The sequence below is a fragment of the Sturnus vulgaris genome, chromosome 2 (assembly GCF_052056855.1).
Source record: "Sturnus vulgaris isolate bStuVul1 chromosome 2, bStuVul1.hap1, whole genome shotgun sequence".
In the NCBI taxonomy this organism is placed as follows: domain Eukaryota; kingdom Metazoa; phylum Chordata; class Aves; order Passeriformes; family Sturnidae; genus Sturnus; species Sturnus vulgaris.
In genome coordinates, this window is record NC_142244.1 from 110,022,019 (window position 1) to 110,143,914 (window position 121,896).

Genomic DNA, 121,896 nt, shown 5'->3' on the forward strand with positions numbered 1-121,896 from the left:
TAGATGTGTTCAATGATATTCTATTTCTCTGTATGTAGAATAAATCTAAGACATGAGAGTTACATATCCTTCTCTGCCAACATTGTAAAATATTTTATTTCCTCAGAAGATTTTTCATGTGTATAAAGCTTCATCAACGAAGTGAGTGTAGGTCTTTTCTTACAGACACATGTGCCCCTGAGAATTGCCCAGTGACAATTTCATCATTTTTTAACGAGGTTTGGACTTGGTCAGCCACCACCAGAACAGCTGGTTACACCTTTACCAATTCACATTTAAGGTGCACAAATCTTCAGCGACTGAAGCAGGGAGAAACCTGACAATCTGTGGGAGCTGCTGGCCAGAGCTGCCCAGGAGCAGCAGTGCTGGATCACATCCCCCTCTCACCTGGAGAGTCCCACAGACATGCACAGGGATGCAAATTACTGCAGGGAGAGTGAGAATTTGGGAGAAAATTGGAATGGCTCCCTCCCAAACCCTCTTCCCAATTCTGCTGCACAGACTGCTTTTGTACAGACACAAAGAGCCAAACTCTTGGGGGTTCAGCTTTAGTCCATGAGAGTCGAGAATCAGAAGCTGCAAAAAGCATCAAATCTGCTTTGCCAGGATGAAGGCAGGAGCTGAGGGAAGTTCGGATTTGCAAATTTGGTTCCTAAGAGAAATGGCATTTTAAACCTGAAGCCTATACCACCATGTTGTCACACTCCTACAGCTTTAAAAACAGCCATAAAAATAAGCTGTGCTAGAATTACAAGATGTTTGGAAGGGAGTATAATGGCACTGCACTTCTGTCAGGTAAGGGTTGTTTTCAAACAAATGGAGCACAATCTGTTCACACTCAAGTTTCTCAGAATATCTTTGCCTGCTCCTTTTGTGAGCTGCATGATATTTTAGGTTAAAATGCCCATGTGTTAAAAGATTCAGAAAAATTCAGCAGTCTTTCTTTTAATCCAACATCTGCAAAGCTTTTCAGATGTTCCATAGTGAAAATAATTTTCTCCTGCTAGAACGTTCTATTTCATTACATGAATCCCTTTTGGCTTTCCCTCAAGCAAATTTTATTGATGTAATAATTTAAGTTGTTTCCAATTAGGCCTCGGAAATTAGGTATTCTAAACATTTCCATTAGAAATTCCTGATATTAGTTTAACAACTACTTTGTTATACAGCTTTGCAGCAAGCACACTTACTTCAAAAGATAACCAGGACAAATCCTGAAATAAATTATTCTTTTCTTGTAGCATCAAGGGAAGAAATGGGAACAGATAGAAATAAAGTGTGTGTGTGTTTAGGAAAGAGAGGCTTTTTTTCTCAGCTGCTATTAATTTCACCTTTTTTTCATATTTTTATTACAGAGCTATCTGCTGATACAGCTGAAATTAGTTCCCCCACACTCCTGTTATTCCAAGATAAGTATAATGTTCAGCCTTGCCCTCCCATTCTCTTAACTTCCAAGTGGCTCAAATGTTTCAGCTTTTTTTGATTGATGTGAAAAATAGATATGTAGTAGAAAGGGAAAAAAAGAAACAAAAACCTAAAACAGATGTACCAGCCAATAAATTACTTTTGAAGAGATGAAGTTTCACAATCTGAATACATTTAAGTATTTCAAATAATTCCAATATCATTAAATTTCCTGAGAAAAAAAACTTGACTTGCTCTCAATGAAAAACTTTAAGAAAATGGCTCTGATTTTGCCTCCTGTGACACCAACCTGAAGACAAAGGTATTTTAAGCCCACAGCAGCTCTGAGTCAGAAAGTACTCCTCATATTGAGGAAAGCATTTATGAATCCATTTGTCATTGTTATATACCAAGGCTTGTCTGCCACTGCAGAAATTCTTTTGTACCTCGGTACTGTTACAGTTTATCTCAGTTACAGCCAGTCACCAAGAGACACAGCTGTCTGCACCTAATCTTGATCTGTGGGATCTTGATGTGTGGCAGGGCTGAGGAGCATCCCAGATCCCTCCATGTCCTGCCCAGCATCAGTGTCACAGCACAGTGATGGGGCCACATCTCCCCCCAGGACAGAGTTTTATCAGTGGTGCACAGTGCAGAGAGAAGCTCAGAAGGTCCATAGTGACCAAAGGCACCCACAAGGGCAAAGGCACCACAGGAAGCTCACATTCAGTGGGAAGGCATTAAGGCTCTGAGCTCACAAAAGCCTCCAAAGCTGCTTTGCCGTCCAGTTCCTCTCAGGGGATTGAAACTAAGACCTTTTGTGTGTCTTTGTCACCCTTAGGCTTAGCTCTAAAGGCAGGAATTGTCACTTACTTCTCTCAGGTGTCTCTCACCTTGACCTGAGACAATTGGCTCCCTGTTTAATGCTCTCTTGTGCTCCCTCTGTTCATTGTACCCTGAACTCCAAAACCTTATCCATGCCTGGTTGACTGCAGGGAAGGGCAGTCTCCTTTCAGTAGAGGATTGGATCCCTTCCAGTGTGCAGAAGGTAAAAAGATAATTTCTCTCCCTGCTGCCCTACAGACGCTTTAGTGTGACATTACATACATGGTAGCACAAAGTAACCACAATCAGGTACCCAAAACCGTTCAGCTGCCTGTCCCAAAAATCTCGCTCCAAGTGTTTTAAGTTATCACTATTCAGCAGCTTTGACAGGGAAGTGCTGAATTATTACCTCCACTCTCACTGGAGAGAAGGAGAGGCTGCAAGACCTTGTGCCAACATGTAGGAACACAAATGACCTAAAACGTGGGCATTAAAATAAGGTCAAACCCTTGGGTAACGTGCCCACCTAAAGCCATGACTACAGGAATCTTTATTCAGATTTTTAGAAATATGTCTTCCATTACCCCTGACTTGATTCCTCAATCCCAGTGGATTCACAGTTCCCTATGAACATCTCTCAATGCATTTTAAAAGAAAACAAAGCTTCAGACACCTTCCATCCTTGTTCACCCCCATCATGCTTGCTCCCTGCTCCGAGTTCCTTTTCTATGAGTTGATTTCCACTCTGTGCACCCCGTCCTTGTGCCTGTACTCACTCAGCACTCGTTTGCTGAAGCCAAACAGGCTTTTGCCTCCCATTCTCCTCTTGGTTTCTGCTGGCAGCCTCAGGTTGCTGCCCACTCACTTGGGGCATATCCAGCGATGCAGCGGATACATTACCCAATAGCAGAAAAAAACCAGTATCATGTCTTTAGAGCTTTAAATGCTTTTCCTTTTTTGCAACACCACGTTTCAGGTTCAAAGCATCTATTTTCTTCACAATGAAGAGTAACACAGCTTTCAGAATCAAAACAGACACAAGTATTAGTTATTGAAAATTCAAAAAAGAAACCTGTATATAATGAATAAATTCCCCCACAGGAGCAAGGTGCTCAGAAAAGATTCCAATTTCAACACACGGCCTTGTTATTTACATTTAAAGCATTTGATTTTCTGATGTTACAATACTTGCATCTTTATAAAGGCAGTGTGGGCTCTGTGACACCCAGAACCTCACCCTGTGCTATTGCTTTATGGCCAGGTGAGATACAGGAACCTGCCAGTGACACCCCCTTCTCTCCCTCTGTCCCTCTGTGTATTTTGACAAGACTCCTTTAGCATGGAATTAACTGAATACCAGGAATATTCATTAGCCTAAGGAGCCTGCTCCTTCTCAGGAAACCATACCACCTGAGCTGCATTATCTTTTACTCAGAGCAAAACAGGCACGTTTTCTTAGTGTAACTTTTTTTTTTTTATTTATTTCAGTTACTTTTTCACATAAAACTTTATGTAAGCTACAAAAATCGTGAAATGCAGAAATGGTATTAAAACTGCAAACTTAAAAGTTTAGATAAAAAAAAACAGTCTTTCCCTGCTAACAATGACCATTTAAAACAAACCATATTTTGATGGATTCATTTAATAAACATACCATACACTTCTCAAAAATAAATAAAGAACAACATCAGAAAAACCAATACTATCAACAACATGAAGCATTTAGTCATCTTTTTTTCTTTCCTTTGAAAGACATAAATGAAATTTCTAGGCACAGTTTTAGGCATTATAGAGGACACAGAGGCAATAGGTTAGTGTGCACTGCGCTGTACAAAAATACAGTCTGAATAAATTACATTGCTAGCCATAAGATTAGACTTCACTTACCAGTCAGTTCATTGCATGTTTAATAATATACAGTTACATGCTAATCCATATATATCATTTATATTTCAAACACATAGGTCTCTCTATATTTGTTTTGAAAATTTACAAAAGCTAAACGAAGTTGTGCAAGAAGTCCAGAAGAGGTGCTGGGTATTTGTCAGCACTGGACGGTATACTTTAAGCTTAAAAAATACAAATAACTAGCCCTGCTTGCAAGTTTGCTATATATGTTTATTCATATTTATCTGGGGGGGAAAAAAAAAAAAGGATATTTTGTGGGAGAGAATCATTCTACCAGTGAGATAAAGTTAAACAACTGAAATAATGGTGACATGACACAAGCACAACATACAAAATTATTAATTTGTCGTACGTACACTCAGGACACAGACTTGCATCTTTTTTGTGGCTAAAAAAAAAACCACCCAATAATCATTACAAAGTTGGATTTACCTTTAGTTCCATTCTGAGAAACAGAATGCTCGACAAAATTTGCAATGGTAAAGAGGGGAAAAAAAGACACTGCAGTAGCAACCTAAGCTAAAGGTAGGTACCTAAATCCACATACCAGATGCCCAAACACAAAGGTCCTGAGGAGTCTGAGGTGGGTCCTAGCAGACTGCATCACCTTCAGGAGTAAAAGCAGATGTTGGGACTGAAAATCAGATCTCTGACCCAACTGTGAATCAAGAAGTTTGTCTTTAGGCATTCACATTTGTAAATTGTTTTGCCTGAACAGCTTTCACATTAACAGCCAGTGACTTGCAGAGCACACATCATTCATTTGCATTTGCCTCAGGCCTGGCAGTTGCTTTCGCTCAAACTCTATGTAAAGGAAAACAATTTGATAAATTAGTGGCTACTATACGGGTTCAGCATTGTACCTTCTTGTCAGCACAAAGTGCCACACAATGCCAGCCCCAAAACACTATCTTAGAAAGGTACAGACATCTTCTTACAGTGGGCTTCTCTGCACTAATCTAATTCCCATGCCAAACTACAATGTTCTCCATGCTGCTAAATAAAAGCAGAACTACACAGCTGTTCAGAAAGATACTGAGTTACTATATACCAAATATCTGCCTTAGGTCAGTCCCAGGAAATAAAGCAGAGTTACAAATGCTCTCTTGGTGCCTGTGAAATAACTGGATACAGGCTTTTCTCCCATCCTTTTTGTTCTCCAGGCATTGCCATGCAGTCTCTTCCATGTCAAGCTGTCATTTTGCTCCATCTAATCTAATTAATCACCGCTGGCTCTGCAAAGGCTGCCAGTTCAGAATATTCTGCCACAGTAGTAAAGACTGAACTCCAGAGGGGCCCAGAGTTTTCTAAACCATCTCCACAAGTCACCAATACTTGCACAATGACCTCTTACAGGCAGCCCTGTGGTCCCCCTGCTCACTGCAGCCCCTCAGCACCCTGCAGATGGTGGCCCAGCAGTAACACAAGAGATGCCATCTCAACACCCAGTGATCCAGGAGGTACCAGTAAAACCATTTGTGTAGAGGTGGATGTACAGCCCCAGCATATCTGCTTGTGCAGAGGTCCACATCGAATATATTTTAATTTTCTCCATTAAAAAAAATAGTTATTTCTAAAGATTAAAATTGTATAAAAATATGCTTATAATTAATTGAAAATATCCAAATAAGCAAATTGTAAACAAAAGTAAAAGTGATGCAGATTAAATTCATGTGAAGGTTCTCCCTATTTTATCTTGGGTTTCATTTCATGAGTACAGTCTCTGGATGTTTTAAGTGGGAAACATACTAAGCAAGGAGTAATCAGATGTACATAATCATCAAAAAGTCCATTAGAAACTCATCTTTTAAAAACAAGAGATTACCTCCTGAAGTGCTAATGTTTTAATATAGACATGATTGGGTCTCAGCTATATTCTTGATGATCAGAGACACTCAAAACCTAACCAGATTTTTAAAAAATGGCAGTTTTTAAATTTGCAACATCCTTAGAAAAGAATTTTTAGCAATTATTATATTACACATCAAATAGCAAGAAGGTATTTTTGTCCAGTTCTACCTTAACTTTATGTGAACTTTTAAGGATTTCCCCTAACACAGAGTCTGTACAAGGGCATATACAGAAGACAAACCATTGTGTGTTTATTTTGTAACACCAATCAAAATTGGAGCACCAATCCAAGACTTTCAAGAATGTGTACAAAGTTAGTATTTTAACCACTGCATCACAGCTCATATTACAATTTTAAGATGAATCATTTCTCTCCCTCTGCATATATATTTGCATTATATATATTCATTTATACTAACAAATACCTTTCAAAAATATAACTGAACTTGTTCCATATGCATTATTTTCATCACAATGTTTGCAAGTTAAATTGGTACTCAGGACAACTGTAATTCATTCATACATTTCAGATGTCTCAGGGACAGAATAGATCTTTTTCTATTCCCCTTTATCTTCACCCCTCCAGCAAAACACAGAGCTGAGACAACTTCCAACTACACAGTCAGAAGCACATGTCTCTGAGTTTGGACTTCCTTCAACAATCTGCTACAGCTGGCACGGTGATGTCGATTGCTAATTCATGAAATCCTGTGTGGGTTGGTGGCTTGTTTGGGTTTTTCTTTTTTTTTTAAATTATTCTCCCAGCAGACTGTTGAATGCAGATATTAGACAAGCCATTAACGAGTTACATTCACTGCCCTCACCACAGTCCCTTGTAACTAATTCCTTAAGAGCGCCTTTGAGCAAGTAACAAGGGGCCAACTCAGCCTATTGTACAAGATGCCACTGCCTGCTTATCAGACATCTGAATCCTCTATGATACAGGGAAACTTCTAAATGGAGCCCATACCAGCTGCTCCCCTGAAGGCAATAGCAGATGCTGGCATTGCATTCTCATTCCAACCAGTTTTCTCACAATGATCGCTCTCACGTAGATCCTTTTGCTTGTTGTCAGGAAAAATGAAGTTTATGTATCAGCAGCTTGCAGTATCTGCCTATGTAACATCAGCAATCCTAGTGTTTGCAGTTCTTCTAAATGGTTGTAAAAGCTGGTTACAGTGTTCACACCCAAAAGGCAAAGGCTATTTTATTTATCAACAGAGCAGATTGTTTGGTGCTCCACAAGTGTTCTAAAAAAACTGTGAGCTAGAAAAGATGGGGTAATCCTTTTCTTTATTTTTCTTTTCATTAAATGATTCTAGTAATAGTCTTCATAGTTCTTAGGGTTTAGGCAATAAAGAATGGCACCCCCAAATGAAAATATAGTTGCACCCCATGCCAGGCCATAGCCCCAGTTGAATTCATGGTATATTTTCAAGCTGACCGTTTCGATGAACTTGATTGGGTAAAGGACTAAGCTGCAGACCTGGAGAACAACTGAAAGAGAGGGAAAAAAAATACAAATGTCAGAAAAAGCCTTATCTTACTCCCCTAAAACAAAGAAAATATCAAATAACTGAAATCCACATGTAAAATGCTTTTGGTGATTTTTAGCTTGTAAGTGCTGCTCTTTTTAAATCACCTTCATTTCATTCACAGAGAACAGAGCAGCTCTTCCATACTCCCTCATTGATGAACAAATATTACTGCTGTGATATAACGATGATCCTTCAAATGTCCACAAAATAAACAGTGAGAGTAGTATTTCCCAAATTCTTTTCAGTCTCTCCTTTGTATTTTAGTTTGCAGTCATTACTCCTTCCATAACAGCAAAACTTGTTCTATTGCCATTATAAATAAGTCAAAATGAAAAGCGAGAGTACATATTAAGAAATGTAGCTGAGAATCAAATAATTTACTTAGTCTAGAAATAATTCATTGTCACAGGTGATATATACTTGTGCTCAATAGAGACTCAGTGAATCACATATTTCATATGCATTACTGTGTTCTGTAATCAGAATTAATGACATTCTCGCACAGAATACCAAGGAATCCATAAAACTGGATCAGCCACTAAACTTCAAACCGGCAAAATATTATGAATTTAGAGGGTGGGTCAGAAATACTGTGTGATGAAACAAGATAATAAAATAGATCAAATTCCAAGACATTAAAAAGCTTCAAAATCATTGCTTCCTATAGCACTGCCTCAGAAACCCACAGACAGACATTGGTCATTTAACTCCCACACACACTCTTGCCCTACTGGCCCCTGTCATTAGCCTTGGAGACAAGTGCTCACCTGTCCTGAGGACAGGACTGGTATGGGGAGATGTCCCCTGTTCATCAGAACCTCAGTGATAAAACTCTATAAAACACTCACTGGAAATTTCAGCTCATCCCACCTTAGCCTACAGAGCATCTTTGGACCCTTACTTGAGACTGAAAATCTGAATAATGTTTGCACAGTGGATTTTTTGATGTGGATATCAAAATCCACAGGACTTTTTTTTTTAAATTCTACATTTATTGAAGCATTACTTAGTGTTATTCCATTTGAATATAATTTTTTTGTCTGTCAGCTCACAAAGTACTGCGTAACATTTGAGAAACTCTGGCAGAATACACTGAGAAAAGCACCTACTCTCATGAAAAGATTATGCATTCCAGTCCTGTATAATGAGAGCATCTTTACATCCAAAAGCACCTCAACATATGCTCAGCTTTCAGATACATCTTTAAGACCATTCAAGGTCAGAAAGGATTTCTGAAAATGTATGGAAATATGTGAGTTTTTCTTTAGTGGCTTCCTGCACTGGGGATGCAGCATCTCTGCTGAGTCAGTGCAGAAACTGCTCCATGTGTGCTGTGTCAAGTGCAAACCAAGAAGCCTCCACCTTCCCCAGTGTAACATGTGAAGTATGCTTAATTTCAGTCCACAGATTGGACTTGTCAAAACACAACCAAAAAAAAAGTGATTCTCTTGGAAGAGGAACATGTTGCTAAAGCAGCAACACACACAAGAGGGTTTTTTTGACATTTCCATAGTGAGAGTTCCAGTGTTTCCTACTATTGGTCCAGATACACCATTGTAGAACTCAAAAGAAGTGCTGGCAGCAAGTGGCTGGTGGGAACAGCCACCCTACATAGCACTGTCATCACTTTGCACTAATTTTGCCTTCTGTCGTTGTTTTTCCCTGTAGAGCAGGAAGGGAGCTGTGTAAGCTAGAAACAGCAGTCAGCAAAGTTATGAGAAATGACCAGCATGACCCCAAAAGATGTTGAAAGCAATGCCTGCAACTACTGGTCTGTTTCTAATGAATTTAAAGGAACTCCATGCTATGCTGACCTGCTTAAGGGAAGTGTGTACTATCATTCTTCAGAAGTACAAGTCTTTTCCTGTAGAAAAAACAGGCTGCAAAAGAAATCTTAAAAAATCTGCTACTCAAATGCTGTTCAGAAAAGACTAATCATCTCAAATTCAATTGTTCACTTCAAATATAGACACGTTTTTATGAAGCATTATGATGCTTTCAATACAGGAACAGGAATAATAGTTTTATTCCATGCACATGAAATATAAGCAATTATACATACTCATCATATTAAACATGCAGAAATCGTAACAAATGCTTTAAAAGTAGGAAATATAATTTCAATTATCTTTTTTTTCCTTTGTTCAAATGTTTGACTATAAGTTTTGATGCAAAAAAAATATTATGATGTGGTTTTCTAATTGATCTGTAATTATGAAAATGCTGGTGTTGGCTAGAAAGTTCTGTACTTCTGTTCTCTACCTCCTGCTCATTTCAGATGAGTAAAACACTTCATTAATAAGTGATAGGTGTTTCAACGATTACCAGAAAATGTAGCTGCAACAATGACAGAAAAAAAATCTTCTTTGTAGTGCAGGTAAGCTGGCAGTAATGAGAGTGGATACTAATCTCAGAGGTTCAGGATGGACATCAACAAACAAAAAAGCATCATAAGGAGGGCAGTATGGGCCCAGGACAACACGCTTGGAAAGGTTGTGGCATCTTCATGTTTGAAATTCTTCAAAACTGGACCAGACAAAGCTGTTGCTGTTAGTGACCATCCTGCCTCAACAAGGAGATTAGATGACATAACCTACAGAGTATTTGTCTCAACAGTATTTCTTTGACATTATGACTCTTTTTGCTGCTCTCCAGTAACCTGTACTTCATTCTGCTGAAGTCAATCCTACTTTTTCAGACTATTCCATCAACTTCACAAAATCAAATCCTAGCTTTCAATGTATCTGCATTTTTTTCTACTTCCGCTGTAAAATTTGACACGTAAACTTTCATTCTATCTTCCACATCATTAAGAAAATAGGTAATAGCATAGAACTAAGGATGCAGACCAGCTGGACTGTGCTCTCTCTGTCAGCATTAAAAGACACCTCCTTAAGTATTCTCCAATTATTATCTGCCACCATTTTATATTCCTCTCTTACCTATAATACTTTCACTTAGCCATTGTTTTTCCTAGCTTGCATGTAAGAACATCTTGTGAAACGTGTTAAAAGCTTGCTAATGTCAACAGGTTATTCTTCCAAACATTGTCACATTTGTTACAACACAACACCAAAAAGAAATCTTTAATTTTTCTTTTATTTCTTTTATGACTTTCAGCAAGCACACTTTCTCTTTCTAACCCTAAATTAGACTTGGTTAGCACTGAGTTAAACAGTAAGTGTATCATGGCAAGTTTGTGAACCTGCATTTCGAGGGTGCAGTTTTCAGGGTCAGTTTGGTTCATGAGCTCTAAGACACCCCAGTAGGTCCATGAGCTGGAGACCTCCACTAGACCAAGGAGCCACATAAGCCAAGATAGCTCCATGCAAGATTTCCTGCAACTGTCTCCCTGCCTGCTCCACATTTTCCCATTGAGGTGTTCCTCTACATCTCAACATTAAAATACATACTGTCAGTTCTGTGGAAACACATTCACATCTTTGCATTACTTGCTGGCTTATTCTCAGCATCTAGGCTGAATGTTGTTTTTTTTTGGTCCCTTTTTTTCTCATGCCTTCCAGTCCTAGTCAGTCAATCTTTCTCCTCACCTACAGAGTCGCTAACTGAAACTTGAAGCGGAGAAAAAAAAATAAAATTCAAAACTTGAAGAAAAAAAATAGCCTGGAGCCAACTGTTTGGACTCTATAAAGCACCTGGAAATAACTTTTCCATTTTGTCCTTTCTTCCACACAGAGACATTTTCTACCCAACACCCACACATCATTAAATGTTTCTGGGCAATTCACACTGTGCCCTTTTTCCAGAGGCAGCTGATGGACTCCCAGCCAGAGTTACACAGAATATTTGGTCTTGCCAGCACCAGTCAGGGTGGTGTTTATCCTGAAAGATTTGTGAAATCCACAGATGAAAGCTTGAAACCATGGAAAGCTGCATAAGGCACAAACTGCTATGATCTTAACTTTCCCCTCTTCAGTAGGGGATTGTTTCCATAATTCTTTCAAGATATGCCATCCATATTCATCTCTACAAATTGCTGACATCAAAGATAAAACCTGCAGGAAATGTCTTTTAACAATGTAAGTGTCAAATCCTGAAAGGATTCTCCTCAGATTTGCCAGATAATGAAGAAGAATGGGGTAGGTTGTCTTGGCCTCATCATCTCTCTTCTCATATGCTTCAAGTTATGGCTGCTCAAAATGCACATGCACATACACAGAGGAAAAGGGAAGATGTCAATACAATCATAAGCTAAAGAACCAATTTAATTTCCTCTTAGATTCAAGTAAGCATTAACCCCCTCACCATCAACCTTCTGTAGTAAACACTAGAAGCAATTTTATGCAGAGGAGAGCTCATGAAGACAAACAGTAGGATTTGAGGAAATCTTTTCTTGTGGAGTCATTTCTTTTTTAGTACAAACTAAACTACTAAATGAGCAACATGGCAAGACAGGCATGTATGGCTGAATAATTACCAAGTTACTACACAACGTTATGAGAAATGAAGCCAAAAGCCAAACAAGAAACCACCAGAAAAATTAAATAACCCCATTTCCTTCAAAGTTAACTGCCCAACATACCTTATAAACCTCAGAATTAACACTATATTTTAAAACAATGGCACCAGTACCTTTATTCATTTAACCAAGCAAGCAGTGCGACACATAGAACAAAACCATAATATTTCCACTCAGGGAATCTGATCCTACATTTCCTAAAAGCAAATGAAATGTAATCTAGGAATGTGTCCTGAGCATATAAAAGTGCATCTTGAAGGGCTCGTTCCATCAAGGCAATGTTATCAGCAGGGGGCAGCAGGAGCCTTCCCGGAGTTGTGCTTCATCCCAAACTCCCTCCAATTCCATGCTCTTATCCTCTCATATCCTCCTAAGTGGCCTTTTTTAATACATCCCGAGGTTCTGTCATCCTCTTTATTATGGGCTATCAGAAGGGGCTTAAGCTTCTGGCTCCAATGCAGATGTGAGTGACAGGATGAAGGCAAACCACGGCTGCTGATTCTCAGGAGAATCTGAAACATCCATGCTGACGAAGCCCCAAAGCACCAGAATATATAAAAGGAGATGATTTGATATTGTAATTGTACCTCACTGGACCAGTCTTACAGACAATTCAGATTCTTAGGTCTCCCTTAAGATTTTGTAATAGTTTATATAAACTGTTCCATTTTTGCGTTTTTAAAACCAAACAGGGACTAAACTCTGACAGCTTGTTAAATTAATAACCAAGCGAGATGACACAACAAAATTAATTCCTTATGGCACAGGGGCATATATAAACACCTTGCAAGATAATCCTATTTATTTTCACAGGTAGAGCTTCCAGAGTTCACCTTTGGGTATTAATTTCCCTGTTTTAAAATTGCAAGAGAAAGAACATGAAAATAAAAATGGCTTTGCATGAAGAATAAAAATGGAGACATCAAGCAGCACAAAGTCACAGATTAAAAATGGTATTTTGAGATTTATCTTCCGTAGTTTCTCCTGCTGCATGTACTTCACAAAACAATAAATATAATGCAAATAAATAATTGTTTATGAACTAATAATAGCGCAACTGCAAAAATGATTAATGCTGTGCAGAACTTATAGCCTGAGAAACCTCAGTGGAGCTAACACAGAAGTAACCAAACACCTCTGAATTAGTATGCAGAACAAGGTATATCTTCCTCCATGAAAGTTCAGCTGCTCTCAGGAAATCTTTTTAATGATGCCAGTGCTTACCTGCAGCAAAGAGCATGACTGCAACTGGTCTGTAGAACCGCCTCCGAGATCCCACGCAGATGGAGATCAGCCCAACCAGGAAAGCTATGAGAATAATGGCAGCACCACCCAGCAGCAGAGCCAGAGTAGCTATCTGCCAGTCTAGGGGGGAAAAAACAAAGAGAGGAAAAAAACAGTAATACAATTTCAGTAAAACAAGCCCACAGGCCTGAAAGAAACAACAGAATGAGGAACACAGAGGCTGCATCAAGGCTTGGGTAAATAAACACTGTGCCATGAATTTCTTTTCCCCTAATTAGTGAATCACCTTCATGAAACAGATGTAACTCAGAAGCAATGTGCCACAACCTCCCACGCTTACTGAAGCCTTAGTTGGCCTCATTGGGATTTTGTCTCAAGTAAAACTGAGTAATTTGGTCCCCTGGTTTTTATCCAATTTAGAATGAGAAATTGAGGCTGGCTCAGGATTAGCTGGGGTTGTGTTAGCTGACCCTGCTGTAACTTTCTCACAAAAGAGAATGAAAGTCAAACCTCTGCTTGAGCTGATCAGGATGACACAGCAAGGGAAATGCACAGAACCTGATACACACCTGTCTCTTGGGGAGTACCAAGGCCACACAATGAGTAACAAAACTGAGGAGATGCTTAAAGGTTTAAAATATATATATTTTTTTAACATTCAAAGATAGCTGGAAGTCAAGACTTTCTAAAGGCAGTAACAACCATGAGCTGCAGACCCAGTTAAATCTCAAGCCCATTTAAAATGTCAGCTATCCTCAAGTGTCAGGTTTTCTTTTCCCAAAAGCAACCTCTGTATGCACTTGGCCCAGGGTATTTTCTAGTTATTCTCATGTATAATGGATGCAGTTATAAACAAAATATTTGCAGACTTAAATTACATAAATCAGTTTCTATTTGTAAGCTGATGGCCATGATGCATATATACAATATCCAAGATCTAACTTAAGAGTTTCTGTGGGATTTTAGAAAGGCATAGGCTTTGGGCTGTCTCTTTTCCCAAAAGAACATCTAAGACCATTCCTTTCTCTAGTAGCAGGCATCAAGAAAAAGAATCAGATCATTATTTACTGCTTATCACTACTATTGACTAATTCAAGGAAGGTAAATAAATTCAGCTCATGGAAAAAGGATCTATGGATCCTTTGCATCTCACTACTTTGAAAATATTAGCAGTCATGTGATATTCAGAATAAAATGCCCAAATGCATTACACAGTTCAAAGAAAATAAGATTATTATTTCCAAATTAAATTTAGATATCTTAAGGTAACTAAAACAACAACAACAACAAACATGCTCTTTTGGGAATGAATAAAAAGCACTGTTTTAAATACACAATGGATCCAGTTTCAAGAGGAATCAAATCTGCTGAAGATACAGACAGTGCAGCTGTGGAGTTTGGGAATGGAATGCTAGCAGCTATTACCACCAAAAAGCCTTCACATATTACATGAAAAAGGATGAAAGAGATTAAAAGAAGAAAGTGGCTAGAAGAGCTTTAAAAGCATTGCTTGAAAAGAAAGTGATTTTAAAGGTGTGTTTGTGTAAGTACACACATTTATTTCCATTCTTTGCAGAAATCCAGGCATGTCCTTTACTAATAATTATTAAGTACTCAACCTTCTAAGCTATTTTACTCTTTGTTTTCTTACTGGACTAAACCCGAAGGCTGGGAGCAATCTTTCATTCTATCATCAGCATGCAATCTCTAATGTCAGTTTGCTGTTTTTTGTAGCAGCCCACTGCTACACTATCATTATTGGGATGGAAATATGATTTTAGTACTGGACAGAGATGTTTCGGTGAGTGGTTTTTAATATTAACATGAGCCTACAGAAACAACAAGAGGTTAAGGTACTGATGATTTAGAAAGGATTTTTCCAATATCAGAGTGCATTATAGATATAAAAAACAAAAATAAATAAACAGAATGGACCACTTTGGAACAATATGAAAGAAATCTCTGCACTAGAAAATTACACAAAGACCCGCCACATAAATCCATATCATACCAAAGTTAAAAGACATAAAATTGATGAAAAAAATCAAAGGGCCAGACAGAAAAACTCAGAAACTAAAGTTTTTTGAAAGTCACCACAAGTAATAAAATATTAAATGTTATTTTTGCATTGATCAGGTGCCAAACTCTAATGCAAAGGGAATGTGTACAATACTGGAGTAGCAGCCAAATGGAAAAAAGGTTGAGCATCCTATTGCTTTCCAAAACCACACTGGAAAAACCACCAAACAACCAATAATAAATTAGGCAAAGATGATATAAGTGTGGGGTTAGAATATAGTTTAACTTCCAGGACAAATATACATATACAGATTTTAGAAAGGTTAAAAAATAAACAAACTACCTTACTATAGTACTGATGTGGGAGGTAAAAGGACAAATGAGTGTTGGAAGACACCTACACTCCCAACTAAAAAAGAACTGACTTGGATAAACAAAATTAATTTCTTGAGTAAGACAACCTACTCGATGATGCTGACAGCAGGACAAAACTGAGGCTCCTACTGTTCCTCACTACCAGCTGGGGACCAGGTATTGAATGCTGTGCTCTGGGCCACATCTGGAATTGTCTATTTATTTCAGTCCCTTTCATAGGAGCATACAACGCTACCAGCCTTTGCCTTGAGCTGCAGAGACTTTGGCTGAAGAACATAGTGAAGGTCAGACATTAGAGCACAAAGAATAAAGGACTAAACTTTCCTATACTGGCTACCATAGTAACTACATTCTTAAATCTCCTTGTCATCTTGGAAAAATGTTAACTTTCAATTCTGAAAGCTATTTGATCTGGTGACAAAATAAAGCTTATGATGGATTAAGAAAATCTTCTGCATGAGTCTTCTACTTAACAGCAATTTTTTTTTTTTTAATCCAGGCCATTGGACTTTACACAAAATAAAATAAAGATCCAAAGAAAATAGAACCACTACCTCTGAAGGCAGAGCACCCTGTAAATCAGATAGCTACGATATAAACACATACAGCAAACACAGTTTTTCTACAATAAAGATCTGCAGTGTTTCTCAGACTACCCAAGAGTGATTTACAGCACACAGCACCAAAATGGGATCAGAAGATTGTTCTGTTACACAGTGCTACTGGTACACAGAACATAAACATCATAAACCTACTTTAGAGTATCCAAAATATGCTTGTACCTCTTCTAGGCATGCACCAATCTGTCAAATGGGTTACTAACAAGAACTGTAAGTTCAGGAGCCTCAGCAGTTCAGTGAGACTGCTTCTTCTCACAGAGACAGAAATATGAAAAGTAAAATGGGGCCTTATAGATGATAATTATTACTTTTCTGCATTCAAAACACAATTGGTTACACTTGAAGAGTACACATCAGTCTTTTTCACTGTATACCACTATAGTTTTTTTAAACTACACATCCATTATCTAAAAAAAATATTAGGAACTGGTAAAAAAATCTAGTAGAACTCACAGAAATGTTAATAAACTTTTAGACTTTAAAAAGCATTGTGACCTAATGTCATACCCAAACAAGATTTCCTTTGTTGGTTTAGATGACTTTAGAATTTTTCAGTGTTCCATCATTTTAGCAATACATTAAGAACTATACTAATAGTGTCATCTATCCCATCCAAACTAGAATTAAGACATTTTTGACAATTGTTAAGTAACTCAAGAGATTTCTTAAGAAAAGGCTCACTTAATGTATCCTATTTTTAGGTCTGAAAATTCCCAAGAAACATCTCAATGTCTATAACCATGAGAAATATATACTGCAGTTCTGACAGAGATTACAGTGTTTGCATATTTTTAACTATAACAATCTGCCCATTTGTTTGGGGATGTGAGCTTCAGTATTTGTATATATATATATATATATATATATATATATATAAATATGAATCTAGGCACTTAACACATTTTTTCAATATATATTTGGTGAAAGATTTATTAAAATTACCATCTTCAGTTAAAAAAAAAAAAAAAGAAAAAAAACCCCCAAACCAAGATGATAGTTTCTTTTCACTTAGCTCATCATACAACAGTCAGTGAATTTCTGGGGAACAGCTTAGTCTCCTTGCTATTTGGAAATTCTGCCTGTTTCTTAGTGACCCAGAGGCACAGTGTCAATTGTACACTGACATTTCTAACTCTCCTCCCTTCTTTCCCCAAAAGAAATGATCCAAGGCTTTAAGCTGCAATTTTTAATTAAGAGCATTGCTAGTTCCTCAGTTTCTTGGACAAAATAATACTTCACTCCTAGGAAAAAAACCAGAGAAAGCCACAAAAGAAGAAGAAAGCACACCAAATTCGTGAAATATGTATTTTAATAACTATGTCATTTTTTTTAACACAAGAAAGATCAATGCAAGAGGCTAGTAGAGATGTCACGTTTTCAGTAAGGTACCCCAATATTAAATATTTTTTTCAACATGGTGTTCTACCATGTAAAAGAAGTAGAAGTGGTGGACATGGAAACATACTGTGGAATATGTGAAGCATTTGTGTATAGTGCTCTTTCAGATAGTACATGTGAACTGAAATAATTTCTTAAGAAGCAATCAAATATTTCTCTCTTCCATACAATGGCTCTTCACCAAATCATAAAGGCTGAAGTACCAAAATGCATGCAGCTATTACATGATGAAGGCAATGCCTGACCTTCTAGCATTAAACAAAACCTTTGTAGAAACAAAAACACAACACTCATGTAAGTTTTTCTGATTCATTGCAATCCTTCCACTTATCAAGTACCTGCTCTCAGAGTATAAATACTCTAAGAAATTGCAATACAGCATTTAAAATCAAGAATAATCATTTTGAAAGAATGTGTGAAGCAGAGAAACTTGAGAAACATAAGAAATTAAATATAACCCACTGAGTATCATAAAAATCAACTTAAATAAGACAGCTAGAGATATTCCTTATTGCTTCATATTCAAACTTAGATATCAAATAGCCAACAGAAGTTTAAGAAGTGTAGTGTATATATATAAACATAAAGGCAAACTCTAGTTACCAAAAGTGCTTTGGTTGCATCATCAATGATATTTCTTCTTTCTTCAGCAGGATCATGAGCAGAGCCCTCTGTGGAAGGCAAAGGTCCACTGAATTCTGTGGAAAAGCTGAGGAACAGCAAGGGCCATTAAGTTCTCACATCAAATTACTCCACAGAGCTCACCTTTGGAGGCTCAACCTGAGGCAGAATGATGGTTTTCAAAGAGGTGTTCAGCAGAATTCCACCCTGGGTGAAGGGGATTTTGGCTAAAGCTGGGACACTCAGTGCCTGTAAGTTACTGGGTCCACACTGCTCCTGTACAGCCAGCCTGCAAGTACAGTCCTTTGGGATCCTGCAATGGACACCTGCACACTGCAGGCAGAAGTGCTTTCTGGCAAGATCCATACCAAACCTCCAAAAATTGCTCTAGCCACAGCTTTTCACCGTGGAGCCTTGTACAAAAATGACAATAAATATTTTCTGCTCATTGATTAGTATATTATGTTTACTAGTGATGGCTGCTGCACAGACATACTCTGGCTTTTATATTTTCTTTTTATTTTACGGATTGAGAATAAGACTTTTCTGAAGTAGGAAAATTACTTGTGCATGTGGCTACTCAAGTCACTCAGACTTACAAAGTATTACCAGAGCTATAGGAACCAGTGAGCTCTGGCTGAAAGCACAATTTCCTTAAGAGAGAACTCACTTCACACCAAGGCTTTCTTCTAAAAGCCATAAATTTAAACAAATGAAATAGCTACATTAAGCCACAGATGTTAAAAAGAAGTTGTTTGTGGACATGACATTTCCCCTAAAAAATCTGTCTTCATCCATATACAGCAATACAAGGGACAAAGCTCTTGGTAACACAAGTGCTGCACAACACTCGTGGGATTAACAGGAAGACTTTCCCATAGCTCTAATTCACCAGGACACTGACAACACCCAAAGAGAAATTTAAGCATTTTATGCTAGGTGCCAAAATTCCTAAGTGCCTCCTAAGGATATTTCAGAGGCTCCACATAAGGCATCAGTCATTTTGCATTTACTGTACAAGAGGCTAGTAGGATGATTTAGTATTCCTGATGCCAAGTGGAGACTTACTTAGAATCAGTCAAAAAGAGACCGAGCAGGGAGACATCCAAAAAACAGCTTTCTGGTGCAGACCCGGTGTCTTACAGAGGTGCAGAATGCTAATGGATAAGAAGGGCAGCCAACCAATGAAGGAGGAAGGGCAGATACCTCCTTAGCTGCCATACACCAGAGGCTAGAGAGCTTCTCAGAGGCTGCAAGGTCTTTGCTTCCCAGCTCTGGCTCCAGACTCTAATCTCACACCTCTGCTCCCTTTCTCCAGGGGGATTTCTTGACTGCTAGGGTAGGTTGTAACTGCCCTCCTGCATCTGCTAGACCCAAGTTTTAAAAAGATTTAAGGTCCATGAACAAACAGGTACAAGGGAACCAAAATCTGAGTCTTGCTTCAGAGAACCACTTACCTGACTGGTCCCTTCCAATGCTGTTTATGTACCTTTCCCCTGATGCACAAGAATGCTGACCATTACTGGTTGGCAGCCCAGACTCAAGGCTCTCCCATCTTTGAGGGAAAAAGGCCTTAGCAGTCCCCTATAGGGCTGCAACCCTTTCACTTGGGCTCCTCCTATGGTTTTCCTCTTCTCCAAGAGCAAGATAACAGATGAAAAAAAAGAGGCTGACTATTCCAAGCAAAGATAACAGCCCACTGGCAGGATGCTCCAGGCAGAAGGTGCTCTCCCAACTACCCTCCTCAGCCTGGGAAGGACGTGCCTGATAGTCTGGGGGAATAACTAGGCAGCCACTATGCAGACTGCTCACCTTACCATGGTAAGCAGTGCCCCTCACCTTCCACCCAAAGATTGGGAGTGTAAAGGACAAGCTGGTTATATACGTGAATATGGCAAGGAACTCTACTGCTGTGTTGGCAGAGACAGCAAGACAACAAAATGGTCTAAATGCCTGGGGGGGCTGCAGATGCATGAGCAACTTGAAATGCAGCAGGTGCTTGCTCATCTGCCCACAGACACACGCCTCTCTTGCATTCCTTATTTACGTGAAATATATACACTTTGCAGAGGTGTAGGTTCGGGTGAGGTATGTTGTATGTCTGCTCTGTGGCCTGCCTTTATTTCTAAAATCACAAAGTCCTTTAAACACAGCACAACTCCAAATAAAGAATTAAGTAGTGCCATTATATAGATCTTTATTTTGCCATTTATAAGCAACATGCATTGCACATCGCTTTTGCCAACAGAGGACTTCAAGACAAGCACAGCATTACAGAAAATCATGTAATCTATAATTCATTCATAGAATAGTACAGCATGTACTCAGGCATTTCCTCTATTGGATACACAGCATTCTTCTGAGATTAGCTTGCTACTGTATCATTTTAATTATTGGATATTCATTCATTCAAAAAAAATAATAAAAAACCCTCAAACAACTGCACACACCCACAACTTCGAGAACTTCACAAAAACCTTAGAACTCTGCCATTAGGAAAGAAGTGTGGGAGATGTGTTATACAAGCTTTTCACAATAAGCTCACTATTTCTGACCTCTTCTATAAAAGCTACTACTTTTTAGTAATCTGAAGTACTATGCTTTGCATTGGAACTGAAATGTAACTGTTTTCCACAGCTATCAATTTTCTTCCAGAAAACTGGAAATCTTCTGTAACTTTCAAAACTCATTCCTTGTTCCTTAAGAAAAACAATTAGCATTTAAGAGTTTGAGGTGTACTTCCCATCAGAACTATAGCTTTAAGTGGAACAAGTGAAATACATAAAGCAATACAGCTGGATGGACTTTACCACTCCTCCTGTTACCCTGAATCTTATGTGGTCATCTTGGGCCACAAATCGGTAGCAGAGGCAAGGCCACTCTCTATGCAATTCTAAATATACAAATCTCATCAAATATTGAAACTTCTTGCATTATCCGTAACTCCAGGGACATCATATTTAATAAACAAAACCTAAAGCAATGGAATATATCACCGATTTTAAAATTGCAATGAACAACAGCAGCAGCAATTTTTACCAAAAAAATTTTTTTTTTAAGAGCATTATCACTGACAAGGTGTATGGTGCTCTTGCCCTGATCAGATGTACTCACACAAACATCACAGATGTGCTCTAACCATGTCTCTCACTGGTTGGAGAAGGGTGGCTGCAATGGTAGCCTCCACCATGCTGAAAGGTCCAGACTGCTGAACAGGATCTGCTGCTTCCATGGCCTTGGGAAGTCTGAGGCTAAAATAACTACTCCATTTGTAAGAGAAGGAGCACACCTTAAAATATTCTACCAGAGGCTGCTGTGAGGGGTAGTTAAGCCAATTCAAGGCATTCTGCACAGTTTGAAGAAGCCAGAATCGACATCAAGCATAAGCAGAACATCACAGAATCACAGAATCATAGAATCACAAAAATAATTTAGGACCTCTGGAAGTCACCTAGATCAGCTCCCCATGGAAAGTAGGGCCAACCTTCAAGTCAGACTCAGTTAGATCAGCCTGCCCAGAGTCTTAGACACTGAGTTTGAAGTAGTATGGCCTTTGATTTTATAACCATCTTCAGATAAAGTGCTGGGGATGATTATTAGAGTTAATACACAAAATGACAGACTACAGTATTCAAAACCAGAAGGAATGTTATTAATTCCTCCTTAGATTGTATGAACCACTTTTTTCATGTTAGTAAAATTACATTCGTTCTTCTGTTATTTTATAGCAAAATACCAGCCTTGCTGAGCTTTTTGCAAATACATGTCAACATCAAATCTGAGCAATGATCCAGATCTTCTAATGAGAAAGCTGCTTTTGAGCTAGCAATTTCTCCTTGGAACAGTTCCTTAGATTCTGAACAAGGAGATACCATCCAAGACTATTCTGGCATCTCAATTCAGATATCTGCATCTAATGGGTAATTAAGGTTAAGCCCCTCTAAGTGCTACTGAATGAACAGCCTCTGATGCTGTTTTTATTTTAAGAACAAATTAGAATAAAATTACAAGCATAAAACTAGACTCAAGTTGTTTACTGCACTATGCTAAAGGCTAAGCTTACCTTCATTGTTTGCTCATCACGAAGTATAATACACATTCAGAGACTCTGCTGCATGTATTTCCTGGAGAATGTTTTGTCTTTCAAACATTTATGGACAGTTCTAAAAGAGCATAATATTCTTGAAGAAAACTGAATGTTGCATAAAGAAATCCACAGGTTGCAAAGTAACAAAGCCATAAACCCCCACATTCATTAAAATGAATACAGTTAATCAAACCCATTCAAATGTATTTTTATATGCTGTTTTCACAATAACCTACAAAGGAGCCATTATTTTCTATGAATAGCATATACACATATTTAAGTCAAAACAGACAATGTACACCTGCAGGTCAGATTCTATGGAGCCCTTTATTTCTTCTACATTACATTTGTGTATCTTTGATGTAAAGAGCTATAATGGCTGAAGTCTATTGAACAAATTCAAATTTACTATTATTAAACTGTAGGAAGAAGAAAAGTACCTGTGCAGGTATAGATACACCTGGCAGTTTTACACAGGATGCATTTAATTTTAATGCTGTGACACGAATAAATATTCATATATAACCCTTGATAAATCTGTAAATGAATCATCACAAACTAAATATAATGCATTTCAAATAAGGTCTAAAAACATAAATTTGTTTAAAGACACACAAGTTTAAAATACAGTTGGTCTAAAGACATCTTGTGCATTAGCCAAGGTAGCTTTGATCACAGAAAATAGCTATATGCCCAGACAGTTGATGAAACTTCAGAGCTTTGCAACTGCATTTCTGAATTTCAAGATTTTATAATGAAGCATTCCACACTGGCAACTTTGCTAGTTTTTCATCTCCTGAAGTTGGTGCTAGTGGGAGATTTACACAGACCCTAAAGACTCCAGGAAAAAAGAAATGCAAATTAAGATGAGATATTTTATAATTTCCAGATGTCAAAAAATTAATTTGACTCACTATTATATATACTTGAACCATAATTATTGTGAAGTATTTACACAAGTTTAAAAGTAGTATGTGAGCAAACAATAGCTTGCAAGTTCCAAAAAAGCCATTGGAACACTGCAAGAACAAATGTGAACACGTGCTCCAAGCACTAGTAAAGCTCAAGGAAAAATGAGATTATTCCCTGCTACAATGGCCAATGCAACCATGCTCTGTTCATTTCCTTCTGCTCTCTTCTACCAAGTTGCCCTTCTGACAGCAGTCAGGGGTCCTACATCTAATTACAACAGAAGTTTTTAATTAAACCTCATATATGCTTTAACAGCTTCTAGTATGAGCTTGCCCCTGATGATGCCACTTGAGGTGCTCTCCTTCAAGGAATGATGAAGTAAATCTCTGTAAATCCATGGGTGAAGATGCCTTTTTTCCTGTGTGTGCTGCTGCTTCTCACAGCTAGCTGCAAAGCTGCCTGCATCAGTATCAAGTTAAAAGAGCTTTCCCTGTGGGAGCTCTCCACTATCTCCAAAATACTGCTTGCTGGATTCACAATGTAGGAGGAAAGTGCACTTAAAATATTAATGCCAGCACCCGAAATGGTCTCAAACATAAGCCCAATCCAACTTAGTGAACTTAGTCGGAGCTCTCCTATTGGCTTTAATGGCAATTGTACCACACTAGCAGAAGGCAGGAGGAAAACAGTGAAGTTTCTCATATTTCAGGTCTGGTCAGAATGCAGTACTCTGTGCTGAATATGAGGAAAATGAAAGGTTTATCCCAGCCACCTCAAGTAAAACAATCATTCACTTCTTCCACAGTAGCTTGTGAAACTTGGCTCTACTAGACTGGAAAGTATTTGAGGAAAATGGGTAAAGCTCATTCAAGGAACTCGAATAAAACTGGATAGGCAGGAATTTGCACATGATAGAAGAAGGCACCAGCAGAGGACAGATCAGATTTTCAACACACAGCATCCAATGAGAACTACATCTCATTCCTATCCATCCTCACCCATTCATCTTCCACATCCCCACAGAGAGACAGGTGACTAGCAAGGAACAAGAGAGATTAGTGTCCTTTTATGCTGTTCCATAAGCTGTCCTGCTTCTCCTCCCGTCCCACTTTTGTGTGATGTGTGTGCACACGCATGCGTGACGGGGAGACCCACCGAGGGGGGAGCCCAGCAAAGTGTGGAGCTGGGGGGATTTGAAGCAGGTTCTCATTCAAGCCATCTGAAAAGTCTTTCTGTAATCAAGGGGATACTATTTCAGGAGACAGGGAGAAGGGGCAAAGGATTCACGTTGCTAAGGAGACACGTAGAAGCTGACATTCCTACATAAATTTACATTTATACCAGGGAAGGAAAAGAAAGCACTCCAAACTTTGTGCAGATACCCTGGTAACTAACTGAAACCGGCATTTCTTTACAATTTATTTTATGTTATTTAAAACAAAATCCCAAACAACATTTAAACCCTCAAATAGTACTGCACATGATAGAAAAAAAAAAAAAAAACCAACAAAAAAACCCCACAGCAGCAAAGGAACCTGTGTAATTCCAACTCAAACTGAGTTATTTCCCAGAATCTATACAAGGACTTCAGAGAATACAGGAAAACAAAACACACAGAGAATATAGTCAGTCCTTTGCTTTCCCTCACAAAACACACATCTTGTCCCTGCACGATTTGCCCAGCCAAAGAGCACAGCAATCCAAACAGATGATTTGTCAATGCAAATGTGTGTGTGGACAAGAATAGGGATAAAAATGATGTTGGGGGGAGGCTGGCTGCATTTGTTAGTGTTTCTATTGGGGCTCCAGAAGTTGCTATCAGGCATAAAGTAAATAAAACCACCCATGAAAACCAAAACAATTATTGCACTACAAAAGAATTCATCGAAAAATATTCAACAGGCAGCTTGTTTTTATCATTCACAACCCGTTTTTGAAGTACTCCAAGCAATAATGAAATGACATTAAAAAAAAAAAGAAAAAAAAAAATCTGTGATCAAAGACCTAAAAAGGTGAAGAACGAACGAGCATCAAGAAACCACAACGCGGAGTGGGGCATGAAGGCAAAGGAGCGTGAAAGACGATGGGGAGATCATTACGTGCTAGAGAAACACACACACAAGCAAGCACAGCAGGCGTGATGGAGAGTCCGAGCCCAGGCGCCTCCACTCCGGACTAAGTAGCAACCGGTTTTGGTTTAGAGGAAGCCCCAACTTTCCAAAACCAGAGACTTCTCAGATGGGGGCGGAGGGGAATGATAAGATACTCGATCCCGAACAGTTTCTCACTGTATAGAGAAGCCGCCACATGGAAAAAATAATCAAAACTAGCTCAAACTCGGGATCTTTTGTGACAATACCGCGGCACATACGGAGGACAGTCACCCCTTTCGCTCACTGAAGCCTCACGCCTCCCGCACCCTGGGCACGATCCCAGCACGGGCGCTCGGCGCTGCCCCTCCCGCACACGCGGCTCGCTCGGAGCGCCGCCGCATCCGCCCCAGCCCGACCGCCGGCGAGATGCGGGGTCGGGAGCCTGGGGACGGGTGAAGAGCCTCGGGAAGGGAAGGGGTGCGGAGGGCTGGCCGACAAAGGTGCAGGGGACTCTCCCCGGCGGCAGCGGCAGCCAGCGCGGGGAGCCGGGCGGGGACCGGGGCGGCAGCGGGCGAGGCAGGGAACCACCGGGGGCAGCGGGCACGGCCCCGGGCACTGCTCCGGTCCGGGCGGGCTGGCCCCGAGAAGGGGCTGGGATGCAGTCCCGAAGGAGACAAGGGGGAAGGAGAGGCAGCTCGAGGGATGCTGGTGGGTCAGCAAAGGGAAGGAATTCTCAGTGCCCGGGGTGCGGCTAAGGGAGCGGGAGGCGGACGAGAAGAGGGGAGAGCAGCAAGGGCTGGCGGCGGAGCGGGGCCGGGGGCAGCGGGGGCAGCCGAATCTCACCGCTGTGCAGCGTCGACTCGCAGAGCCAGCTGTCCAAGTTGCCGGGCTTGCGGCAGGACTCCCAGAGGGACAGGTAGTACTGGTGGTCCGCCGTCACCCAGGCGGGGCTCAGCACGGCTCCCAGGTCCAGGCACAGCGCCAGAAAGATGCACACCAGCCCCACCAGCTTCAGCGGGGTCAGCACCGAGACGCGCACCTCCTCCATGCCGCTGCCGGCCGAAGCCATGGGGCCCAGGGGAGACGAGGAGAAGGACGCGCTGCCGCCGGCCCCGAGGGGAACAGGAGCGAGAGCCCAGCTCCGCGCACAAGGGGCGGGCGGAGGGAGAAGCGGCGAGACCAGCGCTGTCTAACGGCGGGGAGAGGCGTTCGCAGGCGGCGGCAGCGCCGCTCCCTCCCGCCCTCCTCCGCCGCGCTCCCGCCCCGGTGTATCAGGTGCAGCAGCTCCCCCGGCCCTCCGGCGCCGCCCGGCCCGGCCCGGCCCGGCGCGGCACCGCGCTCCTCCCCGTGCCCGCCCCTGCCGGGGGAGGCCGGGCCGCGCTCCGCGGGGAAGGGCCGGGGGCGCGGCCCCTGCCGGCCCCGCTCCGCCCCGCCGGGCCCGACTTTGGGCAACTTTGAGCTGCCGCAGGCGGCGCCCGGAGCTGCTCGTGTGGCCTCGCATCGATTCCCGCTGCCCCTGAGCGGCCTCCCCGGCTCGCCTGGGGGGCTCGGCCGTGGGTGAACAGGAGAGGCACCGGCCGTGCCCCCGGCCCCGCCGGCGCTCCGCAGCCCCGCGGGTGTGGCCGGGCTGGGAGGGGGTCCTGGGCCGGCACCCCTGGGCCCGCCGCGGCATCGCTACGGCCGGGAACCGGGCTAAGGGAAAGGCCCCTAAAGGGTGCAGGATTAGCCGTGCCTGACCTTGATTCTTCTTCTGGAGTGACCTTTAAATCACAAGTTATTAGTGGAGGGTTTAAAAAAAATAATTCAGCATTTCATTATTCACGTGTGTACTTACCAGTGGCTCGGGCTTCCCTCTCCCGTTAGCGGCCTTGCTGATCCCAAATTAAATCTTTCAGGAAGGATAAGTACTTTGCTCGGTTTCCATTTAGTCTCTGTTTATTTTGTTTAATTAGCACTGAGGTGCTGAGGGTGTCAAGGGCAAATGTTTAGGTTAGTTATTAAACAAGGTACTAGTATAATTCACTGTCTGAAGCAGCTCTTCCTCAAGATACAAACACACACAGGCACGAAGGTGGAGTGTGATGTCCATAAAGGATTATTAAAAGAAGAAGAGAAGGAAGATTCAACCTGCAGATTTTAAAGTGAATGTTGCTGCTTGTATTTGAGGGAGAACTATAGAGCGAAAAGAAAAAATTAAGCCAGGAAAGCCATTATCTAGTGAAGAAACAGGGAAAATCTTGTCCATAAGTGCTAATTATTACAGCCCTATTAATAGCATTTAGAGGGGTTTTTTGCCTTCTAATTATAGGAATGTTCACAATAATTTCAAAAGGTGCAGAATTAAACTCTAGTGGTTTGCACGACTTCCATCCAAGTTTAATTCGTTCTGTTCACAGTTTAAGGCTGAAACAGAAAGAAAAAATATTTACATGACAAACTTCTCAGAGCACAAACAGCTTTGCTCTTACAGCTGCTCGTAGGAGTTAGCATATGAGGTCTAGTCCTGGTTTCCCAGTGGTGTTATGTTAGAGAACACTCACAGCATATTGCAACAATTTCTCCTTTTCATTTAGATGTCTCCTCTGCTAGAAGCACAACCGCCAAAGCTCAGTACCCTGATACCATAGCAGGTATATCACAGTGCATGTAAGGATTATGATGTTAGCAGAAGTTTGGTGTATTTCTCATGGGCTCTTGGCCAAAGGTATCTGTGAATTCAACTACCACCAGTCTGTCACTAATCCTGAAAAAGAAATGCATTTCCTTGAGCTGGTGTTGCTAGAATGTGGAAATAAATTGGAAATTTGGGGGTAGAATTTTGTGGAGTTTGTTGTTTTTTGGAAATTTTTTTTTCAAATGTGTGGTCTTACTCCAGTAGGTATGTACCAGACACTAATATGTTAACCAATTTGTTTGTTTGAGTTATGTTTCTATTGCCTCCCAAACATAAAGTGTTAAGCATTGGAAGAACTTAGCAAAAATAATTTTTGAAAAAAGAGAAAGGAGTTAATAATTGATAAAGAACATAGATGTGCCAAGCCAAAGACTTCAAAACCACATGAAGTGCAGAATCATGGTTCTGATCTAGTATTTCAAATAAAAGGCAGAGAAAAAGTAAATAGTTTGCCAGAATATGTGAAAACTTGTGATATTATATATATAAATAACACTGGCACCTGTAGTTAATGTTGCCAGTACTTTCTGGCAGCAAAAACTCAGTTTTTACTTTATTAAATCTTTGCTGTTTGGGCTGGAGTTGCCTCTACAAGACACCTGCCTCAGGTTGATTTTTTTATTTAAGACTCACAGCTAAAGTTCAATCACATGTAGTCTGAAAAACAACTTTTTCACCATCTACCAAAAAAAAAATTAAAAAAAAATCCCAAAGACATCAACATTTTACTCAGAAGCAGAAGTTTGACGTCCAGCCTCCCTCGAAAACAACCCAAGCACAGGCTGCACACCTCAGTACAGTGTGCTGTGCTGGAGAGAGGTGCTTTGGTATCTTATAGTCTCCAGAGAATTCATTTGTGGGGAGTGTTGCATCCATTTACAGCTTCTCTGAACGATGTATCAGCAGGCGGACAGTTGGGCAGGCTCCAGCCTCCACCTTCTGGCCACCCACTGTTCCCAGTGTACCTCAGAGAGGCTGCTGGAGTCACTCGGGGAGGGAAAAGGAACAGGGACATGTCAGCCCACCTCAAAGACACTCTGCTCACAGAGCTCCTTAAAAACCGCCCGCATGGTGGGACCACTTGTCCTAAGGCACCATCCAACACTGAGCGTTCAAGGGTTAGGAAAGCCTGGGCTTCCAAAGGGCAGGGAGGGCTAGAAAGAAGGCGGAGACTGTAAATGTACAAGGAAGATTAAGTGAATAGAGGCGAAAAGGGAAAAGACAAAAGAGAAAGCGGAAGTAGCAGGGTTCATAACAAAGTAACAAGCACCATTGCCTCAGAAATTTCTCTTTGACTTAAGTATTGTGACTGTCACTTTTCCTGTGGTGAATGGATGTGAAATCAACTGCAAAAGTCTGCCCTGCCTTCCTGGGCAGTCAGTCCAGAGAAGGAGCAGCCACTGAAGCTATTACTTCAAGTGATAAGGATCTCCTCTCTGTCCTCAGGAAGACCTGACCTCTGCTAATGACATAAGCTGTGGTTCAGTGCAATTTCACACAGTGTGCCTTTCATCTGTACAAATAAGTAATCTTTTGAAATGTCTGAATGACTTGCCTGGTTTCATATTCGGAACTCAAACTGGAAAATTAAATCAATTACAAGGATGTTTCTAACATGTAAGATATTAAAAGCTTATTGAATATTTCCGAATACCAGGTGCAAAGCACTGCCCACTCTTACCATCAGTGGGCAGTTCCAATGTATCTCAGTAAGTCTGTACATGAAATCTCTCTCAGGAAACAGGGAAAAATACACCATCTCTAAATCTAACAGAGATGTTCATTAATGATTATGAAAAACCATATGCTAAAGTCACAAAGACCATAAAAGTATTTCAAGAGAATTAATACTGTTGTAGTCAATAGAAAGTCAGTATAGAGATAAAATGCAAATGAATAAATTGTAAAGATTCTAAGACCTACTGTCTGCCTGCTTCATTTCCTTGGAGAGGCAGGGATCCTCAGGAAACATAGCTCATGCTCATGTATTAATTAGTATGCCACCATTTACGTTAGTCAGAGCACATGTAGAAACAGCTGAATTAAATCCGTCTAAATCTTGTCATTCCCACACTTCTAAGTGCCACGCTTTGGAGCAACAATATCTTTGGAAATACAATGTATTATTCTGCATATAACTTCAAATGGAACAATTCTCATTTAAAGCATTTCCAATGAGTACTATTTTTCTGAGATACATAAAGATGTCATAAAAGTGAGATCTACTGCTACCACTACTGTTGTGCTAGTTCATGTATCTGGCACCACCATTTTTATGTCTTCAAGTCAGGAAATAGTAAGATCTTCTTGAGCCTTTACTTTTCCAGGTTCAACAATCCCACCTCTCTCAGCTTCTCTTATATAGAGTGTTCTGACCATCCTCACTGCCATCTGCAGGACTCACTCAGCATGACTGTACCTTTCCTGCACTGGGGAGCCAAATTCTGGACAGAGCACTCCAGAAATGGTCTTACAAATCCTGAATATAAGTGGTGAATCCCCCTCCTGGACCAGCTGGTTGCTTTTTACTGAGGCAACCCAGGACGCTGCTGGCCTTCTTCACTGCAAGGGCACATTGGTGGTGCTTGTTCACCTCACTGCCCATCTTGATCGCCTTGATCATCTTGATCATTTGTTCAGAGCTGATTCCCAGCTGTTCATACCCCAGCCTGTACTAGTGTGTGGGATAACCCCCTCCAGAGGGCAAGGTTTGACCTTTGTGAGGTTGCTGCCAGACCATTACTGCAGCCTGAGCAGCTCCTTCAGAATCCCAGTCCTGCCTTCCAGTGCATTGGCTGCTCCTCCTCCGGCTCAGTGCCACCTGCAAATTTGTGGAGAATTGCTCTTTATACTGTCCTGTCACAGCTGCAACAACCACGTACCTTGTCAAGGGTCCTTCCAAGTCAAAGAGCTGAAGGAATTGGCCTGCATATGATGGACACTGCATAAGGAAAACTGAGGGATTCAAGACCCTGTGATAATATCAGGAGGATTGAGGCAGCAGTTCAGTTATTTTTCGCTAAAGTGGGGTAGGGTCTGAATTATGCATGGGCTGAGGTCATTGCTGCTAACATGCTTGGTTTTAAATTAGACTCTAAAGCCAAATAGCACCCAAGCTGGGAAGTACAGCACCACCTAAGAGCTGCTGCATTTCCCTTATCCACAGTGAAACTGTCACCACGCAGCAGAAAAAAACCTTGGGTGGTTAAGTAGTGGCTGTGACACAAAGTGCACAGTCACTATGAAAAAAATGAGGCAGATACTGAAAAAGAATGTGAAAAGTTTATCTTAGTTGGAATGGAAAATAGTGTTATGTCCATGCAAGTAAACAAAATGTGTTTTGAAAACTGTGATGAAACAGAATATGACATATCAAAGAAAATAAAAAAGGAGAGTAGAAACTACTCTTTGCACCAGGTGGTATACTCATACCAAGGGGAAATATATGGTTAAGCTAGTGACAAACAGAAAATTCAATGTGACTGATTCATCTAAAACTAAGAAGAGGTGCATCATTGCTACAAATTTTAATATCCTTTTTGTTTCTTTTCTTTTTTTTTTTTTATGTATATATATTTTCTGCAGAGGCTGGGATTGTAGGAATATTATCTCCTGATATATTGTCACCTCATATGGCCAAATGAGCTACTGTGCAACCTCCCAGACATCATATCTGGGAAAGTATATTTGTTCTGCTTGTTGATGCCTGTTGGAATTTCTTTCACAATGTTTTGAATCTTTCCCCAAATTGTTGTCATTTGTACATCTGACTGAGTGCATTTCCTCACTCATATATTTTAACACTTTTCATATGCCCTCGAGCATCAACAGAAATGTATTTTTCATTGGCTGAATTGATGTTGCTGTTTTTTCATTGCATTTGTAATGTGACATTCGTTTTTGTTTTGTTTTGTGTTTTGTTTTTTTTTCCTCCTAGTACTCCACTTTAAATGACAAAGTATTTAAAGAGAGCAATCTGGTTCATTTTATTCTGCTGTATTAAGAGAATGCTTCTAACTTTAATGTTAGAGCTAATCTAATTAAAATTAATGACAAAGCACAGCATTTGAAAAAAAGGATATATTGCTGTGCCCTTTGATTACTTTGGTTAACATGAAGGTCACCCAGAAAACCATTTGCCCCCAGCATCCATCCTGTGGTTCTAGCTCTCCTGCTAGTGGAAAGGACAGCCAAGCCTGGAAGTTTTGCTTCTATTCCAGGTGTGAGCCATCCCAGTTCTGTGCTGTCTCAGGTATTTTTTTACCTTCCTGTGGTCCATTTGGCATTTGACAAAGGCACCAGGCCTGTCCTCCAGCAGCAGTCCTGCAGTTCCCTCTCCCTAAACTCCAGCTCTTTTGTCTCCTTGCATTTCCTCTTCTTCTGTATTGCCCTTAGTAGAAATGCAGATGAGGAAGAGGAAGGATGATTGTTGAGGACAATGCTATTACTAATCCAGCAAGACTATTTTATTATTATAATATATCAGAATTTCAGTCATAGTATTTGTGCTGCATTCAAGCAAATTGTTCCGATCTTTCTCCTAAATGAGGGAAAGGGCAGTCACCTAGCTGGGCTTTTTTAAGCCCTGTCTGGCTTTTTTTTCGCATACCCTGAGAATCTATAAAAACTGTTTTACACCCATTTCTTGTAATCTCCCCTTCTGTCAGACTAACTTCATGCATGTTTAACATTTAAGAAAAAGAAAATTGAGACCTAGCAGTTCCCTTTCCTCCTGCTCCCTCCTCCACGCTGTACACTCACCACTTGTTTTTAGCCCAAAGTGGTGCTTCACAGCTCCAGTTGCTTTGTTATTCATATTAAGACTGCCAGCAAAAGAGTTTCATCTGGCTTCTGTCAGTCATACAAGAAAATAAAAGTGAAGGGAAGCTTGCAATCAGAAATACAGCCAAGAAAGTTTTGCATTGAGAATTCTCAAAAACTTAATTTCTAAATAGAATCGAATGCAAAGCAAATAAGGTGATCAATTTTTAGAAGATTGAGAAAATAATGGGTATTTATTAGGGCTTTTCTCTAGATCTATTGTTAAGTGGGTTTTTTTCACCAAAATGCTTTGTTTTCATAACGAAAATAAAAATACACACAAAACCAAGATTCAGAATGAAAACAGAAAAATTATTTTGACTTGAAAAATCAGTTTTAGACAAAGAAAATAAATTAAAACTCTCTCATGGAAGGTGACTTACATTTTCCTTTAACACGCACATCTCTCCACTAGCTGGCCAGGTAAATTGCTCAATTCCCTAGTCCACGTAATGTGGACAGTGAAATTCCACTCTTAAAATCACTGAAAAAACAGTGACTCACTTTTCCAAACTCTGTTTACCACAGTCCTGTGCTTCTTCCTTTACTGGCTGTCTCCACATTAAGAAATATGGAGAATGAAAGAGGCTGTCATGATCTATTGAAAGATGTCAAGGAACCTTTGATGTTTTCAGGATCCTTGTTCACTTGAAGTAAAACATTAGTTATGAAATGATGGACCAAAGAGCTGGTGAAGAATATGAAATTAGTAGAAACAATAGTACAATACATCTTACAAAAATTAAATTTGTCATTCAAAAGACAAAAATAGCTCATTCTGATGTCCAGTGTATTAAATCTACCTTCACTGGAGCACAAAGCATGTACCAGTCAATTACTGATTAAGGGAAAAGCTATATGTCAAATATAGTATATGATAGATTGAAGAAAAATCACTTTGACTAGCATGAAAATTAAACTCAGTCCCAGATTCTTTGCATACCCCCATCTCTTACTGAGTTGAGTAGATGAGTACATTAGGAATGCACACTAGTTTAGAACAAGCACTGGTAATAAATAACTCATACATTTCTGCAGTATCAATTCATTTCTCTTTCTCCCCTCTCCCACCGTAGGGGGAAACATTTGTGTTTTGGTGTTGCGTTTTATAAATCGATACATTTTAAAAAATTCAACTTCATTTTCAGTTTCAGGAATGCAGGGTTGCACCAAGATTTTCCCTTTTCATTTATCACTTACAGAAACATTATATAATCCCCACAGCTTTCTGTCCTTATGGGACCACAGTGGGATGGCAGCCAGCTGCTGGCAGCAGCATGGCTGGTGTTGCCCTGCTGCTGGAGCCTTGGCTGTGAGCAGTGCCTGCACAGACACACACAGAACAGATGTCTGTGGCACGCTGCTCATTTGGAGATGAACCAGCATAGACCTTTCACACTGCTCATCCCTGTGCCTCCAAAATGTGGGCTGGAAATTGCCTCTCTGTTTTGAGTGGGATTCATCTGTCTGAAGAGCCCCGTTGGTGCGAAGGATGAAGGGACTGATTCATGAACAGATGCAGCCTGAATGTACAAGGAGCCTTAGGAAGCCAGGGAGCCAAGTGCTGAGGGCTTGCCTCTGCCTGAAGGCAGCTGCAGGTTGGCAGTGCAGGTCTGGGGGCTGAGAAGAAAAGGCTTCATGGCCTTGTTACATTGCACGTCTGGCTTTCTAAAAATGGCATTTGGGATCCAAAAACTGACTAGAAACAGTGACATGATACTGAAAGCAAATTGATTCCCACCACTGTGAAGTAAGGGTGTGAGATGGGAGTTGGTTGGAACAGTTAGATCTTCTTTTCAGCCTACATCCCACTACCCTGCCTCCCCACTGAAATAGCGTGCCTGACAGGGAATTCTCTGTGGGAATGCCAATGATTTTACATCAGTGTTGGGTCACCCTCTCATCTACAGCAATTCACTTTGTTTTTGTAGAGAAGAAAATAGTGTCTAGCCTCTTTCTGTGCTTTATAGCACCAATTCCCACTCTGGAAGGAGTACTCACATACTTTAGGTTAGACGTGTCTTCAGTGCCCCGGCAGACGGAGGCAGATGTTTCCCTCCTTGTGCTCCATCTGCCAGGAGAACAGGGCTGGAACCAGTCTCACAGGCTGCCAAAAGAAAGCTAGCAGAGAGCAGAAACTTCTAAATGCTGCAGATTTGGGCCTGACTATTACCAAAGAAAACAGAAATTAATTTCAAAATATTTTCCCGTTAATCTCCATTCCTTGCTATTTTAAGCGAGCTACACTGGTTTGTTATGTATGACCACACAAGTTTTTAAATTTATGGGGTTGTTTCTTTGTTGTTTTTTTTTTCTTTTTTTTTTTTTTTTTCTTTTTAAAGTAAGTTTCAGCTTTATGGAAATTATGTGACATCCTTGAAAGCTGGGATCAGATCCAAACTGTCTGTGCCATAATTATTTTCAAAACTTGTTGAATTTTGTGTCAACTTTAACTCAACGCCAATATTTCTGTTTCACACAAAAGCATCAGATGGTGCTGTGTGTGAACGAGTGCATGTGGACATGATAAACTAGCACCTCCATAATGACTTGGAGTGACTCCATGTCCCTGGCTTCAAAAATATGCAAATTTGGGTTTGTCATAATGAATTTTTCTCTTCTTCCCACTCCTAGAAAGAAGCAAGAAGAATGTGAATTTCAAAATGTAGTAGCAAAATGTGCTGGTTTTTACAAATTGACAACTTAATTAAAACTGATTAATACTATGGCAAGAAAAATACTTCCAAGTGTAGGGAAGACACAAATGATTGTTGTGAAAATTAGAAACAGACATGTAATTTGGAGACAATAATTTCTGTCCAATATTCAAGAGTCTTCCTATCTCACATCCCTTTGAAATGATGACTCTGACTTTAACTCTATGCATTGGTTTATTTTTTGTACTAATGAGCCATATGGATTTGTTCTTGGTTTTGGTAGCTGTGTATTTACATTTGGGAACTTTAAAAAACAACCTAATATGTAGCCGGAGTTTAATAAGATTTTATGAAAGCTCCTGGATCAGGCTGACCTTTCCTATTCAGGTGTCTGGCAACTCTGCCTTTTTTCCATGCTTCAGAACTATGTATTTTTTCTTTGGAAAGAGACTTCAGAGAAATTAAAAGAAAATACAACAGCCTTCCAAATCCCTCTGCACTGCTAGCTGTGAGAAAAGCTGATGAAATGCTGGGGAGGCAATGAAAAGTTAAGAAGGCTGGAGTGGTAGCTTAAAATGGGTGGGGACTAAATGTCAAGGATACTGGGCAAAAACTGTAAAAAATGAAAAAAATAAAACACCAGAAATACCTTGAAAATGATGAAAAGAATTATTATGTTCAAGGAGGTATTCAGACTGTGCAAGAAGTGGCAGCAAGGTTGAAGTGCGAACATGAAACTGCAGAAATGTCACTGCAGTACAATGGGATTTGTAATCCCTATCACAATGGTAAGAGTAGTCAGTTGTGGAAACTCAGATACACACAGATGTTCCTGAATTCAGAGGTTTGGACACGTGATAGTCTCTGTATGCTCTCTATCACAGACATGGGAAATACGGATTATTCATAAAGATGCAAAAATTAGTGCTCATTTAATAGGCATATTATATCAAAATTGTAATGTTCAAATGCGAATGGAATGAGCAAAAAAAACACATGGGTTTTTTTTTTAAATGCAGTTCACAGTTCAAACTGTGAGTACAGGGCTTTAAGAAGAGTATGGGCTAGGATAGATAATAGATGAAAGGCATCCTAAGTTGTCAAAGTCTAATACTAGTGAAAGCTGTAATTCAATAGAAAGTATAAAATAAAACCAAAACAACATAAAAATGCAGCACTGCATTGTATATGGGACCATCAGAGGAGATACCATATCTGATAACAACGAGGCTATAAATATGAGGATGACAGAACTGAGGAGAAGCAATGGGACTAAGCTCATATCATGGCAATGAAAAGCCATAAAGTGGGAGGGCAAAGAATATTTATGGGAGGAAAGACATTGAAAACTGCAAAAGATATGGGAAGACACCAGCCTGTATTTTAAATAATGGATATGTCATGCAAAAGAGGCAGAATGAAGGAGATGAAATATTGTGCAATAACACATCCGGGTCACCTAGAAACCCACGGAGCAGTCGTGAATTAAATGCTGTTATGGGGGGATTATTCCATATTTCATTACATATTTCATTACATGCCAGCAATGAAGAAAAATGACAAAAATGAGTCTGCATTTAGGTAAAGGTGATTAAATTTGATTTAAAATATAAAATTCCAATCTGAACAGCTGTTAACCACTACCAAAAATACCAGCATACACGGAAGAAAATATGTAAAACCCCAGTGTGACTATTCACTAGCCCATTAACAAATTAATTTTTTGTCAAACTTTCAGAATACTAGGCAATGGGGCATTGTCTGTAAGATTATCAGCCATATAAATTCTTCACATATCCCCTGAAGAATCTACAAGACAGTATAAAGCAAAATATCCAAGTGATGTATGTGCAAATCTTTCAAGGGTTTGAAAGACGTGAAAAAAGAAAGGTGATGCAATCAGCACTGCCTTTATTTAAGTTTCCTTGATTTCTATAATAAAGGTGCTTAGAATAGCATTTTAGAACTAATAAATAAAATATCCTTTAAAATATTTTATTAAAATATTTAAAATTGAAAATTCTTTTATTCCGTTTGCATAAATGAGGAACTAAAATAAAAGGTAAAAATGTTTGTAGAATTAAAATGGAATTATAAAATTAAAGGATCTTCAAGTGCTTGGAAGAGAATTTAGAATTGATAGACATTGATAGAGTGAGGGACAGGAAGGAACCTTTTACAAAAATAGGAAGTTTCTTTCTCAGGGGAACAAGGGCTATTTCCAGTAACTTCTTATCTTACAAGAATGAGGCCAAGAAATAAGGAGTAACCTCTTACCAGAAGACTCATCTCTCTGTATGAAGCAGCCTAAGAAGACTAAAAAGGAAGCAGAACAATAGGAAGGGAGGAAAATTACTATTAGCTGCATATGCCAAATTTCTGGAAAGCACATTTAGGCTCCCCTTCTATATGCTGAAGAGATCAATGTAATGAATACTTGATTTTCTTTCAGAGGGACTATGAAGTCTAAATGACATTTTTAGCCATTCTGTATCTCTAGGTCATAAAGCTTCTGCCAATAGCTATCTAGAAGATGATGAATTGATAGATTCCAAAAATATTGTAATTGAAATTCTATACATCCTATACAGTCAGAGAGGAGGATAATGCAGAAGGAGCTTTTAATTAGAATTGGTTTTATTGCATTAACAACTTGTTTAAGGAACTATGGGCTCTTATACTTCATAAAATGAGACTTCTATTTTATCCATATTCAACTATATTTAAGAGTGATACAGGGACAAAAACCAATGCTAATTTGTTAGTCCAAAGTCTGTCTACAGCAGATAATGATGTGCCCTTCCTAAGAGCTGAATGTTGACTCTGCTCTGAAAACAGACTTGCAGAAGCCCTCAGTAAATAACTATTTCTTCTATTCTGTTTGCTGTTTACTGCTACCTGCATACTGAATAATTACACTCAATAAATTCCTTCCTGCTATGCCTTTCTCAGATGGTTGGATAAGATTAGTCACAGCAGAAGGTACCTTCATCCTTTTAAAAAGGCAATCTATTTTTTTTCCAGCAACACATGCGTTCATTTAAATGAGGGAACTGCCTTATAATTTATTTTAAATTACAGTGAGTTTTTAATCACCTTTTCACATACTTATCGTTGTGAAAAACAGCGTAAATAAATGGAAAATTTCATATTTAATGGTTTTACTTTGCTTTTTAATGTATGTATGCACATGCATATAAAATACAACATATATGTAATATGCTTATAAACTGCCTAAAAATATGTATGTATACCACACATTTTCCATGCAAGAAGAAGAGAGTCAGAAATTCCTGTTCTTCTGTCTTAGTTAAAGCCACAGATACATGCATAATTAGAAATAATTTAAATAGCATTGATGCCCACTATTCCTTTCGATTTACTTCATTGTGGTTCAGAATCCAACATTTAATTTAATTGGTAAAAATTAATGTCTGCACTTCAGCAAGGAGGTTCTAATAGAACAACATGTACCCAACAGCAAGACCTGCTAAGGGTTCCTGTTTAAATACATGTCTATTTTTTGGTAATTGCATTCATAGGCAATGAGACTTAGTATAATTCTATTAACCTTGATATAATTCAAGATAAACAAATCGAAAGATATGGGCCTTGTATAAATGGCAGAAATTCTCACAATTTACTATTAATTTTGTAACTTTGTGCATTTTCATGGAACTCCTAAAACATGATCAGATATCTTAGGCTCTCTAAAAAACTCACTTGGAATGAAAGTAAACCAGTTTTCTTGAAAGTGGGATTATCACGAGTAGCTACTATCCCTGTGCATTTTAAAGGTGTGGGATGGAAAGCACATCCCATGGGACAAACTGAGAGGAACATCAATCCCTTAAATGAATTATTAATATATCTTCTGTGACCACCTTGGTACTCTAGTCCCCTTCAGATAAGTTTAGCCATAGGAAGTACAACTATTAGCAGGGATCCTGGTATTGTTATCTTTTATCAGACTTTGTCTGTCAGCCAAAGTTCTTTTATAGTAGTTGAACTAATAATTTTAGACCTGAACATTGTGCACAGATTGCTATCAAATTGTTACAATGAAAAAATTGCAGTGCTTAGTTATGATACTTGGCGTGGCAAAAATTAATCATCATTTCTGCTAAGCTTCAGTCTCTAAAACAGTTGTGGCTCTCAGATCAGAGTCCTTTCTAAGTGTGTGTCCCCATGCTAGAATCCAGTATGTCAGAGATATAATAAAAATTTTCTTTGATCACAGGTAAAGAGAGTCACAACATTGGTGCATCAGGTTTTTTTTTAATGGCAGTGATTTTGTGCAGGTAAGAGAATATGCATATATTTTTATGTACCAGTGGAGTCACACATACTACCAATGGTAGGCTCATTAATGCATGTATTTTCAAGATATTAATGTTCTAAATATTTTTGCAGCTTCACACGTCTTCTAGTTAATTAAGAACAGACACTTTGCAGAAGCTTGGGAGGTCTCTGGGTATCTCACTTTAAAAACATTTTTTTGGGGATCAGATATTTATATAGTTGAAGAGGTTTAAGTATATTATTTTTTAAAATGCTTTCTTGTAGATATGTTCAATCAGACTCATCATGATAAGGGGTCTAAGTCTGATAATTTTAATGGCAAAACCCCAATTAAAATCACTGGAAAGAATACCAAGTCCTGGTGGCTTTACTACGGCTTATGTATACACACTCAGAAATTGCTTCATCCATCACTGATGCTCAACTGTCACTGTCTGTCTAGAGCTGGCATCATCACCAGTAAAACAAGGTTTTATTATTTTGTCCCCAGACTTCTTGCTGGATTAGTGGTTGCTGTATTATTTCCAGTGTTATAATGTCTTTAAGTGTACATCTTCCAATTTGAGATATGATACTTTCTCTCAAAAAACCCCCCAAACAAAACAAAACAAAACCAACAACAAACTAAAATAAAATTAATCTCTTTTGGAAAAAGAATGGGGTTTTTTTACTGTATAGAAACAAACACAGAGAAAGTAACCATGTCTGATTATGTGAATACTAACACTGGCAGGCAAGTGCTCTATTTAGTTCCCCACAGAATGAGGATAAAAAGAATTTGCTCTGAGCCTTGTCTACACATTGGGATTCTCCTTAAAGACTACAAGAAACAATTCTCTAGCAACCCTCTGGGCAGCTTTCAAATTATGGGTTAGGTTTGTATTGAAGGGAAAGAGGAAAACTGGTCTAAAAATTGGTGGGTGAAGACATCCCCAGCCAGCCATGCAGAGAGGGGGAGATGAAGATGCTGGATACGGAGCTGGTGGCTGTGGCTGCAGCCCCTGGTGAGGCTCACACGTGTGAAGGAAGCAGAAATCCACTTTGCACTTGCTGGTGACAGCTCTTTGTTGGAGGCACAGAGCATTTTGCCACAGCAAGAATACATCAGCACATCTCCTCAAAGAGATGCCCCTCATGTACCAGCTCCAGCCTGGGGCTCTCAGGTAAATACATCCCAGCTTGGGGAAGGCAGCTCCTGGGGACACGTCCAGCAGCACATGGGTGAAGGATTGAACCCCTCACAGCAGCAGGAGGACTTTCACTCCTTGGAAAGGAAGATCTCTTTCATAAATCCAACTGTGACTAAAACAAAAGGGCTGTTTCTCTGTAATCACTTTGTTGTCTCTGCTCTCATGTTGCAGCATTTACTGTGTGGTCTTTTTCCTTTTTGCTCTGTAATAATTATCCTTCATCTGAAAATTAGAAACAAGCTTCTTAAGCTCTCAACCTCAGCTCCACAGGATTAGATATTATCACTAAGTTTTCTGACATCTATTTCAAATGTTTCCTTTTTTTCTTTTTTTTTTAACTTTTCTTCTTTGAAACCAAAGGAGAACATTCTTGACTTCATTTTCTCGAGTAATGCACTTAAGATTAACAGCCTGTTAGGTCAGGCAGAGCAGCCAACATTCCCATGACTTTGGACACCAGATGGTCTCTAGGAAAATGTTGTGACTTATAGGCACATTTTAGTCCTAACTATAATGAGTTTAGAGAAAATAGTGTGATATAAGCCTGGGACCTAAAAGGAGAGCTGAGCAGAGTATAAACAATCACACTGGCAGTTGACATCAGGCAGTGCTTGTAATCACTCACTGGGATGGGAATTTGTAGTGTTCTACAACAGAAAACCTTCATTTGCTGCCTATCATTTAAAAGGTTTCCTGCAAAAATTGTATCACAATGAAAACCAGTCATAAAAGATACTTATTATTTCCTGATTTGATATCATCTTTAATTTGCAATTTACAACACACATTTCAAAGACAGCTCAGGACTTGAATTAGAGGTTGGTTATGCATTGTCTAATTCCTTCTTTTCTGAATTCTAATAGTTACAGGGAGAATTCAAATGAATTTGCTGGCTTACCACAGGATTTTGCAGTAATAAATCTAATTTAGTAGTATGTTCTTCAGTGCAAACACATAATTGAGATTTCCAGTATTTGGTCTACCAGAGTATTTTGAAAGTACCCACTCAGATCTAAGAAAAACTATATGTATTCCTCACTTCGCCAGAAAATATATTATTTATAAAAGGTTAGGTTTGGTTCCTATGTCTAATAATTTTCATTTTGACTACTTGGGAGATCTTTTTTTTTAAGCAAATACATATCCAGATTGCTTTTTGCTTTTTCTTTTTTTTGGTTCAATTAAATCTCAGCCATGGCAAAGGTGATTATCATATATCATGGAGCTGGAGCACTAAGTTGGCATTACTTAGTAGTCTTTGAAGCTATTTACCAGTTCCTTACATCTGAAGAAAAAGCTAAAGGAATAACTGCTTGCTTTCTTTTTTAGAAATCAAATCGAAATTAACTGCTTAAAAATAAAAGGTCAGAATTAGATAAAAGGAAACATTTCTTAGCAGACAAGCAATTAGATGATGGAAAAATGCTTTCTACTGATGAGCCTGAGTCACTTTCACTAATGGTGTTCAGAAATAAGTTAGGTACATTTCTTGTTCTCTTTCTGTACAGGAACATTTTTCTCCACACAGGAGGTCATAGCACGTGATCTGAGAGATCTTCTCCAGCTCAGTAATCAAAGCTGTTGCAGAAGACTGGAATCATTACAGATCAGTGAGTTTTCTTCATTTTTGTTCAACTGGAATATAATGATTTGCCACAAATACTACTTGAAATAATCTCAGCATCTCTCATTTGGCTAATTTAAAACTTTTGCAGTCCTTCTATATGAATTCACTGCTTTCAGATAAATTCCTAATGTAAATTTAGGGGTCATAGCTGTGGTATGTGTATAATACTAGTGGTACAGAGATGATTAGCTGATTCAGAAATAGAATAAGGCCTAACATGAAAACCCTCACCACGTTGCATGCTGCCTGCTGCCATCACTGCTTCTAATGGTGAGAGTTTGCAAAAAAAAATCTGCAAAGAGGTTACAGTTGGAAATTAATATGCTAGTGTGCTAATTTTGGCTGGGGTAGAGTGAATTTTTTTCCCAGTGGCTGGTATAGGGGAGTGGTTAGGATTTGTGCTGAACACAGCTTTGGTAGTGTAGAGATGTTTCTGTCATTGCTGAGCAGGGCTTGCACGGAGCCAAAGCCTTTGCAGCTTTTCATGCTGTGACACTGGTGATGAAGCTGGGGGTGAATGGGAATTTGGGAGGAGTCACAGCTGGGACAGGTGACCCAGCTGATCAGAGGGATATTCCAGACAGTGTGACATTATCATCACAAAGGGATATTCCAGACAGTGTGACATCATGAGCAGTGTAAAACGTGGGACCTGATCTGTGTTCAGAAGGGGGGTCTGGCACTGGTCAGTGAGTGGTGAGCAGTTGTATTGTGCATCGCTTGTTTTTTCATCATTCTTATTGTCATTTACTATTATTACTGTATTTTACTTTGTTTCTGATTATTAAACTCTTCCTATCTCAAGGTAAAAGTTTTGCTTTGATTGTCCTCCCCATTCCAGTGGGCTCAGTAGAAGGGATGGTGGTTGAGCAAGCAACTGAGTGTAGCTTAGTTTCCAGCAGGACTTAAACCATGACAGCTGAAAATTTCTGTCACTGACATCTCCTACACAGTAAAAAGTACATTATAAAAGTGATATTTCCTAATATCCTATGCATTTAGAAGTTGAAAAAAATGAAGTATTGGAGATTCAAGAAGTTCTTCTAATCTTTTTGTTAACTTGTGTTCTACATGAGTGACTTAAAGCCTGCCTGTCAGAAAGAGTGATAAAATTAAACAGAATAATAATATTTCCTTGTGATAATTCTGTCACTGGGTTGGGTTTTTGTGTGTGTGTGTGTGTGTTACAGTAATATAACAGACTTACATTTCTAAAATATTAAATATCTGCTTTTCTTTCCTCAGTCTTTTGTATTTATAATTTTACAGCAAGATACTGTACTTACAAAAATGAATTGTGTGTACTAGCCTGGTTACTTTTTCTTTTTTTGCTACTTTGTAAGAAAGAATTCAAACGTGGGCTCCTAAGGAAAATGCTTATTTTGTTCTTGGATCAGAGGGAATAATTTTTACACACTTTCCTCTGGTACTGGGTGTTTATATAAACCTAGATATATTTGCAAAAAAATACGAACCTTCTTTAGTATAAGACATCAGTTATGTGATTTTGCATGAAAATCTAATTTTCTCATGTTCATTTGTATGTGGTAAGTTACCACTCCATTAATTCTTACATTAGATACAATATGAGTACACAGAAAAAATAAGAGATATAAATAGAGCTAAGTTTTCACTGAAAACAGGGCTATAAATTTAGCAACTCAAGGAAAAAGCAGCATCTTTCCTCAGTTTTAATTTTTAAATAAAAGGTTGTCTTCCTGGGTTTATCTGCCTTTGTGAATTATAGGAGAGTAAGATATACTGAGATATAGATATAGATACATATATTTTCACTTCTGCATAACTATGGACTGGAAGACTTGTCATATTTGAAAACTGAGAAAGTGCACTGAGGCTTCAAAAAGCTTTCATTTTTGTTTCGTAAAAATTTTTTGGTCTGAAATCCTGTATCCACTGCTGGAACTGAGTAGCCAGTTCCAACAGAACTGAACAGAAAGTCAAGACAAAGTGAAAGACTGAATTTACTCGGCCGGAAAATCAGTTCTGGGGAAATCAGGAAATAATTTGATCTCAGGAACCAAAGGAGACTGAGAACCTCCTCATGCTGGCTGCCAGCCCAGGTGGGAGCTGGAGCTACTGTGGAACTCATCCCTCTCCCAAGTGCTACATCCCTGCCCTGTCTCCACCTCCAGCCTCTCCTTTCTCAGCACAGCCAGGGCTCCTTGCTGAGGGAAGGCTGCTGCCCCAGGCCATGGTCTGGCAGTAGAAGTCTCTTCCTTTCTCTTCATCAGCCCAGGTTAAGAAGTTGCTCAAGGCAATGAACCCCCTTGGACAGGTATTCTGTGTATCCTGTGCAGGTACCTGCACTTCACCTGCCCTTCTGTTTGCACAGCAGAGGAAACTGCACCCAAACACAAAATCGATGTTGTTCAGTTGCTCATAAAAGGTGGCTTCTTGTTAATGCACATATAACATTTTTATAGGCAAATGTGTTATATTTTCATGGCTCTGAAAGTGAGCTGCATTATTTGATCTATGCCATGCACATTGCCTTGCAATACCTGAAGATGCAGACACTTTAGCAGCTCTGCTGAATCTGTACTTGAATATAGTTGCTTCTGCTTTCTTTTCAGTCTGAGGAAGGCTTTAGGGTAGGAATTACACGATTTCTTCAACTGGAGTAGCAGTTCACCTGAGTTAGCCCTAGAAAACAGACACAAACCGTGCAGCCTTTAAAGCTGAAAGCTTAAAACAGAATAGCTCAACAAGCAAACATTCCAAATAAAAAGCAAAAGCAAAAATCACAAGAAACCAGATCAGTCTGAACAATATGGGCTGGTTTTGGCTGGTTTTACATGAAACCTGTGTGAAATAATTCATGCTTTGAGTGGTGTGTTATGAAATTGCTATAGCAAGAAGGTTAGGAGCAAGGGAAGCAGTTAATTGTAATGTTAAACACGATAGCTTGGCCCCACATGATCAGGGGTGGAGATTGTATTGGATATGCCTTTAAATTGTTGGATAGTGTAGGATGTGAGCACGACATAAATGGTACAGAATAAGGGGTGGAGAACTTTACTCCAACCAAGAGCAGCACAATACATTTCCTGAAGCAAAATGTATTAAGCTAGCTGTGTTTTTTAAGGACAAATCTGAATTATTTTCTGCTAAGTACCAAGGATTTTTAAAATTTCTTTTACCCAGATTATGCTGGGGCAGGATGATAATATCAAACAAAAATACTATTCATATACACATGTGGAAGATTAATCTCAGAATACAAACCTTTAGCTCCATATTTAGAATACAAACAACATTCTCAGATTTTCTTCATATTCCTATATACAGATACACAGTCATGTGTACATATGTGCATGCACACAATTAGTACCCATAAATATTTAAGAATTTCTATATTTAGGTGAGGATTTTTCATATAACAACACTTTGCAAGCCATGTTTATAGAATTATATCTATATGTAACTTGCAGTAGGACTGCTAATCAAGCAGGAGAAGAAACCATCTAATATTTGGTGATGAAAATTGCTTTAGAGTGACTGATTGTGCTAATCAATCTTCGCCAAGTAAATCACCACTAAAAGATAGTCTATAATTATAGGATCTTTCCCTGTAACTGGGTAAGAAGAGGAATAAAAATAAACTCTCACAGGAAAGCTGTCCTCTTCAGTAAACACAGTAGTTTGCTTTGTTTCCAACATGTTGGAAAGAAATTTGGAAAATATGTCCAAGTTGTCTTAGCTTTCAGAAATATATTGTTGTGTTGTTGGATCTGACAGTGGTAAAATTGGCCATTAAAAATAATGCATGCAGTGGTCCAGACAAGACATCTACAAACAGGTTGCAGTCACTAATTTCTTCATGATTCACAAAACTTTGACAGTTTTCATGAAAATGAGGCCACTTATGGCATTTAACAGTTTAAAAGAAAGAATTTTTCCTTTCTCCACTGTTCACAAAATTCTTAGATAAAAGTAATTGTTGGAAGCCAGTTTCAGTAGGAAGAAAATACTTTTTCTAAAATTATTATTCAGATTAAGATTAATAAGTATATGCAGATAAATCAGTGATGTAATAAGCTCAAAAAACCCAAATTCATAGGCTTCAGCCACGAAAGATGCCCCAAGGAAAAAAAAATTAATTGGATTGCCAATTAATTAATTTAATTAATTAAAAGTACAGGACACCAACGAATTGTAAGAACTTTTACAGATCAGAGCAGAACCTCATGTGGGCAGGACAGAAACACCAAGAGTTGTAGCAGGGCAGTGGTCTGAAGGAATTGTGCCCGAGCTCTGCTAATGGTGAGAGTTCTGCACGGTTCTGGGGCCCTCTCACACTTAGCAAAGAACAAAAGTCTCTTGGCTCAGGCACCTGGGAATGCCCCACAGCTCCCATTCATGTCCATGTCCCAGCACAAGAAATTCTGGGTGGTGACATTTACCATTTCAGGGATGGAAATGGAAGGAAGTTCATGCATGGTTTATTAATGATCCAGAAGGGCTGCTGTGTTGATTGCTCTGTCAGCTTCCTGCAGACTTTTTAATGCCAACATAAGGTTCACTTTCAACAACTTCAGCAAGGCAGGATCAAACTAGCCAAGTCTTTGACCATAATGTTTCAAGGTGGTTGAAATCGTGTGGGAAAAGTTAAGCTAAAGAGCCTGTTTCAAAGTATTCAAGAGAGGAAAATGTATTATTTCAGCTGAAATATTTAGTTGAGAAATGAATTTCCAGACTAATGATGACATTCAGGGTGTGCTGCAGGATTCTCTTTGGAGCAGCTTTCTCACCATTGTTAAGTTAATGGGGGATGTAGAAGAGTAAAAATTCCATGTTTACCCAAAGCAAAACCTGCTAAACTGGGAAGCAGACTCCCAGTAAGGAACCTATCATGCATATATAATTACCCAGAGAATGTCACAAAAACCTCTAGGAAAAGAAAAATCTCAGAGAAACCTGCAAGCTGTATTGGCCCAACTTCATGGAAGTGTCACTGCCCAATATTGTAACAGGTCTGCCTTTATTGCATAGTCATCCATTACAGTGAAGTAGCAAAACTTCCAGAACTTATTTTCTTAAACCAGCTTCAAAGGTGGCTACCACCCATAACATTAAAATGCAGATAACATTTTTCTGGATGAACAGCTCACACTGCACTTTTGTGTCGCTCCATTAGCCCACTTCACTTATCTGTCATTCCTGAAGATGACAGGAAGGTCATATATCTTATTCCCAGCTTCAGAACAAATGCTGCCTTGGCATCTTTGGACATTTCTTGTCTCCCCTTGTAATTTGTAGCTCCTGAATTCCAGTGTGAAGACACAACCTTGCTATGTGAGGGGAAATTTCAAGTAGTAATGAGAAATCTTTTCCACAGGTGAACCATCTGTGGTGAAAACCTTGAAGATCAGGGTCCCCTTCAGCCATTTGAACATTTTGAAGTGTATTGAACATGAAAGAGCTTAGCACGTATCTGATTCTCTTAGATTAAAGAGCTATTTTAATAGATGGGTGTAAAAATTTTTGCCAGTTTATTTCTAAGAAAACTACTTTATTGCCCTTTCAAGTTTTCATTTGTGAAGGTGAGAAAAAAAAAAGCACAGTTATTCTTCTATTTTTGCTGTACCGGAGTTGAAAGCCTGCACATTCCCTTCAAAAAGTAGCAGAATTTCCCATTTCTGTTCAGCTTGGCATATGAGCAATGATGCATATTTCCACTTTGTCCTTGTGGAACAAGCCAAACATCATGTTTAAAAGCAATTCCAGTGCTGATGAGACTTTTTATTCCCATACTGCCTTTTCAATTGTCATCAGACACAAGATCCTGGTTACTGCTTTTGGATGACAGCACTGACACTCTCTTGGAGGCACCTGCTCTGCTCTTGGGTTTCCATTGCTGTTCACTATCCTTTGTCAAGGCTGCTGCTGAAAACTGGGTCTGCAGAAAATATATTTTGCCAGAAATTTATAGCTAGATTACAGCTCAGATTTAATTTTCTTCAGTGGACCCTTATTTTCCTCCTTTAGCTAGCCCTTGACAGTGCCTCAAAGTCCAAATTTCATCCCTCAAAGCCAAAATTATTTACATTTTTAGACATCAAACACCACCATCTCTGAGGACTCTGTTCTCAGTGTACACAGTAATAAGAGGTGCATTTCCACCTGTGACAATCAATTACATGCCCTAGTCAATTATCAAGCTCATCCTGCTGATATTGGCAACTAAGTCAAAAAGATCGTTAAACAGGGCATCACTGGATGCATTAAAATTAAAATTGTTAATGTGCAACAGATGGTTGATGTTGACTTGTTGTTATTATTTATGGACCAAAGAAGTACATGAAAAGAGTTTTAAACGCCTGTCTGACTAAAAAAAAATTTAAAAAAAGATGAAAGAAATTCATAGCTAAGTCTGGGTCTTCCAAAAGTGAAACATTCTCCACATAATTCTCCACATGCCTCAATTTATTTGCATGATCAGATTTTAACTCCAAGTCTCCAACATTTTTTTTATCTTGTGTCATGTCTTTATATGATTGCATAAAATATAATCCCAGGTAAACAACTTTCCTTGCAGGCAATAAAACAATCATTGCAGAGCAGTCGAAAACATTTCCTCTCTCAAGGGCTGAGCAAAACCTGGAATGTCCTTAACGAGATCAAAAGACAAAGACCTGTCTCTCTTATGGCTGCTGAGAACAGCAATCATCCAGGCACTAGAGGAATCTTCTAGGTTTTATACTATGCATCAGATTCAATTAGAGGCTATATTTTGCTTTATGAAAGATAACCGTATCGCCCCTGAGTTCTTTAGGTCTTTGTCAGGGAATTTACAGCCCTGGTATTCTCTGTTTTCAGATTGCATTCTATTTTCTCAACACAAGCACATAATTCTCAGAAAAATATTTCCATTCTTCCTCTGAATGTTTCTTTGTCTCTTAATATACTGGCAGATGAAAATACTTCAAATTCTGCAAGTGTGGCAATTAATAAATATTCCAGAGCTATTTAAAATCATAATTTAATAACTTATTATAAAATTGTATATTTGAACATATAGAATAGGAATTGATTTGCAAATTGAAAATCTGAGCAATATCTGCAACCTCTTAATCTTTTCCATTCAGATTAAGAGTGTGAAGTTAGACTGTCATTTTCTGCTTAAAAGCAAAGGCAAGAGGTTTTCAAAATCAGTGGTTTACTAGAATTTTCAGTTAAAGTGAGCAAGGCATTCATCCACTGGATTATAACAACTTCTGTAGACAGATTCCTGTGCTTGTGAAATGGAAGGAACTGGCTATCTGACAAGGAATTCTAGTCCCTGCAGAGCTGTAAGATTTTGCACAATACCCTCTCAACATGAGCATTCCTCGATTTGATGGCTGAAAAGGCCACCCAGTCCACACCCTACATCAGGTTTATGCCAAGGGACCTGCATGGAGCCTTTGCAGGGACGTGGGAGTGTGCTGAGAAGACACAATCAGGGAGCAGGTGGCACATTCCTGAGAGGAACACCAGGATGTGGTGTCCTCACTGGATGTTCACTGTCACACCATTAGCTGGGTTTTCATAACTGGGCTTTCATCCAGGGATTCCTGCAGCTGTTACTGAACTACCCTGAAATTTATTTCCAAATGTTTTCCTGCTTGATAGACATGTCTTTTAGTCTGCTTTAATCTAGCTGGGCTGTGCAATGCTTCCCTCCAGTTTTGGGATGGGGTTTCAGTTTCTGAAGTGCAGCCATTGCAAGAGGAATGGCTTCAGTTTATATGGAAGCTGATAGCTCTTAATTTACAAATAAAACTACAGATTTAAAAGGTATATTCAGTATGGAAAATATACTAAGCTGGCAACAAAATGTAATGTGATGTGGACCTTACCAAAGCTTGCCTTTATAAATTTAGCTGTCTTTTCTTAATGCAGTCTACTCTTTCCTAATCCATAGCTTCTGCTGTGCTGTCTCTGCTGTCTTTCTCATTGTGCTTTTACTCTGCAATCTAAAAGAAACCAAGGTATCTACCCACCAACAAATCACTCTGCTTCTGTGTAGATATATTTGCGTTCTAATAAAAATATGGAGAAATTCATTATGTTTTTACAGCTTCCAGACACGTAATCACAATTTGGCAGAGTGAGGGATATATAATGTGTTAATATGTGATAATAACAAGTTAATTTATTTTGCAGTGAATATCTGAATTTGCTGGTCTACTCTGTTATCTGTCCTTTGGAGGTCACTTAAACACTAAACAGCCTAATAAGCCTTTTTTCCCTTAAACCTTTTAAATACTCAGACAGCTTAATATATTATTTACATTTTTAATTCCAAGGCTTATAGAAATTATATTAATAGTAATAAGTACAGAAAGTAATTAATAGCTCCACTAAGTTCATCCAAACATAGCTTTTGAGATGTCATAATAAACTATTTAACAACCAATATGTAATTCTTTAGACCTTAGATTTCACCTACCTGCTATTTGAATGCTAGAGGTCTCTTCTAAAACCACTGAATTAATTCTAAAAAATTACCAAAAATAGTGCCAAAAGTAGAAGACTACGATTTACAGTGGTCAAAATATCAGACTTGATAGACAGAGCCTGAATGCTTAACTGCCTCTTGGCTTTCAGAGTTCTTTTAGAAATACATCCTTCTAGAGTGGTACCTCTTGTGCATATCATGCATTTGTTTGAAAACAAAAACCAAAAAACGCCCCACAAACCCAGTACTTCACCAAGAAACACACAATACATTTCAGTTTTGTATATGCTGAGAGCTGCATGGCTGTTGTTTCAATTTTCAAGCTTCTACAAAAAAGAAAAGCCTTCTCTATGAATAATGACTCCCTTAAATCTGTAGGTTTTTACAGGTGCTGATTAAAGACAAATGAGCTTAGAGGCCTGAACAAGCACCTCAGACTGAAGAACAGAAACAAACTATTGCAAATTACCATTATTACTATTGTAGTATTTAATATTTATGGATCAGAGCATATCCTAGCCTGGACATTTTCACAGTCTATACCTGTCAGTAACAGTCTGTCAATTTGAACATATTTTAAACAAAAAAAGGAATAGGAGATTTTGCTATATTTTGTATAATAATGACTGGATTTTTTTTTCTCAGAAAATATTAACTCTAGCAGATATATACTAAAATGAAACAACCAGTAGGGAGATAAGCCAACAAAATTATTCTGGAGCACTTCAAACCTCTGTGGAAATGGATTAGGACAGAGTACAAGAGACGACATCATGGCATAAATAATTTTGTGGTTATGGGATTAAAAAAATCTTGACTTTCCCTTTCCACAACAAGATGAATAATAATACATTAGCTACAACCAACAATAACTAGCATGCTCTTCTCACTAAACTTGCGTACTAAGTGTGTTAGAAAGCAATATGCTTATTAAAAAAAAGGTAAAAAATAAAAAGCAGCAAAAGAGAGATGAAGCCAATAAATGATGCTGCAGGGCAGATATCAGAGTGTGAGAAGATGACAGCTACACCCTGCAGTGAGGTACCCTTGAAATATGCTTTTGTAATAATTTGTGTATTTCATAGTTTTAATATTCATATCTTAAGGCTTCTTAATAATACCAGAATTGAATATAACCCCAGATTCTTCACATCTAATGCACATGATAAATTGGCCAGTATTCTACTTGCTTTAGGGGAAAACATGAAGACCAGGTTCCAATTTTTTGAGTTAGGATACATGCAAATAAGCCCTTGCCACATCTCATTTAGGAACCAAAGCTCTTTTAAACAACCTAATTCAGCCAAAGCCCTTAAATGCATGTTTAATTTTCAGTCCGTGCAACTCCAGTAGGAAGTGAACACATATTTAAATAAGTTGATGAAAAGCAGCCTGTATGTGATCCAGTTGCAAAACTACTGGCCTGTTAATGCCTTAGAAAACCATAAAGGGACAGCTGATCATTCATATTTTCTACCCATTCCAAAAGCACCTGAAAATTTGCAAGTAATGTTCGCCTTAATGTCACTCATTACTAACAACAAAGTGAACAAAAACTAACCCTCATCTTTCAATCTCAGTTAACTACTAAAGGCAAAAGCTAATGTTCTATAAACGTGGTGTTATCCTGCATAACGGCTGGCTTCATGCAGATTATTGCTATTATAAACCATACTCAACTGTCCAAAAAAATCAATAACCCATTAAAAACACCCCCAAAAAACAACAAACCAAAACCAACGGTGATATGTCTGGAGCAGCTCCCATGGCAAATTGATTGTTTTCCCAGACACAAAAGGTGGGATTTATTTAACTTCCTTTACAGTGTAAAGTTGACTACTTGTGTTTCTAATTTTTATGTTTCCCTGCTAGCAAAATACCATTAGACACACTGCGAGGTCATATTCTTTCAGGTAGCAAAATCAGTTTGAAGTAATGGACTTTAGAATAATTGCAGAAAATTACAATAGCAGAAAATTATAATAGCAGAGACAAATTACAAATATCTATGTGAAGCACTTTTTTTCCATGAGAGAAATCTGTCCAATGCCAATCAAAAGGAGAAAAATATTGTCAGCAATCTAATGGTTAATCAGAACTCCATGTACTTATTTAATGCAGCATTTAGAAAGAGTGCAGAGTTGGGTAGGTTACTAATTATCCAGCGGGAAGTGGGATTTGCATTTTCTTCCCTTGTACTGCTTCAGTTATGCGCTGAAGCATTTTGCCTCTAAGTTAGGTTAAAGTGCAGTCTAAAAGCTATTGCATCTCCTGCCTTCCGTGTTAAAAAAATTATGAGAACTATATTTCACCATCTGTCAGTGTAGTTTTTCAGCCAGGCAGATGTGGGAAGCTCAGTACAGGGGAACTTGTCTCTGTTTCTTCTCTCTGTCATTTTAACTGCTCAGAAAACACAGAAGAGGTGTTAGGGAAGTGCGAAGCACGTGCAGCTGGCTCTCATGGACATGATGAAATCATGGCACTTCTAAAAATTACTAAGTCTTCAGCCAATAGTTAAAATTATTTTTTTCCTACTGATTCGTAAAATGTAAATATTCCACTAGTGAGGGACAGTGATAGCACAGTGTATATCCCCTCACTGGGGCTATTATTTATGATGCTCTTTACACGGCTGTCTCGGATCTGTCAGCTCTGGAAATGCAGGCTCGAAAAATATATAGTAATGATGGTTTCAGTGTGACAATACAAGCCATGTTTTGTCAGAGTACATTGAATCCCTCATGTTTAAAAGAAAATAATGCAATTCCTTTCCTGTCACTAGATGAGTAACCAGAAGGTATTCACAATTAGATGAAATTAGAATAATTGTTCTCTTCCAGTTAACCTGTTAATTTAATGGCCTAATGAATATATAAGCATGTGTAAATCATGAATTAACTGATTAGTTAGAAAAATAACATATTACCTGCATACATGTTATGATAAGCAGATCTGTAGGTTTATCTGTATTTCTACATTTAGTAAATGTGCCCGTGTGTTTAAAAAGAAAATTTTCAGCATTGTATAGTTTACTCATGTTTCCTTCATAAGTTTTGATTTCTGCCTTTGATAAAAGGTGACAGTAAAATTGTTCTGAGTCAGCTGGAATTGCAACCTTCCCCTAAAACCAGCTGTCTCTGAGGCACATTCACTCACTCGCTCATTCAAGAAGATTCACATGGGAGCTTGTGACAGCGACTGATCAAAGAGAACAGGCATCATGTAATGGAAAATAGCAAACAAAATATTCTGTGAGTTCTGGATGCTCAGAACTGAAACATCTCACTCCAAATCAGGGCTGCTCTCAGCACGTACACACCACTGTGAGCAGAAAAGACGTGGGTACCACACAGGGAGGGAGAGATGGGAATCAAACAGGGAATATGGCTCTCACAGCCTCTGCTATCACACCTGAACGAACAACTTCACAAACAGCAAGTGTTTGGGAGGCTGGGAGTGGTGCTTGCTGCACGCCAAGGTTTCACAGCACTGCAGCCATAGCTCTGCTCTCCCTGGTGAAGAAGGGGTGAGTTTTCACCGCATCACCCCCGGCTCTGAGGCTGCCTGCTGGCTTCTCACCTGCGCAGCTTGCAGGTCATTTGGAAGCCTTTAGAACTATTGCAAATAGAGGTTACAGGAGGAATCAGGGCTCTGTGAGCAGCGCTGGCTCAGACAATGAAGGGTGAGCAGAGTGGGGGGACATCCCCACCAGGATCTGCTTGATGCCACTGTGCACCGAGGAGTGACACACTGACCATCAGGGCAGCTCAGCCTCCTGCCAACCCCTCTCCCATCTCCCTGCCTTCCTCTGGGGTGCTGGAGGAGCTCTGGGCAGAGGTACCTGGACAGTTGTGCACCCCTGACACCTGTGTCCCACGCGGAATTTGGCTGAACCAGAGCCAGACCCACCCCAAACAGGATTAGACATAGGGATTGCCATGCTGGAAACTGCTCATTGTGTGCCTGTCTACCGGGGAAAAAAATGGGAGGATGGGGATGGGAAGGTGATGCAGATATTCCTATTCCAGTTTCTGCATAGGGTTTCAGTGCAAATGTATTTAAGCAACTAAATTTCAAGTGCAGAGTATTTTCAATAGTCAGTAATGCTAACTGCCTTCATTGGACACAAAGAAATAATTGCAAACTATTTATCGGGTTAACTTGACCAGAAACTTTGCTTTTGGTTTTCATGTCTTTTTGATCAGAATACATCAGTTGACAGGGTTGATTTAATCAAATTTACATTTGGTTAAAATGTCAAAGCTGTCAAAGCACATTGATTTGTCATTTTCTGAAAAGAAAAAAGTTGGACTAATTGAAAATCAAATTATCTTTTATTTTGAAGTTTATTTATAGTGAGAATTAAATCTGAGAGATCCCTATATTTTAAAATAGTAGACATCTACTGATCTTTTTTTATGATATTGTTTCACTATTTGTAGCCCAGAGAGAAAAATCAGGTGACAGGTATCGTATTCTCAGTGACAGGTAAAGATGGAAACAGAATCTACATTTATTAATTTTAGTAGGTCACCACTCAGTCCCTTGCCTCCTCCTCACTCATTGTACAAATAGGTCTATGCCTGTGCATGGGTCTCTACTAGATAAACATAAACTAGCTTCTAACATAAATTAAAAATACAAATTAGAAATCTACCACCTCCAGATTTCATAAATCTAGTGCTGAAAGGAGTGTTTTTTTCAAATTCAGATGTCTGTAGCGTTGGAGTCCTGGGGTTTTCTCAAGTTCTCTGCATGATTGCTAATTCTTATGAGGTGCAAAAGTATATATCAAAAGGCATAAAATCTGAATTTTAAGACTCCTAGTACAACTTACGTAAAGTAAGTGAAAAATGATTCATGACTGTGCCTTAATGTAATCTCCCCAAAAGAAAAGAAAAGCCCTATTCACCGATTCCCCAAATCGCTGCCTGCATGCTTAGGCTTAGCAGTTGGTGTTCAGTGCCTGTGGACACAGGGATAACATTCTCCCAGCCCTCCAAACATGTTATGTCAGGTTGCATCACATCATGTGAGAAATGACCTAATGGGATGTGACACAGTGTAGCCCAGCACTGCTCCTGGCCTTGAGAGCTGAGCAGGGAGTGCAAGTGACTCTCAGCCACACCTCTGGTGATTTCAATCCCTGCGTCTGGAGGCAATGCGTGTCTCAAATGTGACATGGATTTTTAAGCAGGTATCTCTACCCATGTCGTATTGTCCTGGTGGAAATCAATGGTACTACCTCAATCTGATGATGGATATTTGCTCCTTGTGAGCTTGGCCACATCATCATCTCCATTGGAGAAACCAGAGTATAAAGGGAAACATCACATCTTTAGCAAAACATGCTGGGCACAACATTTTCCTGAGTCAGCTGTACTGCAGCCCTATCCAGGAAGCTGAAGGATCTGCTTTGAATGCAGTAGCACCTCACTTGCATCAAAACTGTCACAACTACTCTTTTAGCAATTGGCATATGATGTTGTAAGATTCGTGGTCTGACTCCAGGGATTCCAGTTGTGCTGCTGTTGCAGTATTAGCTCCCATTTTTGACTAGTACCTATCAGAGTATTTTATCAATCTGCTGGAGAAGGGTTAAACTAGACGTCCATGCCAAGTGCAACAACCAACCTGTTTTGTCAGATAACATTTACCCAAATGTAAATCTGGCAACAATTTGCAGATTGCTAGAAATAAAATTTACTATCGTCTTCTCAATCCTGCTGCTTTATTTTTTCTTTTTTTTTTTTTTGTTCCTTGAAATGTTGAAAGCTATGGGCTTGTTAATTTTCTCCACTTTCCTTTTCATTTTTGACCCTTCCACAGGGGATCCAGAAAGAGCAAGATCACTTATCCCTCCAAAAAACTGTTTTTTCACTTGAATTACCAGAACTGGGGAAGTTTTTTAAGGTCCAGATGATGACACAACACTAAAATTTTAACAGCACTAATATACACCAGCAGTCACCTTGGCTGCCCCCCTCATGGAGAGAAGTAGGAAATATAAAGCTCCCATCTTTTAGCTCCCTAATTAGCTAAATTAGGGATGCATGGCTCTCCCAGTAAAGCGAGGCCAGCGTGTTTGTAGACAGCACATCTCCTGCTGCCTGAACAGGGACACTTATCCATGTGTGCTGATTACATAAATGTAAATGGTAACTATTCCAGTGTGGTTCCTCACACATGGCTGCCTAGAAATCTGTAAATTAAGGGTACTATCCAGTTTCATAGGTGAAATACAGAAACTGATAGCAACACAATCAGCTTCAAAGAAGAAAGACAAAACACCCATGTATAATCTTTTTTATTTACTGCAGTCTAAATAATAAGAATATTAACATATATGTAATAAAATAAAAATAAATAGTATTCTTAAAATAAAATATATTCAACTATTTCCTGTTTCTAGCAGATAATTCTCTGTATATGTGCAGTCCCTTTTTTGTCCCCCAAGGCTCTGTTCCCAAGTGTCCAACAAACTGTTGAAGTTTGTGTTCAAAATTACTTACTGAAATTACTTTCAATTATTAGGGCAATTTGTCTTATGTTAACTGTGCTCATGCAAACTTCAAATGAGCTGACTGATACATAAGAGTGATATTGTAGGATTGACATCTAGGAAACCTGGTTAATAATCAGGGTTGGCATTTTACACTCTATCCTATTAAAGAGAAATAGCAAATCCTAGTTTAGGAGATGGATACCCTGGAGATGGTTAGGATACAGCAAGAGAGTAAAAGAAGCAAAAAATCAACAGGAATTGAACCTTTCATTTGGCTACTGTTGCATTTCTTACTAACTCTGCTCAAATATTCATCTGTTGGACTTAGGTTCTCTGTGTAACATCAGATGATCCCAGGCCAGGTGTACAAGTGGGGGCTTCTAAATTTTTTATGAAGTGAATAATTTGAGGAAAAATTCTTACTAGTTCTGTGGACTATGAAGTATGAAAATACTGCATTGCAGATCCCTGAGGCTGATAGTCAGTGGCACAGGTCCAGCTGGAGGCCTGTCACCAGTGGTGGTCCCCAAAGCTCAATACTTGGCCCAGGACTGTTGAACTCAATCAATCACCTGGGTGAGGGGCAGATGTCTCCTCGGCGAGTTCTCTGGTGACACAAGGCTGGGAAGAGGGGCCGATACCCCAGGGAGCCATGCAGCCCTTGGGAAGGGCCTCAACAATTTGGAGAGATGGGCAGAGAACCTCCTGAAATCCAGCAAAGGCAAATGCAGGCTCCTGCTCTGGAGAAGAACAACCCCAGGCACCAGGACGGGCTGGGACTGACCTGCTGGGAAGCAGCTCTGGGGAGAAGGACCTGGGGCTCCTGAGGGACAATGATCTGTCCCTGAGCCAGCACCGTGTCCCTGTGGCCAGGAAGGACAATGGGATCCTGGGGTGCATTAGGAAGAGCACTGGCAGCAGGTCAGGGAGGTGATCCTGCCCCTCTGCTCAGCCCTGTGAGGATCACCTGGAGTGCTGAGTCCAGTCCTGGGCTCCTCAGGACAGGAGAGACACGGAGCTGCTGGAGCGGGTCCAGTGGAGGGTGACAAAGATGATGGAGGGACTGGAGCATCTCAGTGAGGAAAGGCTGAGGGAGCTGGGGCTGTTCAGCCTGGAGAAGAGAGGGCTGAGAGGGGCCCCCATCCCTGTCTGTCAGTGTCTGCAGGGAGGGGCCAGAGCATGGACCAGGCTCTGCTCCCTGCTCCCAGCAATGGGACAGCAGGAACAGGCAGGAACTGATGGCCAGAAAGTTCCACCTGAACATGAGGAAGAATTTCTTCCCTGTGCAGTGACTGAGCACTGAACAGATTGTCCAGAGAGGGTGTGGAGCCTCCCTTACTGGAGATATCCAAGAACTGTCTGGACACAATCCTGTGCCATTTTTTTCTACAGTAGCCCTGCTTGAGCAGGAAGGCTCGACCAGATGACCCCCCATGATCTGTTCCAACCCAACTCATTCTGTGCTTCTTTACAGTCTTAAAGCTCTCATGCTAAGTGGAGGTTTTGAGACAAGGTCTTCAAAAAGGAGTTTGGTTTCAGCAGCAAGACAGAAATGAGCTCTAGTGCTGACACAGCTGCATTTCCAGCCTCCCCCAGTCCATGACCTCATTTTCAAAAGAAACCACTGATTTATGTTGCTGTTATGTTCCTGTTTTCACCTTGGAGTCCTGCATGTATTTGTCCAGTCAAGCCCTCAAAACTGGTGGCTCCTGCTGAATGATTTGTTTTCAGCCTCCTTAGGGCTGAGGTTTCTCCACCTGTTAACCCAGGATTATGTTTAGGCATTTGACTCTGAGTTTGCAAAACTTACTTTGCTAGAAATACTAAAGTGCTTTGAAGCTCAGGCTCATGTCTACAGTCACCTGTTTTGATTGCTTTGTTTTCTCATTCTGGCCTAAAATTCATTTTCCCAATTAAATGAATCTCTTCATCAGGCCTTCTCACAGCTGAAAAAAAAATGCACAGAGACAGAAGGTGGGAAAGGCTCCCAAGGCCCATATGTTCTGCAGCATGTTCCTTGCATAAATATGTCATGGGTATTTTAGTAACCTGCTGCCTTCTGGCATGAGATGTATTCAGCTTTCCATTGTTTGCACAGACACTCAGAGGAGGGGAGGGGAAAGATGAAAATCCACAGAGAGAAGTCTGATACTCTTCTGTCTTGTCAGGTCATGTTCATTTTTTGGAGAAAAACAGTCATTCTCCTATTTGCAGATATGCTTAATAGTATGAACCACAGTCTTACAGCAAGTCATATACCAGTATATCTCTAGCTGCAAAGCTTGCAGAGAAAGCAGAACAAAAGCTGGTATTGTGGCCATTGAAATAGGAGAATATACTCATGCTTCTCTCAGTCTTTACTATGTACCCTATTTGTATGCTAAAGAGGAGACTGAATTTAAATTCAACTCTTTTCTCTTTTTCTTTAGGATGGGCTTTCTGAAACATGAACATCTGAGAAAATAAACATTATTTACAGCTTTGATTTATAATGGTTAACTATAATCTAATCGAGGAATGTAAATTTGTTGTTTGGTTACCTCCAACACTTGTAAATCCTTATTTGTCATCAGAAACCACACTCTTAATTTAGTTTGTTAATTTATAGACCTTGCTCAAATCTTATTTAACAGACTGATTTATAAACATTAGACAAAATGATCCAAATTATAAGTGTTAACTTTGCTGTCAGACTTATGCATTCCAACTAAGAATGTGAATGTATTTCTTTGGTTGGTTTACAAATTACAGCATTAATTAGTTCTGTAGTTGATTGATTAGAAAATATCTTCTATCCTGGCCATTAAATTCTGATTCATCTTTTTGACTTATAACTATGCCTCATAATTTGTTTTCACAGGGTACTGATTTATTAATGCAATGTGCTAGAGTTTAAAACATAAATTTCAAAAGGTCTGAAAAAAATGTAAAAAAAAAAAATTCTGACTAAACAATAATTCTTGGGAGCAAAGAGTGCACTTTTTTTTTCACACTTTTGCTTGAAACTTAGAGAAGATATTGAGAGAGTTTGCCAGCAAAATTTTCCTCTTTTATTATTTTTCATTAAAAGACTCTGCATTTCAAAGCACTGCTAGAGACAGACACATAACCCCAGTGTTACAAGCAATGACTTTTGGTACAGGATCTGACTGAGCTGAGACAATTACAGGCTACTGGGCTCAGTTTAGGGAACTGGATCACAGTTTGTTTTCAATATACCAGCACCTCCAGTGTTTTCCTTCCTTGGGAGAATAACCAAAGTATTTGTTGATTTAGCAAGAGTTGTGTATTTTTTTTTCCCCAGACACCTGGTGCAGATTTATGTTTATCAGCACCGTGCTCTCCCCTGCTAAGCACTGAGTTACTGTCTTCTGCCAAAGGCACTTGCTGCTCAAGGAATCCTGGGCAGTGCTGGAGAGCACCGGGCAGGAATTAGCCCAGCAGAGCCACTTGCTAAGCTGTCTTATTTTAATTCTTCTTTTAATTGAAGCTACAGAAAAATGCTCTTCTGCATTTATTTTTTTTTCTGAAAATTCTGACTTTTTAGAAGACCTAGTGTTCCTATGCTTTTGGTTTTCACACTTTGCAGAGGATGAATTGTGCTGTTTTGTGCAGCTGGTATGTGCCTAGATAGAAAATTTTTATGCAAATATTAATATAGACATAACTATATAAAAATATAACTCCCCATACATGACTAATGAAGACTTTTATAGCTTTGCTACTCCATGATTGGAAAACTAACGTTGATTCAAGTAGTAGAACAAATTAGTAAGGTCCCAGTTTTATGCTGAAATAACTACAGAGTTTCTTACGCTTGAGCTAGCACACTTAGAAAGAATTTGAGGTTTCTGTGGGTTTGTCTATAGTTCTAAATTAAAGAAGAAAGAGGAGGAAGGCTGAGTACTGCATTCCACTCCTCCAAATTGACCACCCAAACGATGATATAAAATTTGATAGAGTGTTCATTCCCAGAACTGGTACAAAAAGTTACTATTGAGCAGATGATTACACTGTTTGGTCTTGTGCACCTAAAAAAGTCTTCTAACATGTCTCCAGGCTTTGTGTCCTTAAGTACAGCTATATATCCTTTTGTCATGCCCTACAGCACGCAATTCATACCCTCCTTTACATATTATAAAGAGAACTCTCCAAAGAGCTGCAGTGGAGCAATTTCTTGCAAGCCTTTGGGCTGCAAAGAGCCACATACAAAATAATCCCTTTGTTTTAGGACCACAAGTCTCAGACAAGATGTGGGGCCTGAGGACAGGACAAAGACTCAAACTGTCTGCTCTAGTGGGATCTGGTCTTGTGGCCACAAGCCAGCCCATGCTACCTGGACCTTGGGAGCCAGAAATCAGTTCCTGTTCCTCTCTTATTTAGCAGTGTAGGCAAAGTCAAGATGTGTTGTGACCCCTGCCCCAGAGAGCCTGTTCAGTTCCCAGACACGCTTTGGGTGGGGAACCTTTTCCTAATACCCAACCTAAACCTCCCCTGACACAACTCCAGGCCATTCCCTCAGTCCTGTCACTGTCAGCACAGAGCAGAGATCAGTGCCTGCCCCTCCTGTTCCCCTCACAAGGAAGTTGTGACTGCAGTGAGGTCTCCCCTCAGTCTCCTCCAGGCTGAACAAATCCAGTGCCCTCAGCCCCTCCTCACAGGGCTTCTCCTCCTTAAGGGTCTTTACCATCCTTGTGCAAAGAAAACCACGTGAGGACAGAGAAAGAAAGGCAGGAAGAGGAGGAAGATCAGGTACCAATCAAATGATTGTTTTGAATCCCAGGCTATCACTGATCAGAAATTGAATCAAAGAGAATGCTGAAGAACTGCTTCTTGGAGAAGACACAGTAGAAAAAGAAAGATGAAGAAGCACACTTGTTCTGGAATTGGGGTAGCTGGTAGTTATTTCAATTAAACCATGTAGGTCCTTTAAGACACTAGCAAAGCACAACATTTCTCAGCCTAAAATAGATGTTTTAAATAGGTTAGACACATACTGTCCTATACTTGACTATAAGTGTCTCTTAGAAAACCAGGTAAGACACACACATTTGCATTGCATTTCCTCCCCCTGCCCCCCTACAAAAACCTGGTCACAAAAACCCAATATGATGTCATTGAGTGAGATGAACCCCACTTGTATGGACTGCCAAGGAAGTGGTTCAGGACTAAGACCTGGGAAAATCACAACAGCTTAGAAAGTGTGGTCTGGGAAAAGAGCAGTGAGGGAAGTTTCTGTCCCCTGGAATATATCACCCCTTGTTGAAACAGAACCAGAAATTCAGAGTCCCATGTCTCACCTTTTCTTTGCTGTCCAATAAATGCTTATGAAAAGTACTGGCAAAGCTATTGTGGGCTCACACCAATACTGCTGCTGGCAGCAGTAACTACTTCATTAGCTTAAAGTGACACATTCTGCTGCTTTAATGATTCCCAGTCTGCTGCTGACCTATGCAAATATCAATATGAATCCCTGAGATGAAAATAGTTTTGAGAAACAAAACACCAAGTAAATTGCACACATGCATTGAAATACATTAAAGAGCATCATTCATCTCCACAAGCTTAATAATGTTCTTTTAATGTTGTTTGTGTGCACAGTAATGGCTCAAATTTCTCTGGCTTTTGAGCATGGAATTATAAGTATCCAAAATAAGATTGGGATTTCAGTTAATATCTATCACTTCAAAAACTATATAATGGGATTCAAATCCAAAAACTGACCAGAGCTGCAAAATTCATTATTAGCAATTTTGTAATACTGTTGCACCAGGTGATAAAGTGGTTCCTTCTTCCTGATCTGTCCTCTCTGCCCTCGTGTCCAGATGGCTTTATCAAGAATCTTGTACTGTGCTCCAATCCTTCAGCATTGTCCATGTACTCATTAAGGTAACTGTCTTTGCCTGCAAATCCTGCTACATTTCACTTGTCCTCAGCCTCTCAACTTCTTACTGCCAAAATTGTTTCAAACTCCAATGTGTGTAAGCACAGCGGCTGACTGCCATCCTTCTCCGATGCTAATGGAGCTTTTTAATTCCTTTGTTAACCCTTTGAAAATGCCAAGTAAAGATTTACAATCTCCCTGTCCCTGCAGGGCCTCTGGAAAGGAAACCATCCAGATGGCAAAATGCAGTTTTGCTGTAACCCTCTCCCACAACTGCCAAACGCAGGAATGTGCTCAAGGCACTGAATGCTCAGCACAAGAAATTTCACAACTCATTAGCAATGCCACATCAAAATAATAAAGAACAAAACCCACACTGAAACCCAGCAGGCTGCAATCCCAGGGGTTAGCTGCCAGCGGCCTAGATGAGAATTTGATGTCACGATTTGCACAGATAAGATTTCTTGACCACTATTTTACACTTCAATAATGGTACTAGTGTAAATATGAAAAAAGATTTCCAAAGTTATTGACTCAGTCATCTTTTGAGCATGCAGCAGCTGAAGGATTTAGAACTCCCATGGTACCTTTTTAAGAATTGGAAGCCAAATAATTAGATTATTTTTTCCCAAAGTGAGGGTACAGCTGGTTTTGCTACCCTAATTTTTACATTACTCTTCCCTGAAAGAATGCTGGGGGAGTGTGAAACTGATTTTAAACACCTTTTGGCAAAAAAGAAATCTGAAATTCCCCTAGAACTCCTCACTGTAGTCTGACCTTTTCCGCATTCAGCACTGAGAACACCATGCTATCCACTGGTTACCCACAACAAACTTGTTTTTTTCCACCTCTACAGGTTTTCTGAAGGGAGAGAAATGAGTACATTTTAAAACAAGCCAGAATATTTACCACTGATCATTTGTATTAACTACTTGTGCTTCAAACATCAGATTTCTGAACTCATTGGGATTGAAGGTGAGTCAATAAATGCCTTCTATTTCAGAAAGTGGGAGGCTCTTCAGCTGCTCAGTACAGTCATTTCTTGTAGAATACATGCAATTATAATTTGACTTTCTCACTAAAGAGTTAGGGGCCCACTCACAAATCACCATCCCTGATGTTTGAGTGATTAGAGGGTTGACAGCTGGCCATTTTCCAGGTATTCATCTGAGCCACTGCATGCACACAACTGATTAGCACGGGGCCATGGACTTGCATATCTCCTGGTACCCTCTGATTTATTATTTATTTGATTTATGAGGTAGCAGCTTTAACTGGCTAACCAATAAAACATTTTTTTGAGCACAAGATGAAGTTATTGGTAGCACAGAAATGCCTGTCTGACAAATTTTCAAACAGTAATTACATACTGAAGTTTGTATTTACACATTGCTTTCTCAGAGGATTACCTGAGGAAAACAGAGTATCCCTGGTGCTTCAGAGTGAAGCAGTGGGTGGTTTGCATAATGGAATTTATATGGCACTTAACTTGCCTGAGTTGAGGATACTGTCACTCTTTTCTTGTTTTCCTTCTTTGGTCCCCACCCTTCTCTGGTTCTCTCTCTCCTCTTCTCCTCCTTTGCTGCCTCTCTCCATCCCTGACTCCTTTATTTGCACTTCTGATGCACCCCCAGGATTCCAGTCATCCTTCCCCACTAGGCTCTGCCTCTGTTCACTGGCACAGAGATGCCATGAGCAGAAGTCAGCTCCTGTTTCATTCTGGAAAGGAGCCCAGGTTCCTGGGGATTCCAGTCACTACAGACTCTATGGCAAACTTCATTACCTTCAAACCATTAGCTAACAAAAATTCTTTGTAGGAGCATGGGCTGGTTTGGGTTGGGGTAGAGTTAATTTTCTTCATGGCAGTCTGTGTGGAGCTGTGCTTTGGGTGTGCTGGAAACAGCCCTGATAACACAGGGACGTTTCTGTCACTGCTGAGCAGTCCTTGCACAGCGTGGAAGGGTGGTCAAAAAGTTGGGAGGGGACACAGTTGAGACAACAGAACATAGCTGACCAAAGGGATATTCCTCACCACATGGCATCATGCTCAGCATATAGAGCTGGGGGAAGAATAAGCAAGAGAAAATGTTTGGAGTGATGGTATTTGCCTTCCCAAGTCACTGTCACGAGGGACAGAGCCCTGCTTTCCTTGGGGTAGCTGAACACCTGCCTACCCATGGGAAGTGGTGAACGAACTACTTAGTTTTCTTTGCTGGCACACAGGACCTTTATTTTACCTGTTAAATTGACTTTATGTCGTTCACCCTTCCAATTCTCTCACCCATCCTGTCGGGGAGAGTGAATGAGTGGCTCTGTGGGACTTAGCTGCTGGATGGGGTTAAACCTTGACAGAGAATCTGAGATGATTTCCATGACGGAAAGAGCAGTAATTCCTTCACTACACTGTGAAAATCAGCTTCCCACAACTTCTAAGTGAGCCCTCTTGTTGTGTGAAACCTGGCATTTGATTGCTGTCTGCAGTTTCACAGGTCCCTCCTTGGGGAACTCCTAAATTACCCTAATATTTTGGCAGGCATGACAAGACTTCCTTGAGGTAGGGTTTTAATTAGGTCACATAACAGGACCAATAGTAGATTATACAACAAGAGGGCTGCACTTTTTTATGTAGGTACATGATCATAACCTTACAGTAAGGACTGTTATTTCCATTATAAATCTTATTTACATTCGGGGTTGCTATCTTGGTCGCAAATACTTTCTTCAGACTAACATCTGACTGACAAACCTATAGCTTGGAAGCAAATATTTACACTATATGGAAAAAAAAGTGCGGTAAAGTGCTTTGTTCTTTCATTTGTTGCATTCACAGACAAAGAAAATCGGCTTCCATTTAAAACAGTGATCTAAAATGATGTCTCTCTGGGGAGCAAAGGAAGATATTCATAAAGGTTAACATTAGCCCTGGGAAGAAAGTCTGCTGTATTCCCTTTAAGGCCTGATGTAATGAAGGCTTCTCCACAGGATGATTTGGAGCAAGAGACTAACTTTAGGGATGTTGAATCCAACCCCCTGCAGTATTCTCCATCTCTGCTGCCTGTAGGCACTTGTAGGCTGCAGAGAGTCTCTCTGAATATGCTCCTTAATGTTCTAATAATGCACTAATAAAAGACAGCATCCAGTGTTGGAAGAATGAAGCCATTGCAGCATTACAAGGGTTTAAGGAATCGACAACAACGAAAATCACCCCTTTTTCCTCCTTTGTCTCAGGTTGGGCTGAGAATCTGTCTCACACAGCACTTGCCATGCTCTTAATCCCAACAGATCAGGCAGTGAGGACTTGCCAGGTTACTGATCCTCAAACACCCATTTCCATCAGCAAGCTGGATATTTGGGGGAGATGGAATATATCCCAAAGTTAATCAAGTCTGCCAGCTTGCTTGCCTATAAAACCTGAAATGACAATAAGGTGGCTCAATTTTTAGTATTCTCAAAGGAAAAGCAAGATCCCAGAGGACTGGAGCTTATCATGACAGCACACACTGAGGTCCTTTTGAGGAAATGCCCTGAAAGCTCTTTCTAAGCCGGCTTAGGGAGTGTAACTAGTATTAATTCATAGGGATGTTTTGTTCAAGAGAAGTATCTATTCAAGGAACTCTGTGCTTCAGAGGTGGGAGCACAGACTAAGCTTCCTTCAAAGCTCTCTGCTGGGCTGTGGAACATAACAGCAGGGCTTGTGACACACGTGTATTTTCAATTCCAGTCTCATAATTGTAGGGAAGGACTCGCTTTTAATTCTTTGAAGGTAAAGCATAACGGAGCCCAACCCATGTATTTTCCAGCTTCAAGGTACTTAAGAGCTTCCTCTTTTTCATTATTATTTTTGTTATTGAAACCATCAGTTCTCCTTTAGCCCTAAGGTTTGTGTTTTGAATGTAAAATAAGGGAAACTCATGAAATTATTTTGTCTGGTTGATCAAAATTTCATTTCCTTGAGTCCTGAAGTCTTTTTCTCACATTAAATTGCATATAAAAATATTCTAATATCCCTCATTTTCAGATATAGTTACACAAATAGTTTTAGGTTAATACAGATGGTAAACAAATGCTACAAATAATAAGATCTTAAACCATTTCATGAGATTACTGTTCCTCTAAAAAGGCAGAACACAAGTCTTCCACAGAGCTAACAAGTAAAGCTGAAAGATGTAATCAAACATTCTGGACTATAATTGAGAATTTGGGCAAAACAAGATTAACACATATTTGTCTGGTGAGTTGCAGAGTCAGTTACAGCTCTTCTGAGGGATCTACTCCAAACGGTGACTAGAGAAATCTCTAGACCCATGGAGAACTGTAGGATTTCATGACACCTGAGCTACACTGAAACTGTGAAAATCCAAGGATAAGCAGAATTCACATGACTTTTTTTTATTTTTCTCTGCAGCTTTAGCAAATCTCCAGTGAGAGAATGCTGATAGTACTGGGTCATGCAGAAGATCTGCCCTGGATCAGACCCAAGGTCACACCTGACTCTGTTTCCAACAATATACATGCAGATTTCTGGGAGACAATAAAATCATATTTTGCTGCTTCCCCATTGTAGTTTCAAACAGTTTTCAACTCAAGGGTAGTTTGTATTTTTTTTTTAAATTCAAATGTGGATTCCAGGTGGAGGCTGGGGGATTTGTCTTGACTCCTTGACTTCATTTAAACATTTGGGGTTTCTTTGATAGCAAGGCCACGGGTATGGTTACAAATTGTACATGTATGAGAAAAAACTTAGTTGTTCAGCTTAGTCTCTTCATTATCTTATGCAGACATTGACATCCCTTTATTGACCACTTAACTGATGCCCCAAACTAACTTTGGCACCTGTAGTTAAAATAATAAAAGAAGACTAAAGTTTATAATGTGAGTACCCACTTTGTGTGGAAGCAAAACTAGTTTGTGTGAAAATAAAACTAGAGGTTTAATTTATTTTCCCTTGAGGTATGGTGGGAAGGGAGGAGATTTGGAAGGAAAAGAAAGATGATGAAAATAAATTCTCAGGGTTATGGTGTGCTAACAACAGGTGAAGTGCTCTACACAAGGTGTGCAAAGGGTGGGAGAGCAGCTCACCCAACCCAAGCCTCATTAGCAGCAATATCCATCCCTGGCTGGCCTCTCAGCATTTGGGCTCAGGAGTTCACCTGCTCTGGATGTTGGCTACAACAAGGAAATTTCTGGCCCAGCACCACAGCCTAGCCAAGTTCTGTGCTGGAATCTACATTGCAGCACATAGTCCTCCTAACAGTCACTTAGGAGGGGAAGGGCAAAGAGATTATCTTTGTTTTTTCATAGAGAATGAATGTATCTGAAGAGTTGATATTATTGCCTGGAGTTATTGGTTTTACAAGAAACTGTGAACCTACCTTATTAATTTTTATATTTTACTTTCTATATTTTATGATGAAGTGAGCTGTATTTGTTGGGAAAAAACATACTTTGTAAATATACATAAACTCTAATGATTACAGATCCTTCTCAAATTGTTTTTTTTTCAGTAAAAATCAGTGAATCTATAAAAATGAATTTAGAAACATCCTTTAATTTTATTTTTCAAGTAAAAAAGAAAAAAAATGAATATATATATTTCTCCAATACCAAAAAGAAAGAAAAGAGCATGCACCACATCTAAATCTAATCTTGTTGCAGTGAAATCAATTCCACAAACCACTTTTAGATCGTTCCTTTAGTTTGCAGATTTAAATTGCTTCTAAAATCTCATTAACCAAACCTCTGTATGGAAAGATTCTGGCTTTGCTATGACAATAGGAGGCTGTTCCCGACCCATATACACCCTTCACAATCATTTTCACACCTCATGCTGCAGAGATAAAAATGCCCTATTTTTGGCAGACATGATCTGAACATTGTGATGACCTTAAATTTTGGGACAGTTTTAAAACCAGAACATGTAGTTGCAATTTTAACTTAAATAAAGTATACTAGATTAATAAAATTATGTATGCAAATGCTTTATTTACGAATACTATTAAATTTTCAGGAATTACTATATGTGGATTAACTCTACCTGTATGTTTCTTACCTTGAAGATTTCTCACATGGCTTCTTTACAATTTCAATGTTGGTTTCTGTGTTTTTAACTTGTTCAAGATCTTAAAATTATGGGAAATTTTATATAAACCTTGCACTTTTAAAATTAGTATATCCTCATTCTAATCTTAGAAGGCAGAAACCTCAAAATCCAGTACACATTTAACCTTCATACATGTAACCAGCAATATGAATTTCTAAAGTGTTGCAGAAATTCTCATTAGGAGGACAATTATTTTCTGTTGTTGTTTGATGTTTTTTTTCCTCCCAAAGAATTATTTGCCACATGAAAGTGTCAGCTTTAAAATATAAGTAATTTGGAAGATTCAATCAGATTCAAACCAAATCTCTGCCTTTTCTTGTTTTGCTTCTGTTGGATTTGTATGATTTCACAGATAATCACAGTGCATTTTCTGATAGTTTGTTGCCTTTGGTATTTATTCGTGTATTGACATGATTTAAAATTGCTGAAGAACAACCAGGTGCCTTATGCCTAGATTGAGGAAAGTTATAAATCTTACATTTGAGAGATTATCATTATGCCTTAAGATTCTACGCTTGCAGTATACCAATAAGAAAAAACAGTTACCTTTAGAATAGAGGTACTGGATTACAAATGTGTGATTTCTAATAACTTTTTTTCCTGAAAGGTAAGAGATAATATTTGTACTTCAAAGAAAACACAAACCTAGACTTTCCTATAAATGTATTAAAAGTTCTTTGCTTGGAATGATAATTTACCCTTGATTCATATAATTAAAATTGTTTAAATAATAATAGAACATGCAGAGGTGTATTTGGGGAGAAGATATCAAGAACTAAAGCAAAGGCAGAAGAGTTGTGTCTATGATCTCTGCAGGAGTAGTATGTCAGAATTGAAATGACTATTTCATGAATAATTCCATAAAGTATTTTTAGTCTTTAATATATAGCATTGACAAATGAATGAAGCTCACTATAGGTGTGCACCAAGAAATAGGTTCCATTCATCTGCTCTTTCATCTTTTCTATCTGGTGTCCACAGCCTCCTGTACATTTCACACGCCAGGTCCACGTAGCATTTGAACATAAATTCATTTAATGTTTCCTGACCAACTCTCTTGTGTTACTGCTGAGCTCCATCTTCCCATTCTTCTCTGGAAGCTGCTAATCTCAGCTCTCTTCTCACATTCTTGTCACTCCAGTTAATGTGGATCTCAGCTGTCAAGTTCTGCCTTGTCCTTCCTTGAATTTTCCCTTCCAGAATGAAGTCATGGACGTTGAGTTTTCTTAAGGACTCTGGTCCTAGCCCTTACTACAAGATTTCTCATCCTACTGCATAGTCAGATCCTGCTTTTGACCTAAGAAACAGTCAGATGTAAATCTGGCTTAGACAGTATTATTGATGAACTAGCAACAAGAAATGATGGGTCCCTTAACACCACTTAAAAAAATGGCTTCACATAGCAGAACCAGAAAGATGGATTGCATTTCAAAGCAACATGAGTGTGTACACAGGAATTTTAAAACTGGAGGAAGTTTTAAACATTGTCAGAATGATTTTTGATGTAGGGATTAGGGGTTACAACACTCACTGAGTTAAAATCCTGTGCGGGGCAAGGAGTTGGAGTGGATAACCCTTCTGGGTTCCTTCTAATTTAAGAGATTCTATGAACAATTAACAAAAGGATGGTGCGGAATTTTGAGGGCTGTTCTCTCTGTCCCCTCTACCTGCTCAAGAACTGGATCCTGAATATGTGCCCGGATGAAACCACAGGGCTCTGATGACAGAGGTGGTGAGAGACAAATCTCTGGGAAACACAGAGGGGTGGTCAAACAATCTCCAGGTCTAACACAGCTGTCTGGAAATCCTGCAGGTTATTGCATGAACTACAGGGCTCAACCCGAGCATGGCTCTCAGCATGGGCTGAGCCCACGAAGAAAGAGCTGTAACACAACTCTACAAGTAGCAGAAATTAGAAGAAATGTGGAAAATTATTATAAAGGGGGGAAAATTTGCCAGAAGCAGTCAAAATAGTTTCCCAAGGTACTGGGTGAAGACCTACAGGTTTAAACATAGTGAGATAAAATACATAAATTTAAATACAGTTTTCACTCTCTCACAGATTCCTTCTTCTGGGCTCTCCTACCATTCTGATCCTTCTCTCTGTTCTTCTTCTGTCCCCAAATCCACTTACCCTTTGCAGAATTCATCATTTAGCATTTGAAAGCCCTCCAATGAACACTAAGTACCACCAGCACCTGTCATGTTTTGTTTCTTTTGTCTTCTTTTCCAGAATGGGAAGATGTCTCGCAATTTATGCCTTTTCCATCTAAAACTAATGACTTGTAACATTCTTATTTTCTCCTAGGTTTGAAAATGCAAAATAGGAAGGATGTTATTTTTTTCCCATTTTACATAAACACATGCATATTTATTAGGACAAAAGAGAACCAAAAGAAGAAATAAATGAGAATATAGAAGAAGGAGGAAAAATTGTTCTGTTATACTAACATGTGCTTTCTGCAGTCACACTATTAGCAATTGCTGTAATAAGGATCTCTCTGCCTGTGTAGGGGCCTTATTCTGGTAGATGTAAAAGCATGAAAAGCCTCATAGAACAGGATTCTCAGGATGATGTCCCAAATAAAGAACTAGTTTCAGATATCTGAAATGGAGTTTTTCTTCTTTTAGGACTTTCAGATCTCTCCATCTATTTGAGTTAAGTCATATTGATGGTTCCACATTTTCTTTCCACTGCCTAAATGAGATTTTCTACTGATATAACATTCGGAGAAGCCCATTTTAGCTGTGCATATAGAATCTCTTTTGCATTTGAAAAACTGTGCTAATGTGCACAGGATGTATTATTCATATCACGCCTGCTGTAATTTACATACCTCAGGAAAAAGTATTCATGTTCTGGGTTTTCATTTGTTGCACAGACAATACTGATAATGCTCACTAGACTTGTGTGGCTGTCTTAAAAAACAGTTGTTGGTCACCATGGAAATTTAGTGTAACTAAATAATCTTAACACACAGTTCACATGTCTTTATACATTAGTATAGTATTCCTTATACTTAGCAGCAATATTTCCTGGGCACTTGGCAAATGCTGTGGTAATGGTATTCACTTAGTCAGAAAGAGAGAGCAAAATAGCAAAATAATTTTAAGAGCAGGAACTTGCATCAGGTAGAGCTCCATACGTATTTCCATAATGGATCAAAGTATCATAGTTTGAAAGCAAAAGGATATTTGCCTTCTATCTTCCTAATTAAGAATTCCGCAAATTAAATCTGAAATTTGAAATTCAAGATGACTGTTTCTGGCTTTGATTATGAAAAATTGTGCCACAAGAATTTTATTAAGTTTTTCACAAGAACTACAAGAAAATATAGCTCTGTAGCCCTAATATAGTTCCACTAAATATAATAAAAATTACAAGACTCAATTTTTGTATTTTGAAGTAAGTACAGGCCAAACAGAGACTCAAATGTAGCAAATGAAAAATTGCTACCACAAACTGAAATGGAAACCAAGAGAAAATACTCTTGGGCCATAAATAATCTTCCACTTTTTCTGTAACCATATACAACAATTCTGGAGGAGAAAATTCTCATCGTTCTTCCTCTTCCTTCTCTTTTAATTACTGAAGAGTACAGAGCTGCCCTTGGGCCTTAAATTTCCATACAGGAAGATACTGGGACTCTTGACAAGAGTTTACTATAAACTCTTGAAAAGTTCCTATGCCATCAGAGATCTTGTTTCTCCTTTCCAATGCTGAGGTCACTCTGAAATGCTGGAATAGACAAGGACCTTTCTCTCTGTAGGCTTAGCCCGAGCCACAGATGATGTGCATTCCTCTCCTGCATCCCATAGATACCTTCAGGTCAGACCTTTCCCTGGAAGTTTGTAGCAGCTCTAGTGCTCTCTCAGAGGTGTGGATTCACTGCTGCTGCCTCTTCTTACACATCAGCACCTGCTTTACCTCTCAGGAGGGGGTTTGTGCTTTTTTCTGCCTCTTGACAGACTGACAGACACACTCAATTTCCTCAAGGCATGTTCATTAAAGAGGGCTCTAGGCCTGCTCCTACTGCATCTCAGCAGCTCTGTGCTTACACTCTGCTCTGCTCATGCCAGGCTTCCTCATCCCTGCTTTCCGTGCCCCTCTTTCCCCATTTTCTGCCCTACATCCACTCTAAGTCTCTCTGATGTTCTGGAGTCTGATTTTGAATTCTACACTTAGTTATATTTTTTTCAAGAAGTATGAAACAGTGAAGTTCTGAACTCAACCCTTTTGTGAAGTCAAACTAAGCCTAAAAATCCATCCCACAAGCTGCATATCTGTCACCCAAGCTGCTGCTGCTGCTTGTTGAACACTCCTCTTTTGTCTTTGTTATTCTATAGGACCTCAGAAACAATCTGGTCACTATCAATCAAATGCACTTTAAATGCAGATTTTGCTGTTCTGCTTTAGAAAACCAACTAATATCTTTAATATCAAGGCTTATCTCTTCTGCCAGAATTCCCACTGTATTTGATGAGAGGTAGATGAGATCTGAACTACCTGTTTCCTGATACTATTCTTGGCTCAATTGATTCTCCTTTTGCCAGGACCTGTAAGTGTGAAACCAGATGTTCCCTGACTAGAAACTAATGTCTTTTATGAAGAATTGTTTCAGGCAGTAATATCTAAAAAAGCAAAGAGCAAAATGTTCTTCTGCAAAAGCCTTTAAACAAGAACTCATCTAAGTTAGAAATCCTTCCCCTAAACCACCTGGCCCTACTCACTTGAAAAAGTTTCTCTTTCACACACAGTTTGAAAGGTATAATTTATGTCACTTAAGGGTTTTCAAAGACCAGGCACAGAGTGCTGTCCTTAATAAGTGTTGACACTGAAGACAATGGGTACAGACTGTTCTTGCAGCTTCCTGTGGTTGCACAGCTTTGTGGGGAAGGAGCCCTTGGTCAGAAAGCAGGTACTTGACATTTGCCAGATTCTTCTTCATTTAGGGGATGAGCAAGCTACTAAGCAAATCCAGCTGTAAATTTAGATTTATGCATACTGCCAAATACTAATACAGCCTTATAAGAAGTACCTGCCAGATTTGTGCTCTGACAGAATATGTAGAACTGTCTCCCATCATTTGTTAGTCTGGCATAAATAATTATGGATATTTGTGAGTTCTTTCAATTCCCAATCCATTTAGAGGAAAAACTATCACAGTTTAAATGAAAGAAAATATAGGCCTCATGTGAGTTTCATCCATTGTACTGCAGAAGAGTTTATTGCAATAGGATCTTCTTGCTTTGCACTTATGACTGGAGTCTACTAATAAACTATTTAAAGCTAATACCTAAAAAGCATCAATAGAACCTTTTAATGAACCCATTCAGATGACATTTTTCCAGTTATCTTGACAGGTGAGTTGAGTTTAAGCAATTTACACAATGTAATACGATAAAGCAATTGACACAATGTAATAGTATGAAGGAAATGTGCTGTAGCGTATCTTGTAGGACTAACAATCTCAGTAAGATCAGCCTTCCCTAAGCACACTGCTGTGCTTATATACATGCTGCTATTTTTAAAGTGTGTTTCCACATTAAAGGAGAAACACATTAAAGAGAAGCATCCAAATTTCCACATTACAGAAGATGACCTAGGAAATTCTATTGCAATAAACAAATATTGCTCCCATTGATATAATCAAGTTTTTCTTGGTGCAATCATGTTATTCCAGTTTTATACCTGTTTAGCCAAAATGGGAATTGGTCTATTTGTCTTCTCTAGGCTAATATTCCTGCAAACTGCACTATGCCCGTGTATAAAGCTGGGATATTCATAGCAATTTTCATAAACACTCACTGCACTGAATCTTACAAATCCTTCAGAAAGTGCTGGTGTCAACTTACATTTACAGTTAAGGCTTGTGTCACTGAAGTGCAGGGTTTTTTCTAAGCATTATTGTAAAACTGGTGAGCCAATGCAGAACCCATATGATCAGGTGTTTCCATATCATACTTTTCCCACTGCCTGTTTAAATCATGAGGAATATTTTTGCTACAACCCCTGAATGCTTTCAAGCAACATTAAAATGAGGGTTTAAAAGTGATTGCTTCAAAGTCCTGTATATTCAGCAGAGGAATGATGAATACACTAATTTTTTAGTGTCACTAGTTTAGTGACAATGTGATAGTAAAGTAAAAGAAACTTAGAGTAAAATAAATCATATAAAGAAAAAGTGGATTTATTTCTCAAACTATCCACAAATTCTGCCATATAGAGGCCTTGGAATGAGCACATGTTCTTGGGAGTTTGAATCTCAATTATGGGAAATGGGGAAAGGTACATCTCTTGTTTCTTAAGTCCCTTAGCAACATCTATCCTGCCTTTCTGATACACTGTAGGTACTAGTTGCTATTTTGCAGGGAAGCTGGTACAGACTCTCACACCCTATTTCCATCACTGTTTTCATTTATGTAGATAAATCCTAATACTAAAAGTGAAAACAATTATGTCAGCTCTAAGTTTTTCTAAACAAGCCTGAATAACAGGCTGGTTTTATTTGAATTCATGCAGCTCTGCTGAAAGACATATTGCCATGACACATGAGGAGACAAACATTGTGGAGTACCAGAAGGAACAAAAGCAATGAGACCTCACAGTATCATTTATACAGCCTGGGGAAGCATGCTGACAGCAATCTAAGGACTGAACTATTCCCAAGTTATGTCAGGGACCAGCAGAAGCAGAGGGCTCTGAATGGGATCTCAACAGATGCTGTCTTGGAGTTTAGCAACAAATTTATCTCAGGGACAGGTGTTTCTGATCACCTCTAGAAGCATCTATGTTTGTCCTGTTTTCCGGGCAGAAATTTATCAAATCATTATTTCACAGGTTCCTCCAAAGGCTTTGTATCATCCTGAAAGAATTCCTGTAGACCAAAGCAATAGTTCAGAATGAAAAATTGACTATGATAAATGCTTCTGCAACAAAGTGGGAATGACTTGCAATGCACTGCAGTAACAGTTTAGGTGCCTTATCTCTTTGATTCATCTGAAATGGGGCACTGAACTAACCACTACTAATTTGTGTTGTATCCTTGAGGATGTCATGTACAATCTCATGAGACTTCTACTGCAGCTAAGCAGTAATTTAACTAATCATTAGAAAGAGTATCTTAGCCTAGTGAAATAATTTCATATTCATCATAATAATACAGATCATAATGGATTCATGTGATGTTTCTGTCACTGTCATATGTATTGATACAAAAATTCCATTAATATTTTGTTATACCATAACATTATAATAAATTATCAGTAGTTAGAAGGTGAGATGGCTGACATTGTAAATCTGCAGGACATTGTATTTTCATACAATATCTTTACACCCTGAAAAAGCATAGAAGTGCTTATTTTCAGAGAATACCAGCTGTAAAAGAGCACCTATAGGTAAACTATTAAAATAAGGTCTCTATTACACTGAGACTAAATCTGAGAAGGAACAAGTTTTGCATTTATTTTATTTTTGCTAAAGGAGAAATAGAGTGCTTGCAGAAATTATTAACCTGTTATTCAGAAAAGGCTTGAATCTCATGTCAAACCATTCAGAAATTTTTAGATTCCTATTGTAGCAAGTAACTGTAGTCCTGAGAGCTGTAGCTCTATAAAGTCTTGTCTGCCCAGAGGCTAAAAAAATCCCTCCCTGAGACATGAACTGCGAGCCTATGTGTTGGGTTAATAATCTCATCTCCTTTTCATGTTTTTACCATTGGTAAGGTTTCCTTCTCTTTGTTGTCAACACTACAGTGACTTTGCAGTTTAGTTTTGTACTTACACCTATGCAAGTAGAGCCTGTTGCCACTCATGTTCTTCTGCTCAGGCCTGGACAGCTGTTGTGTCATTGCAGATGACAAGGACTTGAAAATAAAATCCAATTAATTCCCAGGTAAACCACTGTGAAATATTAGTAATGAGTAACAGTAATTAGTGAGCAACTAGTTAAAGCATGAGAAATTCTAAGCCCAGCAATTCAAAACACTACTTACTAATATGTATTAAAAGATGAGTCGGTGGAAAATAAATTATGAAGTGCACATAAAACAGGGCAGGAATCTGCCTGAGGTACAAAGGAGGGCTCTTCACTTTAGCATCATGCCTGTAGCAGTCTCCTGTCAGGTGTCCCTTGATCCTCTGCCAAGGGATATTAACTTTCCATTCCTCACCATTGACCTTACTACCCTCTGACCTCTCTATTTCTTTATACTTAACCATTTCTCCATTTATGCTCCTCCACTTTCTCCTGTTGCCAAGACGTATCCTGTTTCTATCCTGGCTATTAATTTCCTTTTTTTCTCTACCTCTTCTCTAGTAGCTCATTTTTCTTTGTCCAATTATCCCCTTCATCAGTGTCTTGTCACAAGTAGCTGCAGTCTTTCTTATTTTTGAGAATATGCCACCCTGGCAAGCCTGAGAAAGATCAGGGCTGTGATATTTCTCATTTTCTTCTTCATTGATCGCAGAGGAGTTGAAGTTGCTGAGAATGGGGATTCCTTTAGCTGGAACTCAGACAGGCAGCTGCCATGGCTGTTGTGATCCTGCAGGGACAGATTTCAGTGATGCAAGTGACAGCTCCAGCCACCGTGCCAGCACAAGTCAGTAGAGGTCATACTGGGAGGAAGAAGACAGAATTTTACAGTTGTTGCTGAAACTCTCATTAGCCAGCCTGGTTATCAGTGCAGGCAGACACCAGTGGGATGGAGATAGACACCACTTACCACAGGCTGTGGACTTTTTGGGAGATCTGCCTGCACTGCTCTACTTTTCTCAAGTATTATGAGCAAGGAAAAAAATGTCTTGAAGCTGCAAGAATGCAGAAGGAAAGGCAGTGGTGTCCAGCTCCCAGTGTCTGACTGCAGGCTGAGCTGCAGGTCTGAATGGTGGGTCAGAGATTGTAAGGCTGAGTTAGAAGAGCCTGCTGGCATATGAGAGGAGAATCAGGTGGATATCAGACAACCATTGCCTCCAGGAAGAGGGGATTTGAAGCTTGAGAAGCCTTCCAAAGACTGATGCTGTGAAGATTTGCTGTAAGAAAGAAGCAGCAAAATCCTGGTGGGATCTCTAGCCAGAGAGTCACAGGTTTTAAAGGTGACAGGTTGTAAATCCCTGGCAAAAGGATATAAAAGACATGACCCAAACAGCATTTGTGTGCTGCAGAGAGTGGTGTGATGGCATGGGTTACAGCAGCACCCAGAACAGGGTCAGGTATGGGGGGTGCAGGTGCTGCTTGCTCTGAATGGATTCTGTGCTGCACCTCAAGGGCAGAGGAGCACTGCAAGCCCTGCAGCTCCAGAGGTGTAGCTGCCCTTCCAAAGTCACACTCCTGACAGCTGAGAGCTGGGAATAACACCCCTCTCTCCCAGCTCCTCGGTCAGAGCCCTACCTGCTAGACCATATTTCCCAACCACAGTCACACTCTAATTAGTCTTGTTTCCTTGGAAACCCACAGACCCAATTTCAGCTTTGTTGAGGCGCTCTAAGGCCAGCTCTTGGAATGACAAAAATATTCAAGGCCACCACCAGCCCAACTAACGTGTTTTTTTTTTTTTTTTTCCTTCCCTCGCCTAATTTCCTTTTTTAAGGAACTTAAACAGCTCAGGAAACTCAGGTATTTTCTCCCATCAAAAAAAAACATTTGATTGCTTTTTGCTGTTGCATTTTCTGGAAGGATGATTCAGACATGGTCAGTAGGTAAGACTCCATAAGATTTGCCTTCTGTGGCATCTCAGTGTCAGCAAGTATTCAACATGAACGTGATTTGTAAGCTGAAACTGGATGCAATTTATATAGAAAGAGCAAATCACCCCCTGCCTCCTTTGTCTCAATCCCCTCCCAAATATAAAGCTTGCATAATGCTTCTGTGGCTGGTAGAGACAAGACATTTGAAGAAAATCACTAGTGGCATAAAGGTATGGTTTTAATTTGGCTACATTTATTTTGCAAGTCACACAGCTTACACAGATCTTGGCAGCACTGTAAACAAGACATTAGCTAAGTCACAAAGCCAGGATGCAAATTTTGAATGCCTTGAAACTCTCAGGACACTGGACCCACAAGTCCTATTCTTGATAACAAACACTAATATAGTTTATTTGAAAATTTCTAGTACATATTCCTAATTTGCACAAAATTTCAGTGTGTTTGGATTTAAGGTTTTTGCTTGGACCGTATTGTATCAAAAAATTCAAAATCAAACCTGTCACTTTAATCTTTTATAAATAGATTTTGAAGGAATGTTATTTTGATTTAGAAGTTTACAAAATGCAGGCTTTTCTGCTATTACACAAAGTATTGGACACTGTAATGTTCAGAGCAGTTGCAAGTCAGATCTGCTTAGGCTGCCAGAGGACAGGAAATTTGCACTGGAATTTTGCAGAAGATTAAAAAAAAAAATCTTACTGTTCCTTTTGGTTTTCTTGCTTTTCTCCTCCTGTTTTTCAATAAGAATTGGGGCACTGTGTTACTTAACTGATTCTGACACATTGTGGGTAGCATAAACTTGCAAATTTTGCTATTCCAGGCAAATTTTACAGGCAGAAGAGAGTCAAACACAGTATCTGAGAAGTCAGTGTTTGAGATTATTTTCAGGAACAGCACCCTCATGTTCATGGCTCATGCCTTCAGATAATTTACCTGAAGCAGAAAGCAGAGGCAGAGCAGAATGAACAAACTACACTGAATTGAGAATGCTGCCAATAGGGTCTGAGGGGCTGGAATAAAATTTCCAGCATAGTTTTTATATGTACATGTAACCTTTAAAAGTAGCTGCAGCTACTGAACAAATAGCAGCTGGAATTTGTTTATTTTTTTACATTTTTCCCTTTGCTTTTTTGTTTTTTTTTCCAATAAGGTATGCTTCAGATTAGATAGGGAAAACAAGTCCCTTTTGGGAAGGACCATCTTTCATTTTGATACTCCTTTGAACACTGCCATAGAGAGTCTCCACATTTATTTTAATAGCAAGCAATAATAGTCAACTAAATTGTTCTGTCTAATCCATTTGAAAACCACTAATTATTAAATAATTGTTTCCCTATTTCTATTCAAGATGTCACTAGGCAAGGGTACACACCAGTTATGTACTTATCTTTTTCCTGTTTTCCCTCTCACTCTCTGCTTTGCAGACACACCACCATCCCTGCACAGCACTGCAGACTCAGCAGTGCCTTTAAACAACCAGTCAAGCATTGAGAAGGTGGAATTCCATCTGGGCAGGCTGTTTCACACTGACACCTCCTAAAAAGATGCACTAACCAAGAAAAGAACAGCTGAAGTAGCTAAAGACATGCTTCATTTTCACTTAAGACAACACAGACATTAAAATCACATAATTTATGCTCTCGGCCCCCTTATACCCCACATGACAGAGAGGCAGAATCCCCTCTCTTTGGTAGGAATACCGAAGGTGCTGATGAAGATGTACATGAGGAGAAGGCTTGTCTCTAGTATTTCTGTTAGGTTTTTTTCCAAGACATGAATTTCAGCATGAAAAATTTCTAACATAAATACATATTCTCTCTCACACAGTTGTCTTCCAACAATGGAACTGACCATGTACCCAAAACCAGTATTTCAGCATATATGCACACCATAACTCTCAATCACATCACTGCACTGTTACCCAAACAAACAGACTGCTGTTGTATAATCATTCAGGTAACAGCTCCCTGAAACACAGAAAAATTGGTATCAAACTAATTATTATAATGTGAGTGTGCATTAAACAGAAGATTGGAAAAGTACTCCAACATATATTACTATTTATTCTGCAGGCACGCAAGAGAGCCCAAGGGGTAAGAAAAACTCCTTATTTCCTAGTCCAATTCACATCTATATTAGGCAGAAAGAAAGATTGGAAAGGAATAAATGGCAGAGGGAGAAAATAGCTGAGTAATGAAAAGCAATGCCTAAAGTAGATAGACAAGAAAAGAAACAGAGGAATGACAAGGGAATAAAACAAAAAAAAATCAAGAAGGAAAAAGTGGCAAGAAAGATGAGCAAAGAAGAGGAGCTGTCTTGTGGCATCACCTGCCTTAACATGCTCTTGGGAAGACTGGCCTGAAAGAACAATCAAAATTTCCATGGAATTATGCCATGAGAAATGAAACAGAGATGTTCACTTTCACCCCCTGTCCCAGTATCCATTAACAACTTTGCACAAGACTGATTAATGTGTATTTAGAAATGTCCATTTGGGATAGAGAGGCATCACCTTCCAGACTCTAAAGAAACACACAGTGAGACTAAGCAGCCTGTTATAGGTCATACAGGACATCTCTGACAAAGCTGGAAACTGGCCCAGTCTCCTGGGTTTCAGTGTAATGCTCCAACAAAAAGATTAATTGTGGGGGAAGCATATCAGCTTGGGGACAACAGTCACAGCATTACACACTCCAGTGCACCAGAAAGACACACATTTCTAGAAGGTTGTTTTGTTAATGTCTGCACATCCCTAAATCAAACAATTTTTTTCTGAAACATCTAGAGTTAAAATTTTCCAAACTTGCCCTGCTCCTTCACAGGTGCTGAAGCCAGTGGGGGAGATGTGGATTTGGCAGACACTGAAACAACTTTGTCCAAGGTGGAGCACCGGCCCAGGTGCAGGGACATCCTGGCTGAGCTCCCGTGGTGTGAGGGACAGCAGTGAGCACTTGTCACAGGCTGTGCCCAGGGCTCAGCCTGCCTTCTGCTAGTCCCACAGTTACCCTTCCCTTACTCTTGTGAAAATGGGCTCACATCCTTGACTCTGAACTCTTCTCTCCCATACGGCTGAGTCAAAGCCATTGATGGAGTTGTTTCTCTGGGACCCTCTTCAGGATCTGCTCAAATCAAACATCAAAGGTTTAGAAAACCACCAAGGCTTTTCCAAATTCTTCAAAGCCAGAGCTTTCCCCACTCACCATCATCAAGCTTTTATTCTCCCTAAATGATTTCTCTGCTTCAAAAAGCAGCAATACCCCTTCCTCTGTTGTGCTGTTCTCATGGAGAAAACATCAGCAGATTCCTGCTTTTCCATGTTACTGGGTTATCCATGGACAGGCCTGTAGGCACAGGATGCATAATTGGCCAGTTCATGTACCATGCTCTGGGACTGATCCCACTATTGCACACTCTATGGGGCCCTTTGATGGGGCAAAACCTCCAGTCTGAATGAAGGGCCAGACCTTCAGGCACCAAACCAGGGCTTTTGGAGATACTGAATTATTGTCTACACCTGCTGTATAGCTGCTGCAATAAGGTGATCCATCTTACTCTGAATGAACTCTCTTCAACAAAAACTAGTTTCAATCTTCAAGCTAAGAGGCTCCCTTAGACTGACACCTGTTCAAATTGTTTGCCAGAGGGGGTTAATGAAAGAAGGGAAGGACTATGATGCTGCTGCATTTTGATTAAGTAGTACATATAGTGAGAGATGCAGTGAGGGTCGACTTCATTACCAGAATGTAGGAGACAAATAATTTGAATGTAGGCTTTTCAATATTTCTTTCTGGAAAGGGGATATAAATGCTTTGTTTTTAATGAAATATGCTTTCTAAATTTTGATCAGTCTCTACTCTTCATGCTACCAAATCCTCAATCTTATCACAAACCATCCTATTACTTTAGAATTTTAAACTACTTGATGGAGAAGTCACAAATACACAACAATTGTGCAGTGATAACTTATAGGACCAAATTTCAGAGTTTACAGTGGTCAGGCTGATTTTTTTTTTTTTAGTTTGTTTTGGTTTTCGAAAGCACTGTTTCAGGGAGGAAAGCCTCAGAGCAAGTAAAAGTTGCAGGGAAGCTGAATCTAAGCTGTAGTCTTCCAGCTAATGACTCTTACTGGCCCTCTTAAGTTTATATAAAGCTCTCCCTCTATTTCACAGTAAAATCTGGTGACACAGGTTTAAAGACATGACAATATTACAGTCAGCCAACAGTTTGTAGCAGCCTTGTGCCTTTACCCAAAGAATATCTAGCTAGCTATGACTTATCTCATTTAGGAGTAATATGATCTGTTATTTTAGTCTGCAGTTAAGAACAACAGCAATTAAGAAATAGAAAGTAGGCAAGAAACCAGATTTATATTGAGATCACTGTAGCAACAAGAGCATATTTCTAAATACCCAGAGCCAAAAAGCAGTTGGTACTTCAGGAGATAGGATTTTGTCCCAGTGAATGCTGGCATTGTGTCAAACCACAGAAAAGTGCTGTGGTAGATAGGGGAAAAAATACCTCTCTCTGAGAACAGGAGCTTTGCCTCATTCTGCATTTATGAATTCCTTCTCTTTGCCAAGAGGGAGGATCTCTTGTCACCCTAAAAACTCTTCCTACCCTAAAATCTAGCAGTGGCTTTACATAAATTGTTCACTTTCTTGGTTTCTCTCCATCTAACATAAAAGAAAAATCAAGTACTTTAAACCAGGCCAGATTGGTTTCTTTTTTTTCTCCCCCTAACATTAGTCAAAATAAATATCCCTCAGGAAATAGTTTTGGCATGTAACTGAACAGCTTAGCTATTTTTTTTCCTCCTAATATGGCTGTAATTATGGACAATACAGTATGTTCATATTGCAATGATTGTAATAGAACTGCATTTGCACAGTAAGCTGCTCTGAGACAGATTTTCTTATATTGCAGCTGCAGTGAGTGTCTTCTTGCTTAAAAATAATGACTCTTCAAATAATTTCTAATACTGGCTCTTGACCCAGAAGCATTTAAGGAAACTGACAGCAACCAAAACCTCTAGCTGCTAGAATGTGAAGACTCTGAAAAGATAAAAAATAAAAATAAAGGAACTTCATGGTCCCTTCTCCCCTAGCCCTGCTACCAAGTGGTTTAACTGTGGATGTGTGCTCAAGGAACTGCGTGGTTACAGAAAATAACAAAGATTACATTAATCACCCCTCAATCTAAGCTGAAATTAGACTTGTGGAAATTTTTGGCTGTAGCTGCGTTTCTGCCTCTGTCTTTTTAGTAGTTGTCAGGCTATGGCACTTAAAATAGTTTTATTGCATGAGTGATCTGTTCTCCATGGATCTGGATATACTTCCTCCACTGTGTGATGTCTTCACCTCGTGAAGGCCTCCTCTTCAGTTTCCAAACATACACACGGTACCTAAAAGGTACAGAACTTTGGCAACATTTTTGGATATTAGTTCAGTCATGTAATGACTTTTACCCTTTCAATGTATAACATTTCAAGCTGTCATTTCATTAAAAGACATGGAAAATTTTTTGAGGAAGTGTTTTGGACTCCTTGTTGGTGAACGAGCCCTGTGATAAACTATTTTATCCTCATGATTACATTACTTGTGTTGAGCAAATCACTAGCCAGTAGAGCCCTCATGGCAGGTGAGAAGTTGAGCTTGGAAGAGCTGAATGATCCCCTGTGACACCAGCAATCCTGCAAGGCAGCCAGCCCCAGTGAAGATGGAGAGTGTGTGATGGCACCTGGCTCTATGCTTCTATTCTCTCACACCTTCATATCTGGCAGCAAGGCAGCTCAAATTCTCCTTGCTGAAATGAGTCACAGCCAGGGAATGACCCTTGTATGCAGAGGATTTCAGGCTGGCCCCAGAAGAAACTCTTGTTTCAATATCGATGTTTTGGCTGCTTCTCAGATGGCAAGGCCTAGGAGGAATGAGGTCAGACCAGCTGCAGCTGAGTTGCGTCATGATTTTGCAATGAGTCCCAGCTGACTGATAAGGAACCGTGAAAACAGCCAGACCTTTTCCATCTCCTTCTCTCAGGCATAGCTCCACTTTGCCCTTCAATCTGAGCCAGTGAGCTCCTGCTGGAGATGTCTTCACTGGCAGCAGGAGCAAAGGAATTTCAATGCAGAAGCACAAGTCCTCACATCAGCTGTGTTGTTGGATTTGATGGAGTATTTGGGTTATATGCTGAAGATGCTTATAATGACAATACTCCATTATATATGGATGTGGAAAAAAACAAGGTCTGTTCTATTTCTCCCTGTTCACCTAAGCTCATTCAGTCCAGAGTTCCATGAATTCTGATTTTTCATTAGATGTACAGTGATGATGGCTTTGGGCTCCTGTTTCAGACTGATGAGCATTATGTGAACCTTCAACCTAAGGTTAAAGCCTTGCAGTCTGAGGTGGAAGCTGGTAAATCACCCCAAACAGTGAAAGCAGCCAGAACTGTTGGGGCTGCAGGGCAGGGACCTGCTCTGGCCTCAGGTCCAGCTGACTGAACTAACGTGGGAAACTGATGTGACAGATAACAATGACAGAAGCTGATAGGAGCTGCTGACAGCAGCGTGGAGAATGGCTGAGTTTCACAGGTGGTTCAGAGGGAGTGATGTGAGAGATGGACAAACCTCCCTGAAAAGGAGCTCTGGGACCTTGGGCAAGACCAACAGCAGCTTGATACCCACATCAGCCACAGGATATAAAACTGAGATTAACTGTGCCACTAATGGGGTCAGGAATACTGACTGGGCTATGGATGTAGTAAAAATAGAACCAATAGTAAAAAAAGAAATGAGGCTGGGTTGTTTAGCTGGAGAGGAGAGGGAGAGGGGCACTGATGTTGAAAGAAATAAATGGAAAATAAGGTAACAAGATATTTAAAACCTCTCGTTGTTATCCAAGGGTACCTGCCAGGCACCCCTGTACTTCCTCACTGCAAATACAGCAGGACAACAAACCTGTTGTCCTTAGCACACCACAGGTGTCAGGTGTGCTCCCATGTCCTGCTGGACCACGGGATGTGGTGGATGCTGGCCAGGGTACAGCCAGGATGGCTGTCTTGAGCATCATGGTGTTAACCGAGTCCATTCCCATTTCAGGCTTGAGAGCATCATAACAACATCCTCAAGGGAACAAGGCAAGAATGAGCTAAGCCTTGCATTTGAGACAGGCAGCTGTGGGGAGAGGCAGGGTTTCAGGATTCAGTCCCTACAGAAAATGGGAGCTGAGCATTGGGGTTGAGTGAGAGAGCCAAGGACTAAACTGCTGGGTTATGAATTTAGAGAGGGGAATTGTCACAACCTTGCCCCTCTCAAAGAATTAATGGCTGTAACTGCAGTTTTTGCAAGCTAGACCTTGTTGGAATCTTTCAGGCAAGCTTTGAGAATTAAATTTTAATTTAGTTACCTCCAGGATTTTATGATTCTTCTGATCCCATCTGGACTAAAGGAGACTCTACATGGTTTATGGAACTGAATCTCTGTATTGTCTCTACTTACTGAGCTTTGGTTCAACTCATACAGAGCCCTCAGGGGAAAACCAAATAGGATTCTGTTCAGTTAACACCAAAGAAGGACTTAACTGAGGGGCAGCAGGGAAGGTTTCACAGTTTCTTTTTACAGGCAATTAAACCCCTTTCTCCAAAAGTGTCATGTAAGATGCAGGAGTCTTTTCAGGTCCTTTTTGACTGACAGCCATTTTTTTTTGGTGGGTTTGCTCCCTGTGTAAGGGATGCTCATCTTCTGAGTTAGTGAATTCTTCTGTGCACCTCCATCTTTCTTTCTTATCCCACTGCAGAAGTTCAAAGAGCAATGGTGTGAATCTATGAAGCTTCAAGGTACTAGAAATAATAACACTGAAAAATTTTAGAGCAGACATGCAAGGAGATTGCAGAATATGGGAGAGCATAAATGTAAAGCATCAAAATTCTTCTATTTCCTTATCAAAGTAAATTTGTTTTAAGAATCAACATAAAAAGTGAGTTTTGTACAGTGACATTTCTCTAAAAATATTATATGTCATCACTGAGGGCAGAGTATCTCAATTTTTTTCATATTCTTTTTTCCCTCTTTATTGTACAAAATAAATATATGAGCCTCCCCAGTTGAAAAAATTCTCAAACATAATGTCAGGGGAGCCTTTCTTCAGAAATATACCACAATTCTGCAGTGTGTATTACTCTAAAAATCTAAACAAAGTCAACTTACTAGTTTTAAATTTTGTCAGCTTCTGTTTCAGACATCACTTAGGAAACACAGCTCTCCATTAAGCAGGTATTTCTTTCTCTGAGCCCGCTTTGAAATAAATGGTCAATAATGCTTTTTAATTTAGCTTAGTTTAGTTTTTATTTCCCTTTATTGTTTTCTGTCTGTTTCACTGGGTTAGATTAAGTTCTCTGGATAAAATTAGAACCTCTTCCAGAAAGTCCCCTTTTCCCAACTCCAGGTGCTACAAGAGAATCTGAGTCACTTACTGGATTCTTAGGTACTGGAATTCCCAGCCACAGAACAACAGAACCCACAAAGATAAAACCCAGAGGGTTTAAAGCTGATCCTTTTCACATCCAGCAGGTCCAGATTAACTGTGAAGCACTGACTGAAGGGGCCTGGAGCACCATCCTCCTTTTACCTGCACTGCAGTACACCAGGCCAGGTCTCTCAGTCATCAACATAAAGAGAGATGGGGGATCCCTGCAAAGACCTTGCAAAAGATGCATGGAACAAGCTACAGCACATGGAGATGGGCACATGGGCAACCACAAGGTGGATGTTGGTCTCTGCACACCAGCAGTTCTTACTGGGGGCCCTAACAAACTGAAATGGTGATGGTGAAATTAAATCTTTTCCTAAAGGCCATCAACTAGAGTGTAATCCAGCTTGGAAAGTCAGAGCTCCACTGGAGAAAGAAGACAGGCAGAGTAGCTGGAGGAACCTAAGTAAGAAAGGAAATCTTTCACTGAACCTTTTAAACAACAAAAGAATTTACAAAGAAATGAACCATGACTAAGTGGGAAGCATGAACTGTGTGCTGTGAGCAAATGAAAAGCAGAAAAGTATTTTCACAGTGAAAACTATTTAGTAAGTATCTTGCCCTTCAAGTGACTAATACTGATTGCTGTGCTCTGGTAACATCTAATTTGCTGGATCAGCTCTGGAATGAAGGTGGAAAGAAGGTTTCCTCTTGACATGTCTGTCATGCAGCTGAAATCTCTCAGACAATTTAGAAACACAGGATCACTTCTTGTGAAGAAATAGATAAGAACATTTCAAAAAATAGACTGAGAGGCCAATATTTTTGTTTGTATTATAAAATTTTTGAACCTAGAAAGAAGGATTTTTCGGTGGTGGTGGTTTTTTGGGGTCTTTTCTTTTGTGTTTCATGCCTTTTTTTTAATAAGTGGAAACCCTCCACTAATTCTTTATGTTAGAAACGGAAAAAGGTGAAGCAAATTTATCAACAAATCTGGTACACAGAAAAAAACCCACATGTAATTACAACCATTGTCTGATTCCTGAGAGATGATTCCTTGCCTCTGTCTCTTCTTGCAGTCATAGACTCATAAAATCATCTGATTGATCCCACTGACACATTTAAAATCCATCTCTCCACAGCAGAGATTTGAAGCAGAAGGAGAGGGATTTTAACCTAACACATGATCTCATGTTCTCCAAGCACATCCCACGGAGCAGCCAACTGGGGGAAAAGGGGGAGAACTCAGCATTCCACAGGTTGGGGGTCCCTCAGCCCCACTCCAATACCCACACCTGCTCTACATATGAGATACAGATCAAAAAGATGCTAGTCCCATGTAGTAGCCAGCAAAATTATTCTGCTTTGGACACTGAAGTTCTAAAAACATTTAGGAAGGGCCAGACCTTCACCATTTAGCATAGTTGCTCTGAATTTATACAACCTTTTTAAAAAAAAATACTCATTAAGATTCATTATTTCAGCCCCTCCTGGCAAAAGGCTAAAAATGAGCCAAGTTGGAGGAGATGTGGGTGGGAGGAACTCATGTGCTGGGAATTGCAGCTGTAGCTTCAGTGGACCTGTGGAGCTGCAGGACCCAGAGAGTGCTTTCACTCAGCCAGAGATGACAGAAAATCATCTAGGTATGTTTTGGCCTTGTCAAGGTTCCTAACTGTTAGGTTTCTTCAGAAAATTTTTCTGCCTGGAGTAGCTGTCCCTGTTTCAGTCTGATTCACAACTCCATTGGTAGAGTTTTATGCTGATATAACCCTTCTGAAAATCAATCAGCCAGACTAGTGCTGGTATAAAAGTAGAGTGATGCAGTGGTGAATCAGACCCATGGTTACAAAACAGTGCTTGTAGAAAAATTATATAACTGGATTGGGAATATTTTTAAGAATTTAATCACTAAGGAAAAAAAAAAACAAAAAACAAAAAACCACCAATAAACCAACAACAAAAAAATCCACCAAAAAACCCAGATATGATTATGTTTAAACTTTCCTGACAACAGAACCATACATATATTGCCCATTACTTAGTTACACACTGACCTGTTTTGAAAAAATTCTAGTTTCGTTATAAAGCTGAACAAACTCAAAAGATATTAAGAAGTACTACTCTGTCTGGTTTATATTGACAAAACGTCTGGTATTCTCTCACACTGGAAGGCAATGCTTTGCCCTTGCAGCAAATTTTAGAGGGAGAATCAACATTTTCCTCAGTAAGTGAAGATATAAAATGCATCAGGAGGAGGCTTAGTGCTGAGTTGAGCTAGTTGTAATGAAATAAACACCCATTTTGTGTCTCTGGGATGGGATCTGCTTTGTATGACTGAATTGAAAACTGATACCCTGCTCCATCTCATCTACTCCATCCTTCTGGCTCTCCCTTAGCAACAGGTGCTGATCACCAGCAGAATTCAATCTGTGCCACTCTCTGCTCTCACAAGTGGAAACTGGGGCAGATTTAGTTCAAATCCTTTTGTGTAACAGAGGGTTTGCTGTCTTATCTACACACACGGGAGGATGTTCATCACATCAGTTGGTACTGCTGAGCAGAAGTCCAATTAGTACAGCCTTCTGAAAGTCACCAGTCATCAGTTCAAAAGCTTTGTTATCTATTCAAAATGAGATAAAAGAGAGGGTAGATGTAATCCTGTATTAAGCACAACTAAAATGATTATTACATCGTATATACAGCACAGCAGGTGTCAAAGTGCCCAGATTTTTTCTGCAGGATGGGTCTGTCCTCACACACCTGGGTATCTCGGGACACTGCGACATTCCAACACAGCAGTGGTGGTTACTTGTGCCCTATACAGCTACTGTGTCTGCAGGTATTACAAGGGGGTTTTTTGCATTGCAGTATTGAAAGGTCTCAGATATCTGTGTGGTTTAAGTATTTTCTGCCTTTTCAAACTGAAAACCCAAATCTAGATCTCTATACACCCCTTTTACTGTGGCTGTACTTTACTAAAGGTGCACAATCCACGTTCGGTCTAGCTCGCCTCCCAGACTGACAAGAAATGACAAGTTTTACTTTTCTTATATCTTGACAATCATTTTTTCAGCTGCATTAGGTACTTTTTAGTTATAAATCCTGGAGCTCCCTGAAAGTGTTTCTCTTATTAGCTCCTTGTGAGTGCCCACAGTCATTTTCTCAGCTGTCTTCATCATAGGTTAAGTCGAAGAGGGGGTTTTGTTCCTTTTGCCATAAAGAGTGAATTCCCAAATTTAGGCTTGGAAATGAACATGGAACTCTTACTCACTGAACCCTTTTTGAGGTAACTTGAAAGTAGCAAAATATTAAACCATTAAATTAAGTACTTTCTTTTTGCAGAAAAAATAGGTATTTCCCAGAATATACTACCACAGGGGGTTGCAGATAGAGATATTTTTATCAGATATTCAGGAAAGGATTAGAAAAATTCATGGACATCAGATCTGTAAAAAGACATGAAAAAAGACATGAAAAAAAAAGCATTGCATTCTCAAATATCCCTAATATAACCATTATGGATGTTAGAAGAGAATGATAGAATAAAAAGCCTTCTCTTGCTATTTGTTGGACATAAATTCCTGGGTTAAGTGGACTCTTGGTCTGACCCTACAGGGCATTTTTTCTGTTTTTATAAGGACATGTTTGCTTTCACCAGTCCCATTCTCTATATGAACACACACAATGAACTTTGGACTTACGAACCTTCGCCCCAAAAATTTTCAGAACAAAGACCTGTATTAGCTTTAAATACAGCAAGACTTTGTGTCACCTTCTTTGCTAAACTTCAGCCCAAGAATTTCACTGTAAGCTGGATTTTTTGCTTTTTATCCCATGTGCACAATATCCAGGCTACTGTTCTACTGCTGTCTGAAAAAGACTGTGCTTCCCATCCACTTAGCCTTTGTACTGTATGTTCTGTTCTCATTTGCAGTCAGTTTTAAAAAGATTTATTTTTCCTTTCTTTTTATATATTCCTACTCTTTGTCCTGCCTGATGTCCAAGCTTCTCAAATCCATTGATATACTCAGAGAGTACTTTAGAAATCAATATATAGTGGTTGCTGCAGAAACTTGCTAAGTTGTTTGTAAAACACCATCTGGGACTAGGCATGGAAAGACAGGGCTTTTGTCAAGGATGGTTTCTTATTATTGATTGTCCTCAGATCAAAGTAAATAGGTTGTAAGATGTACTTGGATACAAGATAATTTCCAGCTGCTGAGAGAGGGAGAGTCCCTAAATCCTTGACAGGGAAATGTGGAGGCCAGAAGCTGAAGACTGGTCTGGTGTGTGGCACACGAGCATGCAGAAAGTGGTCTTTCCAAAAATATTTCTGCCACTGCTGATGAAGGCATCATTTCACTAGTTCTAAAACTGGCCTCATGTGCTAATAAATACTTGCTTACTTGGAATGCTTGCCTTTCAGTCTTGCAGACCCTAATGATTTTAATTCACTCCCTCATTTGCCCTTTTCTTCCTTCTCTCCGAATAGACATGGGAGGAGCTCCTGCATATTAATCTTGTTAAGTGTGCTGGAGCTGATGGTCTAAAATCTAAACTGCTTGATTTAGCTGCCAGAGGTAAGTTTCCTCTTTATTTAATCTCTCTCTGGAGACTGATGAACTGCTCTGAAAACACAACAAGGTCATACCTTTGCATAACAGTGAAAGCAAATTAAATGTGACCTTTTACAGATCTAGTTCATGATTTCTTGTCATTCCTAAATCCCATGGAAAAAAATATTTCTCAGAGAAGCATGTTTAAGCTTTTTTTTTTTTTTTTTTTTTTTTTTTAAACTCACTCAGTGAGTTGTTTTTATTACTTAAGACATTACATCTTTCCTTTGTGGTACATATGTCACAAGTATCCTGCCACTTGTTAGCTCTGGCTGTCATCCTGGGGTAATGGGCTGCAGCTGTTTTTAATAACTTTTAGCTGAAATCCTCAGTTTGTTAAATCACCAAGTCCTTTCATGAGAAAACACTCAAAAAATGCAATCAATACTTACTCATTACAACTAATAATTCAGTATTCACACACATAGCACTCCATATCAACATCACCATATTTCAGGTTTGCTTTGAAGGAAAGGAACAAATGTTTGTTACACGATCAATTCTAGGATGGCTCATTCTTGAGAAGAATTTATCCCATGGTGATGAATTGTGGATGTGTTCAGAAGTTTACCATGATGTCCAAGCTGAAACAATAAAAAACTTCTTGTATCCCTTGCCACCCTGCCTCTCTGAAAAAAAAGAGCATATTTTTCAAGAACCAAAAGAGACATTGCTTTGGATTAGGATCCTACTTCATTTACTCTGTCTGTGAGCACTTCTTTATATTCACTCAGTTTTGTTGTTTCTGTTGTATAAATGTACTCAAACACCTCTTTGTTTTGACTGATTGTAGCAGTAGGGGACAAAATTAAAATCTGTCTTTCATATAGGTGTATATATTTACATGTATACTTTTACGTGTCCATGTATGTGGGCATATACCCATATATATGACAATGAGAAAAATCCCAAAGTGGACAGGAAAAGTGTAGGCACAGGTGTAGTGTTAGGACAGAAAAGCCTCTTCATCTTTATTTCTGCTCTAAATGTAAATAATACGAATAATAAGAAACATCTTGTCCTGTTGTTTATTCTCCCCACTAACTATAACACTGATACTCTGCACAAAAGTATTCCTCAGTATCTAAATTTCCCGTAGATAAAAGAGAGTAATTTTCTTTCAATTCAAGCTGTTGCGAGCTATATCCGTTTTTCCAACCAGGAACAAAAATATTCTGTAAGTGTAAAGGTATATTTATTATAGGAGTTCTACAAGAAGGCTGCTTTATTTAAGCAGCAATACAACCAGCTCACCATTTCCCATCCTTGCCAGCCCCCTTGGGCTGCAGGCACAGGGGGCAGGTGAGTGTTTACTGTGCTGGCAGCCAATAGGCAGAGCCATTATGCAGCTCTCTTGGATGGTTAATGGGGAATATTATCCAAAATTGACCTTGTTTAGACATCGAGTGCCTTTGGCCTCACTTCAAGACACTTAACATGAGCAAGTATCTGATTATATGGGCTTTTAAAAGACTGTATTGCTTAAGCAATATCTCACTGCAAGAAGCTCTAGTGTGCACCAGAGTTTTCCTTTCAAAAGGTTGCATAAAGTATAAATTCATGTCATTTAATTAATATTTGTCAGACTGATGAGAATTGAGGCCCAGGAATCTAGACCCGATAAGTGCATTTTAATCTACTGCAGAAAGAGCTACTCAGTGTCTCTGTTTCACATTATTGCCCAGATTTCTTAGCACATAGGCAATTTTACCTTTTTGGCAGACACGTTGTTCTGAAATTTCAGATTATGTGATGGTTTGGACAAAAACAGAGATGAAACACGTGAGCACACAAAAAGGCTGCTCCCTGTCCCAGGTACATTTTGTATCTTTTTCTAGAGGCACAAGTGCCTGCTGTCAAGCACATTCTCATGGGGCTCCATTTTTTAGACAGGAATTACCAAGCATGCTGTTTGAACAGCTTGTTTCAGGATTCATATTTAGATATCTAAATAAAGTGGCTGTTCTTAGAAGAGACTCATGACAAAAGAGAGGATGATAATAATTCCTTTATATTATAATTTCACCTGTCTTAACTAAACAAAGCTGCATCAGGGTCAGTAATAGAGATGCATTAGACTGATAGAAGTTATTATTACTTTTAAAACATAAATATGCAAACTGTAGAGTAAATTTTCTGTAGGTGTAATTATCAATGGTGACAGGTGAGATGGTGTTAAGTATGGTGAAAAAACTTGCATTTAGACCACTAATGGAAAAGCAGGCATCTGAGTACTCTTTGTAGCTGAAGCAAAGAGAGCAGTGCAAGCCCAAACTCCTCCTATAGGAATATTGAACTCATCTCTGCACATAATTACAATATAAATCAGAAGCATGAAAAATTTTATTCTGGGAGTCAAAATAAAAAGAGAATCCCCTAGACTTTCAGCTTACCAAATGGAGATTCCAGATTTTTTAAAAAATGCATATAAACATGCCTGAATCCCTCTGCCACAGGGAAATATAAAATATATGGTGCCTATGTTCTTTCAGCAGTGTGCTTCACCTGGGATAAGCTGCAAGTCTTAGCTGCCCCAGCACTCTTTTCTGTCAGGCATTGCCTTGCCCCTCTAGAATGTTTTGATTCCAGTTTAAGCAATATGGATTTATTTAATTGTACTTTTTCTGTAGCACAGCTTCCTTGGGCTTAGCAGTTTTTCTGGCTCTCTCCAGAACATGAATGATCTGGGGTAACATACCCTCAAGAACTTCTCTTACTCGATTTAAAAGGCTAGCATATCTTATTGCAGAAATGGTCACGTCTTCCTAATCATTAATGATTTTTTAAACAATAATTTATTCACCTTTCCAGGCTATTACAACTACAGTTCATAAAGTCTCCAGTAAAGAGCCAATTCCCATTTCTTTAACCACATAGAGTATTTGACTGCAGTATGGTCAGGATCTAAGTAATAACAAAAATATTGTGCAGAAGAAATGTCCATCATGTCTGGCACACAAAGCACAAAAGGCAGATTAATTGTTCAATCAAATGACTACGGCCAAACTGATATTTGAAAGTGAACTTTCCAAATCCCAGGCCTGTGCCTTAAAAAAAAATTGTTGCCTTCTTCCAAAATATCAGTGCTTCGTTTCAGTTTTATCTCATGATTGCATTTCAGAAAGGTGAAGCAGCTTTTACATACTTTTACTGAAAATAAATTTGCCACATGGCAAGATCAAGTTTTTTTAAACCAATTTTTGCAATTTTTATTTTTTCCATCATTATTTTTAAAATAATTAAACTGCCTGATTATATCAGTCCTCAATTAAGCACTTATTAATAGCGCTTCCAGTGCCCCTCTACTCATGCACTGTGCTAAAATACATGCAAGAAAGACATGACATAATGCTACATGCAGACCCAGCAACGAGACATTACTCTTGTCTCTACCTGGTATTTAGGCAGGAGTGAAAAAAGGGGGAAATTGTGACTTATTAACTCAACTGTATTTACAACATCACGAGCTCTGGTAGATGAAGAATTGCAATCATTACCTAGGAACCTAACAGCCCATGAAACCAAGAGCCAAGGTTAAACAGGCTGTCTAAACAACAGGGCTTTATTGTCTAGTACATCAGATTTGCTCAAAGAATAGGAATACAGTTTATGTGAATTATGTGTTCATTGAAAGGCAGTTGCTAGCAGAGCATGGGGTGCATAACTCCCAGTGCAGCCCATATGGATAAACATCTACTCTGCCTTTTGGGAACAATTTAAATGTCTGCTGAAACATACACTCAGGTACTGGGAGACTAAATTATTCCAATTCATTTCACATGTTCCACCAATAGCAATTTTATTTCATTAAGAGTGTGGACAGACCCTAGAGACTGGAAATGAACTTCAGTTATAGCTCAAGGTGTTCTTCAAACTTGCACATAAAAAGGGACACAAAACAGAAAGAAATTAAGTACAAGGTAGGAATAAGGTTAAAGAAAGAAACAATGCTTTTGACAACGAAAATAGCTACATCAGACAGAATTTGTGCAGAATTGAAAATTGAATTATAAAATTGTTGCATGCCTATAACACGGAGAAAGGATCAAGGGGCCATTGTGCAAGGTACCATGCAGTTTTTTAACAGCCAGTTCCTCCCTGTAGCATTTTTATCTTCATTTCCTTGCTTTTTCCCTCTCCATCTATACCCTAGTCTCTGAGGGCCAGACTGCCATCTGTCTGATGCTCTGCCCTTGATGGGACTCCTCAGGATAACTTGCTTTTAAATGCAAGTTAGTTTGGGATAAGGAGGTGAAGCCAGGTAACACGTAGCTTGCTGCACAGTGAGTCAGAAAAAGGCTTAGCTGAAAGCTCCAGGCTACCTGGCCAGCCTGGTCCCTCTGCACAAGACTGAATTTCACCCTGAGAGGAGAGCTTGGGTAGCAGGATACACCACTGCTAGGACACTGGGCTAGTCCATCTGTTTGCATTTCTACCTGAGATGTCTGAAATTTATCATCAGTTGGAAAAAAAAAGTGCTACAATTGGCTCAAATGAAAACATACACCTGAGCTTATAAGGAGGAGACAAACCAACATTCAGCTGAACCCTGTGTCTGTGATGCTTGAAGGTTAAGATGAGAAATCTTGTGAAATATATTTGTGGCTGGTCATATCTGCTCCCTGTGACTGCCACTGTATTTTTAATATCATTTTGTCTGCTTCCTGCTAGAGAAAAAATAAATCTGTGCCAATGCAGAAGAATTACCATGGATAATTCTTTATTTCTGTGAGTGACATGATCTAAATAACACCTTGAAAGTAGCTAGAGAAGCAGGAAGCCTCTTACTTTATGGCGTGGCAGTAGAAGTTTAGATATTTTTAATATAGCAGAAATAGCTGACAAAACTGAAATTACCATGACAGATCTCAACTGTCTGATCCAGTGGGCTAATGCCAACTTACAGCAGTTTAAAAACTGGGCCAATGATACATGAACAGAATATAGCTGCTTTTTGCAAACCAGGATACAGTTCTACATCTACTTAGTGAGCATACTTATTTTAATATTACAAAATTAAACCATTTCAAATGAGGCTTTTTTTGCAGGAAATTCCATTTCTCACTAAGAAGCCAGTGGAATGATTGCTGTTCTTAAAATAATGAAAAAAACACTTTAATTTAATGTGTTGATTCATGGCAAATACAAAATCACACACTTAAATTGAACAAGTCCAGTCTAGACCTCATAATTCTGAGGATTTCTCTCTCCTCAGTGATCACTAATTGTGAAATTCCTCACAGGCATACCTGTGCTTGACAGAAGAGTAGCCTGATCTCCCCAGCCAGTGCTGTTAAAGATCATCAGCTGACAGAACAGTACTCATGTAAAATAATAGACTCAGAAAGAAACAGCCAAGAATTTAAGCAAACAATATCGTTCTAAACAACTAGCAATTATCTTCAAGCATTTCAAAGCAAATGAATCACCCTCTTGTGATTTCCCTTTCAAAAATGCAGGCAAATTGTCATGGTTATTGTGGTTGCTTCTGTAATTGATCTAGTTAAGACTGTACAGTGGAATGTATATATGGGTTTAAATCAGCAGCTAAAGAGGTCTGATTAACCTACTGGATTTGTTGAAGCAATTTGGAAGGCTGGAGGCAGCAGGTTTGTCAAGAGAGTGCCATGAAACAGAGCTGCTTTGCCTCTTGCTTCTTGTTCTTCTTGACACAACCCGAAATGCACTCAATACCAGGGCAATGGAAAAAAAAGCTGATTGTTAATGAAGGAGTTAATGCTTTAGGCCCCCTGTCCTACCTGTCCTTCTGCAGTGGGACCTCTCCCAGAGGGCCCCAAGGATGCTGGACACTGAGGAAAACAGGTTCTATTCCCTGTTCACAGCCTGGCTTTCTGCCTCCATAACCTGAGCTGCAAACCATTTGGGAGTCAGAACCAAGCCCCCTGTAATTTCGTATTTTCCAGAAAAGGCTCTAAGAACACCAGAAACAGGAACTGGTCTGGGTGCAATTTGCCTCTTTTATTTCTCCTGTTTCTACTTAACAGAACTGCAAATAAAGAACTGGATAATTTAGTCCCTGGCCTAATCAGGCCTGAACTCAGTATTCCACCAAGTTTTTTGCTATGTGGAAAAATGTTGATTTCTTTATTGCAAAGCTTTCCAACATTTTCTTGTGTAGAAAGTCTTTTCTTTATGCTATGATACATGAAAATCCAGGTTCTCAGGAATCTTGCTTTCTTTGATTTTCCTCACTAATTCACAGAGAGTTTTTCAGATATCTATCTTATTTGTCACCTCCTCTTCATAGTTAAAAAAGCCCACATTTTGAATCTCTTTTTAGGAAGAGTTTTCCATCATCCCAGTTATCTTCCTCACCTGCTTTGGTGCCTGTGTTAGTCTGAATTCAGAGGCATTACTAACATCCATATGTGCATTTTTATATTCCCATTCTATGCTTCATTTCATTAGTTATGTGTCTACAACTCAGCAAATCTTAACCTGTGTTTAACGGTGTGTGAGTCCTTTTAGTAAGGCTCGGTATAACTTTCCTGCTTTAGTCATTTACATATTATCTTGTCTTCATCAACTCTTAATTTTTACCCATGGAATGCTGAAGTTTCTCCTGTGCCCTCAGAGGCTGAAGAACAAAGGAAGGTATTTGTCCCATCTGCTTAAAGAAAATTCAGATGCCTAAAGGACAGTTCAAAATGTCAGAGTTTAATATTCATGTCTCTTTCATGCAGGCAAGAAAGAAAAGTAAATTCTCACCTGGTGGTTCTTAAGGGCACAACCATAAAATGTCTTAAGCATAATTATTTGCCAACCTGAATAATTTTATCAGATGCATAATGTTCTGATTCCCATCTTCCAAATTACCACATACTTTAAATAGAGAAATTAATCTAGAAATAATTATATTTCTTAGTGGGGGGTTCTTAACCTTAAATTTTGTTTTGATTTTATTTTGCTTGTGGTTGATTTCCTGTTGCAACTGAGTTTCAAAGGACCCAGTGGAAGGTTCTTGGATACCCTAAATAAAGTATTGCCAGTTCTTTTCCTTTTCAAAAGGGATGCTCACACAACCATAGAATCACAGAATGGCTTGGGTTTCACGGGGCCTTAAAGATGATCAATTTCAAACCCCCTGATATGGACAGAGATACCTCCCACCAACCTTCAGCTTTCAGGGATGGGGTATCCACAACTTCTCTGAGAAATATATTTTCAACTGTATTTCAAACTCAACACCCTCACTGTAAAGAATTTATTCCTGATAATCTAAATCTACCTTTTTTCTGTTTAAAGTGCTATCCCTAGATGCCCTTGTCAAAAGTCCCTCTCCAGCCTTCCTGTACGGTGGATACATTCAAACAATCTAGAATTTTAAGTTTAGCCATGACTTCAGAAAACATCAGAGAAACTAGTTGATTTGAGAGTGACACGGCGATGCCTTTAGGTAAAAATGGAAGTTTGCTATTTTGGTAGGGAGGTTTACTTTTACTGTCATTCTCATTCAGTCAGTCAGAACAAACAACAGTATTTTCAATGAGCAGCCCCACAATTTCTGCTGTTCAGTGTGTTTGTGGGATTTGAGGGGAAAAGCCCAAGCTGCAGAAGGGAAAATTCGGGAAGGAACTGGATTGCTGTGTGTGCACCCAGGTAGCTGCTGTGGTGTGCTGAACCAGACCTGCAACACAGTAATTTCACCAGCCAGAGTGTGGCATGAGAGTGAGCCTGTGAGGGAAAACTGAGTAATTCCACAACAGGTGAAAAACAGGTTTGAAAGCTGTTGGGAACTTCAGGAGCCTTAATGTGAACAGAGCAGAAATTTGTTTGCAGAAGACTCAACAGCAGTTTCTGAAAAAAAAATGTGAGGGGCTGAATTTTATCTTATTTGCCTTATTGTTTTAATTGAATGGATTATTCTATTAGCTCAATTATAACATTGTATTGCTGATCAGGAAATCTGAGAGTCTCTTGGCATTTTGTGAGCATGGCTATCCATGATGTGTATAATTTGATGACCAGAATGGAAGTTTTGTTGGTTTAGGATAATTAGCTTTCGTTTTCTTTAGGGTTTGCAAGGCTGTAACATTATAGCATATCAAGAATTTTGTGTCTTATCACAGCCCCAAACACTCAGGTAGCAGGCACCCCAAGACTCAGAGCACATCCATGCTCAAAGGCTTCAGTCCTACTCCGACAGTAACTAGGAATCAAAGCCTTTGTGCCCTTGGATATATTCGGTGGCCATAAATCCAGGGAATTAAACTCTTGCGTGACTTCTCAGCAGCGCCTTTCTTCCACAGAAGGAAGAATTAATAATTTCAAGTTATTTAACATAGTTATTTCTGGTAGTAATTCCAGTACATTAAACGATACGAAACATAAACCAGTCCCATTATATTCCAGGAGCAGCCAATTTATACAACAGCTGGGAATGAGATCAAAGCAGATTTTTCTATCTGACCAACAAAGTCACAGGACACACACACGGTGTGCTGGCTGCTGACACAGCACTGTGTATGGAACAGCAATACAAATAGAAAAAGAGGTTACAAGGCACATATTTTGGGAGGGTTTGTGCTGGTATCGCAGCACAGACATGTTTGCTCACTGGAGACTGAATGAGTGGAAAGGCTGACAAAGCTGCATTGCAATGGCAAAATTGCACCAGAGCAGCACTGCAACTTAGAGTCCCACAGTCACTGCTCTAGAGTACAGATGCCTGAGGCTCAGATTTGGCAGTGCTTTCCAATGCCAGTGAAAAAGGACCCGTGAAAATCACCTGTTTCAGCTGCTTGGTTTGGAATGCTCACACTGGACATTTTGGATTCCTATAATATGTGTATTTCAAAAGTCAATATGCCATGTAAAATTACTGATTTTCTCAGGAAGCATGTTCAAAATTACAAGGAAACTATAAAGAAAATTCATGTCCAAGCAGTTGCAGTTTCCTTTCTTTCAGCAAAATCAAGAAGTGTAGTTGTTAATAAAACAAGCAACATTTGGAGATCTACTCTTATGTGTACCCCCTGTTCTTTAAGTTGGGGCACCTACAAAGGAGAGAGAGCATCAAGAGTTGTAAAGGAGATAAAATTCATCCCAAATTTTCCAAACTGAAAAAAACTGTCAGTACCTAATTGCTTCACATTACAGCACTGAAAGACAGTGGGCAGGTGGGACAGATTCCCATTGCCTGGGTACAAAGTTGAGTTCAGGGTTTGCTGCATTTCCCTCGAGTCACTGAGGGAAACAGAGAGGAATTCTTGTCTTACATCTCTGTACTGTCTTGTGAGCCCATGCTTAGCATGAAATAAGAAAGAAAAAGGCACTGCAATTAAATTTGTTTGAGTTGGCAAGCTCTTGAGTAGCAAACTCTTGGGGAGGCAAGGAGAAGGTGGCTGCAGAAACAAAAGACTGAATTTCATTAACAGCTACACCTACAACAGTTCAAAAATAATTGCCACGAAAAATGCATTTTTGTTAGAAGCAATTATTAGTTCTGGAACAAAATTTGCTACATAATTGGGAATATTGACAGGTAAAATAGGGAGTAAATATTTCAGTAGTGTGATCCTGTGCAACTTAAATGCTTCCCAGTCTTTCCTTAAACTCAGAGTGCTTATAAGTTAATTTAACACCTATTGCCCAAATTCATACCTGGTCATAAGGTGCTAACATCCAAACCCAGCACAAACCTTTTGGAATGTCCCTAGCCCATTTCTGCTCCTGCACATCCAAGATCCTTTATCTGGGCTGGCAGTGCTGATCCCACTGTGCTGGCAGCACCAGGACCCCCACTCCTCCTCCCCTGCTGCAGCAATCTGGGCTCAGGAAAGGAGAGAGCCTCTGCTGGGAGCCCATGGGACACTTGTCAGCCAAACTCACTCAGAATTCATGGTGTGGACATTATGAACATCAGAAACCAGGAAAAGGCACCAGTGAGGGTGAAAGAGTGAGAAAAAAACCCACAGGAGGAAAAAAATTGAGTACAAACACAATCCATACTAAAATGCTTAGAATTTTTAAGAGGTGCATAACTACAGCATTTGAGCACTTTAATTGAAATATTGTTTTATATTAAAAGCATATTTCATCCCTTCTTTAGAATCACAGACTTTGAAATAAATGGGTTCTTTTATTATCAAGTTCACTTCATGTTATAGCAGATTAACATTCAGTGGTTTAATTACCCATAATATATTCAGTTTAAAAGAAAAGAGCATCTATTTTGCCTAGCACAGCAAATCATAAGTTCTCATAGCAATGGAGTGCTTAATGCAGAGAGAATTCATAATTTTCTAGCCGTGAAATCAGTTAACCATGGTAGTAATACAAGAATATTTCTGGCAGTATTGGAGCAGATTAAATGGACCAGATTAAATACACCTGATTCTAGCAATTTCTGTGGAGCACTGAAGAAGCACTGAAGATAGAAGAGTAGCCCCATTCCTAATCCTCCCACCACAGGGGAAAATCGTACTCATCTATTTCCCTTCTTTCTGTTCACTGAATATTTAGGATGCCTACAGTGAGTCTACTCCACTTAATTCCTGACTTCAGTTAATTTTAAGACTCCAGTCATCAAATCTTAATATGCTCAAGACAAAATTTAACTGTGGATGATGTCTGCACAGAATGCCTTTTCTGCCAGCTTTTCTTTGGAAAAAGAGGCGTTTAAAATCCTAATATTAAAAGCCCTTCCCAGATTGTGAAGGAGGAAAAAAAATGCTGCAACAATAAAATCCCCCAGAGACTGAAACAAATGATATTGTGGGGAAACTTAATAAAAAAAAAATTCAAGAGGGATAAAGTAGGGCACCATGGATCCCTGAAAGTATTTTGTATAAAGACTTGAAGATAGTGAGGAAGGAAAGCAGATATCACAGAGATCCTGACAAACCCCTTCCTGTGAATACGATGAAGAGGCCACTTCTTTGTTGCCCCAGAGTGAAATGAAGAAGGAAGATGTTGGGAAGTGCTGTTGCTAAGTTCTCTGTTGGAAACAAAGCATTTCTGTCAAACACACAAGTGACCTCAGGTTTACATAGAAATGTCTGAATTACTTTTGTCTGACCTTAAAATATTATGGTGTCAGAAAAGAGCACATTACTAAAATTGTAAACAGAAAATGTAACTAGAAATGGAAAGTTCTTTTATTTTAAAATAAATCAAAAAGTTTTCAATTAAAACTGGAATTCAGTTCTTCATTGTTTCTTCTGCAGCTAATCATTAAGTTCCCAGCATATTTCACACGTAGTTCCAGGAAATAATTTTAGTTTGAATAGGTTAGGGAGTTATTGGTATGAAACTTATGGAGATGTTTATGGTTTCCTTCTCTGAATTAGTATGGATAAATATACTTCAAGTGACATAAAAATCTTCTCGGGTTTCTCCTGAGACAGGTGAGCTCATGTAGCAAGATACAGAGAAATTTAATTTCTATTTGTTTGCAGTTAAGCACAGCTCCATGCATAGGCTCAGGCTTCTGTTGCTGTGGTCCTTTTTGTGTGTCCCAGTGTCCCTGACTCCTGTGCACTCATCTGCTGTATCCAGAGGGGAACCCACTAACATGCTCCATGCTTGATGTGGTTGAGTCTCTATCAATATTAATTCTTTGTTGTGTCCTATGCTGAGTGATTACAGTTATTAATAGTCTCCAAGATCACAGATATTTTTATTCACTGTTTTTCTATTATACGAAAAAGTAATACAATTAATTAAGATTTTAAATATTAATAGTAATTAATAACAATATTAATATTATTAAAATAATGAAATGTATATCCACTTCAGAATTTATTTATTTGGGAAAAAAAAAACCAGTTTGATTTTTTCTGGAGATTGTTGGATGACTGCATCTACAGTGAAGTACCAAAATGCAGTCTTCTTATTCTTCCCTCCAGAGCACAAAAAACAAAGCAAGACTCAATTATTTCAACCACACTGAGCAATCATGTTGAGCTGTACCAGGACAAAAGAATTTTGTGGTTATAGGAATTATAAGACAGGCCTACAATACATATTTATTTGCTCCCTGTGGGCAGACAAGAGCAGTTCAAAAGTGCTGATTTCATTATATCAGTCAAAATAGAGTCCTCACACTAAGAGTTACACAATCACCAGTAAGGTGTCAAGGATTGGATTGCCTGACCAATGATTCTCTTCTCCCTCTTCATCATGTGCAACAGCTAAACTGAGACAGTTAAAATGATGGAAAAATATTGGGGGATAGGAGGGCATTTAAACTCATTTAAACTTTAAATAAATCTTATTGAAAGCTTGAATTTCAAGCAAATCTATGTCAAAGCAGGCACTAATTATTAAATATATAAATGTCTTTGATGGTCATCAGATAGTGTTCTGTATGTATGACCCAATTTTTCCTGGGTTCTGTTCAAAAGTGATCAGTGACAAGAGGAAACTCCAGAACATTCAGAACATATAAAAAAAAAGAGCGATGATATATAGAATCAATTAATACTTTTTGGTTTTTCTACTGTCAAGCAAGTAGTGTCCAAACACAAATGACTAAAAGAGACACAGATTTGGAGACATGAGAATTACAACTAGTTCTAAATTCCCAGACCTACTACCCATAAATATCTATTTCAAAATTATGTACAGGAAGTTTTTTCTACCATGTGAAGCACAAGAGGTGTCCTTTCTCACCATAAAGGAGCTCCAAAAGAATTATGCTTACTGCTCTGTTGCTCAAAATTTAAAATTTTTGTACTTTATGCTTTTCAGAAAGATCAGTTCAAACCTGGTTGTAAAAGGAAAAAGAACTATGTAAGTTCAATAATAATCTTATTTTATATTCCTTAAAATGGCATAAAATCTTGCATCCTGCACATTTTAAATCTAAATGTTAATGGAGGTGCACTGAAAATATTCCCTCAGAAATTACCATCTATAACACACCATTTAAGCAATTCCAAAATATTGTATCAGACCATTTTAGACCTCTTCTTAGGATAATAGGATGATTCAAATAGCTGTCACTGAAGTAAATATAAATCTCAGCTTGACTAATCATAAACAAGCATTGATGTAAAAAAAAAAAAGTGCTTTTTTTCTAAGTGAACTTTCTAATGCAGTGCTCGGTTTCTTTAAATTCTTCACTGGGAGAAGTGTTGGTGATTTTATCTTTCATTCAAAGCTGAGTGGATTCTAAAGGTTATCTTGATCATACAGACTTTAAGGGGGCTTATATTTTCCAAATGTTTTATTCAGACAAAGACCATACTTTTCCTGAGTCACAACAGCTGACACATCATAATCTAAAGGCATTTCTTATTTATAAGGTGACCTTCCAAACATACACCTGAAATCTGAGTAGGTGGACTCCCCACCTGGGGAATTTTGTTTGCCTGGGTTTCTTGTTTTCCAAAACAATAATGCATCTCTCCCCTCTACTTTTATTTCATGATTTGTGACTTGATCCCCTGTTAACAACTGGTTGAAACAGCCCCTGCCCAGTCACAGCTGTGTGTTTATGTCACTGACAGTGCTGATGTTTGTGTGTGCAGAGAGGGGAAGATGGAGGAGAAAGCAGTGAGGAGATAAAACCAGGTTATAAAACATTATAAAACATTTACAGTTAAAGGCTCAACAGGATTCCCATTTCAAACAACTGCTTCCACCCAGAAAAGCTTCTCTTCTCCTACCTGCAATGTGATGGATTGTTATAAGCCCATGATTTACTCACAAGGTAGCATTTACTGCTTTCCACAGAAAACAGGGTAATTTCAGCTAATGGAGTCGCCTTATTTCTAAAAGTCTTATGTGTAAAGAAAGGAGAACTAGTTAAGAAACTCTGTATAGCAGCAGCCCCCATGCCTTCAGCTGAGAATTACTAATTTGCACATCAGTATTGACTTTGAAAGTCAGTTCACTACCAGATTTATTACAGGATGCAATCAAACTCTCACTCAGCTGCACGTTCCACTGGTGACATGACATAATCCATTTTCTGTGTGTTAGCACCAGAGCAAGCTCTTTCTAGTGTTGAAATGTCAACTGTGCAGCCTGACACATGTTTTGATTGAGTTTGGGCGTCCTGTTGGGCCGCCGGAGAAACCGACTTTTAAACCGGCGCTTATGAAGAGCCTTTGGTACATTTATCTTTGCAACTGTTCCTTTGTTCTGCTCACACAGCATGCTGCAGAGTGAATTTATTTATCTCAGTTCAAAAAGTACAGCCAACCAAACATGTTTCTATGCAAAATTTTAAAATAAAATCCATAATTAGATAAGAATCAAATTAACGCCTGACAAAAGATGTTCTGTGGTTCTTTCCATTAGACACCACAAAGGACCAGAACAGCAGGACAGATCAGAAGAAGATAAAACATGAAGGGACTTGGGAAGAGTAACTGAACAGGGAGAGCTGATTATGAGATGAGAAAACAAATTGCAGTGGAATTGAAGGACAGGGATTTAAGAAGACATAAAATGGAAAAAGAATGGAGACTGGTATTGTTCAAGATACAAAGCTATAAAAAAAGGTGGGGAGGAATTTTTTGAGTTCTTGCAGTTATACTTCTGGCCATCTGATTTCCTAAAAAGATTAAAAAAAGATGGAGGAGGTGATTAACTTGTTAAATCTTAACCACTGTTATGCCTTACTTTGTAAGAGTAACTGTAGATGGCTGAGAATTAAGGACAATTATTTAATTTTATACATTGCATATTGCTGCAGTGTAATTTTTCATTAGAAATTTTCACTTCTGTATTTATCTTATTGTGGATTAAGATGCAATCAATTTTCCTTTTCTTTTTTTTTTTTCATGTAGAGACCATTCAGTTATAAAATAATCAGGAACAGGGGTTCTATCATAGCAAAAGTATCATAAAGGATTCAACATTCAGAACAACACACCTTTCTACAATGTGTAGCAAAAGATTTTGCTCCATATTCAAAAGAGATGCAGAAGGAATTTGTAGCAGAATTGCACTTTTTAGCTCTCAGTATATAAACCCAGGCCAAAGTTTGTCAGGGTATCTTTCACAAGCCTGTCAGGGTCTCGTTTATTTTTGGAAAGACTTTGGGAAGGTTAGCATCCACCCTAAGTGGACTCCACAGTACTCTTCTTTTTGCTCTTTGTGTTGCTGCATTGTCTTTACAATAATTCAGTGGATTTCAAATAAACCTTCTTACTAAATACCTATAACCCTGTGAATGCTGCAGCAGGCTAGACTGGTTTCTGCAGTCATTGAAACGTGGACACAACCAGCATCATTCCAAAGCAGAGCTAATGTTAAACATGATCAACTCTGCTGTTACAAGACTTGCATTGGTAGCTCTATAACCTAGGGCTGTGTTTGGTTAGCATATACAATATCTATTCTTGTGGTACAGGAAAAGAATTTCATTCTTTAGCAGTGAAGTCCTTCACTGTACATCTAAGCATAGTGATTTTCATCGTCAGACAGATATCCAGCCTCCTGCAAGGAGACAGAATTTAACCAAGTGTGTCACTGAGTCTGGTAACACAGACTGGAAGCTCAAATATTTATGATTAACAACTCTTATTTGAATGCTTAGATGTATTAACCTACTCCAAGGTACTCCAAGAATGAAGAGATATTAATAAATTTGTAATCCATTCCAAGGATTCTTCCTGTAATTCAAATGAAGAAATATTTTATCATTTACATTTGGAATGGTTAAGGCATATGAATCAAAAGATCATAAAGTGGTTGGAGTTGGACAGGACCTTAAACATCATCTTGTTCCAATACCCCAATACCCCTGCCATGGGCAGGGACACCTTCCACTAGACCAGACTGCTCAGAGCCTGATCCAAACTGAACTATACTAACTCCCTTTAATGAGTTTACAAGTTATCCTGAGTGCTGAGGAGGTGCTTCCTTAGAATCCCACAGCACAATCCAGTGGCATCAGAGATCCTGTTCAGCAAAGGAGGCTATGGAAGAACATTGCCACTTCCTCCTGCTTTCTTACAGTTATGCAGTGAAAATGAACTTTTAGTTCTCTGTAGGTGTATTGAAATAATTTGTTTTGGTTTTAAGTAAACAAGCAGTATCCCCAGACATAGTAGGATAAGAGTATTTGGTTACATTTTAATAAATTAAGAGTTTGTTTCTATTTTTTAACTAGTCAAATAAGAGTGAAACTGACGGCTTGGAAAAAATGCTAATGCATGACAAAATTTGGGCTGTATCCCGAGTGACTAAATCCTATCTAATTAATGCTAGTATAAATCCAGAGGAATTCTATGGAAATAAAATTACTTATACTTGCTTTCTTTCTTTGGCCTAATGGACTGCAACATTCAGTCCACATTGTTTAATGTAATAGAATTTACTTTTGATATGCAAAATATTTCAACTGCCAGGACTCTCCTGCAAGAAGAAAGGAAGAATCTGAGTAGCTGCCAACATGAACTCTAAATGCAGTACATTTTCATCACATAGTCTCAACAAACACTTCTTCCATTAACTTTACTCCTCACTGAGAATAAATCTCTCTCATAGTTTCATCAGATCAGAAGAATCCATTCATTTGGAGCAAGCATAATGATATTTAATGGGAAACTTGAACTATTTGTGTCATAGTATATTTTTTGCAAATGTTACAAAGGAGACAGGTGAAAATATTTTGAATTTTAGCATTGCTTGTGCCTGTCTGTTGAAGCATAAGCTTATTTCATGACCAGGCCATTTCTATATGATCCATGACATACAAAAATAACACAAGTTTAAAAGATATTATGTCAGTCAAAAAAAAAAAAAACAGGAAAAAAATCATTACTCAAGACCATATACATGTGACAGAACTGATAATATTGAATTTTTTCCCATACGAAACAAGAAAAAAACCCCACAGTCATTCAGATATGTGCAAAGATTTCACTATGCAGTTTCTAAAATTCACATGAACAGTTAAACCTAAAAGATAATGAACCAAATCCCTCAAGCTTACATATATATTCAGACTAACTTCTATGTTCTACAGCCAAGCTTGGTATTTTACCATTTTAATGAGGCAATCATGTGTAATGAACTAATTTGCTACAATATCTCATTGAATTCCTTGCTGATACGTGTCTGTTGTTGCCCTCTTCTTGCCCCCAAAGAATTTTTAGTACAGATTAGGAGGACAAATAAAAATACACACCCAAAATAACCTAGAAAAAGTTATTTCTTTGTCATTGTGTCCTGACGTCACCATCATCCCACTCCTTACAGAACTCCAGAGATGTATGTGGAACTTTGCATCAGCTCCCTTGCTCCAGACTAACACATTCCAATGATCAGAGCAGTGTTTCCAGCTGCAAGGGCCAGTGCTAAACTGCAGTCAATGTGAAATCTTGGTCATGAGACTCTCAGAAGCTGAAGGTTTCCAAGGGAGCTTGACAGGGAAAGTGCCTTCAGAGAACCAGACCTGTCACAGCAGCCAGAGCAGGAGATAACAAACAGGCCAAGGATTTACAAGTAGGAAAGCATGTGAGTGAAGGCAACAGAACTGCACCACTGCTTGGATAAACCACCTTCCATTGTACAAAAAGTCTGGATGATTGTACTGTGTTCTGAGTGTTGTGAGTTCAATCCTCACACGGGGCACCGTTTTATCACTTTATATCTTCTTTTTTCTTCTCTGCCAGAGTCGGGATTGAATGCACAAAAGACAGAATTTCGTTTTCGGACTCAGATGTTTATTAATTCCTATCAGTGTTACAGTGAGTGCTACAGCACTTCTAGCTAACAAGCTAAAAATGGCAGAATGGCAATGTATCTCTCTTGTCACAAGGTCTTTTAAACCTAAACTGTCCAATTAAGAACTAACAGCTAAATTATTTTTACTTTTGACCCAATAACCAAACGCCTGTGACCTGCAGTGCAGCATTTTTTATCCAATAACAAAAGTACCACCTAGACATATGAAGAGGAAGGTGAAGAAGTAAGAAACCTTTACCCTAAAACCTCTATCTTGTCTTCTATATATTGCCATATTCTAAAACCCCCAAATTCTAAATCTTTACACCATGTGATATTGCAAACTTCTATACAAACTACACACCAGTGATTCTAGTTTTATCACTCAATTATGGAAGCCTTCTCCAAGGCCTCAGGTCAAAAGCAGTGTTCTCCTGGGGGTCAGTGCCTGACAGCACAAAAAGTTCAAAACTCCCAGTTTCCAGGGTTCCAACACTAGGTGTTAATAAAAATGCATAACTATATTCTGAGGCATCCTTGAAGGCTTTTTTCCTCCCAAAAATTCTGCCTTTGGTCAATAGGATTTGTTCTTGTTTCATGCTAATGCTCTAGATAAGCTACATGTGCAAACCTAGCAATGGAGATGTTAAAATAAGACCTGACTGCTGTGCACTTCCACAACTCAGAAAAAAAAAAAAGGGTTCCTATTAATGAGAACTTTCCATTTATAAGGAAAAAAAATAGAAACACTAAAGAAAGGAAGCTGATTAGATTTCATGACAGACAAGGTGAAAAAATTGATAACACCATGAAGCACTTATACCCAATTAATGAAATTAACAACCCCTCAGATAATACTCCTTTGTCGTGTGAATTATGAGCAGTCTCTTCACATATATTTTCCTGAAAATAAATTGGTTTTGTGAGGCTTGAAGGTCTAGAAATTTACTATAAACAACGATCACCACCACTCTGATTACTTTACTGAACATTAACTATGAGAACTAATCTTGCAGTTAGTAAGATGCTCCAGCAAGTGCCCAAAGTAGATTCTTATGCAAAATGCATGCCTGCAGATAAGTCAAATGAGTAATTGTAGATGGAGAGGTGACCACCCCGAAAAGCAATTTTTTTTCACAAAAAATAGAAATTAATAAATAATCACAACTTATCCATCTGCACCTACCATATGAGCAGAGCACGGTTTATTTAGCTGCAAGTCTGATCTATCTTGTCATTAGAGAATCAATAACAGAGTGTATTAGTAGTAGGTGCAGTCATGCTCTGAATGGGGATACAGGTGTGGAAGAAGAAGGAAGTAGGTTTTGGTTATTGATGCCAAGGTACCAGGTGAAGACACCTGGGCACCCTGTGCATGCTTTGTTCTTACACAAGAGCTCACTGGTTTTGGAGCCTTATTTGGCTCCCTCCTCCACAGTGCAGAAAGGATTAATGGGTACTTCTTTTATGAAATACACAAGACAAATCTAAAAATTAGGACTCTTGATTTTATTAGCCACTGCACAAATACAGAGCCAGGGATAGTCTCTCTGTTAAAGGGATTATTTGAAAAATAGATTAAATAAAGATTACTGTATCTTTCTTATGTAAGAAGGTGGAGTTCAGTTCTTCTTCCAATCATAAAAAAAGGAAATAGAGGAACACAGATTTAATCCTAGATGCCTTGAATATGGCTCTCATCATTTTTATTGCCAATATTTTTCATGATGTTTGTGGTGGCTATGTGTTCATGTGCCTTCCTCTCACCACAGCATCCTCACTGCCAGGGACTCACAACTCAGTTTTCTGCACAAATCTGCAGAAAATAATGCCTTGCGTGTAAAAGAAGAAACCACTGAAAGCTTAAAATAAAAATTCTTTTGCTCTCCAGGTATATTTTTCATATGCTGCCCAGTCATATATATTTGCATAAGTGTTAAAAATAACATGTGTGTGTTAAAAATAAAAAGCATATGAGTCACCATATGACATTTCTGCATGAAAGGTACATCAGGGAAAGGCAGGTCAAGGATAAGAGCTGTAATGGTCAAAACGGACTGAATGCAAAACTCAAGCATTTGTTACAAAGCTACAGCCTTGGCTATTTGGGACTCTGTGGACATGGGAGCTGCTGGAGGACCAGCACACCAGGGGCTATTTCTGTTCATAAGACCCTTTAGGAAGCAAAAATTAACCATCTGACATTCCTCAAGATAACTGTAAAGAGGAAGAAGTGACCAGAGGGTCTGGCATTTAGCCAAGCACATGAAAAACTAGGTGGGGGGGACCTTCCTCACAGGAAAGGAAAAGTTCTACTGAACTTATGTGTCTAAAAAATTAGTGAATTAAAATTCTAAATCTCACGGATCATCCATAAAAACATGCCTTTACCAGGCAGATGCAAATTAAGCCTTGAAAAAAACCCAGTAAGGCTAAGATCTGAGCTGAAGAAAAGAAATATATTAGCAGGCAGTCAAGAATTTTAATTCTGTCTAAAGACAAAGGTCTGAAAAAATACTTTTTTCCAAGAAATGAATCCCCTTCCTCTCTTGCACCAATGCTGCCTGGATTAGAAGGAAATGAAGTGAAAAGAGCATTCAGGCTCCTGCAAACCTGCACATCAACAGCGAAGGCACCAATGTGTCATCGTCTAGCTCAGCAGGGATTAATTTATCCAACTTGATGATAAAAAATCTGGAAGCTGCAGATGCTAAAACGCAGAGTTATGATGCTGTCAGTGCAGAGAAGTAAACATTCAAATCGTCTGGATGCTCAAAGGGAAGCAGCAGAGCAGTGTCCTGTTGTAAGGTGGCTGCTCCTGGATGTTGTGATGAGGAGTGGAACACCCACGGGCAGGGCAGCCAGCACCACTGCACCACTGGATTTGTGAGACAAAAGAGCAGTGAGGCAGAGATGGGATAAGAGCTAGCACATGCAGACACCTGGGATATTCCCAGCACCCACGTGGGGCAGGGAAAGGCAGTCTGGGGACACTGGGTCTCGGGAAGGTGAGGCTGCTTTTCCCTTGGGAGGCCAAGAGCCACATGTGCAAAAATGGATCATGTCCCTGCTACCAAAGCAAATCTCTGGAGAGGGGAGAAGGGAAGCAGGGTACAAACTGCTTTAAGAGAATGTGGATTTATCAGGGCCACCACCACTAAAGAGGCAATTTTGCTTCTGCAGGTTGGCTAATGTGTTTGGTGTTTTCGTATAGCAAAGAAAAGCAAATACATACCCCAAAGAACAGACTAAGTGGAGATAGGTGGAAGAAATTTCAGGTACTGACAATTTCAGGAATTTCCCTAATGCCCACTCCAATATAAAGCTTTTCCTGCAACTACTGAGCAATATATTTTTAACATTTCTTCTACAAGTTTGTAAGCCCAATTCAGACAAGACACAGCTGTACTGCTGTGAATTAGAATGTCGTGCTTATCCACTTGAATTAACAGCAACACCCCTCAAAAGCAACTTGCATTTCACACAGCTTCAATAGCAGCAAAGCAAATAAACTATACAGCACTTAAGGAGAGCACTATTGATTGCAGCCAATGTGTAAGAGAAAACATGTGCCCACTACCCAATTTCTGATTGAGAACATGGAGAACAAACACAATGAACCCAAAAAAACCCATATTACAATAGAAATAGATAGAAAATTAGAAAAAATACACTTTTTTGTGTGCCTGCATACAAAATAAACAGGTGAAAAAAAATTATCCTGCAGAGTAATAGTAATAATACTAGTCCCTTTTGTCTGATTGTAAAGTATAGACTTTTTATCTTTGCAGAAGCACAGGAACTTACTCACTGCATTCCTCAAGGTGTGTCTGTGCTGTCACCATCACTGCTAGCTGTTCAGATGGCCAGGATCTTCAAACTCTTCATGTCTTCCTGAGACCTCCTCTTTTAACCTGTGGTATGGAGATAGAACAAGTGAACAAGAGACCGTTCAAGTTGAACAGGAAACACCTTTGCATTTCATGGAGGAAAGTAGATTAAAATCCTGGTGCTTGACAGCCTAAAAAAAAATACCAAGAAGAATTTTGAGTGTCTGAGCTCACACTGCTCGTACATTTGCATAGTATATTCACTGCATGCTTAGAGATAACAGAAATCAAATGTGTTTTATGTCTGAAGTCAAAATGAATTATGGACTGATAAGAAATAAGCACTTTTAAAGGAGAAGAAAATACAAAATCATGTTATTCATAGATTACAAAGGATTGTCCACAGTATGTGTAGGACAACAGAACAACAACTGTTTACAGCTCAGACTTTTGCTCCAGCCTGTCCCTGCTGGTGTGGGGGGCAGTCAGTGACAGTGTGCAGCACCTGGTGGCTGCACTGGTCTGGTTTACCTCAAAGTACTACACGGCTGCTGCAGCTATGGGACCATGAATTGCCAGATAAAAGAGAAGAACAAAACAGTTTTGTTTAACAAGAGTTGTTAGATAGAACCATTAACACCAGTGTCTGATGCAAAGCAGTTTCCCACTCTCAATATTTTAAAAATCGCATTTAGAACAGAAAAAATGCCATGCAATGGGATCTCTGTCAGCCAGAACATTCCAATGAGTCTGTCTAGAGGGAACCAAGCCCAAAGAACTTTGTAAACAGCTTTCTGTTTCTGAGGTCTTTGCTCTCTGGTTTGCTTTCAGCCAATTCATTGCCTTCTGACTTGCAGCAAACTCTGTACTCTCCCCTCTTTGTCTTTAGAAATTCTTCTCTCCAGCCCTTCAGAGACCTCAAGATCCTTTCACTCTTACCCCTAGAAGTTGTCTCTACCCAGTGAGTCCCTATCCTGTAGAAGGCTTCTGAGAAAACAACACCCAGACTGTCACTGTTCATCACGAATAATTTTAGAAACTAAAGAATTCTGGCTGAGAACCAAAGGGAATTAAAGAAGTCTCCCATGAAATGTTGTCATTTTGGGTAGAAAACATTCCTGCATCAGAAATTCAGTTTAGCACCAGGAGGTTTGATGGACACATTCTGACAAATTTTCATAAGGAAGAGTGTCTTCAGAAGAGAAAATTTCTGTTTTAAGCAAGGTTACTCATTTTACTTGATATTACTAGTGCTGCTTTGGAAAAACAGTATGTCCATCTTTAATGCTAATGCATAGAAGGAAATTTGCATTGCATGTGGATACTGTTTTCAAGTTTCACAACTACCCAAAAAGCAGAAAAGTTAAATGTGACTCAGCTAAACAAGTTGCAAACTCTAAGTATGAAGACTGTAAATGAAAAAGGGAAGAGTATTGATTTAACCAGGTACTTATCCAACAGATTTGTAGGAATTGTTCACTGCAGTTGTAGAGCAGAACTCAAGGCATCTCAGTTATTATCCCAGGATCCCGAGGCATATCAGAATTTCACCCCTATTAAATAAAAGGAAAAGTCTGAATTTTAAGGCATATATTCATTTTATTGACTCCAGAGCAGACACCTCTGACTTTATCTTGTCATTGTGAAGACAACACAGAAGTTATGAGGCCAGGAGGAAGAAAGATGATTGAGTGTCCGAGTGCTGATCCCCCCTTGCAAAATTCTCATATCCTTCATCCAGCAACTTGTTCATGCCTGTGGGCAGCCCAAGGAAGAGGCAGATAAAGCTTGACCCGTCTGAAGTCTCTGTTCTCATCTCTAGGCTGGGGACTCTTGTTCCTTTTTCTGGGTTTCAGTGGGAATAGAGTTAATTTCCTTTACATTCTCTGGTATGGTGCTATATTTTTTATTTGTGACCAAAGCAGTGTTGATAACACACTGGTGTTTTGGCTGTTGCTGAGCAGCATTTTCACAGCATCAAGGCATTTTCTGCTTCTTAGACTGCCCTGACAGTGAGCAGGCTGGGAGTACACAAGAAACTGGGAGAGGACACAGAGGGAACAGCTGACCTCAGCTGGTCGAAGGGATATGCATGAGCTTTTGCTCAGAAATAAAAGCTATCAGGAAGGAGGAGTGAGGATATCTGAAGTTATGGTGTTTTTCTTCCCAAGTCACTGTTATGCACAAGAGTCCTACTTTTCTGCCAATTTCTCTGGCTGCCATTTGAAAGTAGTGAATTAATTCCTTATTTTGCTTTGCTTATGTGTGCAGCTTTGCTTTGCCAATTAAACTGCCTTTATCTCAACCCTCTAGTTCCTCACTTTTGCCCTTCAGAATCTCTTCTCCACTGAGTGGCTATGGGGGACTTAGCTTCCTACTGGGGTTAAACTAGAGCATCCTTCAAACTTGTTTATCATTAGGGTCCAGAAATTTCCCAGCAATGGCAAGCAAAGAGTGTCTATTTATTCCAGCCTTCTTACTAGTTTGCTGTCTTGGGAAGACAGGCTACTTATATTGATAATCTCATGCTCAGGAAAATGTAAGTCTGTTTTCTTGGGAAAAGCTTCAGTGTCTAGGCTGTAATATGAAATCTGGGTTTATGCTGCCATCATCAACTTCCCTATAGCAAAGGGAGGATACACACTTAGTTGTTGAACCCTAACAAGGCAAATTTTATGAGCAAATCTCTGTACTCTTCAATAGCAGATGCAATATTACACTGCAGTGAATACCCTAAGCCACACAGGTAAAATCCCTTTGTGATCCAGGTTTTGCTAGAAAGGACTGGACATGCTGAGTTCATGTGTGTCATTTACCCTTCAGCCTGAATCAGATTTAGTACTTACATAGGGGCTGAATACTAAAGTGCCAGTGTAGACTGTATTTTCTCTGAATATGTGTGTAAATAATATCCCAAGTTCTAGCAATTGTTATAATAATAATCAATTGTTATGAGTATCCAATAAAATACCATCAGTGATAACACTAGGTGCCTTTATCCCATAAAATATTTTCAAGGTAACCAAAATAGAATCAATTCAATTAATAAGCACTATTTCTATCAGTAATGAGAGATAAACATGAGGGTGGGTAGAAAGGATAGAAATATAACTTCATCCATTCCTTTTCAATGTAAGGTCATGTACCTGCAACTTTATGATTTTTGACTGCTGGAAATAAAGTAAAACCAAGTATCCTTACAACCATCTCAAAATTATTGTTCTCGGTTTGAACTAATGACTATTTAATTCAAATTAACTGTGTGAAAGTAAAACCAACTCTAAATAATAAAACAAAAAAGCACAATTCTAAAAGCCATAAGTAATCTAGGTACATTATGTCCCCTGTTCATTCATTAGATCAAAACTAATGACAGTGTTCAGTCTAGGGGCAGTGAACTGTGAAACAGCCCACTGTTAAAGCTCATATACTTCATGGCAGGGTGTTTGCTTCCCATGCTGGTGTTCAGCATTGTATGGTCAGACAAACACACTACACATATATAGATGCAGATACACAGGCAACTGTATATCTCTCTTTTAATTTTAGAAATGAGAGCCTCTGAAGCTGCAGGGGCTCTTATGACCTGCATATGGATGTGAGAGGATGGGAATGAGTGGAGAGCATCTTACGGCAATTTGAGAAGTTACCCACCTGATTTTCTGTGAAGAATAATGCAGTATTTATGGAGTTTCAATAATGGGTGAAAAGAGTTGTAAAAAACCACAGCCTCAGACTGTCTTATTATAGATGGCCACAGGGTGTCTAGACTTTATAAACAATCAATAGTCATGGTGATAAAGAAGTGAGTTAGTTTCTGAATTGTAACCTTGTTAGACCAGTTCAGTGTGCTGCACAGTGTAGCTCTGTGGCCAGTCCTTCCTTGGTAGCCATTACTGGTACAATTACACAATCACAGAATCAAAAAAAAAAACCGAAATCACCCAGACCACTGAACAGTAGATGATTTTTTTTTTTTATCCTTCAAGCTATTAAATTTACAAAACAAATTTAAGTTTCCTTTTCTCTTCCAGGTTTAGTTACAAATAGCAGGTTGTTATGTAGTGTATTCCACTCAGGGGCCACACACTCCACCAAGGCCTACCAAGGTACTTCCATTTGTACCTCAGCATGTGAACATTCCCTTTGATTGTTATGGGATTCAACCAAATGAGAGGTGCTTAGGTGGACAGGAATGGAGTCAAGTACATACCTAAAATGAGCTGGCACTTCATCTTTTTTTAAGTTCAGGCTAAATACTAAATATTTGAATATCTGTATTGTTCCAGAGATACTTTACTGTCTGAAAGCTTTCCATTGTTGTTTTACAAGTTGTAGTAATTCACAACTTTAGCAAAGTTTGTCAGGCTCAGCTCTATAGAAAGCTAATTTGCCTGACAGATCAGCAAAATGTTTCTGATATGCGAAATTCTCTTTCCCTACATCACTAAGACTAATGCAACTTACCACAACCCAGTGGTTTTTTATTTACTTTGCAAAATGTACTTTTGATCTGGGTAAATTTCACTATGGCCAAACATCCATAGGGGAACACATCAGTACCTTGTCTAGCAATAACTTTAGAAAGCCATGTCCAGAGTGACTAATGAGCTGCCTCATTAGATGAGGGTACTTCACATCAGAGTCAAGAGCATCAGCATAGAAATGAGGAAGAAGCTTTTGGTGGTGGTGGTGCCAGGCAGGTCTCACAGAAAAATAAACTCCATTCTGCACTATCATCCCAGCATCTTCTTAAATACTATATTCACTAAAGGGGAAAACTGGCAAAGAGGATTTTTCTATTTTTCCTTGTGAAACATTTCAGATCTTGGTGTCATCATCTACAAAATTCATATTTCACATATGAAGATTCATATATATATTAATATTCATGATTTCAAGATTCGTATAAAAATGTCATGTAGTAGTGCTCATCATAAAGCAAATCCACACTACATTTAGAGAAAAATATATACAGAAAACAAGGATTTAGGATTGAATGAATCAAAAAGCTAAGTGAGAGGTACAACTTCAAACTGAACTGGAAGTGACTGGTTTAATTTTTATTCAGCTGAGTGTTTACCAGTTGATAAGGTATTGAAAGCCATTAATGTAATCAGTAAGCAAAAAAAAAAAAATTAGCAAGTTGAATCTGTTTTCCAAAGCAAGCAATACAAAACCAACAAAGCAAAAGCCCAGGTAAACAGACATTGAAGACACTAAATGTATGGATCCTATATGACTGTTGAATTATTTGATTTATGTTCAAAGATGAATGCAAGTATAATAAGTAAATTTTGTCTTAATCTATGAATTAATATTATTTAGTGTTCCATTTATTTTTATCTAGATCATAACAATTTTTATGTAGATGTATTAAAGTCTGATTAGATATATCCTTGTCTTACAGAAAATGGCTTTAAGTGCCAAATATTATGAAACATTTTCCAAGCTAGACAGCTTGGTAGGGGACCAAGAACTTCAGTTCTCAGAAATGCTGGATTTTACTTTCAAGATGACTCTGCAAGTGATGGGAACTCAGTACAAAATAAAGGCAATCCTATTTAAAAAAAATAAATCTTTTCACTGCAACACTGAAGTAATTTAGACTAGGAACCATTTTTAAAATCCCAAACACTATCTGAAATTATCCTATGATCCATAAATAATCCCACTGCACCAGGAAAAATCAAGAGAGAAAGAGAACAGTAGGAGGAAGCTCGAATGCATTCTTAGCTGAAATCTTAGCTTGAGAAAAACACAAACCAATATTCAAAGGGTCATGAGCTAAGTATACAAAAATTTACAGACTAGCTACAACAATTGTGCCAAAATCAGCAACAGCAAAGGAATTACATAATAAAACAAACACAATTAAAGAAGACACACATTTTAAAAGCCATATCTATCATCACTTTCTCTTCTTTGTTTTATGATCTGTCTCTAATGTTCCTCATTACTTGTTCAACCAAAAAAATGTCCTTTCCTTTTTTGGTATCGTTAGCTTTCTGGGGAAGAAATTACCATTCTTTGTACCCAGTCTTTTCCAGCTGATGTTACATACTGCAAAACTAACACACAACTTAAGAAAAGGGGGGAAAAAAGACAGTTTTCCTCCAGCCATATCTCATCACTGGTGTGTCAACTATTCTTGCAGAGGGGGAGTTCTAGGAGCTTTGTGGAATGAAAGGATTTGTGCAGAAAAACATTTATTTATTTTGACATGAGAAGCAGCCTTTGTTGTCCATACAAAATAAAACTCAGGCAGAGTTTCTCTGCTCATCTTACCCAAAATCGGTTTTAGAGCAAGATTTCTTTGTACAAGATGACATCTGAAATTGTGTTATGCTGTGACAATGAGACCCCACTACCTGCACCATAAAAGCAGTGATTCCTGTGCAAGCACATTTCCAGCTGTGCAGGGGTGGCAGTCTGCAGAGATCCTTGGAGCCGCGGCAAGGGATGCGAGTGCACACATTTCTGTTCCCACTGAGATTTTAAATGCCTCCTAACAAATAAGCTTCTCAGAGGATTAATGGTTGGGCTTTTCTGCTACATGGAACGAGTTCAAGTGAGGCAGCCTGTAAAGTCCCTGAAAGTCTTGCGCTCCGGCATTCGTTTGTCAGGCAGGACGGGCAAACCTCAGTGGCACTTCCTGAGTACCAGTGTGGTTTACAGGAGTGAGCATGTTCCTTGTAGTCTGAATAGTGAGACCTAGAAATCAAAACTGTGGGGTGCTCCATCCCTCTATCCACTGGTGGGTTTTAGTGACAACTCCTGTTTGCCATTCCCTGGGACAATGGTTCTGATGATAGAAGATTAAACCAGAGCCGCTATTGAGTTCTGCAAGGTTCAGAGTGCTCACCCAAAAAAATTCTGAAGCATTTTTCTTGTTAATATGTCCAGTGAAATCAGCTTTGAAAAGTGAAGTACATCTTAAACTAAATTTTGACAGCAGGATTATATTCAACTCACAGAGTTACCATCGCCTTTTGAGCTTCCCTTTGGGAAGATAAAGTATTCCTAAGTACTGTTTGTTTGCTTCATACTTTCTATGTACAGTTATTTGTTCAGATTACCTCACCGTGGGCAAACCTATAATGTATGAAAACAAATATTTTTTGCTTCAATTCATAGATAAATTATATATTTATACAGGTACTTGCCAACACATAAGTGAGTTAGGTGCTCAGCTATGACTGAAGTTTTGTGTGCCGTGGACATAAAACTAATACCAGGGTCCCATGGAGATTCCTGATTTAGGAGTCTTCCAGAATTGAATTTACTGGGCATGTAACTTCTACTCTAAGAATTGTATTTTCAAAGCTGTCAATGTAAAGCTGACCAACACAAATAAATAAAGATTTGAGAAGTGCTGTAAGTGTGTTAGTGCTGCTGATTTATAGCAAAGAAAGCATGTGTGAAAATCAAAGGCTCATTACCGTCAGCTCCTTGCCAGGTTTTCCCAGATTCATTATATAGCAAGTTGGGTCAGGCAAATTATAATTTACTTGAAGGTATCTTTGGCATTGCAGTTTGTGAAAAGACAATACTTTGCAGGCCTAACATACTGACCTCAAGTAATGAAGCGGAAGAGATCTATTTATATAAATACCTGTATTTATGCAAATGCTTGATTTAAAAGAAAGAGTAGCAATGATCTTTCCTAACTTTTACTTTCACAAACTATTTAATCAATCAATAAACCTGCCAATATATATCTGTGTGTGTTTGGGGAGAGCTCGAGACATTTAAGCCAACTAGGAATACACAATTTAGCAGCTGTGGCGTTGCAAAACAGCGTGTACTCTACAAATTAAAAGAAAACAAGAAAAGAGCATTAGCTAAAGCAAGCAATCTCAGCCTTTTTGCTGGGAGTCTTAATTTAGAAAATCTACTCAGGAAGAATAATTGTTCCCATTCGTTATTTTGCTTGGATGACTTTTACAGAACTGTTTTTTGTCGTCAATTGGCAAATTCAGTGGAAGAAACAAATTACCCTATTATTAAAGCATATTTGCAGCAAACAAT

At 39.1% G+C, this 121,896-nt stretch overlaps 1 protein-coding gene and 2 long non-coding RNA genes across 3 annotated transcripts; 1 reads left to right on the plus strand and 2 right to left on the minus strand.

Moving 5' to 3' along the window:
• Positions 1–3,679: 3,679 nt before the first annotated feature.
• TMEM47 (transmembrane protein 47) lies at positions 3,680–26,667 on the minus strand. Its single transcript, XM_014878048.2, has 3 exons — positions 26,220–26,667; positions 13,231–13,371; positions 3,680–7,485 (listed from the first exon to the last, which is right to left on the minus strand). Exons 1-3 carry the CDS (start codon positions 26,443–26,445, stop codon positions 7,307–7,309), a joined length of 546 nt encoding a protein of 181 aa, XP_014733534.1. The 5' UTR covers positions 26,446–26,667; the 3' UTR covers positions 3,680–7,306.
• A 7,968-nt stretch (positions 26,668–34,635) lies between these two features.
• On the minus strand, positions 34,636–113,954 carry LOC148224955 (uncharacterized). Its single transcript, XR_015802005.1, has 3 exons — positions 113,843–113,954; positions 45,170–45,311; positions 34,636–34,992 (listed from the first exon to the last, which is right to left on the minus strand). It is a non-coding gene; the product is annotated as an uncharacterized LOC148224955 (long non-coding RNA).
• On the plus strand, positions 42,505–68,016 carry LOC148224956 (uncharacterized). Its single transcript, XR_015802004.1, has 3 exons — positions 42,505–42,630; positions 64,357–64,475; positions 67,906–68,016. It is a non-coding gene; the product is annotated as an uncharacterized LOC148224956 (long non-coding RNA).
• Positions 113,955–121,896: the final 7,942 nt, after the last annotated feature.

What these genes read in the sequence shown, in the direction of transcription:
- TMEM47 (XM_014878048.2), bottom strand. Translation starts at nt 26,445, where the DNA reads ATGGCTTCGGCCGGCAGCGGCATGGAGGAGGTGCGCGTCTCGGTGCTG. An exon ending in CGAGTCGACGCTGCACAGCG is followed by an intron (nt 13,372 to 26,219) that starts GTGAGATTCGGC and finishes TTTCCCCCCTAG; the next exon opens with ACTGGCAGATAGCTACTCTG. An exon ending in AGTCATGCTCTTTGCTGCAG is followed by an intron (nt 7,486 to 13,230) that starts GTAAGCACTGGC and finishes CCTCTCTTTCAG; the next exon opens with TTGTTCTCCAGGTCTGCAGC.